At 40.0% G+C, this 143,291-nt stretch overlaps 1 protein-coding gene across 2 annotated transcripts; it reads left to right on the forward strand.

Moving 5' to 3' along the window:
* Nucleotides 1-12,749: 12,749 nt before the first annotated feature.
* On the forward strand, nucleotides 12,750-99,640 carry LOC126267349 (protein arginine N-methyltransferase 5). 2 transcript variants are annotated; one of them, XM_049972472.1, is made up of 11 exons: nucleotides 12,750-13,367; nucleotides 24,433-24,551; nucleotides 24,632-24,867; nucleotides 58,673-58,785; nucleotides 61,662-61,959; nucleotides 74,196-74,404; nucleotides 81,793-81,915; nucleotides 81,990-82,165; nucleotides 82,385-82,588; nucleotides 84,247-84,428; nucleotides 98,567-99,640. In XM_049972472.1, the coding sequence occupies exons 1-11, from the start codon at nucleotides 13,279-13,281 to the stop codon at nucleotides 98,717-98,719; spliced, it is 1,902 nt and encodes a 633-aa protein (XP_049828429.1). In that variant the 5' UTR covers nucleotides 12,750-13,278; the 3' UTR covers nucleotides 98,720-99,640. The 2 variants fall into 2 exon arrangements, with proteins under 2 accessions (XP_049828429.1, XP_049828430.1); XM_049972473.1 differs by having other exon boundaries at nucleotides 12,752-13,367; nucleotides 24,650-24,867.
* The last annotated feature ends 43,651 nt before the right edge of the window (nucleotides 99,641-143,291 follow it).

Raw genomic sequence — 143,291 nt, forward strand, 5'->3', positions numbered from 1 at the left:
GCTCACCGAAAGATCTGTACCTACAGATTGGAAAATTGCGCAGGTCGCACCAGTGTTCAAGAAGGGTAGTAGGAGTAATCCATTTAACTACAGACCTATATCATTGACGTCGGTTTGCAGTAGGGTTTTGGAGCATATACTGTATTCAAACATTATGAATCACCTCGAAGGGAACGATCTATTGACACGTAATCAGCATGGCTTCAGAAAACATCGCTCTTGTGCAACGCAGCTAGCTCTTTATTTGCACGAAGTAATGGCCGCTATCGACAGGGGATCTCAAGTTGATTCCGTATTTCTAGATTTCCGGAAAGCTTTTGACACCGTTCCTCACAAGCGACTTCTAATCAAGCTGCGGAGCTATGGGGTATCGTCTCAGTTGTGCGACTGGATTCGTGATTTCCTGTCAGGAAGGTCGCAGTTCGTAGTAATAGACGGCAAATCATAGAGTAAAACTGAAGTGATATCAGGTGTTCCCCAGGGAAGCGTCCTGGGACCTCTACTGTTCCTGATCTATATAAATGACCTGGGTGACAATCTGAGCAGTTCTCTTAGATTGTTCGCACATGATGCTGTAATTTACCGTCTAGTAAGGTCATCCGAAGACCAGTATCAGCTGCAAAGCGATTTAGAAAAGATTGTTGTATGGTGTGTCAGGTGGCAGTTGACGCTAAATAACGAAAAGTGTGAGATGATCCACATGAGTTCCAAAAGAAGTCCGTTGGAATTCGATTACTCGATAAATAGTACAATTCTCAAGGCTGTCAATTCAACTAAGTACCTGGGTGTTAAAATTACGAACAACTTCAGTTGGAAGGACCACATAGATAATATTGTCGGGAAGGCGAGCCAAAGGTTGCGTTTCATTGGCAGGACACTTAGAAGATGCAACAAGTCCACTAAAGAGACAGCTTACGCTACACTCGTTCGTCCTCTGTTAGAATATTGCTGCGCGGTGTGGGATCCTTACCAGGTGGGATTGACGGAGGATATCGAAAGGGTGCAAAAAAAGGGCAGCTCGTTTTGTATTATCGCGTTATAGGGGAGAGAGTGTGGCAGATATGATACACGAGTTGGGATGGAAGTCATTACAGCAGAGACGTTTCTCGTCGCGGCGAGACCTTTTTACGAAATTTCAGTCACCAACTTTCTCTTCTGAATGCGAAAATATTTTGTTGAGCCCAACCTACATAGGTAGGAATGATCATCAAAATAAAATAAGAGAAATCAGAGCTCGAACAGAAAGGTTTAGGTGTTAGTATTTCCCGCTCGCTGTTCGGGAGTGGAATAGTAGAGAGATAGTATGATTGTGGTTCGATGAACCCTCTGCCAAGCACTTAAATGTGAATTGCAGAGTAGTCATGTAGATGTAGATGAACCATACGCGACTGGAACAGGAATTGGAGGTAATGACAATGGCACGTAAAGTGCCCTCCGCCACACACCGTTGGGTGGCTTGCGGAGTATAAATGTAGATGTAGAAAAAACCGTAGCATAGCCGAAGTCGTTGCCATTACCCTAAGTAGAAGGTAGAAAATTCCCTTCCCAAGCTTCAGTGGAGCGACTACAGGTCAATACAGTCCGTAAAAAAGCCTTTCAAAAATTCTAAATTTACAGTTCCATGTCCATAATTTTTTCTCTTTTCAAAAATCAATAAATTTAATTTTTTAAATTTATTTCGCCATACGTACCACAAAAACTAATGAACAGTGATGCATTACTCAACTTGTTACGAAAAAATGGGCCTTGGTTATGGGTTGATAAGTGTCAGGAGGATTTTAATAACATTAAGCAGGCATTGGTCAATGCAAACACTCTTCACCACCTTGACGTGTCCAAGGATTTTTGTCTATGCCAAGATGCCTCATCTCAGGGCTTGGGGCATGCTTGTTCCAGATGCGAGAAGAAGAAGGTAAAGAAGTACCCCAGGTCATCAGTTTTGCTAGTCGAAATTAATCGGAAGCAGAAAGATCTTACTCTGTGTTAGAATTGGAGAGTTTAGCTGAAATACGGGCATTTAAAAAGTTTGAATATTTGTTGTGCAGTGAGAATACCAAAGTTTACTCTGACCATCATTCACTGAAATTTCTTTTAACATGTGAACTATTGCACTGTAGATTGGCTAGGTGGTGTCTGTATTTACAAGAATTCAATTTTGAGGTCATTTATATTAAAGGAAGTCAGAATGTTCTTGAGATCCCTTGTCTAGGCTACCACAAGGTTTAGAGGAATTTAGTGAATTAACAGAGCATGATGCAGAAATCAAAACGTTACTAAAGGTACAACACAACAGTCTGACTACCATAAGTTTTACAAGCAAATGAAAATTATAAAACAATAAGTTGGCAGATGGAGTAAAGTCACGCAAAATCTTAAGCACGATGATGGTGGAAAGATATGTAAATGGTATCAGGAGTACAAGGGCGTTTTGTTTCATAGGAAACATGAAAAATCTGATCAGTGGTTTGTGTGTGTATTATTGAAGCTTATATCGAAGAATATTTAATACACACAGATGAAGTATAGGGACATTATGGAGTAGGCAAATGTACTGCAAAAATTGCAGCACTTCGTTATTTTCCAAATTGGAGAAGGCGAATCCTACAGGTATTAAGAAAGTGTGCAATATGTCAAAAATCAAAACAGTCCAATGTGTCAAAATATACTGAGCTACACCCAGTACTCACAAAAAAATCTTCTAGATGTAGTATCCCTGGACTTAGTTGGTTCATATCCAAGAAGTAATGGAGGAGGAAGATATGTAGTAGCACTGTACTATATTGTCTCAAAACATATCAAAATATATGCCATTAAAAATGCAGCGGCCACAAATATCAGAAAAAGAATTGAGGAAGACTGTTTGAGAAGAATAGGTAAACCAAAGTTACTACTAACTGATAATGCTTTATATTTCGTTGGACAAAAGTGGGAACAACTTATGACCTCACAGGGCATAAAACTTGTATTAGGAAGCTTTTTTCACTCAGAAGCAAGCCCAGTAGAACGAGTTTTTAAAGGATTTAACTGGTGTATTAGTATGTACACCCCTCACATACACACCCGATGGGTAGAATACATAACTCTTTTATGCAAACTGTCAATAACCTTCCAGTTTCTTCAACAGGTTTCACACCGAACCAATTGATGTTCTGTACAAAACAAACGAATGCATGGGAGTCACCCATACCAGAATTACCCACTACAGAAATGACACTACGAGACAAAATCAAACTAGCCATGATTACAAACGAAAACAGGGCTTATTATAGAAAGAAAATTTATAATAAGATACTGAAACGTCTTACACAATTTTTTTAAGGGCAACGAGTCCTCTTATGGATGCACTCTAAAGTGACAAAAAGTGGCAAACTGAATAAGATGTGGCAATTACTCTGTTCAGGACCATGTATATTTTCCAAAATACCTTATCCTGGAACATACTGATTGGTCTATGAGAAAACAGGGAGAGACAAGGGTCTCCACCCTCACAAAGATATAAAAGCTTTTACATAATGATGAACCAAGGTTACATTTTCCTTCTGTCACAAGAGAATTGTACATAATGTATACAACTGTAAGTGTAATTTTTTTCTTCTGGAGTGTATTTTAGGTTTAAGTAATGTGTATAGGTATAAGTAATTCTTTTCATCTTTACATGCAAGGATAAAATCAACAGGAATTAGAAGTAATACACCACTTCACATGAAGCAAAAGTATAAAAAAAATTAGCTTATGGCTCAGCTGTGCATGCTCAACAATACACACTGACATCAGTAGTAGGAGAGGAGGCACTGACTAGTGCGCATAGCTGACAGATCAAATAGTAAGGCGATGTGTACAAGTGCCTAACTTAAATACAAAGTAAACGGCGCTACTAGGCAATTACATCTACTGCCTCAGAACTAAGGAACCTATTGATATATGAACACAGAGATTTAATTAAATACTAAGCTATATATAGCATATTCACAAGCAAAAGCAAGCATTATGAAGAAATATAGGAGACATGTAAGCTAATAATTATAAAATACCATAGGAAATGCCAAATAATCCTCTTTGCAGGGTAAATGATCATAAAGGGTAAAAGAATAAACGAATGTCTATGAATTTAAACAAAGTATTGAGATATCTTCAGACGGATGTAATGATCAAATGTATTAGTGGCCACCAAGCGATGTAATGCAATTAATTTTAAGTTATTTTTTCTTTCAGCGACTAGTGCATCGTCACGGGGCAGAAGAAGAGAATAACATCAAGAGTAGCAGGTACCAAATGAAGAAAGGGCCTGCATTTCGAGTAAACAATTTAGTTATAAGGATATTTATACTAAGGTCATAAGGCAATGAAAAATAAAAATATACATCGTCACAGTATAGCTCTGTGAGATTTACCAATACCTTTTTGCTGCAGAGTACACATAAACATTTAAGCATGTGATGTTACAAAAACCAATTAATTTTAATCATATCACATGATAGCATAAATAATGACATTTCCAGGTATTCGAGAAAGATAAGTCTATGATGGTTGAAACTCCTTCATATTAACACTAAACTACACATGAATTGAAGTAAGCACCACTAGCACATGAAGAAACAACATGATAGTACATGAATGATTAGTCAGTGCATATAATTTCCATAAAATATCAGTTCCCTTGCAACTAGTCCCTGGTTGTATGAGTAACATTTCCTCATAAATCCTTGAACCAATAGATGAGTATTACCTTTCTTCCTTCCCAAACACAGGAGGCCTCGCCAAACATAATTAGGCCACCAATGCATAATGTTTTTGTCATATTTCGAATGTTTTTCTCCCTCCTTTACCGAAGGAAGGAATGAGCACCCATAAGTGATAAAAGCCTATCTATAAAATGAAGTACAAATGTATCATATGCTTGTACCATTATAATCCGTTATGTAATTAAATTTATAAATGTGATGTGAATGAAGATATGTTAAAATTAACAAACAAACAGAACCAAGTTAATGAAAAATTTATGATGTTTTAAAACTTAAGGAATTTAGGTTCCTAGTATAAGTGATGGATGGAATGTCAGCCACAGATATAAGCTATCATGTCATATATTGGTGTAACTCAATACTTCTATGAATTTTCATTGAAAACCAAACTATGTGTAAAGGAGTGAACTTTAAAGACAAGCAATTTATACAATATTTTGGACAGCTATATGTGTCTTTCAACAAAGTCGACAGTGAAGTGTGGTGACATTAACATATGTGTACAATGAAGTAATCTCTGAGTATTGTGTCTCACAACGCCTGGCATGTTAATAAGTGAACTATAGTTGTTCGAGCCAGTACTTTCCTCATCAATGGATGCTGTTGGGCAGGGTCCTCTCCACTGAAAATTCGAGTGTGACGTATAATAATGATGCCAGGGAGATCTTCTACCACAGTGTCAGATTTTGAAGAATAAGCACACACATACATCACCCAGAATGAAGACAAACGCCATGGCAATTATTTAATATATAATACTCTAGTGGAAGTATGACACTCAATATGAATTTATCACTAAGAAAACGAGTGCATACAAGTGTGACAGTAGCATCATTGATCATTAGCGGCTCATGGTTAGGTGCCAAACCTACTAGTGTCCAAGCACAAAACCCTGCAGTGAGGTCGAGGCAAACTGAACATTATAGTCAGTGAGCTAAATCAAATATATAATGAACTATCATATTAAGTATATAATCTTTCAGTTTCTTGCAGAACTTTAACAGATGTAGGATAAGTTGACATATTCATTCCGTTAAATAAAAGAGAAGTCGACAAATAAAGGGCATCGACCCCTGTCAGCAAATATAAATATAAATATGTACAAGCAAAAACACTGTATGGCTCCATAAGATGTCAACGTGTGGGGGCAACTGTGTAGGTGCGTGGTGAAAGACCCACGGATATGGTAAAGTCAAAATTTATTTAAAAAATGAATGAAACAGTGATAATAACACAAGCAAAACCCATCCATAAGTGTTGGCAAAGACATTCATTTTGAATGTGTGGTAAGGTGCAGACAAATGAAGAAAAAAACATCATCCACTTTTCTTTGTACATGATTCTGTTTCACTCTCTCTCGTATGCAGGAGGATGCTTAATATGTGATTCTGAAGAAGAGAAAACTTAATAACAGTATTAAGTATTTTTATTGAAGTGAAGTGGAGCAAAGTTGGGAGGATTTCCTTCATCTTGAGAAGCACTGGTGTCCTTGGAGTTGGCTGCCTGCATCTACAATTGAAATGTAGGAGAGGAAGTCCATGCGCCTATTTCATAAGATTAACAGAAGCATATGATCCTTCGGAAGATGACTAATATAATTAACAGATATATAGTGATGAACACAAACAAAAAAAGAAGCAACACAAGGTAAAGTGAATTAAGAATAGCACAATTTCGAACATGTAGAAATTTACTAATAATGCAATTGTACTGTCCTTTAATTTTTTCATTTTAATTATATATCATCGTTTTTTATTTATTATTATGATACAATGCTTGCCCCTGAATGTATGCAACCTCCAGAAACAAAATGACGCAATACTCTTTTTCGCCCAATATTCTCTTAGTTGCCTTACTTGTATCATGTGTTTGTATCACCAGTCAATTACATCAATTCTCAGGAAATTTCTTTTACTTACTGTTCCCTTCCAGATAAATCCCATTTCACACAGTGTCTTCTGCAAAACGACTTTCTGCCAAGTAATATGCATTTATTGTTTTATTGGAATAAACAATTTGCATAACATCGGCAGAATTTTGTTCACTGATTAAAAATCCAAGAACCTTCATCATCGCAGCGCGTCAGCAATTGTTGGTTAATATATTAAAAACTAAAAACCCACCTAGTGTTAAGCGTTAACCCATGTTTCAGCGTAGATTACTACACCTTCTTCACAACAACAATAAAACCCACAAATGTGAAAGAAGACCTTTAGACAGAGTATTGGGTCCAGAACTGATTAGCAAAGTGACGTTGTATGTAGACAATCTCTTGATAGCCACGAAGACCTGGCAAGAGCATGTAGAATTGGTACACAAGGTGTTAAAAAAGTTCCGATAATATGACGTCACAGCAAATTTTAAGAAGTCCGAATTCGGAAGAGGCATATAGGCAGTTACTTTTCCCTCGTTATGTTTGGGAGTGGAACAGGGAGAGAAGATGTTAGTTGTGATACGATGTATCCTCCGCCACACACCGTATGGTGGATTGCGGAGTATGTATGTAGATGTAGATGTAGGCTCGAATAAAATTTTTAGGCCACATTATTTCACGAGGCGGAATTTTACCAGATCCAAAACAGCTTGATGCCATAAAATACTTCCCCTCACCACAAACACGTAAACAATTGAATGCTTTTCTGGGGGTCACGTCATTTTTTCGAAAATTCGTGCCCAAACAGTTACTGAATAGTGATTCCCTACGCAACCTTTTAAGGAAAAACCACACATGGTTGTGGACAGAAAAATGTGAGGAAGATTTCGTAAAAATCAAACAGGCACTCATAAACGCACCCATTTTGAATCATCCTAATATGAACTACAACTTTTGTTTGAGCATGGACGCTTCATGTCAGGGATTAGGCTCTTGTCTGTTCCAATTAGTAAATGACAATGGAGAACAGAAAGTAAACATAATTAGTTTTGTCAGTAGAACATTAACGGAATGTGAAAGAACCTATTCGGCAACTGAACTCGAAGAGTTAGCTGTAGTGTGCGCTTTCCGCAAGTTCCAATACTATCTCTGGGGAAGCCATACACGAGTGTTTTGTGACCATCAAGCATTATCGTTTTTACTCACACGTACATTGTTGCACAAACGGATTGCACATTGGTGTTTATTCCTCCAGGAATTTGATTTCGAGATAGTTTATACCAAGGGTGAACAGAATGTAATTGCCGACGCATTATCGCGCTTGCCACAAAGCTTTAGCGAGTTCACTGAATTGATCGAATAGACATCCGATTTTAGAGTTTTTCTGATGCATGATGACAAATTTCAACCATATTACAGAAAGATGTGTAAAGACATGAGCAAACTACAAAAGGAAGACAATAGATGAAGACAAGTTATACAAAAACTGCAGGCAGATGTCAATAGTACATTGAAACAATATTAGACACTGTCAAACGATGTTATTTTCTACAGGCGCAATCCACAATCCACCACCTGTTGTGTATGCATCAGCGTGCGCATGTGATAATCCCCATATCGTTAGATTTCCAAGTATGAAGAACAAAGTAAAGGTGCGAAACCTTCAAAAAATTTTCTATTTCTTAGTAGGAGTTGGTCATTGAGTATATTGTCTTTAACATGTTGTAGTTTGCAGTTTATGGCAGGTCATGTCCCATCGAACATAGGCCGGTGTGAGGTGGAGTGTACACCATTAAGTTAAGTTGTGGTTTTGACTTTGTACATATGTTCTGTTTGTATTTTCGTTTTCCTTTTCGTTTATAAATGTATAGCGATGGTGTTCTTTTAATCAATGACAAAGGTCTTCTTAGGTACTTGTGGGTTTTATTGTTGTTCTGAAGAAGGTGTAGTTATCTACACCGAAACCTGGGTTGACACTTAACACTAGGTAGGTACTTGTTTCGCAATAGAGGCGAGTTTTTAGTTTTTAATAGATTAAAAATCCTCCATCGTTTGTCGAACTAACGATTTTTTACAGCTGTCTATAATGATTCATTCCCTCGCAAAATTTTTAGCGCTCTTTCTTGTCAATTCCAGTAGGTAATGTAGTTTATTTTTGCATTTCTTTCTTTGTGGCAAGACTGACTTTTGCATAAATTGCAGACCTTTTTTAGGAATGCCAGCTTTATCCAACAGTTCTTTTTGTTTCAACTCTCTAATAGAAGCTGGAACGAATGCTCTTTTCTCTGAAAATACTTCTTCTTTATTTCAGTACATTTTCTTGCAATGTAGTATGGTTACCAATCACTTCTGAATAACAAAGTATATCATAATATACAGAAACTGAACTGATTCGCACTGGTGCTTAAAAACACACGAACAGAATCAATGTAAGAGCACTGTTCGCTCACAAGTTTACTGACAGACTATACCTTGGTGAACTGCAATCTGAGCCTGAGGCTGTGCAGCCATTCATCCACCTTCATATGACTGAGCAAACTCCTTGGTGCTTGTCTCTGCTCATGTGGGCAGATACTGTTGCTGTGAGCCATCCCATCCTGTTAGGTCCATGGCGTGATTCTGTGCATGTTGATGCACCCTGTCTTGTGCAGCCAGGCTGTCTCAGCCTGCATTGTGCTGCAGGACTCATTTTCCTTGTGTGTCACTGTTGTCATCATGTCACCAGCTGTGTGACGTTGTAAGCTGCCAAGCCTTCTGCTGATGGCCACACCTCCTCACTGGCTGTATGCAGTTTATGTTCTGGGGCACCTGAGCGTAGTCAGAGCTGCTGTGTCTAAACAATGACTTTTTGTTACGTTTTGTCTCGCTAGTATCAAGCATCCGCTAACCACTTCACTGCTACCATGCCCAAGATGGCGTTCTGTCATCCACCGGACCTCTACCAACTCAGTTCCACCACCCACCACTCAGGCCCATCACCCCCAGTCTCTGTATTAGTAACATTCACCAAATAACACCTCCTGATACATAGTTCTCTCAGGACTTCTCACTGCAGGAAGTAGAAACAGCTCTCCAGGATTTAAAGAAAGGCACGACACCTGCTTTTGATGGGATACACAATTACTTTCTAACTCACTGTGGAAAGAGGACTAGGGTAGCGCTGATCAAATTTTTTACATAGATCCTAAAAATCAGGATTCTACCAGAAGCTTCCAGAATTACTTTCCTGAAACTGAAGAAATCTAAGGATGAAGTAGAAAGTTATCGCCCAACAGCACTTCTTCTCAGCTGTTGCTACAAACTTTTGAAGAGAATTTTATTAAACAGGATGGTTACAAGAATTCTGGAAAACATCCTTGTGGAACAAACAGATTTGAAGCCAAATAGAAGCTGCATGGATCTGGTTCTAAGCCTGATTACACACATCAAAGCTGTAGTTCAGAAACAACTGAACACATCTGTGGTCTTTGTCGAGTTGACTGCCACTTATAGTGTATCATGCAGAGAAGACTCTTACGTAAGTTAATCAGAGTTATCCTCCGCCAAACCAAACTGCGACTATTCAATAACATGGTATGAGATAGGCACTTATGTGTTGTCCAGGATAATCTCATAAGCAAAGAAAAGAAACTAAATAATGGTCCACCTGAGAGCAGCGCAATAAAATTTAGATGTGTTGTTGATCTTGCAGCTGTGGTTCAACACAAACATTTCAGAAGTACTGGAAACACTTTAACTAATGATCTCAAGAAACTAAACAAATATTTTACCATGTGGACAGTTCTAGCCAACCAACCTAAAACCGAAATTAAGAGGCTATAAAATGGAGGTCCACATTAACAATACATTGTTTCCTATTAGAATCAAACAAATTATCTTGGAATGATTCTTGAGAGGACGCTGCCTTACAGGAAGCATATCGAAAAAAACTTCTTAGAAGTTACAAGTGCAAACCAACTTTATCCAAAAACTCTGCATTACTAATTGGGAAGTATCAACAGATATGCTTTAAACTTATGCAGTCAGTATTGTGTTTACTATGGCTAAATATTGTGCTCTGGCGTGTCTGAGCAGCCCTCACCTAAACAAGATAGATACTATGCTCAACACAACATGAGAATCACATCTGGTTGCTGAAAGACTACGCCATTATAATGCTTTATAACACTCATACACATAGCCCCTCTGTTAAGGAGATGAAAAGCCCTATCGAATAAGTATTCAAAAATAATGAATAACCTTCTATTTCTCGTTTATGAACATATGCCTGTGCTGACAACAAACAGACTTTCTTTCAGAAATCGACCCATAAAACTGGACCAACAGGTTGCTGATCGTAATTTCACTACTGACAACAAATGGCGTGAAAGGTCAGTTATAATGCTCCATCTAAAGCGTGATACCTTAATGGCGCTTTATAGAGACCCAAGGGCTTTGAACTCCCATGGTGTGAGTGGAAGAATGTAAATTACATCAGAACAGGACACAGAATGTGTCTGTAGACAAATGGGATAAGCAGTGCAGCCCAAGCTGTACTAGTCGAGCACTATATCAGACCATCTGACACATTGTTGTAGAGTGTAACTTCAGAAACTGTCTGGGTGATCCAAACGACTTTTTCATGTCTACACCATCAAACCTTGAGTGGATTAGGAGACTGGACATCAGCATGGATAAAGAGAATGGACATTAGCATATGACAACTGTTCGTTACTTTTATGTATCATTTTTAACTATAGCTTGTTTTTTTCTTTTTGTTGTATTTTGGTCGGTCGGAGTGGTCGAGCGGTTCTAGGCACTTCAGTCTGGAACTGCTCAACCGCTGCGGTCGCAGGTTCGAATCCTGCCTCAGGCATGGATGTGTGTGATGTCCTTGGGTTAGTTAGGTTAATGTAGTTCTAAGTTCTAGGGGACTGATGACCTCAGATGTTAAGTCCCATAGTGATCAGAGCCATTTGAACAATTTTTTGTTGTATTTTGCATGTCATGTTATACACTAAATAAATAAATAATTGCACAGAAATTTTTACTTTTCAAGTTCTTATGACACGTTCACCTGACTTATTTTATTTTCTTCCTGCTTTTGAAACTACAAATGCAGTTGTTACTGTTGTACTATTGCTTTACAATTCAATAGGACAGTGTTTTCCAGTATATAATTTCAGACACTAAATTCCGATGGTATTATGTCTGCGAAATATTAAAAATTATTATATTTCTTTGCATTTGCAGATAAAATTCCACCAATTAAATTTTTTGAAACTAAGTTTTCCCTTTGCGTACCACTCATTTTTCATTTATAACTACAAATAACACATGCATCTTCCCTTCCTGTGCATTTATATCTTCTGTTTTGTCGGGCTTGGCCTGAAGATAAGTTTCACTTACTATATGTAAACGATGTTCTACAAATTTGATCTCGCATGTAATTTGTTGCATACTACTGTAGAAGTACTGAGTATCGGCTGCTTTACTTAGCGCTGCTACTATCAGACATGCTGCTTTCGCGTTATTCTTTTGTCAATCTACATATGCATCCTTTTCTTCATTTGGAGGTTTTTGTGGCAAGACCACACGCCAGGGCGTACCTTTAATAATGAAATCGAGTCCCTATGAACGAAGCACCATAATGAATTGCTGTTTCCATTTGACGCAAATCGTGGAATCGGCTAAATTTATCAATATCCACTTTGAACTGCCAATGGCACTCGGGTTTTTGTGGGATGTTTCCGTTACCGGCGGTTTCAATAAAAACAAGTTGCTCAGCGAACACACAGGATTTCTTCAATTGCTTGAAAAGTAGGCTTTGCACCCAAAATGTATTTTCTGTCCGCAGGCGTGTGAGTGCCAATGCGAAACTTCAAGGAGAGCATTGTTGTATGCTGGACTGGGATTCGAACCTGGGAACTTTGTTATAGGTAGAGCATTTCCCTAGGAAGTGCAAAGGTCTCGGGTTCCAACTCCGATCCGTCGCGCACTTTTGATAGTTTTGCTGTAACTTGTTATGAATCATTTAATTTGCCCAGTATACTTATACATGTGTGATGTATTCATAGGACAGGAATTGTTAAGTTTCAAAACGGATAACAAAGAGCTTTTATAAATATTCGTGTTTCAGGCCATCATGAAACAACATATGACTAACGGTGATCCTTGAATTATTTTTCCTATTGTATTACAACGAATAGATTTTCCGAAATTTCTCCCAAAGTAGGAAGCAACACTATGAAGTCTTCAGTTATCATTCATTTTCTCAAGCCATTTACTGCGTTTCAGATTGTATGAATCAAGATTAATTTTCTTAACTCTTTATTTAATTTGAATGACCGTTGCTAATGTTGCTAAGGGTGCAGTGAAGGACGTCGCAAGTAATTTTGTTCATTGTCGATAGCTTCCATCTTAGCTTTGTTGGAAGATATGTTTCTTGAGGATCCTTGACATGAAACATCTTTGACTGATTTTAACCTCGTTGTGGCTGAATGTTTAGGGAGGGATTGTTCAAGTTAGTTGTAGTGGCGTTGACCTAATGAGGGAAATATTTATTGATGACACCTTGTATTTATATCATGTAACAAGGTGATATCGTATAATTAAGAATTAAGACGTTTACGTTGAGAAAACGTTACTATTTCCAGTGCCGTACTAAATACTTTAATCTTAAAAATGACTACCTCGCGTCGAATCTCATGTGGTTTGGACTTCTGCAGTGTTCCGGATATTAGAGCAAGTCTTCAGCTCGCTTCCGAATCTGGGTATGTATTCTATTGAACACTCCATAGTTTTTAACGATGATCTAGTACACTTATTACATGATGTTATTTATTATATATTCTTCTAGAATTATGCTTGTGGGTTTAAAAAGTACACCAATTGTTTACAGAGCTAGCTAACCGGCGGCATAAGCTCTCAGGTTGAGTGTTGATAACATTTTTGCATTGATTTTAGGTTTCAGTCGTTTATCAAGCACTAAAAATTGGCTGTTCTTATTCGCCGCTGTATGAATTAAAGCGTATCTACTGTTACAATTTACCGTTTCCTTTCGAAATCTTGGTTAATAAAGTAAAATTACGCGTAAGTAATAATATTTTCAAAGATTGTTTGGGGGTATTGTTTGCAGTTTCTCGTAACCGTGGACGCATGTGTGTGTTACACGACCAGTAGTAATATGTTTTTTTGTCATTCATCCGCTCGATTGCTTTGTGATTTAATTGTAACCTGTCCATTCAGAAACAATATGTGAAAGGAAATAGGAAAATCGCTAATAGTCATAAGAAATTGCTAATCAATCGTAGGACAGCACGATCAAATACCATTTCCCTTTCCCAGAAAAGGGACATCGTTGGTTAGTTCCATGTTGCGTGATTCATTGGTTAGATTAAACGCAATGATGTGGGCAGTTTCCATTCACATTACCAGTTCCCATCGAAATTGGCTACATGCTGATGAGCTAGAAAATTTTTTTCTACTGCTGTGAGTTATTAATTTCTAACCACCTCATTTTACAGAGCTAAGAAATTACGAATTTTTCTACAACATAGGGGGTGTGAAGGAAAGGATTTTTCAGTTTGTTGTCAGATTTGACTTCTTTATTTGTCAGCTATTTATGTCATTTGTTAACTGATGACAAATTTTGGGGCAGTGTTGGACACCCGTGCTTGTACTAAACGCGCCTTAATGAGAAAAAACGAAAGTAATTTTTCTCCTTATGGTACTGTGGTCGATCTACATAGTATTGTTTGATGTACAGTGGATTGTTTACAACAAACTTCAAACTGTCTAATTCCTTAAACAGATGTCTAAAACATGATTGTGGGTGAGCACCACATGTTACTCATACAGCACTGTCTTTGTGCAATGAAGAATTTCTTTATTGAAGTTGAGTTAGCCCAGAACATTATTCTATATGGCACTGTTCAATGGAAATACACTAACTGTGTTGGCTTAATGATTTCTCTTTCCCAAAGATTTGTAAGAATTCGAAGTGCAAATCTGTCAGAACTAAGTTATTTTAAGAGTTCCAAAATGCGCTCACTTTTTTCTGTTAATATGGACACCACACTATGTTTGACATTTCCAACCTAGTTGCTGTTTCCCCACTATGTGTTACATTTATCACTGGAGTTGTAACTCTAGACAATGAAACTGAATATTTTCTGCCTCTTTGAAATTAAGAGTGAGACTGTTCGCAGAAAACCTCTCAATAATAGGCAGTCTTTATGAATATTATTTATCATTTCTTCTGTTGCTGTATGTATTTTTGGACAGGACACAGTACTTCTATCATCCATAGAAATAATTAATTCTGCCTGTTGTATGTTGGACAGAAGTTTGTTTACATGTAAGAGAAACAATAGTGAACTTATGATTGAGTCTTGTGGAACCTCAGAAATGTTCTCCCCCTTCAGAAGAATCTCTCCTGCTTACATTGTTTGAATTATTAAATGTGATATTGAGTTTCACACAGTCAGATACCTTAGGTAGGTCCCAGAAAACACCAGCTGGTGCTACTGTTAGTTACTGCTTTTAAAATTTGGTGCACGAATGCGTAAATGGCACTCTCGGTATAGCAACTCTCCTAAAATTCAAATTGTGATTTTCTGAGGATTTTATTCTTTCTCGGGAGGGATTTCTTTTCTGTCGTCAGTCTTCTGACTGGTTTGGTGCAGCCTGCCACGAATTCCTCTCCTGTGACCTCTTCATCTCAGAGGCCCTCTACAGCTCCCTCTAGTACCATGGAAGTCATTCCCTCATGTCTTAACAGATGTCCTATCACCCTGTCCCTTCTCCTTATAAGTGTGTTCCACATATTCCTTTCCTCTCCAATTCTGCGTAGAACTTCCTCATCCCTTACCTAACCAGTCCACTTAATTTTTAACCTTAGTCTGTAGTACCACATCTCAAATGCTTCGATTCTCTTAAGTTCGGTTTTCCCACAGTCGATGTTTCACCATCATACAATGCAGTACTCCAGATGTACAGTCTCAAAAATTTCTTCCTCAAATTAAAGCTGTTATTTAATATTAGTAGACTTCTCTTGGCTAGGAATCCCTTTTTTGCCGTGGCTAGTATACTTTTGATGTCCTCCTTGCTCCGTCAGTCATTGGTCATTTTGCTGCCTAGGTAGCAGAATTCCGTAACTTCATTTATTCCGTGACCATCAATCCTGATGTTAAGTTTTTCGTTGTTCTCATTTCTACTACTACTCATTACCTTTGTATTTCTTCGATTTACTCTCAATCTATACTGTGTACTCATTAGACTACGCATTCCGTTCAGTAGATCGTGTTATTCTTCTTCACTTTCACTCAGGATAACAATATCATCAGCGAATCATATCATTGATATCTTTTCACCTCGAATTTTAATTCTCCTCTCGAACTTTTCTTTCATTTCCATCATTGCTTCCCCGATGTACGGATTGAACAATGGGGGAGAAAGGCAACATTATTGTCTTACACCCTTTTTAATATGAGCACTTCATTCTTGGCCGTTCACTCTTACTATTCCCTCCTGACTGTTGTACATGACCTGTCTTTCCCTATGGCTTACCTCTACTTTTTTCAGAATTTTGAACATCTTGCACCATTTTACATTGTCGAATGCTTTTACCGGGTCGACAAATCCTGTGAACGTGTCTTGATCCCCCCCCACCCTCCCCCCGTTGCTTCCATTATTAACTGCAACATCAGAATTGCTTCTCTTGGGCTTATACATTCCTAAAGCCAAACTGATCGTCATCTACATTTATACTTCGCAAGCCACCCAATGGTGTGTGGCGGAGGGCACTTTACGTGCCACTGTCATTACCTCCCTTTTCTGTTCCAGTCGCATATGGCTCGCGGGACGAACAACTGTCTGAAAGCCTCCGTGCGCACTCGAATCTCTCTAATTTTACATTCGTGATCTCCTCGGGAGGTATAAGTAGGGGGAAGCAATATATTCGATACCACATCCAGAAATGCACCCTCTCGAAACCTGGCGAGCAAGCTACACCACGATGCAGAGCGCCTCTCTTGCAGAGTCTGCCACTTGAGTGCCCCTCAGTTTCCTTTTCCATTCTTCTGTGTATTATTCTTGTATGCAACTTGGATGCACGAGCTGTTAAGCTGATTGTGCAATAATTCTTGCACTTGTCTCCCATCTTTGGAATTGTGTGGATGATGCTTTTCTGACAGTCAGATGGTATGTCGCCAGACTCATATTCTTTACATACGAACATGAGCAGTCGTTTTGTTGCCACTTCCCCCAATGATTTTAGAAATTCTGATGGAATGTTATCTATCCCTTCTGCCTTATTTGATAAGTCCTCCAAAGCTGTTTTAAATTTTGATTTTAATGCTGGATCCCTTATCTCTTGTAAATTGACTCCTGTTTCTTCTTGTATTACTTCAGACAAATCTCCCCGTCATAGAGGCTTTCAGTGTATTCCTTCCACCTATCCACTCTCTCCTCTGCATTTAATATCTCCAAAGGTTATTTTGACTTTCCTGTAGGGCCTACATGGAGTGTGTCCTTCCGACAATCATTTCTTTTTTGATGTTTTCACATTTTTCCTACAGTCATTTTGTCTTAGCTTCCCTGCACTTCCTACTTATTTCGTTCATCAGCGACTTTTATTTCTGTATTCCTGGGATTTCTGAAACATTTTTGTACTTCCTTCTTTCATCGATCATTTGAAGTATTTCTTCTGTTTGCACTGGTTTCTTTGCAGTTACCTTCTTTGTACCCATGTTTTCCTTCCCAACTTCTGTGATGGCTCTTTTCAGAGATGTCGATTCCTCTTTAACTGACTGCCTACTGAGCTACTCCTTATTGCTGTTTCTGTAGCCATAGAGATCTTAAACCATATCTCATCATTCCTTAGTACTCCACATTTCACTTTTTTGCGTATTGATTCTTCCTGACTGTTGTTGTTGTGGTCTTCAGTCCTGAGACTGGTTTGATGCAGCTCTCCATGCTACTCTATCCTGTGCAAGCTTCTTCACCTCCCAGTACTTACTGCAACCTACATGCTTCTGAATCTGCTTAGTGTATTCATCTCCTGGTCTCCCTCTACGATTTTTACCTTCCACGCTGCCCTCCAATGCTAAATTTGTGATCCCTTGATGCCTCAAAACATGTCCTACCCACCCGTCCCTTCTTCTGGTCAAGTTGTGCCACAAACGTCTCTTCTCCCCAATTCTATTCAATACTTCCTCATTAGTTATGTGATCTGCCCATGTAATCTTCAGCATTCTTCTGTAACACCACATTTCGAAAGCTTCTATTCTCTTCTTGTCCAAACTACACTCCTGGAAATTGAAATAAGAACACCGTGAGTTCATTCTCCCACGAGGGGGAAACTTTATTGACACATTCCTGGGGTCAGATACATCGCATGATCACACTGACAGAACCACAGGCACATAGACACAGGCAACAGAGCATGCACAATGTCGGCACTAGTACAGTGTATATCTACCTTTCGCAGCAATGCAGGCTGCTGTTCTCCCATGGAGACGATCGTAGAGATGCTGGATGTAGTCCTGTGGAACGGCTTGCCATGCCATTTCCACCTGGCGCCTGAGTTGGACCAGCGTTCGTGCTGGACGTGCAGACCGCGTGAGACGACGCTTCATCCAGTCCCAAACATGCTCAGTGGGGGACAGATCCGGAGATCTTGCTGGCCAGGGTAGTTGACTTACACCTTCTAGGGCACGTTGGGTGGCACAGGATACATGCGGACGTGCATTGCCCTGTTGGAACAGCAAGTTCCCTTGCCGGTCTAGGAATGGTAGAACGATGGGTTCGATGACGGTTTGGATGTACCGTGCACTATTCAGTGTCCCCTCGACGATCACCAGAGGTGTACGGCCAGTGTAGGAGATTGCTCCCCACACCATGATGCCGGGTGTGGGCCCTGTGTGCCTCGGTCGTATGCAGTCCTGATTGTGGAGCTCACCTGCACGGCGCCAAACACGCATACGACCATCATTGGCACCACGGCAGAAGCGACTCTCATCGCTGAAGACGACAAGTCTCCATTCATCCCTCCATTCACGCCTGTCGCAACACCACTGGAGGCGGGCTGCACGATGTTGGGGCGTGAGCGGAAGACGGCCTAACGGTGTGCAGGACCGTAGCCCAGCTTCATGGAGACGGTTGCGAATGGTCCTCGCCGATACCCCAGGAGCAACAGTGTCCCTAATTTGCTGGGAAGTGGCGGTGCGGTCCCCTACGGCACTGCGTAGGATCCTACGGTCTTGGCGTGCATCCGTGCGTTGCTGACGGTCCGGTCCCAGTTTGACGGGCACGTGCACCTTCCGCTGACCACTGGCGACAACATCGATGTACTGTGGAGACCTCACGCCCCACGTGTTGAGCAATTCGGCGGTACGTCCACCTGGCGTCCCCCATGCCCACTATATGCCCTCTCTCAAAGTCCGTCAACTGCACATACGGTTCACGCCCACGCTGTCGCGGCATGCTACCAGTGTTAAGGACTGCGATGGAGCTCCGTATGCCACGGCAAACTGGCTGACACTGACGGCGGCGGTGCACAAATGCTGCGCAGCTAGCGCCATTCGACGGCCAACACCTCGGTTCCTGGTGTGTCCGCTGTGCCGTGCGTGTGATCATTGCTTATACAGCCCTCTCGCAGTGTCCGGAGCAAGTATGGTGGGTATGACACACCGGTGTCGATGTGTTCTTTTTTCCATTTCCAGGAGTGTAGTTATCGTCCATGTTTCACTTCCATACATGGCTGCGCTCCATACAAATACTTTCAGAAACGACTTCCTGACACTTCAATCTATACTCGATGCTAACAAGTTTCTCTTCTTCAGAGGTGCTTTCCTTGCCATTGCTATTCTACATTTTATATCCTCTCTACTTCAACTATGATTAGTTATTTTGCTCCCTAAATAGCAAAACTCATCTACTACTATAAGTGTCTCATTTCCTAATCTAATTCCCTCAGCATCACTCGATTTAATTTGACTGCATTCCATTAACCTCGTTTTGCTTTTGTTGATGGTCATCTTATATCCTCCTGTCCGTTCCATTCAACTGCTCTTCCAAGTCCTTTGCTGTCTCTGTCAGAATTACAATGTCATCGGCGAACTGAATAACATCGGGGAGAGGCTACAACCCTGTCTCACTCCCTTCCCAATCACTGCTTCCCTTTCATGTCTCTCAACTCTTATAACTGCCATCTGGTTTCTGTACAAATTGTAAATAGCCTTTCTCTCCCTGTATTTTAACCCTGCCACCTTCAGAATACGAAAGAGACTATTCCAGTCAACATTGTCAAAAGCTTTCTCTAAGTCTACGAATGCTAGAAACGTAGGTTTGCCTTTCCTTAATCTTTCTTCTAAGTTAAGTCGTAAGGTCAGTATTGCCTCACGTGTTGCGATATTTCTACGGAATCCAAACTGATCTTCCCCGAGGTCCGGTTCTACCAGTTTTTTCATCCGTCTGTAAAGAATTCGCGTTAGTATTTTGCAGCTGTGACTTATTAAACTGATAGTTCGGTAATTTTCACATCTGTCAACACCCGCTTTCTTTGGGATTGGAATTACTATATTCTTCCTGAAGTATGAAGGTATTTCGCCTGTCTCATACATCTTACTCACCAGATGGTAGAGTTTTGTCAGGACTGGCTCTCCCAAGGCCGTCAGTAGTTCTAATGGAATGATGTCTACTCCCGGGGCCTTGTTTCGACTCAGGGCTTTCAGTGCCCGGTCAAACTCATCTTATCTCCCATTTCGTCTTCATCTGCTTCCTCTTCCATTTCCATATTATTGTCCTCAAGTCCATCGCCCGTGTATAAATCGTCTACATACTCCTTCCACCTTTCCGCCTTCCCTTCTTTGCTTAGAACTGGGTTTCCATCTGAGCTCTTGATATTCATACAAGTGGTTCTCTTATCTCCAAAGGTCTCTTTAATTTTCCTGTAGGCAGTATCTATCTTACCCCTAGTGAGATAAACCTCTACATCCTTACATTTGTCCTCTAGCCATGCCTGCTTAGCCATTTTGCAGTTCCTGTCGATCTCATTTTTGAGACGTTTGTATTCCTTTTTGCCTGCTTCATTTACTGTGTTTTTATATTTTCTCCTTTCATCAATTAAATTCAATATTTCTTCTGTTACCCAAGGATTTCTATTAGCCCTCGTCTTTTTACCTACTTTATCCTCTGCTGCCTTCACTACTTCATCCCTCAGAGCTACCCATTCTTCTTCTACTTTATTTCTTTCCCCCATTCCTGTCAATTGTTCCCTTATGCTCTCCCTGAAACTCTGTACAACCTCTGGTTCTTTCGGTCTACCCAGGTCCCATCTCCTTAATTTAGCACCTTTTTGTAGTTTCTTCAGTTTTAATCTACAGTTCATAACCAGTAGATTGTGGTCAGAGTCCACATCAGCCCCTGGATATGTCTTACAATTTAAAACTTGATTCCTAAATCTCCGTCTTACCATTATGTAATCTATCTGATACCTTTTAGTATCTCCAGGATTCTTCCATGTATACAACCTTCTTTTATGGTTCTCGAACCAAGTATTAGCTATATTCAGCTTGCTCTTCATCACTACTATACTGTGATCTGAGCTATATCTGCTCCTGGGTACGCCTTACAATTCAGTATCTGATTTCGGAATCTCTGTCTGACCATGATGTAATCTAACTGGAATCTTCCCGTATCACGTGGCCTTTTCCAAGTATACCACCTTTTCCTGTGATTCTTGAACAGGGTATTCCCTATTACTAACTGAATCTTGTTACAGAACTCGGTTAGTCTTTCTCCTCTCTCATTTCTTGGCCAAAGCCCGTATTCTCTTGTAACCTTTTCTTCTACTTGTTCCCCTACAACTGCATTCCAGTCCCCCATGACTATCAGATTTTCATTCCCCTTTACATCCTGTATTACCCTTTCAATATTGTCGTATACTTTCTCTATCTCTTCATCTTCAACTTGCGTCATAGGCATGTATACCTCAACTATTATTGTTGGTTTTGGTTTGCTGTCAGTTCTGGTAGGAATGGCCCTGTCACTGAACTGTTCACAGAAACACATTCTCTGCCCTACCTTCCTATTCACAACGAATCCTACTTCTGTTATACCATTTTATGCTGCTGTTGATACTACCCGTTACTCGTCTGACCAGAAATCCTTGTTTTCTTTCCACTTCACTGACCCGTACTATATCTAGATTGAGCCTTTCCATTTCCCTTTTCAGATTTTCCAGTTTCCCTACCATGTTAAAGCTTCTGACATTCCACCTCCCGCCTTGTAGAACATTATCATTCCATTGATTATTCAATCTTTTTCTCCTGGTAACCTCCCATTGGCAGTCTCCAAACGGGGGACTATTCTGGAATCTTTTGCTAATGGAGAGATCATCATGACATTTCGTCAATTACAGGCCACATGTCCTGTGGCTACATGTTACGTGTCTTTAATGCAGTGGTTTCTATCGCCTTCTGCATCCTCATGCCATTCATCATTGCTGATTCTTCTGCCTTTAGGGGCAGTTTCTCCACCCCTAGGACAAGAGAGTGCCCTGAACCTCTATCCGCTCCTCCGCCCTCTTTGACAAGACCGTTGGCAGAATGAGGGTGACTCTTTATGCCGGAAGTCTTCGGCCACCAGTGCTGATTTTTAATCAAAATGTAAAAATCAGTGGGATTCGAACCTAGGACCGAGGATGTTTTGACTGTGAATCAAAGACACTACCCCTAGACCACAGGTCTAATTCAGGAGGGATACTATTCGTGGAGGAAAAAAAGCCCACCTGAAAAAACAGCCACTTATTTTATATTTCCCATGTTTACACTTTATGTCACACATTTCCTACGTCACTGGTTGAAGTCCATGACTTTTATAAAATATTCTTTTTTATACAAATAGTATCAGGAGGTATACTGTTTGTATAAAATGACTGTAACATGAAATAAGTAGCTGTTTTTTCACGTGGGTTGAGCTACTGATTAGTCTGTCAATACAACAAGATTATTTTTAGTCTCACAATCATTGGCTTCAGAGACTCGTAATCAAACTGTTACCTTCCACCTAATCTATAAGTTGAACAAAGATGCAGATCAGTATATAACCACAGCCAGGCTTTTTACTTTCACATTTGTTGACTTCACTTACTCTCGACCAAACAGTTACCATCAAACCTGAGCTGGACCGCGCTAAGCTACAGATCAGTGCATCACTAGGACAAAAATGTTTCACTTCCACCATCATTGGCTTAACTAACAACAAAGCTACATATATACACTATCATCACTGGTCAAAGCCAGTGACTTGTATTGAATATTCCTCGACCCAACTATTTTAGAAATTTTGGAAAATAATGGCAGTAGTGAAATAGGCAGTAATTATTGACATCTCTCCTGTCATCTTTCCTGGAGAGGAGGTTAACAATAGCATAATTCAGTCTGTTCTGGAAAAATTCCCCAATTTACTGATGTATTACATATTTTGGAAAAGCTGTGCTTATTATGTGGGAACAAAGACGGTACTTATTACTTGGGGACAAAAGTCTTTAGTACTCTGTGGGAATCATCATCATATCCAGATGAGCTTCTATTTTTATAAGAATATTTTTATTTTCTTAGACTCAGAAGAAGTGGGTGACAACTACAAGACTGAATTTCTATTATGTTGCTTGTTCAACACAGTTTTTTGATTTTTCTCTGGATCTGTTTGCCCCCTATGTTTTCTACTACACATAAGAAATCATTATTAATCGTCATTTATTGCCCATCCATTTAAATTAATAATGTTACCCTGTTCCTTAGGGTTTTGTACTGTCTCTTGTTTTGATAAATTCTGTATAGGTTTGTCTGTTGCCAGAATTACTGGGTCAGCAGAAGCATCCAATTCCACCCGTCTGCTTTGACCCACGACATAAGGGTGTTGGGGTGTGTGACATCATTACGGCGCAGAGTTTGAGTTGGTTGGGATTGTAGATGTCGTCTTGTTGTGTTTGGTGGTGGTCTCTCTCTCTCTCTCTCTCTCTCTCTCTCTCTCTCTCTCTCTCTCTCTCTGTGTGTGTGTGTGTGTGTGTGTGTGTGTGTGTGTGTGTGTGTGTGTGTGTGTGGTGGTCGGCCGAAATTTGTTGGTGGTAAGTAATTGGTTTTTTGGCTCTATTTTTCTCGAGTTGTATTGTTTTGTGTATTGAATGTGTTTTAATTTTCGTAGGGATGTTTTGAGTTTTTAATTTTTGAGGTGTTGTGATTTTGTTTTTGTTTTTTGTAGATGTAGGTGGTGTTTTCTTTTTTTTTGTGTGTTTTGGTACCGTCATCTGTGGTCAAGGAAATGTCTGATTCCAATTTCCGTAGATTTTGCTGTAGGTATTGGTGTTTTGGTATCGTCAGCTCCCGTTGACCTGTATAGGTCAAGGAAAGTGTCCATTTCCTGTAGATTTTGTAATAATTTATTTTTGTTTCTCATTGCAACTACTGGAGGATCTTGACTTGTTCTTCCCCACGGAGTCCTTTTCCTTTCACGAGAAATTTTACTTTTAAGGTACGGTTAGGCTGTTTCATCAGAATATTATAGGATTTCACTAAATCTTACGTTTAACTTCTCTAATCATTGTTAAAGCGTTTCTGTTATGTGAACAGCTAAATCATTTGCTGTCACAAAATGACTCTCATGATATTTGCAAACCTACCCTTCATGTATTCCATAGAAAGCAAATGTTGACTTCACATTTACCATTATTGAGGTAGACTTATAACAGTAACAAATTCGGAAACATTTTACAGACTCCCATTTGTTCCTTAGAAGAATGTGCTCAGATTAACATTGAAAATATTGTTTCAGATATGATTTTGCATGTCTACCAATAGTTCATCCGAGATTTAAGAGAGAGTTCCTTCATGGGAAAAGTAAAGATCGAACAGGGCCATTCACTCGGTCAGATCTAATTCTGTCGAGTTCAGGTATGTTACATCTTGTAACTTACATAATGTTATTCCTTTTATGCTTTCTGATTCAGATTCGTGAGACTGATACAATATAGCTAATTTGTTTTTTGCAGATTGGAACAACATGATTGTGGGCAAACTCTCACCATACATAGATGTTGATAGTCCAGACGACACTTATAGAAAACAGTCAGAGGAAACACTTGCACAAGAATTGGCATATGCTGCTCATCTTGGCCTCCCAGCAATTATGTTTACACTTAGAAGTGCGAACAATGTCAACTTGTCAAGGCTGCTGAATAATAAGCTACTGGCCGGATGTTGTTACCAGGTAAAATTAGTTTGTAGTTGTTCAGTATCTATAATGCAAATAAATTACATCCCAGGGTATTATTGTAAACTTCATTCATGTTTGGGAGATATATAAGCGTGTGCAACTTCCAGAGTTGTCCCCCCCCCCCCCCCCCCCCCCCCCCCCCCCCACCTACCCACCCACCTTAGCCTCATTCTTTGGTCAAGCAGAACATTGTAACCATCTTTGTAATGTATAGATCAGTATACTTCGGTTACATGGAGAGCTTACTATTTGGTACAAAAGGCACATGACAGGTTCTTGCTATACATATAAATTGCTCTCAAGTGCTTGCTTAGATAGTAAGGAAAACTGATCACATAAGTAATTGTGTCAGGGAGTGTTAGCTATGGACAAAGTCAATTTTATTACTGCCAACTGGCATTCATTCATAACTGATAGTTTCTTCACTGGTCTTTATATTTGTGACCAATATAATTGTTACTGGCCGAGGGGAAGAGAGATAGAATAGTGGTGTGTGGAGGAGCATGTTTCATTCCAGTTTATATTGTAGGCCTCCAAATTTCAAAATTTGCCAAATTTCCAACACATTGCATGTGAAGTACCTGAATTAAGTCACCTTATAATTCTATATGACTTTGCGGAAATGTTTCCTGCTGTTTTTATGTGCACAAGTCTATCAAATCACTATTATCTGGTGGCTTATAATGTTCTGAATCAAAAGTGTAATTTATTGTACTGCATATGATTTGATGAAAACATAGGTAAGTATTTTCCACGCAGTGTGCCCATGTTTCACTGAATCCAGACATAACAATCGTGGTGGAATCTAGCAACATGAACAACAATTTGTCGCTCTTTTGTAACATCTGACTTAAATGGAACGTGCATTGGCAGCAGTAAAGTCTTTTTACAGTAAGCTTCTAATTTTGTCAGTAGTGTTTCTTGACTAGAATGTTGTTCCCCTCCAGGGATTTTTTCCCATTGGAATTCCCAAAGCATCTCCATAATACTTGTGTATTGTTTGAAACTCCTGGTAAAAAGCCTGGCAGACTACCTCTGAATTGCTCAGATGTCTTCCTTTAATCTGATGTGGTGGGGATCCCTCATACTTGAACAGTACTCAAGAAAGGGATGCACTAGTGCTCTGTATGCAGTCACCTTTACAGAAGAGCTTCCTTTTCCTAAAATTCTCCCAATAAAAGAGTCACCATTGACCTTCCCTACTATGTGCTCGTTTCATTTCTTATCCCTTTGCAACATTACACATGGATATGAAATCGGTGTGACTGTGTCAAGCAGCAGACTACTAAAGCTGTATTCAAACATTACAGAATTGTTTTTTTCCTACTCATTTACATTAACTTACTCATTCGTTTTTCTACATTTAGAGCTAGTTGCCATTCATCACACCAACTAGAAATGTTGTGAAAGTCATCTTTAATCTTTTTGAGTCACTCGACTATGGCACTTTACTATATACCACAATATCATCAGTAAGTGGCTGCTGATTGCTTTTCACCCTGTCCATCAGATCCTTCACATATATAGAGAAAGTAGCAGTTCCATCACATTTCCTCGGGCCTCATGACAATACCTTTGTCCCTGGTGAACACTAGCCATAGAGGACAAGACTGTTGGTTCTATTACTTAAGAAGTCTTAGAACCATTTAAACATCTTGGAACCTCCTTCCATACCTTCATTAACAGATTGCAGTGGTATGCTGTGTCAAACACTGTTCAGAAATCTAGGAATATGGAATCTGCCTGTTGCCCTTCATCGTGTGAGAAAAGGGCTAGCTGAGTTTCACACCAGTGATACTTTGTAAAATTACAATGATTTGTAGACAGAAGTTTTTCTGTGTCAAGGAAATCGATTATTTTCAGACTGAGAATACACTCAAGAATTGTGCAACATACTGATGTTGAACACTAGTCTAAAATTTTTCAGATGTGTTCTTTTATGCTTTTTACATCACTGGCAGTTTTTTCCAGTCACTGGAGAGTATGTACTTGGTGAGAGGTTCACATTAAATGGGAGCTAAGTAAGGAGTCCATGTGCTAGAGTGCTCTTTGTAAAACTTTTTATTGGGATTCCATCCAGACCTGGTCAATTATTTGTTTTCAGCTCTTTCAGTTGCTTCTCTGAGCCATGGATGCCTATTACTACGTCTTCCATGTGGGGTCTGTGCTATGGTCAAATAATAGTGTGCTTGTACTATCCTCCCGTGTAAACAATTTCTTGAACACGAAATTTAAAACTTCAGCTTTCCCTTTTCTGCCTCCTGTTGCCAAGCCACAGTGGTCAACAAGTAACTGGATTGAAGCCTTAGACCTGCCTGCGAGTTTTCTCAGATTCTCAGCAAAACCTTTTGCTAAGGTATGACGATGGTAATTGTAAGTGTTGCAGATGAATCTTTTTACAGCTGCACAAATCTCTACTAATATTTGCATGTTCTCTTGTAAACGGAGAGTGCAACACTCTTTGCTTCCCCAGCATATCCTTAATCCACTACTTGGCACAAACATATCCTGAGTGTGATTTGCAATCAGTTTAAACTTGGCCCATAATTCCTCTATGTCCATCATAGTGGATCCAATTGATGTCCATTATTTTCTAAGTGGGATGCCAACAACTGCTTATGTCCTCTTTCTAGCAAAAATACTCTCCTGGCCTTCTTGATTTATTTATCAACTTTAATAACCATTGTCACTATGATATCATGATCATTAATCCCCATCTCGGTACTGACACCATCAATAAGGTCAGGCCTGTTTGTATTTACAAGGCCATTGTGTGTGGCCTCTTGACCTAGCTGCAAAAGACAGTTTGCAGAAAATGTGTACAGAAGGACTTCAAAAGCCTGCCTGTTCGTGCCCCCTGCCATGAATACGTAGCTATCCCAGTCTAGACTCCATAGGTTGAAGTCACCCTCAACTAGTATTGGATTATATGCATATTTCTTTGCTACTGACAATAGGCATAACTCTAAAACTGATGCAGTGGAATCAGGTGGCTGGTAAAAAAATCCAACAGTTAATTTTATTTCATCTAGACTTGTTATATGTTCACATTTATGCTCGGCAAACCACCATGAAATGCATGGCAGAGGGTATGTCCCGTTGTGTCACATAATATGGTTTCTTCCCATTCCATTCACATATAGAGTGCAGGAAGAATGATAGTTTGAATGCCTCTGTGCTTGCTGTAATTATTCTAATCTTGCCCTCACAATCCGTATGTGAGCGGTTGTAGGGGATTGTAGAATATTCCTAGAGTTATCATCTAAAGCCATTTCTTGAAACTTTATAAGCAGATTTTTTTGGGTAGTTTACATCTATGTTTGCATCTGCCATTCAGTTTCGTCAGCATTTCAGTAACACTCTTCCACAGGTCCAACAAACCATTGACCATTTGTGCCGCTGTGTGTATGTTCAATATCCCCTGATAGTCCTATGTGGTGGGGGTCCCACACACTTAAGCAGTATTCTAGAATGTGTCACATGAGTGATTTGTAAGCTGTATCCTTTGTAGACAGATTGCACTTCCCCACGATTCCACCAATAAACCAGTCTACCACCTGCTTTGCTCACAACAGAGCCCATGTGATTTTTCCATTTCATATCCTTAAAAAGTGTTTTACACCAAGATATGAGGGTTGGAGCTGTAATAATGGCAACTATTTATTTACAGCTCATACAAAATAGATATGTGTATCAAAGTTTTACTGACCTTCAAAGTAGTCATCAGCATTGTGTATGACCCGTTGCTAGGGATGTGGAAGTCGTAAGATACTCTTAGCATTGCCAGTTGTGTTGACAGTTCGAGCGGCGTGGTCTATTGCTCGATGAATTTTTTGCAGTTCTGAAGTGAATGGCGTGAAGTGTTTCCTTCAGTTTAGAAATAGAGTTAAACTTTCGAAGTCTTAAGTCAGGGGAGTGCAGTAGGTAGTACAGCACTTAGCAGTCCCATCAGCCAAACAAATCAGCAACAGCTTGCACTGTACGTGCTTGAGCATTGGCCTGTAAAATGATGGTCAGGTCCTGCAGGAAGTGTCATCACTTCTGTCTCTATGCTGTTCATTTTTGGAACACAACCTATGGCCAGCTTAGAGACGAAAGTGATGAACTCTCTGCAGGACCTGACCATCATTTTGAAGGACAGTGCTCAACCATGTACAGTGCAAGCTGTTACTGATTTGTTTGACTGATGGGGCTGCTAAGTGCTATACCACCTACTTCACTCAGCTGACTTAAGCCCTTGTGAGTTCAACTCGATTTCTAAACTAAAGGAAACACTTCATGCTATTCGCTTTAGAACTGCTACAAATTCGTCGGGCAATAGACCGCGCCACTCAAACTGTCAACACAACTGGCATTGCCAAGAGAATGCTCAGGGTGTATACGACCTGGGACAACCGGGAGATCCAGGAAAAACCCGGGAATTTTTCATTGTTTTAGTTTTCTGTAAAATTTTTGTAATTTTGACTGGTAAGAACCGATATTACTGTATCCCGCTACTGCAGACTAACATTTCAACAATAAAGCATAAACAAGAGAGAGAAAAACAAAAATAACTTAAATTGCAAAGGAAATGCGCCATATACAACCACGAAACACAGTGCTCATGCAAGCGTGTGCCAAAGCAAAATGTATCAAAGGCTTAAGGAAGACTATGCAATGCTTCATAACGACAAATTACTTCCAATTAGTGTGAAGTCACAACTGTTTACGTTAGATTTGTTTTAGCAGTTAAGAGAGGGCTCATGCGCATGCACAGTTGAGTCACATTTGAGTTGTAGATTCTCCCACTTCTGGCTACAGGAATGTGGCTGTACAAGCAGCCGAAGCAATGAGCTAGATGCTACCAGGAAAAGGGGGTGCCAAATTCATATTCTTGAGGGAAAAAAAAAACTTTTTTCCCCCAAAGCACCTAGCTTCCAGCGCACATTTGCCTATCGATTATTCGTATGATTTTGAAACATATCCGTGTTGGTTTTTGAACACATTTTAAGTTGAATCACAAGTTGATATTTGAATGCATGCATAGTGTGTATGATGTCTCTGTCAGGGGAATCCTCGTCGCATCTAGAAATAAAATTTCCGCAGGCAAAAGGGGACGGAGCTATACGAGCTGAGCAGAGTAAAGCCGAACTTATAAATGCCAATCGCTGTCTGATTATGTGGTTGATTGGGTTTGTGAATGATCAGCGTTGTTCTAATTACTAGCAAAATCCATAGATTCAGACTACCAGAGTAGAAATAAACGACTAACAGGAATAACAGGTGAGAAAGATTACGTATTATCTTCTCGGTGTATCCAAGAAAATGAAATGTTGACAGAAAGTTTTTGGCTAGATCGCTACACTAGTAAGGACCAGTTGTCAGCCGCTTAAGTTATATTCTGGAAGTAACGCGGAAAACGTATTTTACGAACATGTAACACCACCTAAGCGGAGAATAATCACGGGATAACTAAACCTGTGATTCTGTCAGGGTTAGTGAAGTTAATCTGCGAACAAATTTTGACAATGGCAGGAATAGCTACAGAATTGGTGATGACAAGATTGTTTGTTAGAATGAGGAAGGAGAAGAAATGGGGACATCGCACAAATTATGGAAGAATAAGACAATGCCAAATTTATATAAAAATTTCGCGATGTTATGCTTGAGATACTGGTGCGTATAAATGAAATGTGAAACTATTTCTTAACATAATGCTTTAAGCTTGTACTAGGCCTAATAGACATTTTATATTGCGTGAATTATATTCTGTCATGTTATAAAAATGACCATTTGTGCCAAAACAGTCTCGTTTATTAGATGTGTGTTACAACATTTCTGCAATATTAGAAAGGCCTATTTTGTTTTATCTAGCAGGCAGTGGCAAAATATGCGTTATCAGATCGAGAAACCAGACCAGTCTTGGATATTATTTGTATTAACAGCTTTTTCAGTATTAGGTAATGACATTTCGATTTTTCACGTAGCAAAACGTTTGACGATCTTTGATGAGGTAGTAGATTCTTTCACAGAAAGGAAAGCACACCATGTAAAGCCGTAGCAAGATTAGAGAGAAAAAAAATGCTAGGAGCTAAGAATTGAAGAAATGTGTACTTCCTTGCTTGCCTCTTGTCTGTTTTATGTATCCTATATTTAATTTTATGTCACACAAAACAGCAAGGTGTTAGCTAATAGGCAATAAAGAGTGCCAATTTTCTGAAGAGTTCTTGTTCTCCCGATTACAAATAATCCCATCCACTATTAATTGTGAGATTTTCTTTTTTTAGAGGGACAGGCTGTCAAACCGGGTGACTGGGAGCAGGAGAGGCACCACAGGACATTTCAATTTCCACTGTCCTGAATATAGTTTGATGGCATCTATTACACAATATACACGTTTTAATACCACGGAGCGAAATACAGTGACGTGCGATAGAAGAACGCTGTCTGAAGAGACGTGGCACTGCACTTTGGCACATTTACAACCAAAAAACATGTCTTACATTTCCACGAACACACGTTTTATGTATGTTTCAGACTTTTCAGAAAGATGTGCACTGTAAAATGAACATATTTTTGAAAATTCGATATACATTCCACGTGGGAAAAATATATCTAAAAACAAAGTTGATGTGACTTACCAAACAAAAGCACTGGCAGGCCAATAGATACACAAACATACACACAAAATTCAAGCTTTCACAATCAACGGTTGCTTTCTCAGGAAAGAGGGAAGGAGAGGGAAAGACGAAAAGATGTGGGTTTTAAGGGAGAGGGTAAGGAGTCATTCCAATCCTGGGAGTGGAAAGACTTACCTTGGGGGGGGGGGGGGGGGGGGGGGGGAAGGACAGGTATAAACGCACACGCGCACACACACACACACACACACACACACACACACACACACACACACACACACACACATATATTTGTAAAGGCAAAGAGTTTGGGCAGAGATATCAGTCTAGGCGGAAGTACAGAGGCAAAGATGTTGTTGAAAGACAGGTGAGGTATGAGTGGCGGTAACTTGAAATTAGCGGAGGTAGAAGCCTGGTGGATAACGAGAAGAGAGGATATACTGAAGGGCAAGTTCCCATCTCCGGAGTTCTGACAGGTTGGTGTTAGTGGGAAGTATCCGGATAACCAGGACGGTGTAACACTGTGCCAAGATGTGCTGGCCGTGCACCAAGGCATGTTTAGCCACAGGGTGATCCTCATTACCAACAAACACTGTCTGCCTGTGTCCATTCATGCGAATGGACAGTTTGTTGCTGGTCATTCCCACATAGAAAGCTTCACAGTGTAGGCAGGTCAGTTGGTAAATCAGGTGTGTGCTTTCACATGTGGCTCTGCCTTTGATCATGTACACCTTCCGGGTTACAGGACTGGAGCAGATGGTGGTGGGAGAGTGCATGGGACAGGTTTTACACTGGGGGCAGTTACAAGGGTAGGAGCCAGAGGGTAGGGAAGGTGGTTTGGGGATTTCATAGGGATGAACTAAGAGGTTACGAAGGTTAGGTGGATGGCGAAAAGACACTCTTGGTGGAGTGGGGAGAATTTCGTGAAGGATGGATCTCATTTCAGGGCAGGATCTGAGGAAGTCGTGTCCCTGCTGGAGAGCTACATTCAGAGTCTTATCCAGTCCCGGAAAGTATCCTGTCACAAGTGGGGCACTTTTGTGATTCTTCTGTGGGAGGTTCTGGGTTTGAGAGGATGAGGAAATGGCTCTGGTTATTTGCTTCTGTACCAGGTCGGGAGGGTAGTTGCGGGATGCGAAAGCTGTTTTCAGGTTGTTGGTGTAATGGTTCAGAGATACCTGACTGGAGCAGATTCGTTTGCCACGAAGACCTAGGCTGTAGGGAAGGGACAGTTTGATGTGGAATGGGTGGCAGCTGTCTTAATGGAGGTACTGTTGTGAAAGCTTGAATTTTGTGTGTATGTTTGTGTATCTATCGGCCTGCCAGCGCTTTTGTTTGGTAAGTCACATCAACTTTGTTTTTATATATATATAAAACCCGGTTAGCGAATTTCGTAGATCCGGAGCTGATGCGCAGAGCAGTCTAAGTTATGGTGGGTAGTCCCCACGTGACTCGTGTTTACATTTAGTGATTTTGCTGTTTCTCCTTTGTTTACTCTCATGTCAAATGAAAACAAAACGGATATCTGTGGCCGGGAGCTACCATGTGAATTAAAATACGTTCACATAATTACGGAAAATCTAAAATATGTTATTAGTTTCAGATTTTATTTTATTCCCACCTTTATGACAGTAAAGTTATTTTTGTCTTTTTGCTAAAGAAATTTGACTTTTATTATTTTTTTCCACAGAGACAGTCAATGTATTTGAAATGAAATGTTTAATTCCACAGTACTGGCTAGTTTCAACTGTTCGCTGCATTTAAAGTGCATGTTTTATCTTCTAGCACGTATGGCATTATGCCATAATAAAGAACCAAACATGATGTAATACAGTACTAGTGCCCCAAGAAAATTTAAATCCCGAAAACCACAATGAAAAACTTAGTATCAGGTCGAGGTCTACTTCACTGGGAATCTAGATATAAGAATGTATATGCATCTTAAATGTGCACATTTCAGCATAGTTCATGAAATTCCGATGTTCTTAGAGTATCCTCTGATGTCTTGTTTCCTTTATGACATAATGTATTATCTTTCAATGTTTTACACATACGTTCATACGGACTTCCTACGTCATGGTAGCTGCGCAAACGCGGCGTCCCCTGTTATCTGCGCTCTCTGGCAACTGCTGAAACGAATCTGTTTCTAACAAGTTGGGGGAAAATATTGCGAAAGATGGTATGAAAGGCGTTACTTTCAAAGTAAATATCCTTTTACGTAAGTTGAATTACCCCCCCCCCCCCCCCCCCCCCATGAACCATGGACCTTGCCGTTGGTGGGGAGGCTTGCGTGCCTCAGCGATACAGATGGCCGTACCGTAGGTGCAACCACAACGGAGGGGTATCTGTTGAGAGGCCAGACAAACGTGTGGTTCCTGAAGAGGGGCAGCAGCCTTTTCAGTAGTTGCAGGGGCAACAGCCTGGATGATTGACTGATCTGGCCTTGCAACATTAACCAAAACGGCCTTGCTGTGCTGGTACTGCGAACGGCTGAAAGCAAGGGGAAACTACAGCTGTAATTTTTCCCGAGGACATGCAGCTTTACTGTATGATTAAATGATGATGGCGTCCTCTTGGGTAAAATATTCCGGAGGTAAAATAGTCCCCCATTCGGATCTCCGGGCGTGGACTACTCAAGAGGATGTCACTATCAGGAGAAAGAAAACTGGCGTTCTACGGATCGGAGCGTGGAATGTCAGATCCCTTAATCGGGCAGGTAGGTTAGAAAATTTAAAAAGGGAAATGGATAGGTTAAAGTTAGATATAGTGGGAATTAGTGAAGTTCGGTGGCAGGAGGAACAAGACTTCTGGTCAGGTGACTACAGGGTTATACACACAAAATCAAATAGGGGTAATGCAGGAGTAGGTTTAATAATGAATAGGAAAATAGGAATGCGGGTAAGCTACTACAAACAGCATAGTGAACGCATTATTGTGGCCAAGATAGATACGAAGCCCACACCTACTACAGTAGTACAAGTTTATATGCCAACAGCTCTGCAGATAACGAAGAAATTGAAGAAATGTATGATGAAATAAAAGAAATTATTCAGATAGTAAAGGGTGATGAAAATTTAATAGTCATGGGTGACTGGAATTCGGCAGTAGGAAAAGGGAGAGAAGGAAACATAGTAGGTGAATATGGATTGGGGCTAAGAAATGAAAGAGGAAGCCGCCTAGTAGAATTTTGCACAGAGCACAACTTGATCAGAGCTAACACTTGGTTCAAGAATCATAAAAGAAGGTTGTATACATGGAAGAACCCTGGAGATACTAAAAGGTATCAGATAGATTATATAATGGTAAGACAGAGATTTAGGAACCAGGTTTTAAATTGTAAGACATTTCCAGGGGCAGATGTGGACTCTGACCACAATCTATTGGTTATGACCTGTAGATTAAAACTGAAGAAACTGCAAAAATGTGGGAAATTAAGGAGATGGGACCTGAATAAACTGAAAGAACCAGAGGTCGTACAGAGTTTCAGGGAGAGCATAAGGGAACAATTGACAGGAATAGGGGAAAGAAATACAGTAGAAGAAGAATGGTCAGCTCTGAGGGATGAAGTAGTGAAGGCAGCAGAGGATAAAGTAGGTAAAAAGACGAAGGCTGCTAGAAATCCTTGGGTAACAGAAGAAATATTGAATTTAATTGATGAAAGGAGAAAATATAAAAATGCAGTAAATGAATCAGGCAAAAAGGAATACAAACGTCTCAAAAATGAGATCTACAGGAAGTGCAAAATGGCTAAGCAGGAATGGCTAGAGGACAAATGTAAGGATGTAGAAGCTTATCTCACTAGGAGTAAGATAGATACTGCCTACAGGAAAATTAAAGAGAACTTTGGAGAGAAGAGAACCACGTGTATGAATATAAAGAGCTCAGATGGCAACCCAGTTCAAAGCAAAGAAGGGAAGGCAGAAAGGTGGAAGGAGTATATATAGGGTCTATACAAGGGCAATGTACTTGAGGACAATATTATGGAAATAGAAGAGGATGTAGATGAAGACGAAATGGGAGATACGATACTGCGTGAAGAGTTTGACAGAACACTGAAAGACCTGAGTCGAAACAAGGCGCCCGGAGTAGACAACATTCCATTAGAACTACTGACGGCCTTGGGAGAGCCAGTCCTGACAAAACTCTACCATCTGGTGAGCAAGATGTATGAGACAGGCGAAATACCCTCAGTCTTCAAGAAGAATATAAAAATTCCAATCCCAAAGAAAGCAGGTACTGACAGATGTGAAAATTACCGAACTATCAGTTTAATAAGTCACAGCTGCAAAATACTAACGCGATTTTTTACATACGAATGGGAAAACTGGTAGATGCGGACCTCGGGGAGGATCAGTTTGGATTCTGTAGAAATGTTAGAACACGTGAGGCAATACTGACCTTACGACTTATCTTAGAAGAAAGATTAAGAAAAGGCAAACCTACGTTTCTAACATTTGTAGACTTAGAGAAAGCTTTTGACAATGTTGACTGGAATACTGTTTTTCAAATTCTAAAGGTGGCAGGGGTAAAATACAGGGAACGAAAGGCTATTTACAATTTGTACAGAAACCAAATGGCAGTTATTAGAGTCCAGGGGCATGAAAGGGAAGCAGTTGTTGGGAAAGGAGTGAGACAGGGTTGTAGCCTCTCCCCGATGTTATTCAATCTGTATATGGAGCAAGCAGTAAAGGAAACAAAAGAAAAATTTGGAGTAGGTATTAAAATTCATGGAGAAGAAGTAAAAACTTTGAGGTTCGCCTATGACATTGTAATTCTGTCAGAGACAGCAAAGGACTTGGAAGAGCAGTTGAAAGGAATGGATAGTGTCTTGAAAGGAGGATATAAGATGAACATCAACAAAATCAAAACGAGGATAATGGAATGTAGTCAAATTAAATCGGGTGATGCTGAGGGAATTAGATTAGGAAATGAGGCACAAAGTAGTAAAGTAGTTTTTCTATTTGGGAAGTAAAATAACTGATGATGGTCGAAGTAGAGAGGATATAAAATGTTGACTGGCAATGGCAAGGAAAGCGTTTCTGAAGAAGAGAAATTTGTTAACATCGAATATAGTTTTATGTATCAGGAAGTCGTTTCTGAAAGTATTTGTTTGGAGTGAAGCCATGTATGGAAGTGAAACATGGACGATAACTAGTTTGGACAAGAAGAGAATAGAAGCTTTCGAAATGTGGTGCTACAGAAGAATACTGAAGATAAGGTGGATAGATCACGTAACTAATGAGGAGGTATTGAATAGGATTGGGGAGAAGAGAAGTTTGTGGCACAACTTAACTAGAAGAAGGGATCGGTTGGTAGGACATGTTTTGAGGCATCAGAGGATCACAAATTTAGCATTGGAGGGCAGAGTGGAGGGTATAAATCGTAGAGGGAGACCGAGAAATGAGTACACTAAGCAGATTCAGAAGGATGTAGGTTGCAGTAGGTACTGGGAGATGATGAAGCTTGCACAGGATAGAGTAGCATTGAGAGCTGCATCAAACCAGTCTCAGGACTGAAGACAACAACAACAACAAGTTGAATTATGTGCCATAATGTACCTTGAATTTCTTAAATCAAAGAGCGTTTGACTCTCATTTAAAAGTTAACTCTTTGATGATGAAGCGTTTAGAATAATTTCGAACCACAAAGATCAGACATTTGAAAATTTTATAGGCACATTTGTGTGATATATCTTAAAGTGTAACACGCCCAAAAAAGATCAACATTATATGCAAAATCTTAGCTTCTCTTGCAGCTTATTAACCTTAGAGACCAATATTATATGTGAACGCTTTACTTTTCTTGTAGCAACACTATGTATATTAATTTAAACTATTAACTTTCCCTGTTTTGAGTGTTCGTGGTACTTAACTGTAATGTTGCTGCTTGCTGACTACATCACATGCTCTATGCTCGGAATAGCCGCTGTCATTGGCTGACGAGATCACATGACATGAACTATGACTGGCGTACAGAAGCGCATCGCAATCTCGATTTCAATGATTCGGAAAGTAACATGCGGTGTTTGGTGGAATTCCAATGTATACTTTCGTAGTACGAAAATATGCAGAGTAGATGTTATTGCACATCAAAGATGTTTCCAGAACATGCCTTTTCCCTGAGTTTCCTTTTCTAAAGTGCCGGGAAATTCAACGCCCATGTAAACCATTCAAAGGATTGATAAGTTTCGCAGGGAAAATATAATGTCACTTAACACAGAAAAGTGTGTTTTCACCCTGGAGAAAGTGTATTTTTAACCGGGAAATCCTGGAAAAATCCAGGAATTGTTTTTCCTTGCCCATGTATACACCCTGATTCTACGACTTCCACATTGCTGGCAACAGTTTACGTACCATGCTGGTGACTACTTTGAAGGTCAGTAAAACTTTGAAACACACATCTATTTTGTACGAGCTATAAATAGATAGTTGCATTATTCAAGTTCCAACCCTCATATTTGTATGAGTTGGTAGACTCCAGCTGTGACTCATTGACATTGTAGTCATGGAATTCTATTTTGTGTTTCATTTTGTGAAGTGCAAATTTTTACATTCATAAATATTTGAAGCAAGTTGCCAATCTTTGCATCACTTTGAAAACTGATTGGATTTTTATGCAGCTTCTTTCGGAGAGTACTTCATTATAGATATTTGTATAAAGTAGTTTTGTGGAGCACTTCTACTACTCTTCTTGTAGATGCGCTTGGCCTATGCTTTCTTCCAACTACTGACATTGACACTAATACTTATTTCACTTTTCTTTTCAGTGGTATGAGTATTAAACTGGCACATTTCTCCTGGGTTTTATTTTTTAAAGGAACATTTGAGAACAGAGTTCAGCATATCAGCTATTGCTTTGCTATCCTCAATTTCAGTTCCTGTGTCATTTGCTAAGGGCTGGACACTAACTTTGCTGCCACTGACAGTGTTTACGTACACCCAGAGTCTTGGTTTTGTGATAGATTGTTTGACAATATTCTGCTATGGTAGTCATTAAAGGCTTCACACATTGCTGTCCTGATAGCCAAATGTGTGTGTGTGTGTGTGTGTGTGTGTGTGTGTGTGTGTGTGTGTGTGTGTGTGTGTATTTTCTAGCAACACTCTTATCTGTATTCACTTTCTTTGTTTTACGCATTCAGGTAATTTCAGTTGCCCACAGATTCGACCTCAACAGAAAAAAATACTTCTGTTGTCTGCAATGAACCTGCCCCCTCCTATAGCATCCAGTTTGGAACTTCTTTATGAATACTTTGACAATTTAATGATAAAATGTTGACAGTTTCAGTGTCTTTACACTGAAATGTGGTCTGATTATGCTATCTGCCTGTCGACTTGCAAGTATTTATCTGAGTACCTCGACCTACTTCCTAGCTGAAAAACACTCATGTGCACTCCACAAATACTCTGCTACAGAAGCAGCAGCTTTGTACAGTGCTCCCCTGACCTAGCAAGGTGGGTACTACAGTTGCCCTACCAACGATAAGGCAGGTGTCCCACACTCTGAGGGCTCACAACTCCTTAGTGAGTATATGCTTGGCTGCCATGGGGATGCAGTAGCAAGCCTATACTTCAACTACTCCTTCCCCCTGTGCTGTTCCATCAGATGGCCTTTCTGATGTGGGCTCTGCTTGACCTGGTACATGATTTAGAGCCCTGGTTTTCCGTTACACTTCCGGCACTCTCTACATCTTTTCGTTAATAAATACATGGTCCTCATTATTGGGTTCGACTTCCCACTATTGTTACAAATTTTTCAGAAGTGCTGATTGTGCAGGGTAGGTTGGCCAATGTGGTCTCTGTTCCACTTTTGTACCCTTCCACCTTAGCACCATTCCTTTTCCGTAAGATAGTGCACTTGAAACTCAGCATGGTAGCCATCCTTTGTGGGTGGTGGGGGGGGGGGGGAGAGTTGTAAAGTACCTGTATTGTAGTACACCCCCCCTCCCAACGTCGTGGGGATTGCACAGTGTGTGGCTGAGCTGATATGTCACCATGTTTGCTGTGGAGTATGTGCCAGTCGTGAGTGCGGCATGGGGACTCTGAGCAATGCATTACTGGCCAGGTATTAGTTGCTGAGGCACAGTGGCACCCATGAGGAGAACCACCGTTCAGAGTGAGTGCCACCATGGCAGACGACTTGCGTATGTAGAGGACGAAGCTTTCTCCTGCTGTTGGTGAAACAGCCACAGCAGTTTCCTCAGAGGGAAAGCAGTCATTCAGTGCAGAGAGATGACCCCAAAGTGTTCCTTTCCCTGATTATACCATGGGTGTACACATGTTGGACTAAGCAACAGGCAGAAAAATACTCCCTCCAACTCTTGGTTTGTGCAAGGACAGATAGGGGTTCTTTTTTGGCCACAAAGCCTTTATTCATTGTAGAGATTGTAGTGGACAAGTTTGGGGAAGTTGCAGCCATCTCCAAAGTGAAGAATGGGTCAGTTTTGATTAAAACAGTCTGCCTAGTCATGGCCATTGCTTGCTTGTGACAAGCTGGGTAAAATTTCAGTGACTAACACTCCCCATACTAGTCTGAACATAGTTCAAGGCATAGTTTTTCATTGTGACCTCCTTGGAGTCTGGTGATGAGCTACATGCCAACTTGGAGCAACGGGGTGCACACTTCGTCCGTTGTATCCATAGGGGACCAAAGGACAATAGGGTTCGTAATGACGCCTTCGTCTTGGCCTTCGATTTGACCTGTTGCCTGAAAAGCTCAACTTTACGGTATAACAATGTGATGTGAAACTGTACGTTCTCCCCCCTTCCATGCAGTGCTTCAATTCCGGCCCATGTCTTAGTGTTGCGGTACCAGCCCAATCCGTAGGGATTGCGGATGACCATTCGTCGTGAATGTTCCTTAGGCCCCTCCCCCCGACTAAGTCAACTGTGGAGAGCACCATTATTCCTGCTCAACAAACTGCACTGCCTTTCAGAGAGAGGAAAACTGCAAGAGTGTAAACTCTGGATAGAATGACATACCAAGAGGCCAAGAAAAAGTATGTGTGTGTGTAAATCCCCTGTCCTCTGATAGTTGAGGGTTCTCCTCATGATACTTCTCCCAACTCACTGGGGTTGCCAATCCACATTCCCCAGCTGGAGATGAATCACCCTCGTCCAGCTTCTCATGCTAGGAATGGGCCCTCAGGACACTCCTCTCGAAGGTTTCTGCCAGTCTGCAACTGGATACCAGCCAGTGGCTGAAGGAGCCACAGGCTGTTGGTCATAGTGTTTCATGATCTGCTTCAGTCTGTGAAACTAATTCTGGGAAGCCCTCCATCATCCAAAGCCCCTAAAGGAAAGAAAGACGAAACAGAAGCCATCCAACATGAAGGAAATTTTAGTGGCCCCCACATATTTTGCTTTTGTGGCCACGGCATGGATCCTGGTGTTCCTTTAGGCTGCAGATCGCACCACATGGTGTGTGTCAGAACCTGTGTGTCTTGGTACCATACCTTCTCAACCGGTGGTAGCAGGTGACCCTGTGTCGTAACCTGCCTCCTTGGTCCCTTCACACCCTCACAGTATACCGACATGGCTTTTTCCGCTACCTGGCTGAGCTACGACATCTCTTAAGCCTCTCCCCTGCTTTCCGCATAGCTGTACACCAAACTTGGTTTCCAGCAGCACAGATCCCTGCTCTTTGTGGCTACCAGGCATATTTTAAGAATCGTGCTGATTATGATAGTGTGTCAGGTGGAGTTCGCATATATGTTCTGAACTGTGTATATTGCAAACTTGTGCCACTTAATACAACTTTGAGGCTGTGGCTGTTCATATAATAGGATTTCAGGATTTTACCGTGCGTAATGTTTATCTCCCTCCAAATGGTAGAGTGCCTCAGAACGTATTGTGTGCCTTGCTTTCTCAACTTCCCCTACCTTTCCTTATCTCGAGTTACTTCAGTTCCCATAACCCTTTGTGGGGTGTAAGCACAATCACTGGCTGTGTTAAAGACGATGAAGACTTACTCGCAGATGGTTGACCTTTGTCACTGAAACACTAGTGCCTCCACACACTTCAGTGTGGCACATGGGATTTACTGCGCCATTGATCTTTCTAATTGCAGTCCTGGTTGTGTCTCATCCATCCACTGGAGGATCCACAGCAACCTGAGTGGTAGCGACTACTTCCCAATCTTCTTTTCCCTTCCTTAGCATCACTTCCCTGAGCACCCTATTATGGCCTGTCGCCCGCAGGGCATCTCAGACTCCCTCGTCATTGACGATTTTGCTACCTGTTGCAGTTCTCTACGGACTTGTCTCCTAGAATGGCATCTTCAGCAATGCTTCAATCGTCTTTACTCGTGGAGCATCGACAACTGCTTTCGCTTTTTTCAAATGACAAAACAGTTTATTTCAATTTTTGTCTTCGCAATTGATTTCTTCCACCATCTTTACATCTTGGGCCTGTTGGTCGTCAGTTTGTTGAAATTACGAAATTCTTGGGGCTCATGCTCGATAGGAAACTTTTCTTGGTCCTTCCACATGTCTTACCTGGGCGCCCACTGCATGCAGTTCCTCAACATCCTGCGTGTCCTCAGCGGTACTTCCTGGGGAGTGGATCATATCACCCTCCTCCATTTGTATCAGTCCATTGTCAGTTTGAAACTAGACACTGCATGCTCTATATAGAGATTGAATAATTTCTTTTGTTTCCTTCACTGCTTGCTCAATATACAAGTTGAATAGCATCGGGGAGAGGCTACAACCCTGTCTTACTCCCTTCCCAACAACTGCTTCCCTTTCATGTCCCTCGACTCTTATAACTGCCATCTGGTTTCTGTACAAATTGTAAATAGCCTTTCGCTCCCTGTATTTTACCCCTGCCACCTTTAGAATTTGGAAGAGAGTATTCCAGTCAACATTGTCAAAAGCTTTCTGTAAGTCTAAGAATGCTAGAAACGTAGGTTTGCCTTTCCTTAATCTTTCTTCTAAGATAAGTCGTAAGGTCAGTATTGTCTCACGTGTTCCAACATTTCTACGGAATCCAAACTGATCTTCCCTGAGGTCAGCTTCTACTAGTTTTTCCATTCGTCTGTAAAGAATTCGTGTTAGTATTTTGCAGCTGTGGCTTATTAAACTGATTGTTCGGTAATTTTCACATCTGTCAACACCTGCTTTCTTTTGGATTGGAATTATTATATTCTTCTTGAAGTCTGCGGGTATTTCGCCTATTACCACCAGATGGTAGAGTTTTGTCAGGACTGGCTCTCCCAAAGCCTTCAGTAGTTCCAATGGAATGTTGTCTACTCCGGGGGCCTTGTTTCGGCTCAGGTCTTTCAGTGCTCTGTCAAACTCTTCACGCAGTATCGTATCTCCCATTTCATCTTCATCCACATCCTCTTCCATTTCCATAATATTGTCCTCAAGTACATCGCCCTTGTACAGACCCTCTATATACTCGTTCCACCTTTCTGCTTTTCCCTTCTTTGCTTAGAACTGGGTTTCCATCTGAGCTCTTGATGTTCATACAAGTGGTTCTCTTTTCTCCAAAGGTCTCTCTAATTTTCCTGTAGGCAGTATCTATCTTACCCCTAGTGAGATAAGCCTCTACATCCTTACATTTGTCCTCTAGCCATTCCTGCTTAGCCATTTTGCACTTCCTGTCGATCTCATTTTTGAGACATTTGTATTCCTTTTTGCCTGCTTCATTTACTACATTTTTATATTTTCTCCTTTCATCAATTAAATTCAGTATTTCTTCTGTTACCCAAGGATTTCTATTAGCCCTCGTCTTTTTACCTACTTGATTATCTGCTGCCTTCACTACTTCATCCCTCAAAAAGCTATCCATTCTTCTTCTACTGTATTTCTTTCCCCCATTCCTGTCAATTGTTCCCTTACGCTCTCCCTGAAACTCTGTACAACCTCTGGTTCTTTCAGTTTATCCAGGTCATATCTCCTTAAGTTCCCTCCTTTTTGCAGGTTCTTCAGTTTTAATCTACAGGTCATAACCAATAGATTGTGGTCAGAGTCCACATCTGCCCCTGGAAATGTCTTACAATTTAAAACCTGGTTCCTAAATCTCTGTCTTACCATTATATAATCTTTGTGATACCTTTTAGTATCTCCAGGGTTCTTCCATGTATACAGCCTTCTTTCATGATTCTTAAACCAAGTATTAGCTATGATTAAGTTGTGCTCTGTGCAAAATTCTACCAGGCGGGTTCCTCTTTCATTTCTTAGCCCCAATCCATATTCACCTACTATGTTTCTTTCTCTCCCTTTTCCTACTGCCGAATTCCAGTCACCCATGACTATTAAATTTTCATCACCCTTTACTATCTGAATAATTTCTTTTATTTCATCATACATTTCTTCAATTTCTTCGTCATCTGCAGAGCTGTTGGCATATAAACTTGTACTACTGTAGTAGGTGTGGGCTTCGTGTCTATCTTGGCCACAATAATGCGTTCACTATGCTGTTTGTGGTAGCTTACCCGCATTCCTATTTTCCTATTCATTATTAAACCTACTCCTGCATTACCCCTATTTGATTTTGTGTTTATAACCCTGTAGTCACCTGACCAGAAGTCTTGTTCCTCCTGCCACCGAACTTCACTAATTCCCACTATATCTAACTTCAACCTATCCATTTCCCTTTTTAAATTTTCTATCCTACCTGCCCGATTAAGGGATCTGACATTCCACGCAAGCATTGTCTTCAATTTTATTTATGCCAGACTATGGCAGACTGAAAGATATGATATGATGCCCATCAAATTTTAGCACAATGGGACTCTCACCAGAAGCCTTAATAAAGCTCCCAAAATTGTCAAACCACTTACTAAAAGTATGAGTCTGAATCCGGCTAGTAGGATGTCAAGCTGGAGTTAACCTAATGAGGTAGTATGTCTTAATATGCGATACTGTTGCGTATTAGGATACTCATATTGCGTATGAGGAATGAACCATCTTGAACTGGAATCCTAGCCTCACAGTTAGGTTGTTTGTTTGAAAGACCATTCAGTATAGTGAATGAAATAGCACTTTGTGGAGAATGTAACCATATGAATATTGCAACTTATTGTCAGCCTCAGATATTAGTCCGATAAGCACACACACTCAGATTTGAAATTCGACACTATTAAAATCAAGGCTTCTTGACAATGTGCAGCTCTGTAATGGTGCGGTTGTATGTCTCAGGCTCTATGAGGACTGAATTTTGATACTTCCCAACAGAGGTGAGGAGTACTTACACTATTGAGAATCTTGTCGTCTCACATTAGCAAACTTTCCCATGATAGACACCTTTTCTCTGCATTCAAAATCATTTTCAGTAATGACAGCATCTTTTGGATAAATTAAAAACAATGTGAAGTCAGCTTATAAACAGTTCTTTTCTCAAATTATCATCATCTGGTATCTATAGTTTCATGCCCACAAACCCCCGAAGTTATTGAATTCTATTTTCCTTGAAAATTAGGAGAAACAAACAATATTCTACAATTGTACAGAATGGGAAGGTTGTGCAGTTTTGTACCTTTTCTCCCTTTCGGATCATTAAATACATCCAACCATATTGTAATAGACTGAATTTTCTCATGCTGAGAAATCAGAAGAAGCAATCTGTTTTACTTGGTAAAATCTTCCTAAAGCCAAGATCACATAAATATGTCTTTATTTACAACAACCGGTTTTGACGGACATTGCTGTCTCCTTCATTTTTGAAGACCTCTTGGAACAAGTTGTTCTAAAGAAAGAAATAGTTATGCAGTTTGGCTTTAGAAAATTTTTACCAGATTTTAGTAAATATTGTCTTACAGAATTTAATCGTCTTATTCAGGCCCATTGCACTGTATTGTTGAAACTTTTTTCCACCTGGTGTATGTGTAATTTTACTTGGAGACGAAAATTCAAGAGCTCATTGTCAAACACTAATTCTGCGTGACTTGGTTTCATTTTAATGATTTTTTTTTCTGTTGCATCCATCCCGCACTTTTAGCTGTTTCTGTGAATAGTTTCATGCGTACAGACAAAAATTGCTCTTCAGAAATTTAATTTGAACCTGCTTCTTTTTTAAAATTGAGACTGGTAGTGAATGTTAGTGATCGCATCAATAGGTAAAATAATTGCTATTGAGCCTGGTGCTAACATTTGAGTACGTAATTTGGAAAAAGTACACCATTGCCAGTATCATCTTTGCCAAAGAATTGAACAATCATTTGATTAGTTACTCTATCCTACATATGAAGTATGAGATACATGAAAGATAAAATTTTACTAGAAGTCTAATGGAACTAAAACCACTTACTACTCAAAGTAATAATATTGTCTCACTTCTATAAAATGAAAGCCCCGCAAATAACTGACATGAATCTTTTTTGAAATTTCATGATACAGTTTTTTTTTATTTTTTCCCTCATACCACAATAGTTCTTTCAAAACACTACAAATAATATGCACTCATCAAGACGAGGCGCTACCACAGAAAGACCGTCGGTACCTACCATTACGGGGACATAAAAAATATCGGTCAGATGGCGGAACCGAACTCTGATTCAGTGAGTGACTGCCAGTCACTTTTGACTCTCAGTAACTTGCACAGCGATGGAACACCACCTTCAGACTACATCGCGTGCTCCCAGTCAAATTGCTACATATTTCATGATCACCTTTGACATTCTATACTTCCGTGTATAATGTTTAATTGCTATTAATTTCCAATGCATCTCACTGGTATGATAATATGTTGTCACTACTGACCAACATGCGGAATAATGGTGCACAAGTTTTGCCACAATTTGTGACAAGGCTGTCTGGCAGTTTCCGGCAACTAGAGGGAGCAGTGTGATGCTGGTGTGCCAGACTCTCACTCCCACATTATTATTATTGAGGTATACGTACTTCCAAAGATGTTAGTCCAGTTGATAAATGTGTTAATTCATTTAAAATAAGCTCGAAATCTTTAATTTTTGTTGCCCATGTCGTGTGGTTTTCATGGCAGTAAGTGCAGCATAGTTTCCCATTTCCTTCATGGCTCTTTCAAACAGGCTAGAAGATGAGTTATAGTTGGATATTAATATTTGACGAATCCCTTCCCATGCTAAAACTCTCTAAAGTTGTCACTATCAAATTGAGGTACATTGTCAGAAAGAAATAATTTTGGTTTGCCCACTTCGAGAAAGTATTGTTGTAGACAATGTATCACTGTTGGTGTGTTTGCTTTCATAATAGGGTAGAACTTCACATACTTCGACCAACATTCTATGAGGACAAAAATGTAAGCCACTCCTCCCTTTCCTTTTGAAATTGGCCCAAAGAAATCTACAGCTGTTAGACCGTGTAATACTTGTATACATTTTATATTTAATGTGAGTGTTATCCTCTTTTACCTTCTGACAAATCTCACAAGTTTAAATGACTGATGCTATTTTATGTCCCAGCTTTTTAAAGTAATAGAACTTATTCATATGTGTAATACATTTCTTTATACCAAAATGTCCCTAGCCCGAGTGAATGTACCACACTAACTCGTCTTCTACTAAATTCGGTATACATAAATGCCTATGTTGTGTTGTCTTACTGTCTTTCCAGAACAGTTTATGTCCTACAATCTTCCACCTTCCTTCTTGATTAGGTGGTAGTGACTTTGTAACACACATAACAAAGATATCTGTAAAATAAGGATCATGTTGGATGTTCTCCATTATTTTCTGAGCCATCTCTTGCACCTTGTTACATGGATATTCTAATGTTAGAAAATTAATCACAAAAATTACGCCAGGTCCTTCCGTACGCTTTAGTTCTTTCATGCCTACTGGTAGCTGAGACAAAGCATCGGGTACAATATTCTTCGAACCCTTTACATAATGGATCTTAATGTCATATTCTTGAAGAAACAACATCCACCGCATCAATCTACTATGTAGTAATCAGCTACTCATTAGAAATGACAATGCTTGGTGATCTGTATAGACATATATTTCGGACCCTCATATCAGTGTTTGGAATTTTTGTATACCCCATACTGTGGCCAATAATTCATTTTCTGTTGCCATATAATTCATGTTTGTTGAGACTCCTGTTAACAAAAGCTATTGGCCTATGGTCTATACTTTCTGTACCCCATTCACCTTGGAAAAGTTCTGCGGCGATACCATAGTCTGATGCATCGGTTGAAACCTTAAATGGGTCCTCCATCCCCGGATAATGCAATATCGGTGATTCTGATAGTGCCCGCTTTACATTTTTGAATGTATCATGTGCCTTTTGGTCCCAACTCCATGGTATTCCCTTTTGTAATAAATGCAAAAGTCGAGGGTCGTTCGACTCTTGACTTCGTATGTAGTGTGTCCATCAAGTTAAAATACTGCACTTTTTCGAATTTGGTTAATAATTTGTCAATGTTAATAGGTCTATCTGTTTCGGTTTCTATATGTTTGTTCAGGATGAGCACATCCAGTACGAGACGCACATCTTCTGTAGCCTTTTTCACCACTACCAAGGAATTATTTATAACACTCGTACTGTGTTCTGTTATTTTATTAACTACCATTCTATTTATCTCCTCCTTAACCGCTTCCTTTAAGCTCACCGGTATCGGGTACAGTTTACCAAAGAACGGAGTATCGTCTTTGATCTTAAATATACATACATAGTCACTAATACTATCTGGAATATCCGAAAATACCATTTCATATTCTAATAGAATTTCAGCTAAATCTGATTTTTGGTTGTTGTGTAATATTGGGGATTCATTTACTTTATTTTGTATGTCAGCTTGTTGTGATGCATGTTATGTTTTCCATCTCTGGTGACAATTGCGCTGTTGCAGTTAATCGTAAACACTAGTGTTCAGTCTTTTGTTTATCAATATAACTGTCTGCTAGAAACTTAACACAATATTTATCATCACTGAGTCCAAAATAAAGACAGCTCTCTTCAAAATTCAATCTGACGTTAAACTCTGACAGCCAGTCTAAGCCAAATTGCACATCTGCATTAATAATTTCTACTACCAGCACTGTTTGCTGGAACATAATATCACCGATGTTACAATTTACTTGGGTTTTGCGTTTGACAACTTGACTTTTAGTTCTAGTTATACCTACTATGTATACTCCGGTTAATTGTAATAGTGGTAAGTTATGTTTAGTTCTCAATGTGTGAAAGAATCCACTAGAAATAAGTGAAACTTCACTACCAAAATCAGTAAATACATCGACTTCGAAATCTTCTATCTTTTCATCTATAATCGGTTGTGGATTAACTGTAGCTATGCCAGGTTCTTCTAGTAGCAACCATTCTTTTGTTGGTGCTTTATGTGTAAAGGAAGCATACTTATTATAAGGTAGGCCTTCTAATGTGTTTCCATGACCTGGACCCCGGCTTTCGATCCAGATCACCTGACTTTTTCCTCATTATTTGTAATCACCAGCTGGTTACCAAACCTAGGTATGATGTTTCCATTTTGTACTCTGTTGTTACCAGATACAAACTCCTGTGTAGTTACTGGGCCTATATTCGAAGGTGGATGTCTGTTTTGATAATTTTCATTGCCCCTATTCTGATTACCCCGGTGCACTGTAGCCAAATTCATCTCATGTCTTTTGAAATTGCTATTCTTACTGCTATTATTATTCCTTCTGTATTTTTGATTCTCATTTTGATGCACATTCTCATTTCGGCCTTTATTTATTGCATCACGTGCGTCTACAAAAGATAACAACTCTTCTACCGTTTTCCACCTGCTACATAATGTCTTTCCTCGTGTAAGTGGGTTATCTCATCTCATAACCCTTGTATGGTTGTAATACTTTGGGTCCCATATGTCAGATATTAACTTCTCGTGACCATTATTTCTCCTTAAACTTTTTCTGAAAGTCTGCTCAAGATGAGAAATTTTCTATATTCACTGCCCCCCATTCTGAAGCCTCTCCTAGAAGGTAACCTACAGCGAATTCTATCTTTTTTGCATCTTCCCAATTTTTAGTAGGGCCTGATTAAATTGTTTCAAGAAATGAGTTGGGTGTACGTCTCCACCTGGTTTAAATTTGGGAAATTGTGTGGGGAGTCCAGAATTTGCTCCCCATTGTAAATCTGTCACTACCTCATTAGTCAACACTAAATTCTTTGTGAAGCCACCCCTTTCTCTACCTTATTCTGGATAAGTTTAAACTCTTTCCACAAATTTTCCATGCCCTATTTTTTTAGTATCAAGTTGTGAAGCTAAATGTTATGGAACATTGTCCAGGTTTACCCTCTCGGCAACTTGTCGCTCGATCAGCTCCTTTACCTGTTCCTCCAAATCACTTATATTTATGGCATCTGAGGCTGCTAGCTTTTCCTTAAAATTTCCCTCCACATCATTTACTCTAGTGTTGACTCCTGCAATTTGCGAATGGACAATAGGGATCAGTTTATCCTGTCTTTCGATGCTACCTTTTAAGGTGTGTAGTCTTTGTTTCGCTGCATCGAACGTAACATTACATAAATTTTGAAATGTTCCTAATTTTTCATTAATTTCAGACTTTGTATTGTTACACTTGTTTTCTATCTCAAGTTCTAATTTCTGGGTCAGTTGCTGAAATTGATAATCCTGCTTTTGGTTAAAGTCCGTAAGCATTTGATTTATTTTTACAGTTAAAGAACTACTTAATTCATTCTTTAAATCTACTCATAAATTTTCGACTTTATCATTCAACACCTCAAATTTAGAATTTAAAGCATCACTCTGTGCTTCTAATTTTTCACTTAAAGTTGTACTTATTTCATTTCTCAAGGAGTCAGTTTGAGCAGTTGCAGCTACACTTTGTCCCTCTATTTTTCCCCTTAAACCATTTTGAGCATTTAGTTCTTGTCTTAAAGAAGCTGAATCTGCATCTAATTTTTCACTTAAAGAAGAAATTTGAGCAGTTATTAAATTTGCTAATTTAGTCCAATCTGGGATCTCTCTACTAATTCTTATGGCTATGCCTGGTTCAGAAGTTTCTGTAGGTTTTTGTTCCTGCTCTGTATTTTTATTCTTTTTTGACCTTGTGATCATTAAAAAAAATCACCTGTGTGAATAATGACCATACTACTTTACATGCAAATAGTTATTGTCTTTAGCTCACTGGCATAGAGTTCTAAGTGTAGAATCGGCACTGGTGAATAGCATGGGCACTGGCAGCGTTGAACGGTGGTCGCGGCGTTGGCGTGCGCGAAGTCAGCAACTCAAACGGGAACCAGCAACGTCAGCTGGTTACTGCATCGGCAACGGCTGGTTGCTGTGTGTGTGAGGATTGCTTCCTTCCCACACCCAAATCTTCTTAATCGAACCCTACAAACTAATTTCTCAGTCTTGTTATTAAGGGTTACTATGGCAACTCTCCAACTTCTTCTTGTCTCAATTTACTCTAAAAAAAATTCCTCCTTTTCAAGCCCTGATCACTTTGGTCGGCACATTCTGGCAGTTTCTAGTGACTAGAAGGAGCAGTGCGATGCTGGTGTGCCAGACTCGCACTCCCACGTTATTATTGAGCTTACGCGGAGTTGTTTCGCCAATCTTCTTTTCAGGGTAGCCGGCTGCGATTGTCTGCCCAACTTCTTCTCCGAAGATAAGATGCTTATTTGGAGGAACTTTTTATACTCTTAAAATAACTCCGTACACTCGGGATACTGTTAAACCAATCTCTCTATACTTTCACTTCCACAAACAAGACACCATATAAATGATTCATTTCTGTAAGCCCAACAATTACCAGTCCGACAGATTCTCTAACATACTTAATAACATATACAATCCAGAAAGCTCTAACAAGTCTACCATCCGGACCTCACGAAAGTAAGTAAGTAAGTGTCTTTTCTTTTCTTTTACAACTTTCAAGTGTTCTCAATAACGACTGATGCAGCACCGTCACGGAGTACGTTGTGTTTGCTCCGTGTGCTGGGGGAGCAACTCCTGAGGTGAGTGCCACGGCTACCTGCCTGTGCCGATCAATCGTTCAATACACACCAGTCCTGCGCGCGCGCGCACGCACACACACACACAATCGTGGCACAGTAGACACAGTTCCACTTTCACACACCACTCTTTAAAGTAACACGTTTTCGAGGTGGTGGAAATACGAGTGTCTCTAGAATTTACCTTGAAATTCTCGAGGCACTACAGCTGTACACGCCATGAATGTCCAAAGTGGAACTTAACCCGCTTTCTGTGCAAACAGCTTCGTTTATGTTAAGATTTTATGCTTATTAAGTTTAACAGCGTGGGATCAGATTTTCCACTGAGAAACACTATTGCTGAGTTGTAAACATGTGTCTAATGAATTAACAACATACAAAATATTTAGCAAATACTAAGCCTGACGAATTTTTCATAACCAGACACCTTTCAAACATTACATGTGTTGTAACATCCATTTTTCATCAGCAGAACATGTCAGACTTCTGTCATTTGTGTATGAATTTTGCTAATACAAAGGTAATCCTCAGTCATTGCAAAAATTTCAGTTCTGTTACACATTTTAAGGATGTCTGACAGATGTTGTTGGTGTTTTCAGTCTGAAGACTTTGATATCAGCTCTCCATGCTACTATTCTGTGCAAGCCTCTTTATCTCTGAGTAGCTACTGCAACCTGGAAAAAAAATGGAAATAACCTGTCACACTCTGTATTTTATTCCAGTCAACATTGTCAAAAGCTTTCTCCAAGTTTACAAGTGCTATAAATGTAGGTTGTCCTTTCCTTATCCTATCTTCTAAGATAAGTCGTAGGTCAGTATTATCTCGCATGTTCCTATGTTTCTCCAGAATCCAAACCGATCTTCCCCAAGGTTGGCTTTTAACAGTTTTTCCATTCTTCTGTAAAGAATTTGTATTAATATCTGGTATTCATGACTTATTAACCTGATAGTTCCATAATTTTACACCTGTGAATGTCTGCTTTCTTTGAAATTTGAATTACTATAGTCTTTTTGAAGTCTGTGTGGGTTTTTCGCCTGTCTCATACATCTTGCTCACCAGATGGAAGAGTTTTGTCATGGCTGCCTCAGCCGAGGATAGCAGTAGTTCTGACGGAATGTTGTCAGCTCTTGGGCTTTGTTTCAACTTAAATCTTTCAGTGCTCTGTCAAATTCTACACACAATATCATGTCTCCCACCTCATTTTCATCTATGTCGTGTTCCATTTCTATAATGCTCTCAAGTGCATCTCCCTTGTGTAGAGGGCCTACATACTCCTTCCACCTTTCTGCTTTCCCTCCTTTGCTTAGGACTGGTTTTCCTATAAGCTCTTGATATTCATGCAGCTGCTCCTATTTTCCCCAAAGGCCTCTTTAATTTCAGGGTGTATAGGCGGACAAGGAAAAATATATTCCCGAATCTCCCGGTTAAAAATACATTTTCTCCTGGGTGAAAATACACTTTTAACGTGTTAATTGACAGTATACTTTCCGTAGGAACTGTAAAATTTATCAAACTTTTGAATTGATATGGTTTTATACAGCTGCGTAGAATTTCTTGGCACTTTACAAAACGAAACTCGGGGGAAAAAGACGTTTTGGAAAGATATTTAATATGTAGCTACATGTGCGCTGCATATTTTCGTATTACGAAAGTATAAATTCGAATTCCACCAGCAGGAAAAGTTAATGGTTGAAGTTACTATACATAGTGTTGCTACAAGAAAAGCAAAGTTTTTGCGTGTAATATTTGTCTCGAAAAGTAATAAGTTACAAGAGAACATCTTTCTGAAGAGTCTGATACGTAAAACATATATCTTCAAGGAAATATAAGACACGTTATTTGGTCTTTAGTGTGCTGAAGTGCAGTGCCACGCCTCTTCAAACATCATTTCGCTCTGCGGAACTCAAACGTGGCTATTTTGCAATGGATGCCATTAACTATTTCAGGCCTTTCCAATATTGTGGCAGTTGTAACACACACCAAATAAGCGAGACTGTTTTGGAAATAATGATAATTTTTGCAGCATGACAATATAATTCATGAAGTACAAATATAAATACCCATTTGGCGCACTACAATAAAAAAGCTTTATGTTAGGAAATAGTTTCTCATTCCATTCATACGCTCCAGTTTCTCATGCACAAGACCGAAAAGCAGTAGAACGAAATTTTTGTATAAATTTGGAATCGTCATATTTTTCCATAATTTGTGTGATGCCCCTGTCTCTTCTCCTTCCTCATTCTAACAAATAATCTTGTCATAACTAATTCTGTTAACTATTCCTGCCACTGTCAAAAGTCATTCTCCGCTTAACTTTACTAATCATTCCACTATCACCGGTTTAGATACCCAGAGGGTATTCTCCGGTTAGGCATCATTACGTGTTTGTACAATGCGTTTTCCGCACTATTCCCAGAATGAAACCTAAGCGGCTGCTAGCCGGGGACTAAAACTGGCCCTGTCTACTGTAGCGATCTGGCCAAAAATTTTCTGCCAGAATTTCACTTTCTTGGATACACCGAGAAAATTATGTATTATCTTTCTTATCTGTTATTCCTGTTAGTCGTTTATTTCTACTCTGGTAGTCTGAATCTATAGATTTTGCTAGTAACTATAACTTCGCTGAACATTTGCAAACCGAATCAACCTCATAAACAAGCAGCAGATGGCATTCACTGGTTCGGCTTTATTCCGCTCAGCTCGTATAGCCCCGTCCCGTGCTGTCTGCAGGAAAGTTCATTTCTAGATGCGATGAGGGTTCCCCTGGCAGAGACATCATGTACACTAAGCACACATTCAAAAACAACTTACAATTCATTCAGAAATCAAGTTAGAATGTGTTCAAAAATTTCCAAAAACCATCATGGGTGCGTTTCAAAATCATATAAATAATCGATAGAACAACGTGCACTGGATGCTAGATGCTTTGTGAAACAAGGTTTTTTCCCCTCAAGAATATAGATTTGTCCCCTCCCACCAAAACTGCCACCTGGTTCAGATACCCTGGTTTGCAGTCCCCCCACCCCCACTAGATTCCGGCCTGCTGCGCATGTGTGAATCTGGCAGCTTGGGGGTGCCAGTAAAATTTTTCTGGGTACCTCATGTGGCTGGTTGCTGCTACTGCTGCTTACACAGCCAACAGCCACATTTCTGTAGCCAGAAGCAGGAGAAGATATTTCTCATACACGACTCACCTGTGCGTGTGCATGAGCCTGCTCTTAACTGCTTAAATGAATCTAATGTATACAGTTGTGACGTCACACTCATCGGAGGCAATTAGCTGTCTTCCTAAAGCCTTTGACACATTTTACTGTTGGCAGACACTTGGATGTGCACTGTGTTATTTTATATGGCGCATTTCCTTTGCAATTTAAGTTTTATTTTCATTTTTTTCTCTCATTCATGTTTTAATGCTGCAGTATTTTTCTGCAGTAGCAGGATACAGTAATATCCTTTGTTAGAGTATCAGTTCTTACCAGTCAAAATTACAAAAATTTAACTTAAAACTAAAACAATGAAAAATTCCTGGAATTCTAATAAATTCCCGCGTTTTTCCTCGTTTTCTCCCGGATGAAAAAATTCCCGGGTTTTTTCCCGGATTTCCCGGTTGTCCCGCGTCTTGTACACCCTGAATTGTCTTGCAGGCAGTATCTACCTTTCCTCTAGTGTGGCATGCTTCTAGGTCCTTAAATTTGTCTTCTAACCATTCCCGCTTAGCCACTTTGCACTTTGTGTCAATCTCATTTTTTAGACGTTTGTATTCCTTTTTGGGTGCTTCATGTACTGCATTTTTTTATATTTCCTCCTTTCATCAATTAAATTCAATATCTCTTGCATTACCCATTGGTTTGTACAAGCCCTCAACTTTTGACCTACTTTATCCACTGCTGCCTTCACTGTTTTAATCTCTCATAGCTACCCATTCTTCTTCTACTGTATTCCCTACCCCTGTTCTTGTCAGTAGATCCCTAATGCTCTGTCTGAAGCTCTCTACAACCTCTGGTTCTTTCTGTTTAAGCAGCTCCCATCTTCTTAAACTCCTGTCTTTTTCTTTAGTTTTTTTCTACAGTTCCTAACCAATAAATTGTGGGCAGAGTCCACATCTGCACATGGAAATGTCTTACAATTTAAAATCTGTTTCTGAACTGTCTTACCAGTACATAATCAATCTGAATCAATCCAGTGTCTCCATGTCTCTTCCATGTATACAACACAGACAGACATATGAATTATCTTGGCAAATGGTTCATACTGTGCTAACTCCATGGCATGTAAGCTGAAATTGCAGTAATTGTTCTGCATTAACGCCAGTATTAGAGGTCAAATGTTCTTTTCTTTCTGGGCAGCCTCTTCGTAGTCAGTAGTAACTAAGCTTTTGGATCTTGTAACCCAGTAGCCATATGCCCATCTTCTCAGTAGTTGCTATTTTCAAACTGGGGATGATGTTTAAAAGAGAATCTTAAGAACTGATTTGGATGCCCAGGGCGGCATCATTAACACTTCAGTTTGAAGGGAATGGTCCTCTGAATACTGTCTAAAACTTAGCTGTTTAATTTGTATTGTTGCATGACATAAGCTTTGGAGATTTCGTTACAAGTTGTTTCTAGTATGGAATTTTGTCGGTAGCAGTGTGTTTGGAGATTATATTTTTAGTGAAAGTGAAGTTTTTCCCTCTTAGATTTTGCAGTTTTTAACCCTTTGTTGTTTCCAGCGCATGCTGTTGTTGTGAATTAATTTTTCGTTGTTTCTCACTACTACTCACTCATTTGGAAAAGATTTTTAACCTGGCTGCAAGAGCTCCAATGGTTTGGAAATAAGTCAACCAGTTGCAGAATACATGCTTATTAAACCTTGACTATGCTTTTGATAGTTTTAAAACTCTTCTCCAGATGGTAATGTACATATTAACAAATATTACGACATTGTGTGTAGAACAGACATGTTATCATCACAATAAACAAAATCACAGGAGATATTTACAGATAATTATAGTGAATTATACTCGGGTAGGATCACATATTATCTAAATGCAGTGCGGGAGTCGTTGACTGTCTGTACATGGGCATGTCATCCACTTAATTGCCATTTCAAATACATTACTTGAAAGTATTAGCTCTCATTTGTAGATCTTTTTAAAATACAGAACTTTTTAAAATATCACACATTTGACAATGGATCCATCAGTGTGTTGTGTACCACTTCAAATATTTGAAACAAAGATTCCAAGACTTACCAAGCGGGAAAGTGCCGGTAGATAGGCACAAAGAATAAAACACACACACACACACAGAATTTATAGCTTTCGCAACCGATGGTTGCTTCTTCAGGAAAGAGGGAAGGAGAAGGAAAGACGAAAGGATGTCTGCTTGTGTCTGTGTATGTGCGGATGGATATGTGTGTGTGTGTGTGTGTGTGTGTGTGTGTGTGTGTGTGTGTGTGTGTGTGTGTGCGCGCGCGAGTGTACACCTGTCCTTTTTTTCCCCCTAAGGGAAGTCTTTCCGCTCCCGGGATTGGAATGACTCCTTACCCTCTCCCTTAAAACCAACATCCTTTCGTCTTTCCCTCTCCTTTCCTCTTTCCTGAAGAAGCAACCATCGGTTGCGAAAACTAGAAATTCTGTGTGTGTGTTTGTGTGTTTTATTCTTTGTGCCTATCTACCGGCGCTTTCTCGCTTGGTAAGTCTTGGAATCTTTGTTTTTAATATATTTTTCCCATGTGGAAGTTTCTTTCTATTTTATTTACTTCAAATATTTGTGCGTATATAACATTAATGTATGAAACGTGGCATCGGATCCTACTGAGTGTCAGTATGTCACATACATAGCTAGTGACATTCGCCGCCTGGCTGAAGAGTAGGAGCACTAGTCTTGGGTCACACTCTTGCATGTCCTCTATGCACCGAGCTACAGTGAGCAGCGTTGTGATTTCACAAGTACATATTCATTACTAGAATTAACATATTAACTAAACTTAACAAAACATTTTACATATGCATGTGAAATGACACGTGCTGCACATTGCAGCTAAATTCATAGAGGATGGACGGGAGTGCTACCTGCCAGAGGCAACCTAAAACTAGTGCCTCTACTCTTCAGCCAGTCAGAGCATGTCACTAGCTCTTTATGTGGCAAACTGACACCCTGTTTGATCCAATGCCACTGTGTTAAAGTTTAAGACGAAGGTCTACAGTACAGAGCTAGTAACTTCAAATCACATGTTTGAAATGGTGCTTGAGTGGATGACACTCACATCTACTAGACAGTCAACTACTCCCACATTAGACATAGATAATATGTGATTCTACACAAGTATGCTTCACTAAAATTATTTGTAAACATTACCCATAATTTTGTTTAATATAACAATACCATTTCTGTTCCACACACAGTGTCATAATACTTGTTAATAGGTTCAATAAATTCTGAAGTAGACAGTTTTAAAACTGTTGAAACTATGGTCAAGGTTTAAGAAACATGTTTTTCACAACTGGCTGGCTGTTATTTCCAAATCATTGAAGCTCATTTGCAAAAGATTGTCACTGAATTGACTATATATTTAAGATTCTCCTCTTCTGCCTGTCACCCTTTCCCAAGCTGTCATCTTTTAATTTACTCAGGTTGGCAATACTTCTGGAAAATCTGGAGTTCTCAGGGAATTACATCTTACCTGGAAAAATCTGGAAGTTCACAGGCAATTTCAGGAATTTTTTAGAATCTCAGGGAATTCTGTTTTTTAACTTAACTTTGAAATTTAACTTTATTGAGATTTTAAGAATCATAAATTTTAAAATAGTTAATATTTCAAAGTGTGGTGATTATTTGAATATTAGTCCGTATAAGTTACTGAAGTTTAAAAACTGCAGTTTAAGTACAGCCGAGAGGAAAGAAAAGGCATTTTGAGATGCTCGAACCCCCCCCCCCCCCCCCCCCCTACCCTTTTCCTGCTATCTCAGGAACTTTTTAGGACATCTGCTTTCTCAGTAGCTTCTTATGCCATCATCTTCCTCCACATACTTTGGAATCACGGGGAATTTTGTTTTAAAGTTTGATATAAATGCAAGTGGACAAAGCAATTCTTAGTTACATTAACACATGTAATTATGATCTTTCCTGATGAAGCAACCATTGGTTGCGATTGCTTGAATTGTATGTGTATGTTTGTGTTTGTTTGTGTGTCTATCAAGCTGCTAGCGCTTTCGTTTGGTAAGTCACATCATCTTTGTTTTTAGATATAATTATGACCTTGTTTTTATAAGTTGAGTCTATATTGTCAGTGCAAGTATCAGTTTTCTTGTAGGTTTGGGTTCATTTACCCATGGAGAGTCCATCAGTCGCAGCATCATATTGCAGGTCTGATCCAGAAGAATTTGAACAAAATAATGAATGTGAAGAAGCCAACACTTGGGATTGGTAATATTGTCAAATAATCAGTTTTTTAATGTAATAGTTTAGCAGGATGTTTGTGTGTAGATTTACTGTGTGTTGGGTAAGAAATTTCAGTTTCAGTAGTTTTACTTAAAGGGAAGAGGAACTTAATCTTGTTAGTAAGCCATATTATGTGAAATAAAATTAGAACAACTTTGTTTTTTGTTAAGGCCTGTAGTTACACAGAACTTCAGAATACTTGACAACCCAATAAAGCTAAGTACAATATTCCATTCATCATAATAGTAAACCTGATGTAAACATTACACCATGTATTCTTCTGTGTTTGCTTGAATCTCATTGGATTTCATTTCACTTGGAGCGGAAGCCAAGCTGTGACCAGTCCAGTCAAGTACGATCATAAGGATAAGTTTTATGCTGTGTTACATGCACACACACTGAGCGATAATTGGAGACAACAGCTTTATTGGCCCCCTTAACTTGGAAACAGTGTTCAGCCACCTGCAATGACATGAGCAGCTGCAGTTCAGATGTAAAAAGAGAAGAGCAGAGAAACAGTATAGCTTCAAAGGTCATTTAATTTTTAAAAAGAATGAAATAATATTGTACAAAACTGGCAGCACTACAGCATGCTTTTTAGGTGAGCAGACAGAAAGCATAAAATTATCTTGTACCTAACTTACAGACAGGGTAATTTTTCTGAGCGAGTTACGTGTGATGCAAAAGCTTACTGCAGGGATTTCACCATTCTGTTGAATACTGAAAACAATAAAGGTATTAATTACAGTCAGTCATCAGGTAATCTGTTTGCTCCTTCCTTATCCAAATCCGAGAAATACATTTCAGTTCTGGAACTGTTGTCTGCTATATTGACAACAAGTCGATCAACAACAGAATCCAGGAAGCCACCGTGGTGCTGCATTTTCTTTTCTTTTATGAGGTGCTTTTCTATATCTTGTCAGTGTTTGGCGTGACATGTGAAAAAGCTGCATGTGTTGGTTCCAGTATGTCTGGCAGCTTAACAGTCTTGTTATTTCTTGGGCCAAATCACCTGTATATTGTAATAATACAATATTGTAATGGTACAATGGCAAATGTAAAAATGCAGCATTTGTATGCTGTGAAAATTGTTGTTTTCCATGTTTCTATGACACTTACCTACATCTGTGGTATAAAACAATGGACATAGTCCAAATAAAGAGTATTTGGTTTTTCATTTTTGCCTTCAAAAATTAAACTGTTATGTTGTCTTAATTTAAGCAACCTATAATAACAAACTTTCATAAAATCTCAATTATTCTTAATTATTAAGAATTTATATTTGAAATGAAAACAGGAATTTTGTGTGCAACTTTTAATTAGAAACAAGAAGAAATGCATTATTCATAAAAGATAATGATGAATTTTACAATTACGAGATGTAGGTATTTCTAATTGAGAGAGGAAAAGAAAAATGACTCAAACAAGACTTGAACTAGCGAACCATGAACTGTGTTAAATAACAATCTACTATGTTACCAATTCCACTACACATAGCATGTAAGTTTTTGTCTCAACTGTTTGTAATACAGTACCTCAATAATCTTCTAGAGAAGATCATCAAGAATCTGTAGAGAAGAGAAAGTAAAAAATGATGAAGTAATAGTGGAAATGAGACAAAGAATACATGAAGTGATGGATAGAAGGATGATAAAATGGTATGGGGATGTGAGAAGAATGGAGGAAGCCAGAATTTTGAAAATGATCCTCGAATGGGAACCGGAGGCTCAGAGAAGAGGACACCTTATGATCAACTGACTCCAAAATGTACGATTAACAATGAGAAGACTTGACACAGAAGAAGACGATATACAAGGTTGGGACACCTGGAGGGATCTGCTGAGGACATAAATTAAGATTCAATGTAACATGTAATTCAGACAAACAAGAAACCTGCCGTATTTTAAATGTATCTTTTGATTTGACATAACTGTCTGATTTCTAATAGGAATTAAATAAAAGAGCAGAGCAAATTTAGAAGAATCAAAAATATAACAGAAGTAGTGTCAAAGTGACAGTTATATCAGATTATGTAATGAAAAGATAGTTGCTACTCACTGTATAGCGAAGATGCTGAGTTGCAGAAAGACGCAACAAAACACTGTCGGAAAGTTAGCTTTAGGCCAACAAGGCCTTTGTCAGAAGGGGGGGGGGGGGGGTCGCACGTGCCTGGCAAGCACAACTTGCACACACATGACCACTGTCATGTGAGCTGTCGGAGACTGTGGTCAAGTGTGTGTGTGTGTGTGTGTGTGTGTGTGTGTGTGTGTGTGTGTGTGAGAGAGAGAGAGAGAGAGAGAGAGAGAGAGAGAGAGAGTGTGTTTTGTCTGTTTTTGACAAAAGCCTTGTGCCATGTTGACAAAAAGCTAACTCCCCGACAACATTTTTGTTGTGCCTGTCTGCGACTCAGCATCTCCACTATACAGTGAGTAGCAACTATCCTTTTCATTTTATTGTTACATTCCATCCTGGATTTTCCATTGTTTGAATCATATCAGATACATATGTTTGATGTAAAACACATCACTAACAGCTCAAATCCTAAGACAAGTCTCTAAATACTAATTTATGCAGGGTAGCAAGAATGAAACTGTTCCAAGAAATATTTTTGACTTTTCATGACGGTGTAAGCCAAACAGTTAAAAAAATCATTAGGAAATTAAATTCATTTGACACCATGTGCAGACACTGGGTAAGTGTGCTTACATAAAACATGTAATTACGTGTTTAAAAATCTTTATCACTGCTGTTAACGGCTATTGCTTTTTTTTTCTGCCTGGTACTTATTGATTAAAATAATGAAAAATTGTCATTTTAAATTTATAGTGGTTCACTTATCTTAAGAAATGTTTCTTTGACAGGTGGAATAAGTTAAGATGCGTGAGTAATTTTGAGAAGAAACTCGGCCTGGCACTGGAGATATCAGCAGATATACCACCAGAGGATGTTATTACTAGATGGCTTGGTGAACCTGTTAAATGTATTGTACTTCCTACTACTGTGTTCATAACAAACAAAAAAGGTTATCCAGTTCTATCACGTGCACATCAGAATTTAGTAAAGCAGTTCGCAAATTTGGATGTACAAGTTATTGTAAGAGGAGCCACTAGACATGGTTACAGCAAATATTACCAACAGTATTTGGACCATTTTTGGCAGGTTAGTCTCTTACCAACAGGATCAATGTATGTATTAAAGACTACTGAGGAGAAATCAGAATTTTTGGAATGTATGTACTTGTTGTATGAATTGGACACTTTTGTTATATATTGAACTGTGCTTCTCATCAGTAGATTTCCCTATGGAATTATCCATAATCCTTTCCACATTTCAGAAAGGTAAGCCTCAGTGTGTTGTTTAACCCCTCAGTGTGTTGTGTAAGCCTTCAGTGGGTGCACCCGTGCATGAAGTGTGCCAACCACAGATTAAGTTGCGTTTGCACCACTCTATCATTGCTTCACAGTTGCGAGCCCATACGTATTTCTTCATTATTGCTTCAGCTAACACGATTAATTGTGCTGTCATATGTCCAAGTGGCCAGCAGTTTTCTAAAACTAAAAGAGAACTGGGTGAGAAAAAATTCACGATCCATGCAAGAGAGTGAATCAGATTAGAAACTGACAGTACAATATCACAATGAGGCAGTTGGCTACTACAAAATTAGTAATCAATTAGACAGTAGGCTAGGATCTGATGCAACTGCAATTCAACAGTGCTGTAGCCCATATTATGTAAGTTTATTTTATCGTCATTTAATTAAACTAAGGTTGAACTTCGATTTTGTTCACACATTAACCTGGATTACATAAACACAGCTAGTATTTACATATGCACAAAGTACGCCACATGCTCATTCGTTTTATGAAAAATGGCATGCCTGCTCAAGTGTTAAAACCGCCTTGGTGAAGTGAATGATGGTGCAGTTCTCATATAATAATTTGGGTGCTCATTGAATCTGAGAAACATTTTTTTATAGGTGGGAAGCTAGCTGTGGATGTTTCGTGGTATAATTTATTTTGTGGACTGATTTTCAATCTTTAAGTCTATCATCAGATATTAACTATCATCATTAGAGAAGTTAAGAATAGTGGTGAATAACTTGGAAATGGATTTTAGAGTGTGATTTGAAAGCAGATTAAACTTTATATCTTTGATGCTGCAATTGCAAGATAGTCAAAAACATGTAAGCTACAAAGCAAATATATGTAAAGGGAACGTACTGTACCATAAAACACTTAACATTGAAGAACAATGAAAAATAGCTACTGTATTTGTCCGTGCAAGTGTGATGAATTGCACCTAACTGCAGAGATAACGTGTATATATGGTAAAACAATTAAGTATACAAGATGTGTCTGTAAGAATGTGCAAAAATTTAACAGGGCATAGAAAACACTCCACTGAACAGTTTGAGGTAGGGAACCTGGGGTCGGAGAAGCCAGCTTAAAGAGATAATCAGAATAAAATCACATTACTGTGTACTTCATTTACATTAGTTACAGTTAACTGCAAATACCATCATTGACACAACAAACATACCATTTGCACTGTATCTTAAAAATGTGCTGATACGACAGCCATCAGCCTCAATGCAAGCATGACATTGGTGAACAAGATTCTCATGCACCCTGACAAATATTCATGGTGTATTCAAATCCCGACACAGTCAGCTACTATTCTGGAAACTTAATTCCATCTCTGTATCCACTGGGGTCTCCCACACAAGTGACTTTAGATATCCCCATAGGAAGTATCAAAGGAATTCAGGTCAGGAGACTCGGGTTATGGAATAGGACCTCTTCTTCCAATCCATTGGCCAGAAAATACAGCATTGAGATAGTTGCAGACATCTGCACTGAAGTGAGGTGGTGCATCATGACATTGTATCCACATCCTCTCACGAATAGCCAAAATACATTCTCCAACAGCTCATATAGAACAATTGCACAAACCTCAAGTACAGGTGGACATTCAGATGGCCAGGTAGAAGATATGGCCCTATGAGATTGTCACCTACAGTGCCGGCCCAGATATTCACAGCAAAACTTGCTTGATGGTGTGGCTCTACTACAGCGCAAGGGCTTTCCTCATCCCCCACAAGGCTATTCCTGCTGTTCAAAATACCACCATGATCAAATGAGGCCTTGTCAGTTACCAGCACAATTTGGAAGAAATCTGGTCGATCAATCCATTGTTCTAGCGACCAGTGACACAGTGCAACCCTCAGTGCATAGTCAGTTATGAGCATTGCATGGACTTGTGGATAAAATGGGTGTAATTCTTGTTCATGGAGTGCTTGCCACATGCTAATATGTTCAGTGCCCATTGCATGTGCAGTACGATGAGTACTTGTAGTGGGGCACATGCAACACGTTCCAGCACCTCCTCTTCAAAATGGGGTGTGCAATTGGTCCTCATGTTGCCAGGTCCCTCATTTCTTCTTTTCAGTGAACCAGTCTTTTGCATTCATTGATCGAGAGAAATAAACACTTGTTGTGGCGGATGATGTCCGTTAGAAATCGTTCCCTATACAGCCTTTCAGGTTGAAACGTACTTCCCCACACACAAGGTGCACCTCAGTGAGTTCTGTGAAACTGTGCCAGTAATGCTCTATTGTATTGTACTGTGCATCTCTGAATAGCACTGAGTAATGAATAAGTCTGCCATTGATTCATAGGACATTCTGTCATGAGAAAATGTAAATACGATACAACAGAGCAACCTTATGGGCAAGTAAAGTAAACAAAACCTGCATTATGACTTTCTAGTAATCGAGCTCGTCCTCCTTGTTTCCTTGCAGAAAATGGAGAATGCACATGTAAATAACAGCACAGTATGTGTAAACTTGTATGCATGTTAGTTCTAAATAAGCTGGGGAACAGTAATACTAGACAAAGCAGTAGACAAGCTTACTTCCACATCTCCTTAAACTGGCTTCTCTGACCCCAGGTTACCTACCTCAAATTGCTCAGTGGAGTATTCTCTATGTCCTGTTACGTATTCGCATGCTCTTAAGGAAATACCCTGTATAGCAGTTTAAATTATGTTAACAATCAGCATAAAATAAGTGAAAGACATTTACTCAGCAATCGTGCAGTGTAACTTTTAAAATGTCCTACTTACAAATAGTTGTTGTTGTTGTTGTTGTTGTCTCCAGTCCTGAGACTGATTTGAAGCAGCTCTCCACACTACTCTATCCTGTGCAAGCTTCATCATCTCCCAGTACTTACTGCATCTACACCTACATTTATACTCCGCAAGCCACCCAACGGTGTGTAGCGGAGGGCACTTTGCGTGCCACTGTCATTACGTCCCTTTTTTGTTCCAATCGCATATGATTTGCGGGAAGAACGACTGTCTGAAAGCCTCCATGCGTGCTTGAATCTCTCTTAATTTTACATTCGTGATCTCCTCGCGAGGTGTAAGTAGGGGGAAGCAATATATTCGATACTTCATCCAGAAACGCACCCTCTCAAAACCTGGCGAGCAAGCTACACCGCGATGCAGAGCGCCTCTCTTGCAGAGTGTGCCACTTGAGTTTGCTAAACATCTCCATAACACTATCACAGTTACCAAATAACCGTGTGACGAAACACGCCGCTCTTCTTTGGATCTTACCTATCTCCTCCGTCAACCCGATCTGGTACGGATATCACACTGATGAGCAATACTCAAGTATAGGTCGAACGAGTGTTCTGTAAGCCACCTCCTTTGTTAATGGACTACATTTTCTAAGGACTCTCCCAATGAATCTCAACCTGGTACCCGCCTTACTAACAATCAATTTTATATGATCATTCCACTTCAAATCGTTCCGCACGCATACTCCCAGATATTTTACAGAAGTAACTGCTACCAGTGTTTCTTCCGCTATCATATAATCATACAATAAAGGATCCTTCTTTCTATGTATTCGCAATACATTACATTTGTCTAAGTTAAGAGTCAGTTGCCACTCCCTGCACCAAGTGCCTATCCGCTGCAGATCTTCCTGCATTTCGCTGCAATTTTCTAATGCTCCAACTTCTCTGTATACTACAGCATCATCCGCGAAAAGCCGCATGGAACTTCAGACACTGTCTACTAGGACATTTATATATATTGTGAAAAGCAATGGTCCCATAACACTCAACACTCCCCTGTGGCACGCCAGAGGTTACTTTAATGTCTGTAGACGTCTCTCCATTGATAACAACATGCTGTGTTTTGTTTCCTAAAAACTCTTCAATCCAGCCACACAGCTGGTCTGATATTGTGTAGGCTCTTACTTTGTTTATCAGGCGACAGTGCGGAACTGTATCGAATGCCTTCCGGAAGTCAAGGAAAATAGCATCTACCTGGAAGCTTGTATCTAATATTTTCTGGGTCTCATGAACAAATAAAGCGAGTTGGGTCTCACACGATCGCTGTTTCCGGAATCCATGTTGATTCCTACAGAGTAGATTCTGGGTTTCCAAAAACGACATGATACTTGAGCAAAAAACATGTTCTAAAATTCTACAACAGATAGACGTCAGAGATATAGGTCTATAGTTTTGTGCATCTGCTCGACGACCCTTCTTGAAGGCTGGGACTACCTGTGCTTTTTTCCAATCATTTGGAACCTTCCGTTCCTCTAGAGACTTGCGGTACACGGCTGTTAGAAGGGGGGCAAGTTCTGTGTAGAAACGAATTGTTGCTTTTCTATTCCTTGGACACTTATTTCGATGTCAGCCATTTTTTCATTTGTGCGAGGATTTAGAGAAGGAACTGCAGCGAGATCTTCCTCTGTGAAACAGCTTTGTAAAGGTGTTTAATATTTCAGCTTCTGCAACCTACATGCTTCTGAATCTGCTTAGTGTATTCATCTCTCGGTCTCCCTCTACGATTTTTATCCTCCACACTGCCCTTCAATCCTAAATTTGTGATCCCTTAATTCCTCAGAACATGTCCTACCAACCGATCCCTTCTTCTAGTCAAGTTGTGCCACAAGCTCCTCTTCCCCCTAATTCTATTCAATACCTCCTCATCAGTTACGTGATCCACCCATCTAACCTTCAGCATTCTTTAGCACCACATTTCAAAAGCTTCTATTCTCTTCTTGTCCAAACTATTTATCGTCCATGTTTCACTTCCATATATGGCTACACTCCATACAAATAATTTCAGAAACGACTTCCTGACATACTCGATGTTAACAAATTTCTCTTCTTTAGAAGCGCTTTCCTTGCCATTGCCAGTCTATGTTTTATATCGTCTCTACTTTACACATTACGACCCTCTTCGACTGTCGGTGGTCTCTGTCAGTCAACAGACGATGTCAGCCTGTACGCATTTGTGCTGTACGCGTCCCTTCACGTTTCCATTTCACTATAGCATCGGAAACAATGGACCTAGAAACTCCTTTACTACTTTGAGTGTCTCATTTCCTAATCTAATTCCCTAAGAATCACCCACCTTAATTCGACTACATTCAATTATCCTCGTTTTGCTTTTTTTTGTTGATCATCGTATATCCTTTCAAGACACTGTCCGTTCCATTCAACTGCTCTTCCAAGTCCTTTGTTGTCTCTGACAGAATTACAATGTCATCGGCGAACCTCAAAGTTTTTATTTCTTCTCCATGGATTCTAATACCTACTCTGAATTTTCCTTTTGTTTCCTTTACTGCTTGCTCAGTATACAGATTGAATAACATCGGGGAGAGGGTACAACCCTGTCTCACTCCCTTTCCAACCACTGCTTTCCTTTCATGTCCCTCGACTCTTATAACTGCCAACTGGTTTCTGTACAAATTGTAAATAGCCTTTCGCTCACTGTATTTTTTCCCTGCCACCTCTAGAATATGAAAGAGAGTATTCCAGTCACCATTGTCAAAAGCTAAGTCTACAAATGCTAGAAACGTAGGTTTGCCTTTCCTTAATCTTTCTTCTAAGGTAAGTCGTAAGGTCAGTATTTGCCTCACGTGTTCCAACATTTCTACGGAATCCAAACTGACCTTCCCTGAGGTCAGCTTTTACCAGTTTTCTATTCGTCTGTAAATAATTCGGGTTAGTATTTTGCAGCTGTGACTTATTAAACTGATAGTTCGGTAATTTTCACATCTGTCAACACCTGCTTTCTTTAGGATTGGAATTATTATATTCTTCTTGAAGACTGAGGGTATTTCGCCTGTCTCGTACATCTTGCTCACCAGACTGTAGAGTTTTGTCAGGACTGGATCTCCCAAGGCCGTCAGTAGTTCTAATGGGATGTTGTCTACTCCTGGGGCCTTGTTTCGACTCAGGTCTTTCAGTGCTCTGTCAAACTCTTCGTGTAGTATCGTATCTCCCATTTCATCTTCATCTACATCCTCTTCCATTTCCATAATATTGTTCTCAAGTACATCGCCCTTGTATAGACCCTCTATATACTCCTTCCACCTTTCTGCCTTCCCTTCTTTGCTTTGAACTGGGTTGCCATCTGAGCTCTTTATATTCATACACATGGTTCTCTTCTCTCCAAAGTTCTCTTTAATTTTCCTGTAGGCAGTATCTATCTTACTCCTAGTGAGATAAGCTTCTACATCCTTACATTTGTCCTCTAGCCATTCCTGCTTAGCCATTTTGCACTTCCTGTCGATCTCATTTTTGAGACATTTGTATTCCTTTTTGCCTGTTTCATTTACTGCATTTTTATGTTTTGTCCTTTCATCAATTAAATTCAATATTTCTTCTGTTACCCAAGGATTTCTGCTAGCCCTCGTCTTTATACGTACTTGATCCTCTGCTGCCTTCTCTATTTCATCCCTCAGAGCTGCCCATTCTTCTTCTACTGTATTTCTTTCCCCCATTCCTGTCAATCGTTCCCTAATGCTCTCCCTGAAACACTTTACAACCTCTGGTTCTGTCAGTTTATCTAGGTGCCATCTACTTAAATTCCCACCTTTTTTTTCAGTTTCTTCAGTTTTAATCTACAGGTCATAACCAATAGATTGTGGTCAGAGTCCACATCTGCCCCTGGAAATGTCTTACAATTTAAAACCTGGTTCCTAAATCTCTGTCTTACTATTATATAATCTATCTGATACCTTCTAGGTTCCATGTATAAAACCTTCTTTTATGATTCTTGAACTAAGTGTTAGCTATGATTAAGTTATGCTCTGTGCAAAATTCTACCTGACAGCTTTCTCTTTCATTTCTTACTCCTAATCCATATTCACCTACTATGTTTCCTTCTCTTCCTTTTCCTGCTCTGGAATTCGTCACCCATGACTATTAAATTTTTGTCTCCTTTCACTAGCTGAATAATTTCTTTTATCTCATCATACATTTCATCAGTTTGACTTACAAATCACTTGATGAAAAATGTACCTCTGGCAATACTAACATAATGTTTTAGGTTAACTTTATATAAATGTGTATGATATATTAGACTTCATTGTAGAGATGATATACACGTGATGAAATAAGATAGCAGTTTGGAATATATTGACAATCACATTAAAAATAGAGGCAAAGTGGATTAAGAGTGACAAAGACACTGTACAAAGAAATGCTAAATTAAAGGCTTATCCATGGCAATACCAATTTAGGGGAAGGGGGGGGGGGTGTTACCATAACCCACCTTTTGTAAACATTTCAACATAGTTGTGTACTTTATATTTTAAAATTTTGAAATAATTTCTATTGTTTAACAAGTTTTTTACTATATTCCATACTTGTTTAAAAAATTTTCTGTTAGACTAATTCAAAAATTTGTCTGATTGAGGTGGTCATAAAGTTTCCTTCCTGTTGTAGTAGATATGTCTTTTCACAATGAATGTCATATTCAGTATTTCCAGATTCTGGGCTCTTGTTGCATGCCAGTATCTCTAGAAAGTACAGGGTGAGTCAAAGAGAACTTAACAACTTTGTAATGATACAGAATTTTTTGAGAAAACTTACGAGATCAGTAGATGTGCCATTTAGCAGCAAACAACCTCAAGTTTCTCATAAAAGTGTCAATCGTCATTTTAGTTTGATGTGACTGCCATTTTTGATGTGGCAAACATCTCACCGGTAACATCTTGCTGGTAGTAAACCATTCCAGCTCGATCATCTTCATCGATCTGTGGAATTAAAAAGTTTTCAAGCACGTCCAGATACACTGTGCCAGTGACAGTTTCGTCTATGGAGAAGAAAGGGCTGTTCACTTTCAGTTTGCTAAGGCACAAAACACGTTCAAGTGAAAGTAGCCATTTTAACTGTGCACTATGCTTCTGCTCCTGGTGAAGGAATGGAATACTGAAACTTGAGGTTGTTTGCTGCAAAATGACACATATACTGATTATGTAAGTTATCTCAATAAATTTCTATATAATTACAAAGTTGTAAAGTCTTTTTTGACTCACACTGTATGTTGTTAATAAGTCAACAACAATTAATGTAGCTTTTTGTGGTGGTTATTAAGTACCTCCCCCCATGTGGTATTAACATCATTGAAATATTAAGATTATTGGAAGTGTGCTGGTATTGCTAGGGTTAAGTGAAGCTTAGAGAGTGGAAGTACAAAGCTGAATTTGACCATGTAATATTAAATGAAGACAGTATGCTACATGTTTGTTGATATCCAGCAGATCCAACAGCCTCGGTTTTCACTCATTGATTGCCAAATGAAGGTATGAGTTTGTTACTTTATTTATGATCTTCTCTCAATACATACTCGGCAAATGTGGAGTCAGGATTCTATAACCTAAGGCTACAACCACATTAAACAGTTTTCATTAATATATCTCTGCCCAGTTGACCATTCTGATACTTACTACAGTCAATATAAGTAATTTTTTGTACTCCACCACCAACTACTATTTAGGTATTTCTTTGCTGTTGAAAATATCTGGGCTGTGGTGTTCCTTACGTAGTACATTTTTTAGTTAAAGAATTTCAGTGTTTGGGGTATATTTTGTGACAATTGTAATAAGTAGTAGTGGGAGAGTACATTTTTGTCTGTAAACATTGGAAGGAATGGCAGAGGGAATATGAGGCAGTGGTATAATTGATTGGCATTGGTCTGTAGGGTCTGAGACCAAATGTTTGTGTATTTATGTGGATGTTAAGACCTAGAAATTAGTAGTATATATGCAAAACCAACTAAAGCTGTAGCCATTCACAGTGAATTCCACCTTTTTATTATGATTAGGTCCATAAAATAATGGAATGTACTTAATTTCCACTATCTTTGCCATTGAAACCCATGGTTTAGATACTTTGCTCTTTGACTGCTCTGGACATGTTAATGTGTGCTCCTGCCGCCGCCACTGTTGCTTTCCCTGGGCTCATTGGATAGGTTTAGGCATGCCTTTGATCCTTCCATCAGGGGCTCGAGACATTTATACAAGCACCACTTTGTGCTGCCTTTGTGTTCCTGTTACCATGGCCAGCTGCTCAGGTCCTTGTGTGCCTCAGATGTGTTGATGCACCAGTGGCTGGGTAGAGCACCCCAAGTAGTGGCATTTCTGCTGCTCAGCAGCACTCCATCATTCACCTTTTTGCTTTTGCTCCTGTGATCTTATTTGTGTTGCTTTCATCTTCAAATGGTTCAAATGGCTCTGAGCACTATGGGACTTAACGTCTGAGGTCATCAGGCCCCTAGAACTTTGAACTACTTAAACCTAACTAACCTAAGGACATCACAAACATTCATGCCCGAGGCAGGATTCGAACCTGCGACCGTAGTGGTCGCACGGTACCAGACTGTAGTGCGTAGAACCGCTCGGCCACCCTGGCCGGCGCTTTCATCTTCATTTTTTGATTGAGAAAATGGCATACCATTGTGGTTGTAGAGAGAAAGAAATCATACACACAGTGCTCTTCATGGAAGTGGACATAATTAAAATATTTAGTTGCTTAGCAACCACATCCTGTGGCATAACATCAAATAAGTTAGATTACAGCTGAAAGCCCTGCAAAGAATATTGTAAATATTAGTGTGTTCAATGTCACAATATTCTTTTTTGACTGGATATGATAATGCTGTTGAAAGATGTACATCTCTCCATTGAAAAAATTTGCAAAAGCCTTGTTTTGGTATCTTGAACCACTTATGAAATACGAAGGGTGTTACAACAACACGATACTCATTTTATATACAAAGATCGGTGGGCACAATTTGCGCAATCCTCCCATGGATATAAGAACCGATATCTTGAGAATTGTGGTATATATCATTCTGCTGTTAGTTTTAAACACAATTTCGATATATTTGCTACATTTCATTCACTGCAATCAGTGACGTAAAACATACCGTACACAAGGCCTACGTACTGAACTTTAACTCTGTAAAATTCTTAGAATATCATGCAATGCTTTACTTCGTTATGAGAACATTAACTAAGACTAATAATGAAAAGTAATTCTGTTATTTATCAAGTGAAGATATCATGCTGTTAGATGTGAAATAATCAAATTTACTCGCCAAATAGTTTTCGTAAAACGGGATGAGAAGCATTTCATTGGCTGTCTGCTCACCTGGACGAAATGCTAGGACAGTTGTAAATCCTTGTCATGCAACAATATTGACATATGTGTGTTTTTGTCCATGCAATAATTCATTTCTAGAGGAGTTTTAAATTATTAGAGAAACTTTTACAGTAGTGCGTCGACTATCTGGCTTGTTTCTATTTGCGTACTTCATTAATATCATAATAATACTTCTTACTGGTAAAATAAAGGTTAATTTATTGTATGTACTGTACTTTTTCAAAGCTTTACCAAGCAGGTGCTGGATACAGGGCTGTGTAGCTGTTCAAAATGTTTTATGCATCTTTTGCACTTGTAGCAGATCTGTAATTGCAGGTGTAAGGTACATACAGTATTTTTAATATTCAATAAATTACTGAACCCTCCTCAACAAACTATACTTGAAGCCCTCTTCATACCAGTGCTCACAAACAACCATGAACACACGTAGAGAGCAGTTCTGTTGGAAACACTATGTTCTTTGTTTCTTCAGTTGAATATCAAACATTGAAACTGTGTGCATTGTCAAAACTATTGATTTTTGCGGTCCTTTGTGTTTTTAATTAGAGAGTCCAGAATGGATGATATGCAAGACGTCAGAAAATGTTAATAATATCAGGTATTGACATGAAAAAAGTTTCTCATGACACAGCTGGGGTCGGAAGAGCTAATTGCAGTACTATGGTCTATACAGCTTTTTTGTTATCCAGCTTGACTTTTCATCACGTTAGACCACATAGTCAAGAGTCAACTGTATTTTGTATCTGGGGCCATGAAATCCTGAGTGGCAGACGAAATTGTCATGCCAAGTCCTCCAGGAATATTCAGCACGGAGGAACCAGATCGTGCAGCAAAATGTGTTCACATCTAGCAGTTGGAACTCAGTGTCTCGGTGCATGCCATAGTATGGAGGCAACAACGAAGCTGCGCTCTCCACAGAAAGCAGCAGGGACATTTATAGCAGTCAATGGTTCACTCTCTTTTTGTTAAAATTTTCATAATTCATCTGTTCTGTTATGGTTCCATCAGTTTGCTCACTTGTTCGTGGAATTTTCTGTTTGATGATGCTCCAGTATTGATATAGGTTTTTTGTTTTGTTGTTTAACTTGTTTGAGCTTGGAAAATATGTTCACTGCAATTACGTAGGATTTTGTTCTTTTGTCTGGCTTTTGCATCCCATATAATTCAGATCAGCTCAGTTTTCCATATTACTGTGTAGTGGGAATGTATTTTCTCGTATTCCCACTGGGTGTGTGTCAGATTAAAAATGCAGAGTTCTGGGGTTCAGTCATCAGTTGGTGCTAGGATTTATCTCACTGCTTTCAACTCACGCAAATAATTTGAACACGTGGGGAGAGAGAGAGAGGGGGGGGGGGGGGGGGAGGAATCTGCAAATTTGCAGCATGGTTCAGAAACAACATTCAGCTCTACGCTCCCCTCCCATTACTAGTTGGGTAAGTTCAATGAATGATGGAGAGCAAAGACACACTGCCTCGTTTGGGACCACACCTAGCAAAGCATTGTGGTGCAAAAACTAGCCTTTGGGTTTGACTTTGGCGTACCTCATTTTGTAGTTCTGGGCAACTCATAACGACGATTTAGTTTCCACATTCTATATTTTAGAGGGTATGAGCAAGATGATACTCTGTGCTATTGAGTCATTTTCTGTGGTTACCTTTTTTTAGGCTGAGGGTCCTTCAGTGGCATGTCTTGTAGCTAATGAGGCATATCCAGCTGTATGTAGAGTTAGCTGCAGTGTTTACAATGTTGTTTCAACAGAAGTAGCATTACAGTCGTATACATGAGAGTCGGATGAAGCATGATTGTACTAAACAACTGGAAACATTTGTATGAACATTCATTGATTGTGCCAAACCTTTATTTTTAGTGTTGAGCTATTACATAGTTGTTCTCTAAGACTGTTTTATACTTTTACAGACGATGTTGCACACAGACGCCTTGACAGCTTATGCACGTGGCTATGAGGATTACTTACAGTGTCCTCTTCAGCCTTTGATGGACAATCTGGAATCGCAAACATATGAAGTATTTGAAAAAGATCCTGTCAAATACAATGAATATCAAAGGGCAATCTATACAGTACTGTTGGACAGAATACCGTTTGAGGAGAAGAATACCAATGTGCAGTATGTACATATTGTTTTGTAGTTTTAAGATAATATGGTTTCATGGTCACAATTCCAGATTACGTGTGAGCAGAATGCACTCTTGTATGAGACTGCAATACAACTTTATTCTTCATCTGCAAATTCCTTTCCCCAGCTTATATGCAAGCTATTTTAATTTGGCATACAGCTCAAGCAGAATAGAATATTTTGTACTCTGAAAGTAGTCAGTGCTATAAACCAAATAACACTCGTGTTCTATATTAATAATGACCTCTGAAAGATATGTATTTGCATCATTATTTCAAAAGGATTTGTATACTCAGTGCTTGCATTTGTCAGACATTGCAAGTCGTCACAGTGGAAAAATCTGTGTTTTCTTCAATATATTCTGTTGTGTAAATGGCTATGCAAAGCTAAGTGTATCAGGATGTTAGTGCTGCAAGAGGAAAACCCCTTTACTATCCTCTTTTTCCTCCTTTAGAAAGAAGAAATACAAATGCCTATTCCTGGCCTTCAGAAAGACGCTTCTTAACCTTCTGAAGAAAAAATTTCTGTATCCCGCATTGTTGCAATGTGTTACATTTTTTTGGACGCTTAATGAGTAAGCCAGAGTCTGTAATTTTCCACCACTGTTTACAGTTTAACATTATTTTATGCGTGACATGTATATCTCATTAGACACGAGATTAAATAAATTTAGGAAACTGTTTTATGAGGAAAATGACTTGACCCTGTTTAAGTCTTAATAGTAGGGTAGTGTAATTTAATTTTTAAAAGGTCAAGACCTGTGAAACATTTCTGGGCAAGGATGGATACATAATGGCTCATAGTTATAACTGCGTGTGATATTAGTTTTTCTCTTGCTTTAATGCATTGCATATATTGTATTCTTGTACTCTTTACTGGCAGGTGTTTACGTACCACCTGCAGTGGCATCTATTCTGGAACTCTGCTAATTTGTGTTTTTTCTGAAGAATGCTTGTCACCAGGTTGCATTTCATATTTTGTCCCTCTGAAAGTTGGTTTCAAAAAGCAAAGCATGAAGACACTTGGTCACAGTAATCACATAATCAGCAGTTCCACACAACACAATGATATTGTTCACTGTTGACTCTTAGGAGAATATTTAAAAAAAAACACACACACACACACCTTTTGACGACCTCAGTACATATTCTCATTGAGAGGAAAGAAAATAGTTAATAGAAATATAAAGACTTAGTTTCAAGTATCAAATAAATGGCAAAAAACAAATTTCGCTACACTTGTGTACTTAGTCAAAGCCATCCAACCACTTCATTGGTAATTTAGGACTGAATGTATATGCTGAACAGTATATAAGTAGGAAACAGTGTATCGAAAATCTGGGCATCTGGGCCCCATTCAGTGGGGATGTTGGATACCAACAGTTTGGAAACCCAACTGCACATCACAGCACAGTCCCTGTGAGCACTGGAAAGGAGATGCTTTGGTATAATCCATATGTCCCACTGGTCATAAAAGGCTTAAATTACTTATGGCTGAACTTGATGAATTTCCCTGAAATATATACAATTGGATTAAACTTATGGTTGCAACACCAAATATGGCTTAAGAGTTCTGGTACTGAAATATAAAAGTAACATATGCACAGTTATGAGGGACACACCAAATTAGTATAATGTATTGTACAAATAGGTTTCTGAAATATTTGTGTTTTTCTTATAAAGAAAATATTGTTGTACATTCACTCAGCTGTCCCAATTAGATGAAATTTCAAAATCAAATGGTCAGTGTTAAAAAGAACTCGGTGGAATTTGACATTGTTTGTCACCCACGAGTGAATCAGTGTCTGGATTAAAACTGGTTAATTTTAGCCTCAAACCACTATCTACAGCTGGCCGCTGTGGCTGAATGGTTCTAGGCACTTCAGTCCGGAACCACGCTGCTGCTACAGTCGCAGGTTCGAATCCTGCCTCGAGCATCGATATGTGTGATGTTCTTAGGTTAGTGAGGAATAAGTAGCTCTAAGTCTAGGAGACTGATGACCTCAGATGTTAAGTCCCATAGTCTTGGAGCCATTTGAACCACTATCTACATTCCATCTATTCTTGTACTTATTTTTCAAAAAGAGTACATTTGAAAACATAGATATAGATAGATTCTCAAAAAGCTTGTCCAGTGTCACAGTGAATAGTAATTCAGCAATATCTCCATGGGGCCTGAGTGAAGAAGTGCACAGTAGAACACCCTCAACTTGCATTTGAGAGACCTGGGTTCAATTCTCTCTTCGCGCCACCAAGATACAAGTTTTCTGCTATCGCCCAGGTTGCTCTAAGTCAAGGCTCCGTTCGTTGCTCATAATCGTAACCATGGGTATGATGTAAAACGCCAATCATCCTTCCTTTCTTCTTGTGGCAGGATATTGAAGGCGCAAAATTCAAGGAAGTCTTTCTTCTGTACAGTTGTCTTAAAAAACTACCCACTTGACAAATTACTATCAGATGTGGCACATTTTGTGTTCATGCCTGGAGCAGCCAACCAAGGCCACGAGCCAGCCCTGTAGCACAGGCTGTAGAGGAGCACTTGTAGCCTTTCAGCTGCCTAGTGGCACACAATGTTGGTCATTTTCAAAATTAAAAAATAAATAAATTGGCAAGCATTTCAATTCTTCTTACATTGTGTACTTGCTGACCTTGGCAACTGAAGAGTATAACCCCTGAAGTTCCTGATAGTTTTGTCTTTTCTTTGACTCTTGACTAGTGCTCATGCCTCATCGCCATGTTGCCTTGGCCGACAGGTGAGCCACACCCCGTGGGTAGGGAAACACTGGTCTAGAACAAGCTTTGGTTTCAGATTCACATGCCCTGTTGTCAGCAGCACTGCGTAATTCAACATTTACACAACTGCAAATTGTGTTTTAGAGGGTTCTTGCAAGATTTGCATGAAGTGAGGTCTGTATAAAATTGATTGCTCCATGAATTGGCATGGTGTGTTGGGAGTAAACTGAAAGACCCTCTTGCGGAGTAACCATGATATGTGAACTCTGGGCTTTAAGTGGAATGTCTATGAAACCAGAAATGGCACAGAAGTAATGGAATGCTGAGGCATTTCATGCTATAGAAACTGGAATCATCTAAATATATTAGCATTGACATATTCGGTAATGATACTTGCTCTACAAATATGTCAGTGGAATGAAACACGGTGACTATAACAATGATGTAGTCACTCAAGAGTGGTAGAAACTGTCACATGTTTACTGTATTTTGATATTGACAAAGATAATATCCTTAACTCGGAACCTGTGTCACCATAAATACCATCTACTTTTACACCACAATGACTGTTGCCACATCTCTGTGCCCTTTTCTTTGCACTGCAAATGAGTGATACTTTCTGCTTGCACAGGATTTTGTGTTTTGGTGAAAATGTGAAGATCTAATTTCAGTATTAACCAAAAGCTATCTTCGGATTCAGTAATCTTGTGCTCAAGAAAATGGGAATATAATATAAATTAAAAATTAAAATGAGCAAAAGCACAAAAAAGGTAATACAGCAACAATCAAGACATAGCTGTTAAGAAATAATGTCGGAAAAGTGATCAATTATGTCAAAGGAAAATTCACTTTGGAAAACCGTAAAATCACAAGGAGACTGAGTGACTGGCTCTGGTATTTACTTTCAGTGGGTGAATTCCATATCATGTTAATAGTCACATCTAAAAGTAGGAAAAGAAAGTATTACAATATTACGAAACTATTAGTTTCATCCTCAGAAAAGAGAGTGATAGCTTGTGGGAAAGGAGGAGTGGGGCACTCAGCTCCCAGGTTGAGAGGAACTACCCACTAGATGTGAGGTTAAAATGAGACGAAGATTAAAGGGGAAGCATGTAATAGAGAGTGGGGGTCCAAATATAATACTTTGGCTATGCCAACTTCAGTTCAGAGGTAATTGGAGAATAGTGTGAGAACTAATGCTGGATTGAGAGTAAGAGAAAGGAAAAGTGCATTTAACGAGGTAGAACATGGAACAGTGGAAAGCTAAATAATCCAGGGTGTATATGACCTGCGACAACTGGAGATTCGGGAAAACCCGGGACTTTTTCATTGTTTTAGCTAAATTTTGGAATTGTGACTGGTAAGAACAGATACTCTAACAAAGGATATTACTGTATCCCGCTACTGCAGAATAATACTGCAGCAATAAAACATGAATGAGAGAAGAAACGAAAATAAAGCTTAAATTGCAAATGAAGTGCGCTATATAAAAAAACTGTGCTCACACAAGTGTCTGCCAATAGCAAAATGTGTCAAAGGCTTTAGGAAGACTATGCAATGCTTCATAACGATAGATTGCCTCCGATGAGTGTGACGTCACAACTGTTTATATTAGATTCATTTGAGCAGTTACAAGTGGCCTCATGCGCATGTGCAGTTGATTCGCATATGAGTAGCAACTTCTCCCGCTTCTGGCTACAAAAATGTGGCTGTTGGCTGTGTAAGCAGTAGCAGCAAGCAGCCACATGCTACCCAGAGAAATGGGGACTTCACACAAATAGTGAATATGACGATTCCAAATTTATACAAAAATTTCATACTACTACTTTTCGCTCTCATACTTGAGAACCGGGAGCGTATGAATGAAATGTATTTTGTCGTGTTATAAAAAATAAAAATGACCATTATTGCCAAAACCGTCTTGCTTATTTGGTGTGTGTTACAGTTGCTGAAATATTAGAAAGGCCTATTTTGTTTTATCTGACAGACTGTCACAAAATAGACATAGTCAGATCAAGTAACCACACCAGTCTTGTATTTGTATTAACAGCTTTTCCGGTATTAGATGACTACATTTCGCTTTTTCACCGTAGCAAAACATTTGACGAACTTTGATGAGGTAATAGATCCTTTCGCAGAAAGGAGAGCACACCATGTAAAGCTGTAACTAAATTATAGAGAGAAAATGCTAGGGCCTAAGGATTGAAGACATGTTTACTGTCTTGCTTGTCTCTTGTCTTTACTGGTCTCCATGTGAACCGTATGTACATTTAGTGATTTTGCTCTTTCCTCTTCATCTATTGCTCTCACATTAAATGAAAACAAGACGGTTTTCTGTGGCTGGGAGCTATCGAGTGAATGAAAACACATTCACATAATTACGGAAGGCTAAAATATATTATTAGTTTTAGATTTTATTTCCAACTATCTGACAGTCAAGCATTAATCGCCTTGCAGAACAATGAAGTTATATTTGTCAGTTTGCTAAAGAAATTTGCCTTTTATTAATATTTACCGCTGAAGCAGTCAATTTATTTGAAATGAAGCATTTAATCCCACACTATTTGCTAGTTTCAACCGTCCGCTGCATTTCAAGTGCACGTTGTCATCTTCTAGCACGTATGGCATAATACCATAATAAAGAACCAAACATGAGGTAAATCAGTACTGGTACTCCAAGAAAATTTACATCCCGAAAACCACACTGAAAAGCTTAATATCAGGTCGAGGCGTGCTTCATTGGGAATCCGGACATACGAATGTGCAAGGCAAATTATGAATTTTAATTCTGACACTCTTGGAGTATCCTCTGATGTCTTGTTTCTTTTATGACATAATGTAAGATCTTTTAATGTTTTACATGTACTAACATGCGGGCTTCCTACGTTATCGTAGCTGCGCAAGCGTAATGACGCCTCTTATCTGGCACTCTCTGGCAACTGCTGGAAAATACGGCGAATAGCGGTTTGAAAAGCGTTATTTTCAAAATAATTTTCCTTTTCCACAAGATGAACTATGTGCGTGAATGTACGATGAATTTCTTAAATCGTGGAGCATTTGACTCACATTTAAAGATCAACTCTTTGATGACAAGCTATTTAGAAGAATTTTGAGCCCAGAACATCAAAGATTTGTCAGTATTAAAAAAAAAAAATTTTACCGCCACATTTGTGTCATGTATCTTAAAGTGTAACACGCGCAAGAAAGATGAACATTATATGTGAAAGCTCAGCTTCTCTTGTAGCAACACTGTATATTACTTTAAACCATTAACTTTTCCTGTTTGTGTTTTTCTCGCTACTTAACAGTGATGTTTCTGTTGGCTGACTACATTACTTGTCCTATACTCTGAATATCCGCTGTTGTCGGCTGGAGAGATCATGTGACATGAGCTATGACTGTCTTACAAAAGTGCATCGCAATCTCAGTTTCAGTGCTTCGGAAAGTAACATGCGGTGTCTGATGGAATTAGAATCTATACTGTTGTAATACAAAAACATGCAGCGTATATGTTGCTGCACATCAAAGATCTTTCCAAAACATGTCCCCCCCCCCCCCTCTCCACCTGAGTCTCTCTTTCTTAAGTGCCAGGAAATTCTATGCCCCTGTATAAAACCATAACTATTCAAAGGATTGATAAGTTTTAAAAGTTCCGGGGGAAAGTATACTGTCGCTTACCACGGAAAAAGTGTATTTTCACCCAGGAGAAAGTACATTTTTAACCAGGAAATCCGGGAATTTTTCCCCCTTGTCCGCGCATACATCCTGTAATGCAAAGGAAAAAATAAAAAATAATGAAGCAATATAGTAAATAATGAAATACTACCAGTTGGGGTGGGGAATAACAATATGAGAACAAGTTCCCATTTTCAGAGATCAGCCAATATTCAGGGGTATGACAGGAACAGTCATTTGAAGCAAAAAGTCTAGTGAAGATGAGCTTTAAAATGCATATGGTAAGAGTTATGAGCATTACTTCTGTTTCTCATGGTAGTGAAGATGAAAAAGTGTTCATAGCTCTTACGGTATGCACTTAAGAGCCAGTCTTTACTACACTTTTTTTCTTGTTTTGGTCCATACTAACTCATCTCAAGATATGGAAAACGAAGAGCTTGCAGTAGAAGATATTTGTTTCACAATATCGAAGGTAAAGTGTTCATAAAGAATTTTAGCGATTGTTGTTACTGAGAATATTATGTGTAGTCCAGACATACTCGTCTTCTTGCAATATGGCTCAGGTAAGCTTAATTGCTGTATACCCCTGCCTTAAGGTATGCATTTTTGAGCCCATGTTTACTAGACTTTTTTGCTTCAAAAATTCGTTCCAGTCATCCCTGATTATTGACCATTCCACTTGGGACACCCTGTACTAATAAATTGTAGCAATCAGGTTTGTTAGTATATGTTAATATATCTGCTGTATCTCTCCACATCCTGCTCCAAAAATTTAAGATTTCATTGCTCTTTTTTTCCATTCTTCCTTTAATTTTATTTGCTTGATGGGTGATTCCTGATTTAAATCATGGAACATAAAAGAACTCTTACCTTGGTTCAGTGAGTATTTAATGTTATGTGTTGAAAGTTATTGTATTTTGTGTACATGCTTATATACATCTCTTATTGAATTCAGACTTATTTAATTTTTAGGGTTGTAATGGTTGTTGGAGCTGGCAGAGGTCCCTTAGTTCGGGCAGCACTCAATGCGGCGCATAAGGCCGACAGAAAGATACGGGTGTATGCTGTAGAGAAGAATCCAAATGCTGTGGTCACGTGAGTGTTCTTGTTATATTTTAAGTTTTAATATTTGTTTGTTATATTTCAACTAATACTAGATTCCGTACCAGGCTACAGGCACAGCAGGAAGAATTATGGGGTTCCCAAGTGACAGTAGTTTCATGTGACATGAGGGAGTGGGATGCTCCTGAAATGGCTGACATTTTAGTTTCTGAACTTCTGGGTTCATTTGGTGACAATGAGCTATCACCAGAGTGTCTGGATGGAGCACAGAAATTCCTGAAAGGTAAGGAAAATTATAAATTTGTCAGAGACGTCATGAAATGTTTTGAAGAATTAAGAAGTGTATATGATTGAAAATGTATATGTAAATGGTGACATGAAATTTGGAACTTGTATTTTTCATTTTTTATATAATTAAAACATTTGAAAAGTATAAAATTGAAGTTTAAAAATAACCTGGATTTTACCTATTGCACTCTCGTGTTTTTCTGTTTTGTTTCAGCTGACGGTGTGAGTATTCCATGTAGCTATACATCGTACTTATGTCCTGTTCAATCATCAAAACTGTATGGTGAAGTGCGATTGTGCAAAGAGAAAGATAAACATCCTTTGCAGCATTTTGAGATGCCATATGTTGTACACCTCCAGAATAAGTACCAACTTGCAGCAACTCAGCCACTTTTTAGATTTGATCATCCCAATAGAAGTGAGTCTATGAATATTTTTAATTACAAGTATCAGTTGTCCATTAAAAATTAATGTGATATTATAAAATTAGTTAAAGATTTAATGCAATATTTTTATTAAATAATCTTAGTAGCAGATAGCTGTGTAAAATGTTATTGGTTGTAGGTCAAACTGATAAACTCCATTGCTAATAATTTACCACATATATCACTAAATTGATCAACAAGTAGCACAGTTGTTATTGAGATTATTAGCTGGTTGAGAGTTTCAAGTAATTTGGATACTGCATTGTATTTATTTATGAGGGTGATCCCAAAAGCAAGGTCTCCAATTTTTTAGATATAAAGAAACATTTATTTACAGTAAACTGTACATAATTTTGAAGCATGAAATTTTTCTGTTTTTGTACATAATTGCCATTTAGATTGATGCATTTTTGTATACGCTGTAGCAGTTTTTGTATGCCCATGTCATACCAGCCAGCCGCCGTGCTATTGGAGAAGTGTCAGACCTCACCTTTCATCTTGTCATCACTGAAGAGCTTTCCAGTCAAGTGTTTCTTTAGCGTTGGAAACAAGTGCTAGTCACCTGTGTGCCAAGTCCAGGCTATAGGGTGGGTGGGTGGGTGTTTATGTCCCATCTAAACTGTTACAGAAGAGACAAGGTATGTTGGACAATGCCTGTCAGCATTTGTTGTTGTCCCCGGAACCGCAAAGTTGACCAACAATATCCCCTTTTGATCCCAAAATAAAGTTGCCGTGACTTTACCGCAAACTGTTTTTTTTTTTCCTTCTTTTTTTCCATGGCTTGGGTGAATCGGGATGCCACCACTCACATGTTTTTTTCACAGGTTTGAAGTGGAAAGCCCGGGTTTCATCATCCATTACTATTGAATCAAAGAAGTTGTCCTTTTTGTCTGGACTGTGTTGAAGAAATTGCCGGGAAGTTTCACTATGCTGCCATTTGTGGTCTAATGTCAGAAATCTTGGGACCCTTCTTTTGCACGCCTTCCAAAATGTCGACACTTCAAAGACTGGTGAAGGGTGCTTCGAGAAACCTCAGGAACAGCATTATAGAGATCCTCGAGAGTGACCCATCAACCTTGAAGTACAATTTTTTCAACATTTGTGATTGTCCCTTTGGGAACTGGTGGTCTCCTGCTTCATTTCTTGTATTGAATTTCAGTACGAGCACCTGCAAACTCTCTGCACAACTTGCAGACATTTTGGACATCCAAGCACAACTCTAGATACCCTTCCATCAACAGTCAGTTGGTTTAATACCTTTTGCGCCTAAAAACTGAATAACTGTGCGAACTTCACACCAGAAAGTAGTGGCTAACGCGAGCTCCAATACAGTTGGCTGCCAAGCCTAGACTGAAAGCTCCAGTGATTATTTGATAGTTCCAGTACGGTTTGGAGGGGACGGGATTGATCTGCAGCCACGCAAACTGTTTCCCTGTGGCTCCAGTACTTTGGAGACCTTACCTTTGGGATTACCCTCATAACCTCGTAATACAGTTTTTTTTTATTCATCGAACAATAACTGGTTGCTTGTAATTGAGTTGGTGTGTTAAATAATAAAGCTAATTTTGGTGATTTGTGCTTGTTCTCATAATTTTCAGTTTCTGACCTTTATTATGTTATTAGAATGTTACTTAAAAAAAGTTTGTTTCAGGTAAAGTAATGGACAATTCGAGGTATAAAGCTCTCACATTTGACATTAACCAAAGAAGTATTCTTCATGGCTTCTCAGGATATTTTGATACAACTCTTTACAAGAATATTACACTGAGCATTGTCCCTGAAACACACACGAAAGGAATGTTTAGCTGGTTTCCAATTTTCTTCCCATTGCGTGTAAGTGTTTAAAAATTGAAAAGTTAATGCTTTTTGTGTGTGTAAGTCTAATTGCTGCATATTTAATACAAAAACAGTGGAAAAAGTGACATCCCTAGAATAGCAGAAAGGGTTCATTTGATCGCTGATGAAGTAGGCATTAAAATTCTACAACATGATTAATTACATTATTGTCCAATTACATTATATTTACATCATCATTAAAGTTAGATTTACACAGTTTCCATTTGTCTACCCAGAAATGTGGCCTATTTCTACAGTTCTTAACATTTCTTCATTTATTTCCCTTGTTTCAGAATATTGAAATTAAACTGTGGGCATTGGTGTTGTCCATATATACTTGTGGCAGACGACGATGTATTGTTTCCTTTATACATACAGTTCGACACTTCTTTCACTGTTTGATTTGTCTGATACTTCAGTTGCTGCTTTGTGTAGTTAGATGTCTTGCTCTTTGTTTCCTGTGCTTGAGTTCATTTAGCAGTTGATGAATGAAGGTTATTTTTGTTTATTTGTTTGTAGATGATCTACACATTTACTGCTGTCACGTCTAGAATAGTGTAAAGAACATGCATTGGCCATCTCGGCAGAATACTTACAAATATTTGCTTTACAACATCCATGCGAAACTTTGTGTTATTGCAAAAGCTACCAGGTTTGGCTTTCTTCTTTTCTTCTTTGCCCACTGCTACTTCAGAATGTTGTGTGCTGAGAAAAATGGCATGCTTTTTCTTCCTCCCATGGTACACTATCGAAGTGTACTCTGGCTTGCCAGTTTTAAAGATGATGGTGGAATGTAACTCAGAATTGTTCTTTTTTACGCAGTTGAAGAGATTTCAGTGAATCTTGTTCATTGTCCCTCTAACAATTTTTTCTTCTGTTGAAGTTTCTTGACAAGCTGAAGGACTGTGAAGGAGTTTGTGTTGTCACATTCCATAAGAAAAGGATGACTCACTCTACCAATGGGTGGTTGTCTGATTCAACGTTTTCATTATTAAGGTGTGGGAAGGTATTTTAAATGCTCTTGGTTGCCACTTCTGAAGTTAGCCAAAATTTGCGTGCCTGTTGCTCATCAAGTTTGTTCGGCATAAACTGGGTAATCCTGCACCTTAGTTGGAAGTAGCTGTTCATCATTTATAATACACATCCTGTCTCATTAATGTGATCACTGCCTATTTTCAATGTCAATGTACAGTATCCACTTATATAGCAGGTGCCTGTCAGAACAGTGGAGAATACATAAAACATGTTGAGGTAGGATGCAGAAAACAGTGCAGTTGTCGTAATGCGGAAATGGAGTGATATATCTGATGTCCAAAATGGCACTATCAGTGGCTTTCGGGCCAAGGAGGGAAACATTTCCAAAACTGCTAAGTCTGTGCATGGTAAAATGGCACTATCCTAAATTAGCACAAAGGTGCACCAAGGGCCTTAGATGACAAGGGTGAACGGATCGTGTGGAGATGTGTGTGGGCAAATAGACATGCAACTGTAACTGACTGCCCAGATGAGTCAAGGAGCTACCAACAGTGTCTCCTCAATGACCATTAAGCAAATATTGCTGCATAAGGCCTTTGCAGCAGGTCACTGTTACATGCGCACATGGTGATTGCTGTTCATTGGCGACGAAAGCTGTGATTTGCACACATATACAGCAACTAGATGTTCTGACAGTCACCACCCTCTTGTAGCCCAAAGTAGATTTGTTAGTTTTGAAGTACATTTACATATGTGCAACTGGTCACATTTTTACAGCGCTTAGCACACTGGTATTGTGACATTTTGCAGAGAGATAGCAACGGTAGGTCATTATGCCGCAAAGAAAGTTATGTTATGAACTGAATAACTGCCCAGGCACTGACTGAGGTTTGTACTTTTGCATTTAAAATTACTATTTAGCTAAAACTTTTCTCTAAACATTGACAAATAACACTGTAAAGCAAAACTATTTACTTTCCATGAAAGAACAAAATAATGTACAAATCATGACTTAATTACAAACTGTAGAGAAGTAACACAGCATAAGCAAAAATAATGTTACCAGACTTCAACTGTTTGCACAAAAGTTCATGTTAAACAGTAACTACATAGTTACTTACTTATGGCAGAAAACATTTTGTTTCTACAACTCAGCTGCAAACCTCCTTTTTAAAGCATCAATCTGGGTGAGTTCATCAAGAGGTTTGCTCAAATGAGCTAATTTTATAATCTGATTTTTCCCAAAACTTCCCAGGTAATACGCTCTTCCCTGGAATTTGGTCCATCGAGAAATTAACTTGTTATTCAGCTCGTTCAGTCTCAACCAAAATCTATGTAAAAATTCTTTCTCAGAATGTGCATAGGTTGTGTCATCAATAGTATACTGATTAGACCAACTTAATGCTTCACCTTCTAGAAACTTTTTAACAAACTTGATTTTCATCATATGAGTCATATTAGACACAAAATTATCTCTGCAATTCTGCAGAAATCTGCAGCGTGTAAACTACATTCGGCTGAAAAGTTTTTCACTGGAATGTTGCAAAACATGGTGCTAACATTGTTTATAAGGTTAGTTTTAACTAAATCATTGGACAGTTCTTCAAACTTTTTGCACAGGACAGAAACACTACATTCTTGGATGGTTGTTTTGTCGTTACTTAATTTTACGTTTTCAACAAATTTGTTATTTACTGTTCTCACATGTCCAACGAAACTGCTTTAAACAAGTGCCAGTCAACATTATATTTCCAAAGCCGAAATTTGACTATTTACATTTTTGTCAACAGTTCTTATTCCCTCGTGCACTTTTTCAAAAGCATTCCGCATCTTCATCTTCAGTGATGTCATTTTCTACATTTTTGACTTCAGTATTGAATTTAAGTTCAATTTCTCTCATTTTGGACTCACTACTTGAACAGCTAATCTATCAGTTTTTTGATTGATATCATTTATTTGAGCTGTCTTTTTACCAGTACAATCAAATAATGCTGCTGTTGAATGATTGAATTTTATCAACTTGTTCTTACTTCCTTGTTTATGATTTTCAATTTCCTTATTGATTTTTGCAAACCGATCCTTATCTTTATTCATTTTTATTAATTGATCCTTATTATTGTTGATAATTTTTATTGACTATGCCAACCTGGTATTTCTGTTGTTATCATCTTGTCTTACTAATTTACATGATTTGTTGCCGTCTTTTTTTCTGTTCTGCTAGTTAATCAATAAAATTTTTTGTTCTTGTTTCACAGCGTTACGTAAGTCACCCATGTCTGTATTAGTCCACACTATTTCAGATTCTTTTTCAGTGATTGTCATTGTTAATGATTATTCAACGAAACACTTTACCACTAAAAGAAAATATTTCCAGTGCTTAACTTTGTTGTTGGACACCAACATTGTTAAATGTTGACCTCATTTTCTATCTTTCTTCTTCTTCTTCTTCTTCTTCTTCTTCTTCTTCTTGATTGCAAACTCCTGTTTTGTTGATGTGCTTCATATTTGGCTGATCGTTCACAAAAAAAAATTTCTCAATATATGTGCTTTTAATGTGCAACAAGAAAAATTGTATTCATATTTCACTTTCAGAAAATCCCGGACAACGCCACCCTCTTGTAGCCAAAAGTCAATATATTACTTTTGAAGTACTTTTGAATTTGGGTGTCTATTATCCACATTTTCACAACACTTGGCATGCTGAGGCAGTGACACACTCCGGAGACAAGTAGCAATGGTATAATCTGAATGAACAGTTCTCCTAATACTTATATTTTATTGTTCTTTGTTGTTGAAAGTTTTTGGCTCATAGTCCATTCTGAAATGCAACTTTATATACTGGTGTAGAGGATGCTCGGCTTCATTTTGCTAAAAAATGTGAAGACTGGTGGAGTTTCTGTTGTTGAATTGATATATTTTCAGTTATTTCACTTTACACTACAAATTAAAATCAACAATCATGCTAACATAACACACACAACTTTTACTCTAAACTCGCACTCCAAACTCATACGATGAACTGCCCAAGGACAAAGGTTTACCTCTAACAACAGGTAGCAATGAAAATGCTGTTGAATGTCAATCTATTTGTGCAAACTCGTCTTTGAAACATACATTTCAAAAATAAAGTACAAATAATTGTTTATCACTGCTTATCTTTTTAAGAAATCCATAATCATCATCATAATCTTAATTACATTAAGTGTTTATATATGTTGATTTGGTAGTTGATTTCTGGGTTTTGGGTCTTGAACTTGGGAATTGGTCATTCCATGTGATCAAAGGTCGGTTAGTACATTTATCTCACCGTAACCAGTTTTAGGAAAACATCCACTGAGTGGCAACAGGTAGCCTTTTCAGATGAATCATGTTTCATGCTGCATCGGAATCATGAATCACGTTTCATGGTCCATGAGATAGGTGACCATGTGTATGGCATGAAAGATCTGAAAGCAAACACCAGCAACACTCATCAGAAAAGTCCATGCCAAAGAAGGGAGCATATGGTCTGTAGAATGTTTTCATGTTATTCCCTGGGTGATAATGTCATTCTATAAGGCCCAATGATCAACCCAAATATGCATATATTCATGAGGGCCATGTCCATCTCAACATGCAGTTCGTTTTTTCTCAGCACAATGGCGTCTACCAGCAGGACAATGCAATGTGTAACACAGCTTGCAGTGTACGTGCATAGTTCAGTGTGTACCAGAGTGAGTTTGTCCTACTCCCCTGACTGCCATACTTCCCGTATTTAAACCCAATTGAGAATCTGGGGGAACAACTCAGTCGGACTGTTCATGCTATTGATCCTCCACCAAGAAACCTGGAGCATCTGACCATGGCGCTGGAGGTTTTGCTGCAAAAGGAGGTTTTCCAGGGTTTTGACAGGTGGTCACATTAATGTGATCGGTCGTTGTATTCATAGGGACAGTAACAGCAGAGTTAGTCTTGCAAAAATGTGTTTCATATTTTATAAATTAGATCAAACTTGTTAGCAGGAATGGTTTTGGATTAGGGTGACTTCTCATCATAGTGAAGGAATCTGGTAAGTTCACAGAATTTTTTTGTCGTCATGTTGTCCCTGTTTAAAATCAGGCGTCAAAAATGCAACCAAAAGTAATTCAAACGAACGCTGGTAGCACAAGAATCATCTCTAGCATATATGTCGTTGCCTCCAATTCCATCAGTTATACAATCCTAGTGGTGTTGATTTCATTCCAGAAATGGTCTTTGTGTTTATATATGATATGCAGCATCGATTAATTAAAAAAAAAAAGCCAGAAGGAACTGATGATGGGATTATCTGCTTGGTGGCAGGGATATGCAGTGGATCATCCTCTTTTATTCAGGACATTTAAAGCAATCCTTTTTCCAGGCGACAGTGTGTTAATAGCCTTCCATTCTGTTTCATCTCTTGACTGCCATCTCACTGTTGCCACAGCTGACTCCTGAGTAGTGTTACCAGATTTTTTTTTTAATACCCTGAAAGCGACAAATGATCAGTTTTGGGCAGGGGGTTCCATTTTTTTGCCCAGAACAAGAAAAACAGAATTATTTTTGTAATTTATGGGCCATTATTTATTTTAATGAAGAATGTCTAAGTTTTAAAGCACGTTTGCTTGATTTTACATATTAAAAAAATTCAATACACTTATAATCGTAGTTGAAAACAATCATTAATCCATTTTTGTTATCAAATTCAGGGTACATTTATTTTATGCATCTGTCCATTTTAATGCCATGTGTGAAAAACCCTTTCTACGAAGCAATTGGAACTAGGAATACTAAAGATGAATGATAAGATGTGAAATTTTTGGGATCCACAATTTTCTTCTATTTCTCAATCAAACTCTTATTTTGTCATCAAACGACTGTGCCAAGTCCACGCTTCTTTTGATTATTTGAAATCCTTCGTATAAGGAGTCAGTGTTCCATTGATCGATCCTTAAAAGTGCCACAGGTTTTTGAAAATGGCTGTAAATTATTGGTGATTTTAAGTTTAAAAACAGCATCTTGGAAAGGATGTCGTTGTCTGATAAATCATATCATGGTTACAGATATCTTACAAAATTGATGTAGAAGTGTAGAAAAACATTAGTGCTTAGTTCACCAGTTATTTCTCTTGTCTTACTTCTGAAGTAGTTGGCTGTTATTCTTTGCTAAATCTTTTTGCAAATCCCGTGCATTTCAGCATGCCTCTCAGTTACAGAGAGAGAACCTGATTCCGTCTTCTTCATGGTTGTTTCTACTGAAAACATAATGTTATGCAGAAACGACAAATACACTGAAGTTTTTATGTTGTCTTCTTCTCATGTGATTAACTTCTCTAACAGCTGAGGACATTCATTGCGGGATGCCAGAAAATGAGATTTTAGTGCAGGCCATATTTTTAACAGTCTTTCGACAGCAGGACCAAGATATAAAACTCTTATGGCAATATGTTTTATTATTTCTTCCCATTGCATCTCTTTCATTGCAAATTGGAGTTAAATGTCTGCTCTTCGTTTCACAGATCTATTGATGTGACTTCATATTTTCAGTATCAAACTTTCTACATTCACTTCCAGTTTGTCACTACTGTATTTTGTAGGATTGTGGAGAACATGGACAGCCAACCAGTTTTGACAATTTTATCATTTTCAGCTAAAAGAAGTGTATAAATAGAATGGTTTCTGCCAAAGTTTACATTAGTTTCAAGTTTACATTAGTGGCAGGTGCCAAAACTTTTTAAAGACAATCCATTCTTCTCTGGTGTGTCTGTATTAAACTGAGAAACTTATTATGCACATTCATTGTTACAGTCTACAAATTCCAGTAGACTGTTTACAACTCCAGTTTCATAATCATAGAATTGCAAGCAAATTGGAATTATTTTTCTTTTCTGTTTTTTAATTACTTGCATTTGTTGATGTAGATTAGTATAGATTTTTTCTTTGGATGGCCTTTAAAATATTTTTAACAGATTCTTTGAACAGTACTCTGCATACAGTGACCTTGCTTTTGTTCTTCAGCAGCTAAAACATTGAGCGATTTTTGAATCATTACAAACACAGGTAATAATAGTTTGTGTGAACAAATCATAATATTGTAACTAAGAGAATTCTCTACCATGTGATAAACAGAAGCAAGTTCTCCAGTAATTTTGTCCGTCTCTGAGGCAAATGGTTCAAGCTTGGACCCATATTTAGACAAAGTACTTGATGCTCTGTTGTATTTGAGATTTAGTGGATGCTTGTTGTTTTTCATCAGCACACAAGAATTCTTTATTGCACAGGCAACAAAACATGTTGTATGAGTTTAGTGTACTTGCCTTAACCGGGAATACCTATTTTCCCAGATAGGATTGTACTTAGTAAATCTATTGGCTTTCAAAGCAGGTATTTCACCACTTCTAGAAGAATTATCTGTGTCACTGTCACTTAAATCACTCATTGTGTCTATAATTTTAGAAATAAATCACAAGCATAACACATTCAACAGTCGGCAGATTTCACAAAACAATGAACAAAGTTAAGAATAGAATGACAATCAAGAATGAAATTTAAAAAAATCCGTCCACTATTGTTAATACGCATTGACATAGCATTTAAAAGAGTTAGAAAATGAACAAAAATGTTAAACAAAAATTGTAGAAAGAAAGTGAGGTGAGTAATAAACAAATAGAAGAATGTAAAACAAAAACGGATAAAGACAAACAAGAGACGTGCAGCGTCACATGAGAAGGTGGGATCTGTGAAGATTGGCCCCGATAGCCAAGCTAGTTGTATCTTCATGTGGTACGTCCATAGATAATAGGTACTTTTTAGCTGTACCGTGAAAGATTTCACAATAATTATCACACAGTTGAAATAAGAGACGGAGCCTGTCCTTGCGGGACATTTAAAATTATTCCAGAAATACAAGATGTCCCGGGAAATATGGGATGCCTGGCAATGCTGCTCCTGAGGCTTGTGACAAAAACTGAGATGAGGAGATCATCTGCTGACAGTAACAGCTCTTGTCTTCATAAGTTGTCTCTCTCAGACAGTGACCAGCTGAATCCAATAAGCCACTTTGTAATTCAGTATCTTGAGTTCTCCAGAAGATGCAATATCTGTTCTCGAGTAAGACCAAGTTAATAAGACATAATTTAAAATTTGTATTATTGGTGGAAAAAGGATTTGGCTGATAAATTACATTGCAATGCCCATTGTAGGGGAAACCTATCTAACAGTGCATACATAATTATTCAAGGCAGCGACTGCCGAAAACAAAATGTGATGGAATATATTTGTAATTATGAGAACATTAATATTGTAAAAAGGAGTTGATCCCTCCTGCTGTTGCATGAATACTTCATGAAAGTTCTGTTAAACCAGGAGAATTAAGCAAATTGCTGCGCACTTTTGTCGAAAGAAGAAGAAATGCGGGACGAGTAAAGCAGTTTGATGGAAAGATGTTAAAAACTGATTTTATATTGTGTAAATAAAAGATGAAAGATGTGAGTAGATCCCTTCCGCTGTTTTAGTGCTAAGATTTCTTTTACCTTAAAGTGAAGGAATAAGTCTGTCATCCCAGTAATTGTGTTGAAATGACAGTCTTCCTATTGATTTATAGCTTCACATTTTCAGTTGTGGTATCAGTATGTAGCCCATCCCCTCTCTCTCTTTCTCCTCCTCCTCCTCCATTTAACTATGTTTCTGCAACACCTGTCCACTCATGTGAAACCTGAAGCAGCAAAATAAATAAATGAATGAATGGAAATCTGTGACTTAAAGTTGAGCAGTGATAAAGGCATACTTTTGTGGCAGGATAGCTGTGAATTAATTATGTCACCCCAGAAAAAGCTCTTGCAGCATACTAATCATTTCAAGTTTTGCAAGAAATTGTGGAGTACTTTTTGTCGCATTGCCATTTCAAAAGTCAGTTCACTGAAAGTTCTAAGAACTCAACTAAGTCATGTTTGTTGCTGTAAATGTGGAATTTTGACAGCTGCAGTTTTGTCCATATGTCACTCTGAAATTTTATTTTACGAGGGATAGTAGGGAAAATGTTAAGGATATGACATAATTTAGTTACTACTTTTTGGGCTTCTGCAATTGAATGGTGTAAGAAACTATTCCTAAATATGAAGACATAAGTTGACATTTTATGTGTATTTATAATATTGAAGGTCATCTTTACTTGGGCTTATGTAATTATTAGTGTCATGGCGGCTGCAGTGTAACATGTGTTAAGTTCGGCTCGCGAAATTTAGTTGAATTCGAAGGTGTTCCCGCAGGTGGTGTTGTCTAGTACAAGTGGAAATCGTGTAAACAACAGTGTTCTGTGCAGTAGTGCTATTTTTTTCTGTGCTCCGCCAATATCTGCGAGAAAATGGTAAACAGAAGAGTCAACAGCAGCGGGGAAGCAGTAGGTGCGGCGGGCCTGCTCCTGGCGGAAGGTGCGGCCGCAGCTCCAGGTATAGCGGAGCTAGTCCGCTCTGAGGTAAACGCTGCGCTTCGCGATAAAAACAATCTCAATCTGATAGCAGGCACCTTATCAGATAATGTAACGGCAGCAGTATTGGCCAAAATGTGTGAAACTGTTGAGGCCAATACTGCCGAAATTACAGCACTAAAAAAGTCTGTCTGACTACGAGAAAAAAGCACGAGAGTTGGAAGTGAAACTATCTGCCGCCACAGACGAGCTGGAACAGTACCAAAGGCGAAATAGTCTACGACTGTTTGGAGTAGCAGAAAATAAAGAAGAAGACATGGACAACCTGCTTATACAGGTTGCGCGTGAAAAATTAGGCTTTGAAGTGACCAAGGCAGACATTGGCAGGAGCCACCGGGTGGGACGAAAACTACCAGGTGCTACCAAACCTCGTCCAATAATAATTAAATTTGTGTCGTACCAAAAAAGGGCCGAGATCTTTACCCAGAAGAAGAAGTTAGCAAGGACAGGGCTTACAATAAGGGAAGATCTGACACACGAGCGGCTAAAGATTTTAAACAGTGCCATATCCCATTTCGGTCTTCAGAATGTGTGGACTCAGGATGGCAGAGTAATAATTAAGACTGCAGCTGGAAAGAAGACAGTCACAAACATGACAGAACTAAATAGTATTAAGTTAACCTACTGGAGCCAAAAGTCAAACTTAACACCATTTGCAAATTTTAACAGTCCTATACTCAGATATAGTTTTGTAATTGTATTAACTTTTTAATTATTTGTACCTTCAACTAATTGTTTTTGTAACTGTATTAACTTTTTACAATTTTTTGTGTCTTTAGCTGTAGCAATTGCTTAGTTTTATTTACTGCTAATACTTTTTTCATTTTCTCAGTTTATTCTCTTCCATTCTGTAATAGTTCTATTGCAATTATTAGTCTCTCCTTTAGTTCATTAGTCAACCATCTCTTCAGTTTAAATTGTTCATAACAAAAATCACTATCAGTATCACTTTAGCAAATTTAAATCTAATTGTAGCTTCCTACGATAATCACTACCAGTACCACTCCAGTAAATTTCAATTTAATTCTAGCTTCCTACGATAATCTATCAAATATTAAGCTTACTTCTCTCTGCTGGCAGCATCGGCCTATTAAATCACTCCCCTTTCCTTTATTTCCACCCTAAGCTGTTTCAAATACTCTAATTACATTTCTCCTCTTACGACATAGGATACTCAGTGACACACAGCCGTCACCATTTTGGTCATATTCTCCCTGCACCGAATACCACTAATCCATTTTCTATACTCCTGCAACCTCAGGAAATCTCTTGCAGTCGCCTTTCTTTCGGCACAAACAGTGCGTGCAAAATCTCGGGACACCCCTGTATTATGTCACTTGGCGGAAACACCGGCCAGTGCCCCTCGCGGCAGGTAGTGCCTAACAAAGGGACAAACCAGTCTGCCACCCTACTCCAGGCTGCTCAGCGGAACGCATCCGAGCTTTTAGCAGCTCACTGCAACATTCAGTCTTTACCTGCGCATTACGAAGAACTTAGTCTCCTCTTCAACCAACTAAACTACCACGTAATCCTCTTATCCGAAACGTGGTTGAAACCACACATATCCTCTGCATCTATTCATCTCCCAGGGTACACATTTCTTAGGGCAGACAGATCAAAAAAGCGAGGTGGTGTGGTCGGCGCTTATATACGAACAGATCTCAAAGCGAAAGTCTTATGTACGTCAAATCCTGCTGAAGAAAAAGAGGCTGAATTCATGTTCATTGAAATAAATATACAAAGTCGGAAATTCTTGACGGGCGTCGTGTACAAGCCGCCAAAAATAAGCTCAATGAGTTCCTTCCAGTCGGAATTACATTCACTTCAGTGTCAATACGAACATGTCATCGTAATGGGTGACTTGAACATAGACCTGCTAAGAGACGCTCCCTCCGCAATAAACCTAAGAAGATTGTTTAGTTGCAATAGCATGAACATTCTTCCATTACAACCTACACACCATACGGCGCACAGTCATACTCTTATAGACGTGATCGCAACGAAACAGACTGACAAAGTAAGAGATGTTGGTCAGTCATCGGCCCCTGTCCTCTCGGCACATGATGTAATATTCCTGGCCTACTCTGTGCAGCCCCCAAGGATCAAATCACGTTACATAACTTGTAGTAACATGAAACGTATTGACCTTGACGCTCTAACAGCCGATTGCTCGGAAATCTCATGGCATCAAATAATCAGAGAACCTACAATCGACGGCAAAATTAATGAACTTGGTGATAAACTCACTGCCCTCTATGACAAACAGGCACCTTTGCGCACAGTCCGTGTAAGAAAATCTCCTGCTCCATGGCTGACAGCTGAATTACGTCAAATGATGACTAATAGGGATGCTGCCCACAGGTGTTTCAAGGCAGATCCGAAACCCGAGCGTTTCGAAGAAAATAGAAAGCTACGGAACAGAGTGAAACAATGCATTCGCAATGCCAAAATCAGGCACGCTCGCTCCCTTGTATGCAGCGATCTGACACCCATGACTCTATGGAAGAATCTCCGTAGCTTGGGGGTCGAAAAGGCAAAATCGGAAACTACTTTTCATGTGTCAGCTAACGAATTAAATGAATTCTTCTCTGCACCTCTGAATACCAGCACGGCTGATAATTACCGTCCACAAGAATCCCCAAACAGGATAACTAACAACGATACCTTCCATCTAAAACATGTAACAACAAATACGGCAAGAAAAGCAATAATGAGAATCTCTTCTGGTGCAATAGGCAACGACAGTATCGGTATAACCATGATTAAGAATGTTGCCGATATCTTAGTACCTGTCTTAACTGACATATTTAATTTTTCCCTCGTGAACGGAACATACCCCACTGCATGGAAAAGAAGCATAATTCGACCCATCCCTAAGATCGAAAACCCGCAACTGCCTGCTGTTTCCAAAGCACTTGAATATATTGTTCATGACCAAATCACTGAACACTTGCATGAATTCAGTCTATATGACAAATTTCAATCCGGTTTCCGTAAACATCACAGCACAAACACTGCTCTAATTAAAGTAACTGATGACCTGAAATATGCCATCGACAATCGAAAGGCAACAATATTGACGCTACTGGACTTCAGCAAAGCTTTTGACACTGTTAACTTTGACATATTACTCAGAAAAATGCAACAGCTTAATTTCTCTAATAGTGCAATGAGATGGTTTGAAAGCTACTTAAAAGACAGACAGCAATGTGTTGTCTGCGCAAATGAAAAATCTTCCTGGAAACATGTTTCTTCGGGAGTGCCACAAGGATCAGTCTTAGGACGATATTTCGTCGGTTTTGTCCTCCTGTAAACATCATTTCTATGCCGATGAGCTCCAGTTCTACCTAAGCGTCAGACCTGAAGACGTAAACACTGCAATCGCTCTGATGAATGATGGTCTGTCTTCAGTAGTGACATGGGCGAAAAACCTGGGGCTTAAATTAAATGCAAAAAAGACGCAAGTAATCTTAATAGGCCATCAGAAATTAATAAGTTCAGATTTCCGCGAACGGCTACCTCCTATTCTGCTCGAAGGTACTCCAATACCATATCAGAAAACAGTGAAGAACTTGGGTGTAACTTTGGACGAGCATCTCAACTGGGCGGAGAATACAGTCGCAGTGTGCCGAAAGACGTCTGCTTGTCTCTATGCTCTCAAAAAGTTTCGGAACATATTCCCACAGGACTTGAAACGCCAGCTCGTGCAAGCACTCGTTCTACCGAACCTCCACTATTGTGATGTGATTCAACAAGGCATGAGTAGTGAAAACAAAAGACGGCTAGAGCTAACCATGAATGCCTGTGTGCGTTACACCTGCAACATTCGCCGATATGATCATGTTAGTGCTTCATACTCCGAGCTAGGGTGGCTGCGGCCGGACAAACTGCGTGACTACCACACACTCTATGTCTACTCCACAGACTCCTCGTCGCGCAAGCACCCAGTACCTAGCTTCAGAGATTAAAAACCTGTCATGCCATCATAATCGAAACACGAGGTCACTCTTATCTGGTATCCTAACTGTGCCCACTCACAATACAAAAACTTTTGCAAGCTCCTTCTCAGTTGCCGCTGTCCGCCTCTGGAACAAACTGCCCCTTACCTTGAGGAAAATTCAATCTCCTGTTGCTTTTAAGAAGAAGTTGAAGCATTTCCTACTATCATCCGCATAAAATTCTCCACAAAATTAATGTGCAAGGCCAATCCTCGCATCTGTCAAATAGCAAAGCTAGCGTCTCCTATCTTGCTCCTGAGATGCCTTCCTCTTCATCTATCTCTATTAGCCACGCAGTCTTCTTTTCCTTTATATTTTCCTTAATTATGTTTCATAATGTCTCTCTATTCTTCTCCTCCCTTCACCATGAGTCTCCCTCATACTCTCTGCTGCCAGCACTCCTGTCTAAAATCTTTCTCTTCAATAATGTATTTTTCAAGGTGTACCTTTCTAATTGTTTATCTCACTTTTTGTATTAGATGTAGTTTAACATGCCTACTAAAACATATGCCTGTAAAATAAGTAGAATGCCTGGTTAGATGTAAGAGAGGGCCTGATGGCCCTAATCTTGCCAGGTTAAATAAATAAATAAATAATTGCATAATGTAGTTTTGTTGTTATAATTGTGGATCTATATAAGAAGTGACCAAAAAAATTATTTTTTTCAAAATAAATATGCAGGAACCGGTGCACCTCCGAGCTGGTGAACAACTGGAAGTCCATTTTTGGAGATTATCCAATAAGAAAAGTGTGTGGTATGAATGGTGTGTTACAAAACCAACACCTGGACCAGTGCATAACCCAAATGGAAGGTCATATACCATAGGTCTGTGAAGAGGAATGCAACAGTCCTTATACTGTATATCTGGGCAGTAAGATGATTCCGAAGTTTTCGCTCTGTAAGCTGAAATTATCAGACCCTTCTAAATTTTAAAGAGAAACTATTGATTCTACATTAATAAATGTGGGGTTAAACAGGGTTATTAATGTTAAAAAACAGTGATGTATTGCAACAGATACAAGAAGTTAAAAAAAGAAGATTCATTTGCACTTCATAAATTCAGTTTTGTCAAGTGTATTACAATGTGTCTGCCAGTCTACTGAAATATTTTTTATTTTTGTAAGTCAGAGAAGCAGCTGGAACTCTAGTACCAACTGCTTGAAGAAACATAATTCGAGCCACACAATTTTCGCAACATTCAGAATATTGGTGCACTTTTTATTTTAATGGGTGTCTGTGATATTGGTACATTTTTCTTTTATTGTAATGTGACAAAGTGTACAGATGTGTGTCCTGACGTTGTCTTTTATGCACAGGATTTATTGTGTAACTGTGTGCTTTCTTAGTACTATTATTTGCTCACAAACATGCGATTTCATAAATTGCAGTTGTTCTGTTCTCATTCTGTCAAGATTTATTTTTGTTTTGTTAATCTTTCAATTTCACACAGCGCCATATAGTGTATTACCTCATGTAATGGAATGCAACAGCAGTTGCTCCTGCCAATGAAATGACCAATTTCAGACTTGTGTATCTTTCTGTGAAAGCAAAATATGTGATGCGGTGTTCAAATAAAATACCTTTTCCTCCTTTTTTAAAAAAAATTAACTCAGTGAATTTTACGTTTTGACGTAGGAAAAAGCTTTTGTGTCATGGACCTACTAGGTTGTGTTCTGCGTTCCTTAACATTGAACTTGTGAATAATTATGTTAAGACCATCTTACTGTAAAGAGCGCCATGTGATATTTGTCTTTCAGTGTTGTTTATTTTATGAAATATGGTAAAACTTGATTTTAGTTTTCATAATTGTATCCGGTATTTTTGAAAGGAGCCAGTGATCAACAGCAAGATAAATTTCAAATTCCGAATTAATAAAATTTAGAATAAACTTTATTGAAAGCAATGAAATAAGTATTTGTTTTGATGTGGTCCATCTTGATTTCCTTTCCTTCAGAGAAGCTCTTACTCCTAGTGTTCTCAATTACTTGTTGTATGTGTGTTAATCTTTATCTTCACTTAAAATTTTTGCCCTGTGGAACTCCTGGTACCATGAAAGTTACTCTCAAGGAGTTAATACAAACCTGTCTTTCTTATCAATAAGAAATTTTTTGAAATTTCAGATAACTCTCATTTTTCTGTAAAGTGAGAGTAACTTAGCAGAAAATATTCACTGCACATGCAAAATTCCTTAAGTTACTGTGTTTCCTTACTACTTGATCTTGATGATGTATTCTGTTTCACAACTTCTTGCATTACTTCACCCATATATGCCATTGTGCAGTGACAGCTGTATTGCTAACCGAATCTTTAAGAATTTTAGCATTGTGATCTTTTCCAGTTGTACTGCTTTGCCTGGTCGAACTCGTTCTTCCCAGCCTTCGTTCACTTAGACCAACAGGTTTAGAGAGTTTCACACAATTTCAGCAAAGCCTACATTTACAGGCCTTGGGAAAACAAAACATTTATTTGGTCTTACATTAATTCAGCCAAATCTGAGTTACAGCTTAAAGGATTAAAATAACTGCTTTATTGTATTTTACTAAAGGACTTGTTCATTTTATTTGTGCTCGTGTGGCTACAATGCTGGGTAAATCATGACAAGAAACAGAAACTGTTGCTGAAAAAAGTTACTGACTTAACACCAGGTAATTAAGTAACATTTAAATATCCCACACATACTACTTCAGCAACATGTCAGTTTCTGTTATTGAATAAACTGCAAAATTTGTGTAATTAACAATTTTTATCAGTTATAGATAAATAATCTGTGTAGACTAAATAAACTGTGTAAACAAATAAATGGGATTACAGTGGACAAGTGTGGAAATGATCAGAGAATAGTGATAGGGACTGAAATTGTGAAGGTAGTCTATTCCTTTTTGACATTGACTACTGTGAAGCAATCATCTTGCATGGGAATGTGGCCAATTGGTAGTGTTGTAGTAATCGTACCTATCCCTCCATGATTCTGAATACAGTACTGTTTCCAGCTGTTGTCACTGCTCTGTAGAATGGACAAATGGTCAGCCTCCCTAAGAACTCGGGAACACTCAGACGAGGCAGGCAAAAAAGTGGAAGCACATTAAGGCTTGTAATAGGCAGAGGGGTTAAAAAGACCAAGGTCTTTTTGCTAGGCAGTAATCATGGGAGGGGAATGTCTGAACTCGTACAGAACTGTCAGTATTTTGAAGCCAAAGGCAAGGCTGAGTGCAGTCACCTGTGGTTTAGATCATTGGGGAATAATATTGGTAAAAAAGATTGTGTTGGAACTTTTGGAGGCAACAGAAAACCTTTGGACCGTAACCTCAACTACTATATTGAAGTTGACCTCAGGCTTGTTGCTGGAGACACTCCTCGCACAAATGTGAAAATTGTGTCACTCTTTTAGCAGTGTGATAAATCCTAAGGGAAGTGTTCTGTTGAATGTGTAGATGCAAATCTTCAGAGGTCTCTCAGCAGAGGGGAAAAGCCACACACGGATGCGACAGATGGGCCACCCTTCCACGATTGCCTGCATGCTCTACATGTGAATGTTTCTGGTAAGAGGTTACTTGGATGACTAATGTTCGAAGCATTCAGTGTTACAATAGCACTGTCTGTCTAAAGCCTGACTTCATACACTGTGATCAAAACTATCTGGACACCCCCAAAAACATACGTTTTTCATATTAGGTGCATTGTGCTGCCACCTCAAGGCTCTTTCCTGACTTTGTGTGTGGTGCACATGGGGGCCCCAAGCTATTGTGGCCCATTCTTCTTACTTCCCTGGGTACCTTTGCTTCCTCTGTCCCTATCTCCCTGTCCTCTTTCCTTCCCCCATCCCCTCCTAACACTCACACAGTGTTCTTACTTATGTCAGCCTATCAACCTGGTTCCTTGTATTCCTACTGGTTTTTGTTACTCTCACCTTTTCTTTCTGACCTTTCTTTTTTTGGCATTTTGTTTCCCCTTGGCATTTGACATCCATTTCCTAAATTTTGTCCAGGATATGAGGCATTTGGAGAACAATTCCCTCCTGGCATCTACAGTGTGGATTCCTCTCCCTCTCCTCCTTCCCCACCACAGTGCCCCCTCTCACCTCCACCCCCTCTGCCCCTCTAGGTCACCAGCCCCTGCAGACTGTCTGTGTGGTGGGCTGTTATATGCCCGTTTTGCTGAGACCCCTGATGACACTGGCATCACACTTCTGATACCTGAGCTGTTGCCTTCCTGTGTATGCCTAGAGTGGATGCTTGCCATTATGGAGCACCATAACTCTCAGCAGTCCTTGCTGTGGCTGGGTGGCACACACACAGGGCGAGCTCCTGATTGGAGGGGTGGTATCAGAATGGGTGCTTTGTGTATGAAATGCATTAAGCTTTGAAAAACTGGCCATTCTTCTATGACCATCTCTTTTGGTGGCAATGGATCATTTAATGATACTTCTTATGGCCCCCAGCCTTACTTCTGTGGCTGGGAGAAGGGTCGGGCATGCCTGCTTGGGATGAAAAGCTTTCCCCATACCTGTCTCTCATGGGGACACTCACCACCACAAGCTGTTATTTTTTGCGGATAATATTGAAGACAAGTTTGGCGAAGCAGAGTCTTTCAGTAAGATGCAGTGGGTTTACTGTTGATCAAAACTTCTTCTGACAACCAATCTGCAGCACTCTGTGGTTGTAACCATATTGACAACCTCCTGGGGTCCATTACTCCTCACCAGTTTTTAATATGGTTCAGGGAGCCATTTTTCATAGGGACCTCACCCTTCAAACTAATAAGGAACTTGGGCCAATCTGGAATGGTGGGATGTTCATCATATTCTGCGAGTTCAGAAGAATTGTAAGGCCAATCGCATTGATACTGGCGTCTGTATTCTTACATTTGAGGAAGATATGCTCCCAGAGGTGGTCAGTATTGGTGTGATGGAAGCTGTAAGCCCTGCCACCCATGATGCGTTTTCAGTGTCCGCGTTTCTGGTACGTCTTCCCTCTGTATGGAGGATCCTCTATGTGGTGAATATGGACCACCACACCACATGTCCCTATGTGTTAATTGTCATGACTATCACTCTCCAGATTGCCTGTTGTATAAGAAGATGACTGTTTATCCTATACTGAGGCTCATCAGAAATATGGCCTCCTTCACCCTGTGTCGATGACATCTAACTTTGACTCTGTCATATTCTTCCCCCATCCTTCTTTCTTACTCCCATCTGGCCCCCTCCTATCCCCATACCCATAGGTTCCACACCCTCCTTTCTAGATGCCACTCCACTTCCCCGGCCGGAGAAGTGTCCCCCTTTGGTGCCTGGCGGTAAGGGGGCTCCCTCTAGGGACCCCTCTCCCTGCTGCCTGCCTATTCTGTATCTTTCCGCCATTGTGCCGATCATTTCGGTACTCAAGAGCACCAGACGGTCTAGTAACTCGAATTAGAGTCCCTGCATTATTCAGTACGCATTTTGGTAGCAATACCATTTGGGTTTAGATAACTGATCGCTGTTGTCGGTTCGTGTTGCGCAAGCCTATCAAAAGCAAACGGTCGCAGATCCGCGCATGCACACTGCACCACGAACACAAAGCAGCTAGCAGACTACACGGGTGCAGTGTTCTTCCAAGTACCGAAAATTGCTTTTACGTTGCCATCGCGCATGACGCCACATTCCATTAAGCTGACGCGCCTGCCTTCATCGCCCTGCTTCCTCTGTAACAGTATCAGGCACAGTATATCCATTTCGATGATTCTCAGCTGATGCACATAAATTTTTACAGTTTCTCTGATCGCATGTTTCCATGCATGCATGCATAATAACGATAGCGTATTTGGCTGTATTCTGCAGATTGTCATAAATGTTGTGTTAAGTCATCTTATTCTCATTCACACTGACATCGTGTTATGGATTTTACATTTCGTCAAATGAGGTAGGAATAGTGTGTAGTACCATATCGTACTAATTCCTCTATAAAAACCCTGAAAAATTGTTTCTGAGAGTTTCGAAGAATAAGAAGATAAACAGAATGTGGTTATAACTCGCTCCTATAGAGCCAAATGATTAAGTAGCCTGCTTCCCTATATGATATGTCAACGATTTGGGTCTTAAAAAAAAAAAAAAAAAAAAAAACACATTTTTGAGAGCTCCTGCAGTTTGTCAAAGTTTTTAACATGCAACTCATGAATGAAAACGTTTCACATATGGTGCTACAGTCTAAACGTGTTATGGCCAAGATCTTTCATCTCTGTCTACTGTGGTTGAGGATTCAATCGCAGATAAATACTAACCCCCCCCCTCCCCAGGGGGGTCCACAACTCTTTTGCGGATATGTGTGTGGCAAGCACGGGGCCCCAAGCTAGTGCAGTTCTTCCTTTCCGGGCTGCCCTACCCCCCTTCCCCATCCCTCCCCGTCCCCCATCCCCTTACCTCCTCTTCACACGGTCTCTTTTTGGGAGTAATGTATCGAGCCTTCGTCCACATACGGACGTTTGAAAACTCCAGGATCCTATTTCCTTTGTTTTTTCTCCCCTTCCTCTATTGGTATTTCCCTACGTTCACTCTTCTCCTTGCTTTCATGCCCTTACTTCTCTCTGTGCCTCATTCTCTTTGCCCTATTCTCCTTGTCTTCTTTTCCGTGTCTTATTATCCACTTCAGTGTTTGAGGTTCTTTCTTCTATCCCTCTCTCCCTTTCCTCTCTTCTTTCCTCCTTGTGTGTGTGTCTGAAGGCCGATTCACGTGTAGCCGGTGACAGGGTAACACGTAATTCCCCACCCTGGGTAGACAAGTAAGGCACGCATGTACCCCTGGTAAAGGCCAGGCTCAGGGAGGGGTGATTGCCTGAGCTGTTACCTTCCAAACATGCAGATTGGTCCCTCCGTTCGTTTCTCGGGATGTGTGACCTGAGGTGTGAACAATCACCTAAGGGAGGAGTGCCCTCTGAGAGGGCCCCCACAAGGAAGGAGCGCGCCATCGGAACGGCTGGAAATTGTGGGGGATTCATCTGCAGTGGATTTCTCTTCTTCTTCTGCCCTGTCTTCTGCCCAAAAAAAAAAGAAAGCTAGATGAAACTCCTGTTCCGAAAATTCAACCACCAGCACCGAAGTTTCTTGTTGTCACAAGATCTGATGGTCACGATTTCTCAACAGTCAATCCTTTCGTCATTCAGAAGGGTGTAGATGCGATTGCAGGACCAGTGGACCAGTGAAATCTTGTACTTGGTTGTGCAACAGTACCTTTGTTGGAGACAGAGCGCGCCTTCCAGGTCCAAAAATTACTTCGAGCCACTCTCTTATACACATTTCCTGTGCGGGTGGAGGCCCATCACACCTTGTGAGTTCGTCATGTGGCATGGTGTATACCAGCTCACTCAACGGTCTAACTGATGAGGAGATTCTGTCTTTCCCCTCTGCTCAGGGAGTGACAGCCGTACATCGGGTCGTGAAAAGGGTCGACAAGGACCTCATACCGACCTGAACCATATTCCTGACATTCGACAATGTGCAATTGCCTTCACGAATTAAAGCAGGTTGTGAGATCATTTCTGTTCTGCCGTATGTACCCAGCCCTACAAGGTGTTACCAATGTCAGCGGTTTAACCATACACGGCAGTCTTGTTCAAGTGCAGCTAAATGTGTTACCTGGGGCAGGGACGGCCATGAGGGTGACTGTCCACCTCCGTCCCCTCATTGCATCAACTGCATGGGCTACCATGCTGCCTCCTCTCGCAAGTGCCCCGTCTACAAAGATGAGAAAAGTATACTGGAAATTCAAGTGAAAGAGTGGTGTCAACCTTGGCTGCTCGCAAGTTATGTGCTTCCGGCAGGTAAATACAATACTGTTCTCGCCTTTCCTCGGCCTACAAGGGAGGTAGCTACACAGACATGCGATCTAACATTTAGCGATTTGGTCATCAGATCGGCCAGTGCTAAGATCGCCCGATCAACGTCTCCTCTTCCTCCCACCAACCCTAAGGCTCACACATCATCATCTGCTACTGCTAAGACGAGGACCTCTAAATCAGATGCTCAGACCTTCAAAGCGAAGATTTCTTGCATACACAAACTTCACAGCCATCAACTGTCCTTTCGACAAAACGTAATTCTTCAAAGAAGGCTCATAGAAAAAGAGTTCTCCATCTCCGCCACGGCATGTTTCTTCTGCGCCACCCAGCAGCTGCCGTCCCCAGCCATCTTCAGTTTCGCCAGGCTGCACCGCTGGTTGCCGATCATCTGGCCTTTCACCAGTGGAGGAAACTGCCCCTCCTAACCAGCTCAGGAAGGTGGCAGACGCAACTGTTGAGTTTATGGACCATGACTCACCACCTATTGATTGCAGCAGCAGTGCTCCGTTTACGCTAGGCCCTCAGCAGCCATCGAGGTGACCCTTTCTTGTTTCTTCTTCTTTTCATTTTCATTATGCTACTTCTTCAATGGAATATTTGCGGCATTCAGTCCAACCGAGAGGAACCAAAAGGATCCTTGAATGCACTGCCCACTTGTCGTCGGTCTCCAAGAAACGAAGTTACTGCTGGTTCGCGACGATGTCTACTACAATCCAATCACATTGCACATAGATCTGCAGGCAGTTGCCGTCCGAATTACTCTCCCCACTTTCACATTCTCCATTTGTACTGTTTACACTCCATCATTGTCTGCCTTTACTAGGGCAGACCTGATACAACTGATTGCTCAGCTTCCTACACCATTTTTGTTGATTGGAGACTTTAATGCCCACCATCCCCTTTGGCGCTCTCCAGCATCCTGCATGAGAATCTTCCTCTTGGCAGACCTTTTCAACCATCTCAATCTAGTCTGCTTAAATACCGGTGCACCTATCTACATTTTTGGCGCAACGCATACCTATTCCCACTTGGACCTCTCAATATCCACTATCCAACTTGCACGTCAATTCGATTGGTATGCTCTGTCTGACACATATTCGAGCGACGATTTCCCCTGTGCAATCCATCTCCTGTAGCACACTCCTTCTCCAAGTTCCACTAGCTGGAACATTCCCAAAGCCGTCTGGGGGCTTTTCACCTCCCTGGTGACCTTCCATGATCAAAGCTTCTCGAGCTGCGATAGTCAGGTCGCATACCTCACGGACGTTTCAGGCTCCCTTTTCGTGGACAACTTTACGATCTACTGCAGCGCTCAGAGAACATGTCTCCTGGAAAGATGTCTTCAATATTGTCTAGACCGTCTATATTCGTGGAGTGTCGCTAATGGTTTCTGTTTTTCTGGTGAGAAAACGGTCAGTATGATCTTCTGGCATTACAAATAGTTTCTTTCCCCATCCTTACATCTCAGTCCTATTGTTCTCCCATTTCGTGGAGACAACAAAATTTTTAGGTCTTACCTTTGACAGGAAGCTGTGCTGGTCTCCACAATTGTCTTACTTGGCTGCTCGTTGTACCTGTTCCCTAAATGTCCTCTGTGTTCTCACAAGGGAACCTCCCCATCGCACCCCCCTCAGATTTAGTTATAAGTTGCACAGTGGATAGGCCTTGAAAAACTGAACACAGATCAATCAAGAAAACAGGAAGACGATGACGCTTGAGCAGCTGCTCTAATCCTTAGTTTTATTACATTGACGGACTTGTCCCAATAGATTGAACTCTCTTTATTTTGTTTATCTGCGTCTGTGTAAGTACCTTCTGGTGTTGCCCCCATGCATTTTTCTACATGATTAGTGCACTAACGTTTGTGACTGGGCGCTTAAATACTAGTGTCAAGCAAGATTATGAAGATGGCTGCTGCTAGTTAAATTCCCAGTAATTTAAGTTATGCTCTTAGATTCCTGTCTAACCGCATACTCTGAAATCACTACATATTCGTAAAAAATGGTGAATTATCTCTGACAAGAAAAAAATACTAAGGTCACTGTCAGTTGTTTCACTCACGGCAATTTCATCTCCAACAATTTCATATTTTAAACACACAGAAATCACGAAATCATTACTAAGGAACTGCGCTCTTACATGTAAGTAATGATGAATGTTGCAGAAAAATCTTAACTTAGATGAATAACAATGTTTCAGAACGTGTTGCATATATAAAGAGAGAAAAAAAATTTTTGCATCCATCCATGTGCGAACCCATGTCCTTCTGTATTGCGTTCCCGTGTGCTAACCACTTGGCAGTGCCAAAAAACACGTGCACTGCTCATTTCTTGTAGTATTGTGTAGACAAACATAGGCTGACTTCATTGCCAAACAGTGCTGCGTAAGTCATAAATACGTGATAGTTTGGAAGGTTTACAATATAGGGCTTCACATAATTGCTTTCCATTGTTCTTGAAAATTGTAATCACGTTTCGATAATTACTAACTAAACCATTTGTGGGAAAAAGTGCACAAAGGCACTAGTCTCGTCAGTTTACACTCATGTAATATACGTAAGCAGAGACGATGTCTTTGTATTTAATGATCTTTAAACTCTAATTTGCATAAAAATAACATATTTTTTATGTAAGCATTCACAGTAACTAGCTAACCTAACCATATTTCTAACAATGGAAAATAGTCTATTATGAACTCACTTTCCAACCAGATGCATCCTCTAGTGATTCTTTAGTAACACAATCACTAAATCCAAAGCTAAAACAGCTAAATCTGTTTAAAATAACAAATTATAGGTGTACATAAACCACAGCTCACTGATCGACAATGCTGGACCGAAATCCAAAACCCCTCTGTACAATTGTCGTAAAATCCGGTGGGAGGACCGCTCGGTAACAAGTCTCAGAAGCTTACTGAATAAGATATTTCGATAAAGAACCGAAAATGATGTCACTACCAAGACTGACTCACTACACTGATCATTATGAACTATACAGAATAGGGCCCCAGGCCGAAGGCCTGCTGCCACACACAGCCTGTGCGCCTCAAGGACACCCCCGTCCCATTTGTGTGTGCGTGCGTGGGTGGGTGGGTGTTCCAGATCTTCCAGAAGCCTGCTCTCTTTCCATGCCCTTCCCTTCTCAACCAACGGAAGAGGAGAAGAAACATAAGTTTCAAGACTAGGCTCCTCCAGTGGCCCTGAAGATGCCATCTCCTTATCACAACCTTAGTCTGACCTCTTATTTGTAGATGCTGCCCCATTCTTGTTGGTGACTTGATGCTGTGATGACTCCAGTTTCTCTGCCTGCCATTTGGATCCCCGTTGGGTGCTTATTCAATGAAATTGTAATCCGTTAGTTCTTTTTACTTGTCAGCTTTTGTTGTTACGGAACCTCATTTTTCTGATGCATGCTCTCTGACCCTTTGGGGGTTCCATGCATTGTGTTGGAACCAGGCTGGCCCTTTGAGGGCTTCTGCTGGCATTTGCGTGTTTGTCCGTACAGATGATGATGATAGTACATTTCCCCCGCTTCGTTTTGAGATTGGAAGCAGTTGCCATCCAGATCCGTTTGGACTCTGCGAGCATAGTTTGCAAACTCCCCCATGTCAAGCCACCAACTACACCCACTGCTGTAACTGCCCTCCTTCAGCAACTCTTACCTTCCTTCCTTCTCCTTGGGGATTTTAATGCCAATCACCATTTTTGGTACAGTTCTTTTTCATGTAACTGGGGTCTCCTCAATGACAAAATTCTTGCGGACCACTAACTGTGCCTTCTTGATGGTGGTTCAGCTACTCGTTTTAGTGTTGCCTATGGCACTACCTCTGTCACTGATCTTCTGTTCACTTCCTCTCCCGTTTGTCCTTCCTTACACTAGTTGCCATACAATGACCTCTGCAGTAGTGATCATTTCCCGTTAATTCTCTAACTCGCTTCCAATCTGATGACGAGGTTACCCCAGTGAGCTTTCCATTATGCTGATTGACCTCTATATACTTCCCAGGTCGTGTTTGTACCTTCTTTGTTAAGTTGTATTGATGAAATTGTCAGTGATCTGTTTGATAAAACAATTTGCACAGCTGGCATTGCCGTTCCCTGCTTGACGAGACCACCTGGTGCCTGCCAGTTTCATGGTGGAGCACAGCCATTGCCAATGCTATCCATGATTGCCACTGCATCTTGCAAAATCTTAAGCAGCATATGTCCTCTGCTGGTCTTCTTAGTTTTAAAAGTTTTCATGCCAAAGCCCGTCACTAAATCAAACAGAGCAAGTGAGTATGTTAGGAATGCCATCTCTCCCTAGGTTCTTCTGTTCCTTCATTATGGGTGTGGTCTAAACTCAGCACTCTCCAGGGTTGTCAGTGTCAGTCTTCCGTTCTGGGCCTTGCCCCTCCAGCTCGCCTGTGTACAGATCCATCAGTTCTTATGATCCATTTTGCAATGGCATTGGCATCAGCCTCCTTTTCAGCTACGTCCCTCCTCCACAAACCTCAGAATGAAGCTTCCCACTGTACTGTATATTATTATTATTATTATTATTATTATTATTATTATTTTCTCCCTCATACTTTTCTACACACACACACACACACACCTCCATCCGCACATACACAGACACAAGCAGACATTTGTAAAAGCAAAGAGTTTGGGCAGAGATGTCAGTCGAGGCAGAAGTACAGAGGCAAAGATGTTGTTGAAAGACAGGTGAGGTATGAGCGGCGGCAACTTGAAATTAGCGGAGGTTGAGGCCTGGTGGATAACGAGAAGAGAGGATATACTGAAGGGCAAGTTCCCATCTCCGGAGTTCTGACAGGTTGGTGTTAGTTTGAAGTATCCAGATAACCCAGACGGTGTAACACTGTGCTAAGATGTGCTGGCTGTGCACCAAGGCAAGTTTAGCCACATGGTGATCCTCATTACCAACAAACACTGTTTGCCTGTGTTCATTCATGCGAATGGACAGTTTGTTGCTGGTCATTCCACATAGAAAGCTTCACAGTGTAGGTAGGTCAGTTGGTAAATCACGTGTGTGCTTTCACACGTGGCTCTGCCTTTGATCGTGTACACCTTCCGGGTTACAGGACTGGAGTAGGTGGTGGTGGGATGGTGCATGGGACAGGTTTTATACTGGGGGCGGTTACAAGGGTAGGAGCCAGAGGGTAGGGAAGGTGGTTTGGGGATTTCGTAGGGATGAACTATGAGGTTACGAAGGTTAGGTGGATGGCGGAAAGACATTCTTGGTGGAGTGGGGAGGATTTCACGAAGGATGGATCTCATTTCATTCCAATCCCGGGAGCGGAAAGACTTACCTTAGGGGGAAAAAAGGATAGGTATACACTCGCGCACGCACATGCACACGCACAGGCGCACACACACACACACACACACACACACACACACACACACACACACACACACACACACACACACACATCCATATATACATACATATACAGACTAGTGTCTGTATATGTATGGATGGATGTGTGTGTGTGTGTGTGTGAGCGAGCGAGCTAGTATATACCTATCCTTTTTTTTCCCCCTAAGGTAAGTCTTTCCGCTCCCGGGATTGGAATGACTCCTTACCCTCTCCCTTAAAACCCACATCCTTCCCTCTTTCCTGAAAAAGCAACCGTTGGTTGCGAAAGCTAGAAATTTTGTGTGTGTGTTTGTGTGTTATTTTATTGTGCCTGTCTACCGGCGCTTTCCTGCTTGGTAAGTCTTGGAATCTTTGTTTTTAATATATTTTTCCCATGTGGAAGTTTCATTTTATATATATATATATATATATATATATATATATATATATATATATATATATATATATAAACACACACACACACTTCCACAGGCACAATAAATAAAACACACGCACACAGAATTTCTAGCTTTCGCAACTGACGGTTGCTTCTTCAGGAAAGAGGGAAGGAGAGGGAAAGACGAAAGGATGTGGGTTTTAAGGGAGAGGGTAAGGAGTCATTCCAATCCCGGGAGCGGAAAGACTTCCCTTAGGGGGAAAAAATATATATATATAATGTTGGCATAGAAACAAAACAAGTATAGATATGATCTTCAATTTCTTTATATTCGTCTGAGTGATAGCAGGCACATGTATTACGAGCTCCGCCAAGTTAACATTGTTTAAAAAATCTCTTCATCTTCTATAAGTGGTAGCAGGCGGAAGTATTAAGAGTTCCACCGCATTAATATTGTTTAAAAATGTGTACTTTAATCAGACAATAAAGACGTGTTATAAACATTATTTGGGAGACAGAAGTTTAATAAAGAACCATCTGTTCGTCGTTTCGCCCACGCCGAGAATCCTGCATCAAGAAGATTGAAGCAAACAAGAGGAAGTTGCATGAGCAGTGGAGGGGCAATCATCATAACCAGCTCTGTGCACAATGGGAATAACGGGATGTACATAAATTTAAATGGTGAATGTTGATATTAGGATGTATTGAATGTTGAAGGTCTGCTGATATTAATGCCAGTTAAAGTTTACTCAGGTTTTGTGTACCTTACAGTTTAATTCAGTTGTTGTTTCAAAATTCCTTTTTAATTATTTAAGCATCAATTTTTAATCAGTTTCCACTATATATTATATTTTATGCACGCCGTCTTATTTTATTCCCCCGCCAGTATTTAATGGTGACCGTTCAAAGGATGACATCAAGGGGAATATCGACAGACCTTTCAAGTGTTGAGATACTGCCTACAAATGAGACGTGCTGGGAATGCACATTCAGCGGTTAAGGTAGGAAGCTGTATGCTTGTATGGCTACACTTGGTGCCGTCTCTCTCACAGTAAATAATATCTTTTCCTTCAAGTTAACATCCTTTACAGAAAGTGCATGTCTATAGGAAAATACGAAAGTTTGTATTATGTGTATTTGTATAAAGTGCAGTATAATTTATTCAATTTCTGTAAGACTGCATCAAAGAATATCAGGTTCTTTTACGAATATATTCATAAAACTCCTTTAATTGAAAAGTACCAATACGAACAACATTTCGTTTTTGAAAATCTCTTTTTTTTTCATAATTTTGTTAAACACTGTTCATAATGCAGTCAAAGGAAATTGCCATGGTTGAAAACTCATTACAAGATGCCAGAAATCTGAGCTTGGCAACAGTTGAAAGTAAGGTGCCAACTCGTGAAGTGGCCGATGGCTACCAAAACAACCAGGTTGGTGTACCATTATTAAAAAACTGATGACACTGGTAATATAACTAATCATTATGTCACTTCTATGGCAATCCAGGAGACAATTTCTCAGTTCTGGTTGGGAGGCAATTTCTCAGTTCTGGCTGGGAGACATTTTTTCAAATAGTGAAACTGAAGCGCGTGACAGCGAAAATTCCTTTGATTGTTTGCTCATGACCTCGTGAGCGGAAGAGCAGGAAACAGCCTGAAAAAGCAGTGTAAATACTAGTGACTCCCACAATTTGATACAACTCGTGCAACTAATAAGACAACAGCTTACAAAAATCCAGCATGTCTGGGAAGTGTAACAACAGCTTAAGAGTGTAACACAGCATTTCACAAGACCTCAGGAAAACAGGACAGCAGTTCACAAAACATCAGGAAATTATAGGGCAACCATTTACACAGCAAAATGAGACATTTAATGATTTCAAGAATAGTATTATTCAACAGTTCAGTGAAGTGAGCAAAACTAAATGCACCGAGTTATCTGACTAACTTCCGGGAAGTTGACAGTGCTCGGTAAATAACTAAAAGAAGAAATCATTGCCATCATGTCCCGCTATATAAAAACGTTTACGGAAAAGGTAACATCCATAGAGTGTAAATAGGAACAACTTGCAGGTGAGTTGCAAATTCTTAGTGAAGCATATTCTCAAATTCAGGAGACAAAATCCCTAGTGGATGCGTTGGACAAAAATGTGATGAATGCAGTTAGTGAGCTGCAAGACATATGCGAAAACCTAACTAAAGAAATACACAAGTTGAGTCTAAGAGTAGATCAGTTAAGTTTAGAGAGAATTTGCAAAAAAGAGAGAGAGGGACGTTTCGTGCAGATGTAAACGAAATAACTGAAAAAGTTGAAGCCGGGATGCTGGCAACACGCTTGCTGAAAAGGTAGTGTCAGAATGCAAAAATTATGTAGATACTGTAGAAGCAGCTCTAAAAGAGAAAGTAAATCGACTTCTAGCTAAAATACTCTCGTTTGAAGGAAGTAGAGGAAAGGCTACGAGGCAGTGTTGCTGAAATTACTAACATTGCAAAACAACATATGACAAAACAAACTTATGTTTTGAGAGAAGTTAGATACCTTCACTGGTTACCCACAATATGGGGTTAGTCTGTCGAAGGGAAATAGCAAAAGTTGCATAATGCAACGTCATTTGCCAGCAGTTGAGCCTGTCGAGCAAGCGCATTTGCCATGCCCTACCCCACAAGCGAACATTAATACGCTTGTCACTGGCAGCGCAGCATATTTGTCAACATTAGTGGCAGATGAGGGATTACTTTTTTTTTAGGCATTGACAATACCCGATGTTTACTTCTAAAGGGAAAGAACACACCCTGTGGTCTTTATCAGAGCATTTCGAAATGTTTCACTTGTACCTGGACCGAAACCCAGAAAATTAGATTTGTTGTTGGATACACACAGGGTGATGTTCTGCTACGGGTTGTGGATGTGGTGGAGCATTGCTACCATTATCAACAGTTTGAGAGAGCATTTCTGGATCAGTATTGGTCTGAGGCCATACAAGAGAGGTTCAGACATGTATTCAATCCAGCTCCGTTCAGTAGTAAGTATAGAAGCTTAAGGGACTATTTTGAAATATATTTGAATAAAACCTGATACTGGACAAATCAGGTATCTCGAGTAATGTGCTGAAAATGTAGAGAGACATCTTCCTGCCCACATTAGGAAACAGAAATTTATGGACCAACAAGCGAACAACAGATTCACTGTACAACACGGATGACAACTTTACCCCACACAGACCTGTGGTAATAGTAACAGTAATCACAATGGCAATGGAGAAAGCCAGAAATATGAAGGTGGATATAAAAAAAAAGGGCAAACATTTAGCAGAAATAGTAACAATGGGCAAGTAGTGTATAGCCAGCTTATACAATATGTGCAGACACAAGCTACTGGCAATAATCAGCCAGTCACTTGGCAAATCCAAAACAATAACAGACAACCGAATAACCCACAGACAGAGAAATTTGGCCAGAAAAGTAAGCACATATGCTGAATAACAGAGGCAAATAGAATTTCAGTTGAGAGCCTCTCGGAACACTAATTGGTGTAACCAAACACCAATGATCAACATAGTGGAAGTTATGCCTAACCTAGAAATCGGTGCCACGGCGACGCCGGAAAATTTGAACCAGTCACAGTAGGCCCCTGTTCTGTGATTTTGGAGGGGAGTAGGGGTATGAGCTTGATCAACACTTGCTTCATCAGATCCCTCTTAGTTGCATATAAGTATAATAATATTAGATTTAGAATGCTGGAAAATCACATTCCAGAATTTATGTTGTTAGTTGGTATGGAAAATTTTTGTTTTGTCTTATATGTCAAATGTATAAATGATAAGGTATGTGAATGTTAACAGGGAAGAATTTTACTCTTGTGTGTCTAGAGATAAATGTAAATGTGACTAAGGCCTCCCGTCAGGTAGACCGTTCACCGGGTGCAAGTCTTTCGATTTGACACCACTTCGGCGACTTGCGTGTCGATGGGGTTGAAATGATGATTTGGACAATATAACACCCAGTCACTGAGCAGAGAAATTTTCCAACCCAGCCGGGAATCGAACCTGGCCCCTTCGGATTCACATTCTGTCGCACTGACCACTCAGATGACGATACTTCAAACACAATGCTTCGCCTTGTGCATAGCCCAGTTGTAAATGAAACGCACTTATGAAATGCACGTTAGCGCGCAATGCAATACACAACTCGCCATGATTTTTAGTGGTGAGTGTGTGACGTAGTGCATGCGCATTGAGGAGAAACCTAGTCAACAAACTGCAAGTACGTGTGCGTCAGACACACAGCTGAAAGTGTTGGAGTTCCCACAACAAACTAACTCTATGAGCTATAGCCTGCACTAGCATTTTTAAAGCCCATTGCATAAACTGGGTCATAGAAAATTAAGGGAGAGTCTATACTGCAACTACGACTATCTACACAATACACACAAACAAAGATTAGGTAAGGGATTATGCATAAGAAAAGGGATCCTAAACTACGAATTATTTACCTACTGAAGTTTTTAAGTGTGGAAAGAACATGCACTAATTATAATTGAGGGATCAGAAAACTTGCTGCAGGAAAACATGCGAGTAGAATATGAGTGGCAAACTAAATAAGTGATCACATTATGCATATAATACACATTGTCTTTCAGATTTATAATGTTAGTAGAGACACATACATGACATTAAATGAGTTGTCAAGAGCACGACTGCACACTACAGTAAATAAATACTTGGTTGAATATATGAAAGAGGTATTGTGACCATGAAGCCAATGTACAGTTATCCTTGAAGATTTAGTTTTAAGTTAGTATTAAGTTTTTGTCTTCTAGGGAATGATGCATCGAGTTCTAAAGTGAAGAAAGATAAATGCTTGTCGATTGTTAGGTACATATAAAAATAAGAAAGGGCAGCACCGCACGTAAATTTAGTTGCAAGTTTATGATATGTATGAATGTGATGGTGTGAAAATATGTGTAGAAGAATACAGTTAACAGTACATCGCATATCATGATGCTGAACTAAGGTGGCACACTTAATCAAGGGAACGAAATCTAGCTACGGTGAGTGTCAACTACCCGTGAAAGCGTTAAACACCTGATTTACATTGAACTTGTTTTGTACGTTTGTTACTTATGTAAACACTCTTTTATGCTCATTGTACATGACATGTGATATTGATGATACAACTCTGTATGCCTCAGCATATGAAATTGTTATCTTTTATACAATGAACATAACAATTAGATAATGAGCTGCACCTTAACACTGTACGGGTATTCAATGTGATTGGTATCATCAGGTTTGCATTGTGTTTATAAGCAACAAACTTATTTTGTTCTTGGGATCACAATTAAGCCTAGTAATGAGACGTAACTGAGCACATAAATGCCTTCCCATCAAATTTTCTCAACCCTGTAGTGTGTAGATCCTTCCTGGAGAAGGCTAGAGAGGCCACATGTAGTTATTTAAGCAGCACGTTGAATCTGTTGTAGCGACTACTGTTTACTTCTTTAATTCTTTGAAACTGATAAATATGCTCCGACAAGAAGTGACTGTGAATTGCAATGAAATGTATGTCAATTTATGCCTTAAACAAAAACGAATATATTATTGCATGAATGATATGTAAAACCAAATGAGAGTAAAAAGTGTACTCATATAACTGGAATTGAACAAATTGTCATTTAACAAAATGACAATCGGGTGTAATGTATACAGGGTGTTACAAAAAGGTATGGTCAGACTTTCAGAAAACATTCCTCACACACAAAGAAAGAATATATGTTATGTGGACATGTGTCCGGAAATGCTTACTTTCCATCTTAGAGCTCATTTTATTACTTCTCTTCAATTCACATTAATCATGTAATGGAAACACACAGCAACAGAATGCACCAGCGTCACTTCAAACACTTTGTTACAGGAAATGTTCAAAATGTCCCCGGTTAGCGAGGATACAAGCATCCACCGTCCGTCGCATGGAATTGCTGATACAGCCCTGGAGAATGGCGTATTGTGTCACAACCGTCCACAATACGAGCACGTAGAGTCTCTACATTTGGTACCGGGGTTGTGTAGACAAGAGCTTTCAAATGCCCCCATAAATGAAAGTCAAGAGGGTTGAGGTCAGGAGAGCGTGGAGGCCATGGAATTGGTCTGCCTCTACCAATCCATCGGTCACCGAATCTATTGTTGAGAATCGTACGAACACTTCGGCTGAAATGTGCAGGAGCTCCATCGTACATGAACCACATGTTGTGTCATAAAGGCACATATTCTAGCAGCACAGGTAGAGTATCCCGTATGAAATCATGATAACGTGCTCCATTGAGCGTAGGTGGAAGGACATGGGGCCCAATCAAAACATCACCAACAATGCCTCCCCAAACGTTCACAGAAAATCTGTGTTGATGACGTGATTGCACAATTGTGTGCGGTTCTCGTCAGCCCACACACGTTGATTGTGAAAATTTACAATTTGATCACGTTGGAATGAAGCCTCATCCGTAAAGAGAACATTTGTACTGAGATGAGGATTGACACATTGTCGGATGAACCGTTCGCAGAAGTGTACCCGTGGAGGCCAATCAGCTGCTGATAGTGCCTGCACACGCTGTACATGGTACGGAAACAACTGGTTCTCCAGTAGCACTATCCATACAGTGACGTGGTCAATGTTACCTTGTACAGCAGCAACTTCTCTGATGCTGACATGGTTATCGTCAACTGCACGAAGATTTGCCTCGTCCATTGCAGGTGTCCTCGTCGTTCTAGGTCTTCCCCAGTCGCGAGTCATAGGCTGGGATGTTCTGTGCTCCCTAATACGCCGACAATTGCTTCGAACGTCTTCTTGTTGGGACACCTTCGTTCTGGAAATCTGTCTCGATACAAATGTACCGCGCCACGGCTATTGCCCTGTGCTAATCCATACATCAAATGCTACGTACTGATGTGCTTGATGCTAGTACTGTAGAGTAATTAGTCGCATGTCAACACAAGCACCCAAGTCAACATTACCTTCCTTCAATTGGGCCAACTGGCGGTGAATCGAGGTAGTACAGTACATACTGACGGAACTAAAATGAGCTCTAACATGGAAATCGAGCGCTTCCGGACAAATGTCCACATAACATCTTTTCTTTATTTGTGTGTGAGGAAAGTTTGGCCGTACCTTTTTGTAACACCATGTATAAGCAATGATAATGGCATGTCAGCAAATGAATAGGACAAGTTTATTTTTGTATTTTTTTTTCGTGTGTGTAGTTTACGGAAAGGACAATACAGAAATTTTGTGTAATGCAACAGTATGAAAGAGACTCAAAAACAAAGTGCAAAAACATACTAAACCTGCCTGCAAAGCACGTGAGATATGTGGTTGTGTGTGTGATGAGCTAAAAATAACAATACTTCGTGTAACATGAATTTTCTGTGCTCGACAATTTTGTAGAAGCAGCAAGAAACTTACCTTGTCGGATCTATGGCTGGTGTCCCAACTGAATAAGTGCGTGCGAAGAGTCGAAATACGTACCTCGGGTCACTTATATGGAAACCAATTGTCACCGCATCGAAGATTTCACAAAGGATCACGCCCCTGAACACGAGCTTCACTAATTTTTTGCAGTTTAGACTATGTGATCCCACCACACGGGATTCCTACTTCGTTTTAAACATGTGAAAGCAAGCAGGGATGGTAATAGACATCGAGCTGTGCGCACATAGCTTGCAAGCTAAACACTGGGTAGATACTTAGTGGCAATATTGGGACTATGCGCTTACAGCAAGCACTTTGTTATGAGAGAAAACTTATCTATGCATGTGTTCAAGGAGCTGACATGCCTTTATAAATTGGTAACCATATAGGATAATTCCAGTGGCTGAAAATTAAGGGTATGCCCATACCAGCCAGGGTTATCAACCCATAAAAAAGAGAGAAAAGCTCAGACACTGTGCACCTATGTATGAGAGTGCACAGTCTGCGGCAATTGTAATGTACCATTATTATTATCATTTCTTCCCTCCCCATCTCCATGGTTGGCCCGCTAGATGGCACTGCCATAGGTCAAGTGGATATCAACTGAGTTTTTGTTTAAAATATGAACCCTCATTTTTTTATTACATATTCGTGCAGTATTTAAAGAAATATGTTTTAGTTGGAGTACTTTTTTCGCTTTGTGATGGATGGTGCTGTAATAGTCACAAACGTATAAGTACGTGGTATCACGTAACATTCCACCAGTGCACATAGTATTTGCTTTGTGATACATTATCGGTGTTAAAATGGACCAATTACTAATTGCAGAAAAGGTCGATATCGTGTTGATGTATGGCTATTGTGATCAAAATGCCCAATGGGCGTGTGCTATGTATGCTGCTCGTTATCCTGGACGACGACATCCAAGTGTCCGGACCGTTCGTCGGATAGTTATTTTATTTAAGGGAACGGGAAGTGTTCAGCCACATGTGATCGTCAACCAGGATCAGCAACAACTGATGATGCTCAAGTAGGTGTTTTAGCTGCTCTCGCGGCTAATCCGCACATCAGTAGCAGACAAATTGCGCGAGAACCGCGAATCTCAAAAAAGTCTGTGTTGAGAATGCTAGATCAACATCGACTGCACCCGTACCGTATTTCTATGCACCAGGAATTGCATGGCGACGACTTTGAACGTCATGTACAGTTCTGCCACCGGGCACAAGAGAAATTACAGGACAATGAAAGATTTTTTGCATGTGTTCTATTGAGCGACGAAGCGTCATTCACCAGCAGCGGTAACGTAAACCGGCATAATATGCACTATTGGGCAATGGAAAATCCATGATAGCTGCGACAAGTGGAACATCAGCGACCTTGGCGGGTTAATGTATGGTGCGGCATTATGGGAGGAAGGATAAGTGGCCCCTATTTTATCGATGGCAATCTCAATGGGGCAATGTATGCTGATTTCCTACGTAATGTACTATTGATGTTACTACAAGATGTTTCACTGCATGACAGAATGGCAATGTACTTCCAACATGATAGATGTCTGGCGCACAGCTCACGTGTGGTTGAAGTGGTATTGAATAGCATATTTCATGACAGGTGGATTGGTTGTCGAAGCACAATACCATGGCCCGCACGTTCACCAGATCTGACGTCCCCGGATTTCTTTCTCTGGGGAAAGTTGAAGGATATTTGCCATCGTGATCCACCGACGACGCCTGACAACATGTGTCAGTGCATTGTCAGTGCATGTGCGAACAATACGGAAGGTGAACTACTTGCCGTTGAGAGGAATATCATTACACATATTGCCAAATGCATTGAGGTTGATGGACATCGTTTCGAGCATTTATTGCATTAATGTGGTATTTACAGGTAGTCACACTAACAGCATGCGTTCTCAGAAATAAGTTCACAAAGGTACATGTATCACACTGGAACAACTGAAATAAAATGTTCAAACGTATCTATGTTCTGTATTTTAATTTACAAAAAGCTCACCTGTTACCAACTGTTCATCTAAAATTGTGAGCCATATTATTTGTGACTATTACAGCGCCATCTATCACAAAGCGAAACTAAAACATTCATATTTCTTTACGTACTGCACGAATATGTAATAAAAATGGGGGTTCCTATTTTAAAAAACACAGTTGTGATTCGTTTGACCTATGGCAGCGCCATCTAGTGGGCCAACCATAGCGCCCTCTGGTTTCCCCCATCAAGCTAGACAAGTTTTGTTCTTTGTAGTTTTTCCGTTTGGCGCTTATTTCGTGAGATATTTGGCCTGGTCGTGATCAGTGGGCTGCCCTATATTATTATTATTATTATTAAACATAGATAACATTGGCATAGAAACGCCCAGCATGGTGGTTTTAATTCTACTTTACCGAGTACATTTCTACTCGCCACGGATACTTGAGACCCGGTATCCAATAAAAATTTGCACGGTCTGCCCCTCACCAAGGCCGTAAGAAAAAAGTCTGCCACTGATTCTGCACAAGCATTAATCCTTACTGGGGTGTTGCACACTGGACACACCACCCCCTGCCCTATTTAACTGAGGGGGTGAGGCCCACCTTGCGGTATCCTATCATGTTTCTGCCAGGATCCATTGCAATTACGCTCCCGATGACCCCAACGTCTGCTTCCTGCATTGCACTTCCCTGCAATTGCGTCTAATGTGTCCCATCTGAAACATTTTATTTCTGCATTAAACACTGCTTTCCTCTCCCGCAGCTTTGTTACTGCTTCAACTTCCTCTAATGCCACAGAGATTCCAACTGCCTCATTGAGAGTCTTACGGAATTCCATCCTAATCTTGCAGAAGGTTTCGGGTCGTATTCCCCGCAAAAATGTGTCTAGTGCCCTCTGCTCGGCTTCCTGCAGAATGGCTTCATTAACCCTATCGGAATCCGTTAGCTCATAGGTATTAACATTAATTTTTCGAATTCGATCTACAAAGCTTCTATTGATTCTCCATTCCTTTGATACATTCTATTCAATTGCTCCCGATAATATCTAGACGTATTTTTCCTCCGATACCTTTCCAACAACCCTTTTTTGAATACTTCAAATGTCCGAACATCGCTTAATTCTTCATGGCATGTAACATACTCTCTATGATCCCCAGTTACTTTGAACTTAGCCACATGCAAAAGTGTTTCTGAACCCCAATTTAGCGGCCGTGCTAAGGTTCTTAAAAAAAAAAAATCGTAACATCCTCCCCAGCTTTTCCCGAGAAAGGGGTGACCAAAGACCTGAGCGTTAGTGTCAAGAATTACTGCATTAACAGGAAATCGTTCCTTGCTCGCTTCTTTAGACAGAGCAAGCTCTATCTCTAATTCTGACACTCGCTCAAGTAGCTGCTGAATAGCCACCTCGGCTGACACAGACTGCTCCATCACTACCAGCTATCGAATCAAGACTACAGTAAGCCCAGGAAGAAGAACAGGAAGGAAAGACGAAGTATGCTACAGGTTCAGACAAACCACCAAACAAAAAATTGGCACTTACTTGTCATGTTGCAGGAGTTGCTGATCCATTGTTACCCTTCTGCTGTGCCACATATCCTCGTCGATTACCAGCCACAATTTCCTCCAAATCCAGGGAGAAGTCCACGACTGTCACCAATTGTAACAGGAGTGTGTGATGCATAGGTTGCCTGACTGACACCACTTGTAATAGGATGAATGGAGCGGGTGATGTGGTTGGGGTTGTAGGGTGTGGCTGGATAGAAGAAGGTGGCTATTTTTAGCAATCTTCCTCTAATTTGATGATACTTCCAATACATTTTTTGGTAGCTCTGCCCCACCACTCGTGTCGTGGTGGAGACGTGCTGATGCACGCAGCCCGGGGAACACGACGCCGCGCTTGGTCAGCGGCTGCGCAGGCGGTAGGAGGTTAGCAGCGCGAGGCCCGGCCTAGAGCGCCTCCTGCAGATGCGGCAGCTCGTGACGACGTCGGGAGTCGCCAGTGCAGCAGCTTGCAATGCTCTCCGCTGGCCGGTCCTCGGGGAAAGCGTCACTGATGGCGACGACGTAACAGTGACCGAACGCCCATTCGGAGGAACTGAATGCCGACGCCCACCTCTGATGCCATTAAATAGTGTAGACTGCTGCTGAATCCGCCAGTTACGAGGCGCTGTGTTTATTATAATGTTCTCGAGGAGTTAGCTAACACAACCACGCCACACGCGGCCTGCGCCTGCGTGATTCTGCCAATGCTGCATTCCGGCTGTTGATGGCTGCCGCGCATGTTCGCACATAACCGACGCTTGTTGCAAAACTGTGTCACCTGCATTACACGAAAGCCAGCCTTCATCGCCGTCTGCCGTGAGGCTGGCGCATCGTGCACTGAAACACACTAAATCACAATTTCGCACCACATTTCCTAAAAACAACCCCTTGTCCTCTACACTATGTTCTGTATTTTAATTTAAAAAACCTACCTGCTACCAAGTATTCATCTAAAATTGTGATCCATATGTTTGTGACTATTACAACACCATCGATCACAAACTGAAAAAAGTGGTCCAACTAAAACATTCATATTTCTTTACATACTGCACGAATATGTAATAAAAATGGGGGTTCCTATTTTAAAAAACGCATCTGATATCCGTTTGACCTATGGCAGCGCCCTCTGGTTTCCCCCTTCAAGCTAGAGGAGTTTCGTTCTTTTTTGTTTTTCTGTATGACGCTTATTTCGTGAGATATTTGGCTCGGTCATGATCAGTGGACCACCCTATATTATTATTAACCATAGATAACATTGGCATAGAAACAAAACAAGTAGAAATTTGCGCTTCAATTTTTTAATTTCTTTGTATTCATCTCTGAGTGATAGCAGGTGGAGGTATTATGAGTTCGGCCGAATTAATATTGTTAAAAAAATCTGTTCGTCTCTGTAAGTGATAGTGGGCGGACATATTAAGAGTTCCGCCGCATTAATATAGTTCTAAAATGCATATTCTAATCACAAATTATTTAGGAGATGAAGTTTATTAAAAACACCATCTGTTCCTCATACCACCTGCGCCGAGAATCGTGCATCAAGAGGATCAAAAACAAGAGGAGTGTGAGCAGCGGAGGGGCGATCGTCATGACCAGCTCTACGCACAATGGCGATAAAGAGAAGTACGTAAATTTAAATGGGGAATGTTGATCTTAAAATGTATTGACTATTTAAGGTGTGTTGATATTAATGCCAGCTAAAGTTCACTCAGGTTATGTGTACCTTCCAATTTCTTTCAATTATTGTTTCAAAAATGTCCTTTTTAATTATTTAAGTACCAATTTTTAATCATTTTCCATTATATATTTCATTTTATCCGCCCCCTCACTCCGCCACTATTCACCACTTATATTTTATCCCTCGTCAGGCAGACTGCTACTGTGATCCTTTTACTGTATAGGAATTTATTCTGGCCCTCTCTTCTTATGATACAGACCCCCTGGACCTGATTCCATCCCTAACAATTTGCTTCAACAACACAAAAAAAATCAGATTCAGCATTGAAAGCAAACTGTAGCGTCTCACTTTTGCTACACCAGCTTACACGAGACCACCTGATGAGCATTCCTGATTGGAACTTATTTATGGTTATAAGCGACATTGGCAGATTTCAAAAGAAAGAATAATAGTAGGAAGAAAAATGAAGTCAATATGATGATGAATATGATGCAACAAAAGATTAAAAATAAAAAAATATTGAAACAGATTCATTGAAAATAATAAACAGTCATTTTGGTAAAGGTTCAAAGAAGAAAAAAAAAATATCTGCCAATATTCGAACCTGCATCCTTTTGCATTGCAGACTGTGATGAACCACTGCGTTAGTGTCCTTCAGATTATATCGTTATTTTATCTGTAGGACCAGTTGCATTGATCATTTTGTAACCTTAAAAAAGTTTGGTCGCCTTGCACCATGCCGTATGAAGTTTACCTACTGTAGGCTGATCTGTTTGATGGTGATTGAATATGTGAAGCGAAATCGTGTCTTGTGCAAAAGAATGCAGTAGTCTTTGGCTAGCGAGATGTGTGAAATGTCTGTATTTCATTACCTTTGTTTTCCGTGTACGTGTGTTTATCATTTGCGGTGAAATGTGAAATATAAGGGCTGGACACAGGACTCAGGGTCCAAACAGAAGGAAAGAAGCCAGAACAGAAATTGGAAGTTAACTGACCATTTGTTGTAACAGTTTGGCAATGGTGAACAGTCCAAGCATGACGAGCTCTCTGGTTGGAGGAAGACGTCCAATACGAGAAGTGTCAACTATCAAGTAATTTTACTCAGAGTATAACTGCTTCCAAGATGAACAGTCTCCAATCAATGGTCTACTTCGATTGGAAACCACAGTTCAGCAGGTTTTTCCTGAGAACCTCCATCTTCTCGCAGCTTTCTTCGATCTTAATAAGGCTTATGACACATCTTGGCATGATCGCATCCTACTTGCACTACATGGCGGGGGTCTTTGGAGCCCCCTTCTGATTTCTGTTCGCCAGTTCCTGTCCCACCAGTCATTTAGAGTTCGGGATGGCAGTGTTCTCAACACTCTGCAGACCCAGGAGAATGGCACTCAACAGTACCGTTAAGGCCTTTCTTCTCCTCAATGCTATTAACAGATTTGTGACCTCTGCCACATTGCTGATCAATCTTGTACTCTATGTGATTGATTTCTGCATTTGGGCCAGCTCCCACTCAGTGGCCTTTGCAGACAGACAACTCCAGAGTGTTATCCAGTGCACTTTTTGATGGATAGTCTCACGTGGTTTCCAATTCTCTCCACTTAAGCCGAGGGTGGTGCCCTTCTGTCACCACCCTATGGTCTATCCTGTTACGGAGCTCTACATCGATGCCCAATGCCTGACAGTGGTCCCCCAATTCCATTTCCTGGGTTTTCATTTTGACAACAAGGTTACTTTGTTACTCCGTGCAATCGAGGAGACTCTCACCACTTGGTGTTCTTTCCTCTGCCTCTCCTAGCAGGAATCTTTTATCCTCTGCTGTCTTCGATCCAGTCATATTACTTTGATCCATGGGTGTTTACTCTGCAATGAGCTCTTCCCACCTTCCTTTGTAGTTGCAGGTCTTCCCTCATGGTGATACATACTTTGCTGAACAGCCCTTTACTTTTCGCCCTTCACATTAAATACAACCTCCCACCTTTCTTGTCCTAGGTGCCAGCAGATGACCCTCGCATGGCTACATCTATCCTTAGTTTTCTTCACGAAAGTGGTTTGTCCTTCCAGGTTTAAGCACCTGAATTTCCTTTTCAAATTGGTGTCCCTCCATTAGCTTTGGCGTTGGTTATGGAGTCCTTGGCGTTCTCTCAACACGGGCAAGGTTCTCTCGCCCTTTCCCTATATTTTGTCATATCTTTTGTGCTGTTTTGTTTCCCCTTTCTATGGTATTGTTCCCATTGTATCGTGGTGTTGGGATTGAGAAGGGTCGACAGCGGTGCTAGTGCCCCAACTTACATAGTGTCTCTGGGGCACCTATGCTCTCGCTGTTCACCACCGTCAATCCTCATCCTCCTCCTGTTCTTTACTCTTCCTGCTGTGCTGAAGTTCTACCTCTTTGTTTGCCAGTTTCCCCTTCCCCTTACATGGAATGTGCTCATTGTGTAGTTCCTCCCTTGGTCCCTGCCACCTTAAATCATTGGAACGATGACCTTGCTGTTTGGTCATCTCCTCCAAATAACAGACCAACCGTTCATACATTTTTGCTAGGCATTTTTTAGAGTGAATGTATCCAAAAGAAAGAGCTGCCAAATAACTACATACACAATTGTAACAATCGCTACTTTTACATGTGTTTGTCCATACAGTAAATTACTTTTATTTCTTATTTCTCTGGGCTTATAATAATGCCAAAGTGCCTAATGCGTTAAAACAGTAGCCAGAAGTGCATTTTGTGTCAGTCCGACAACACCGAAATTTTGTCATATAGAAGAAGAATCTAAACCACTGAGAACTTGGTGAATAAACCTATGCTGCGAGTCCACTGCATTTTTTAAACCAAATGACGTGGTTGTATTCTAACGGATCGAGCGGAGTAGTAATTGCTGGTGTTTTGACATTTTCCGGAACCACTGGTATTTGTGAATATGCCGTTTTGCAGTGAGTGATACTAAAAATCTGTACGCGGGCAATAGCATTGTTCAAGTCTGGCACATAAGGAATTGCATATTTATCTGGCACTGTATGAGCGATAAGTACTCTTTAGTCACCATATGGGAACTGTGTCTTCCTCTTCTTCATTAATAACATGTGAACTGGTGAAGCCCACTGGCTATTGGAGGGTGCTACTACAACTTCTTGTCTTTACATCTTGATGTCTGCCCTTGCCACCAAAAACATTATGGATGTTAATCTTTTCACTTTAGCAGTGAACTGTGAGGTCCAAATACATTGGAACCTTGGATAGTGAGCATAATTCTTTCCAGAATCACAATGCAAAACATTCTTTATGTGAAATAATTTATCCCATATAAATTAATGTAAAATACAATGCATTACATGCAGAAAAAGTAGTAAAAGTTTTTTATTTTAAGCATGCCATATATTCATGATATGTAACATTTCTTCTTAGTAAAAAGGTTTCCATAGTCATTTGTTTCTATCGACACTTGCCGCAAATGTAACACAGGATTACTGTCAAATAAATTTGTAGCGTGTAGCGACTGCTTTATTGGGGTGATGACTTTCAATATATTAAGCAACCGATTCCAGTGCATTCAGAAGTTCCCTTATTACGTCAGAATATTGCTGCTTTGCTTTTGCCACCCCCTCCTCCTCCTCCTCCTCCTCTGCACAACTTCCTGCTGTGCAACACACTGCAACTTCGTAAGCTCCTCAGTACTCATTTCATGGCTGTGATCTTCCTTGAGTATACTGATATCGTTGCTATCGACTTCTAATCCCAAGCCCTTGTCTAAAGACACAGTCTTTTTGACTACAGACTACACCAGTACTGACTCAAATACCTCAGGGTCACATTCGCAACACAACCCAGCCAAAGCTTCTTCCAAGCAGAAGTAAGTGTTCTCTTGGTAACTCCATCCCACATCTTTTCGGTCATCTTGACACAGGCAATGATCTTAAAGTGGTATTTCCAAAACTCTCTGAGAGAGAGATTGGTAGCTTTAGTCAACTCAAAGCAATGCACTAAGAGTGCTTCAGTTTAGAGCTTCTTAAAGTTAGAAATAATCTGCTGGTACATAGGCTGGAGAAATAGAGTAGTGTTGGGAGGCAGAAATTGGATCTCGATGAATTGAAATTCTTCAAGGAGGTGGTCTTGTAGGCCTGGAGAATGAGCAGGAGCATTGTCCATAACAAGCAGGACATGGAGTGGTAGATTCATGTCAAGCAAATATTTTTTCACTGAAAGACCAAACACTTCATTGATCCAATTACAAAAAAGATCATGTGTCACCCAAGCCTTGTTGTTGGACCCCCACATTACATTTAACCCGCTGTTTTGGACTTCTCACTTCTTGAAGTCTCGTGGAATTGCTGAATGGTAAACAAGCAGTGGTTTAATTTTTCAAATTACTGCTTTCATTGGCACAGAAAAGCATTGCGAGACGGTCTTTCATTGGCATGTGACTGGGCAATGCATTCTCCTCTGCTGTTATAAAGGTATGCTTCAGTATCTTTTTCCAGAATAAACCCGTCTTGTAACAATTAAAAACCTGTTGCGGCAGATATACCTGAGAAGCTCCTAGCATCTTGAAGTTGCTGATGAAGTTCTCTGCTGCCTTTGTGTTGGAGCTGGCTGCTTCACCATGCCTCACAAAGCTGCGGATGCTGGTTCTTCTCTTAAACTCCTAGAACCACCTATGGCTTCCCTTAAACACTTCTTCAGCCATTGATGATCCTGGCATCTGCTTAACGACGTCTGCGAAAATCATTCTCGCCTTCTCACAAATGAAGTTCTCGTTAACAGTGTTATCTTCCAATTGCTTTTCATTCATCCATATAAGGAGCAACCTTTCGACATCGTCCAGAAAACGAAAACGTCGTTTAGACACTCTTGTCACTCTCTTTGTAGCACTATCTCCTTAATCTTGTCGTTGTTCTTGAGGAAGGAGCAAATAGTTAAGGTAGATCGATCGTATGTGCATGTTGAATGAGCAACCCTCACACCACGTTCGCGTTTTTCAGTAATTTAACGTTTCGTTTCTAATATCATTTTCTTTCTTTGTGACAACAAACTACACTAAGATGGTTGCAGAAAGAGCGCTAAACACAGATGGCAATACCTACTAAAGACTTTGTTCATATTCCGCTGCCGACAATGAAAGGTGTTCATATTGTTGAACGTTTCACCTGCCGCGCGGGCGCGAACGGCCGGTGACGACATACTAAATCGTCCTCATTCGTTATGCGAAATATTTTTTTACAATTTTTTTTGCTTGTTGTGTGAAGTGTGTGTTGTGGGAGGCACTCGTTAAGCGTGGTTCCACTGTATGTTACACTGTGGCATGCTTGCATTGCCGACAGGACGTTGCCACAATGTGATCTCTGGAAACTCTTGAAAATGAGGAGTTAATTTGCAGTAAGTAGAGACAGAAGCCATCCCTTGCGGAGGTATGCGGCCAACCAAAAATGGTGTAGAAGGTCAGCTCTTATAAGAGGCTAAGTGACAACAGCCATGATGAAACACCACTGAATCATCGTTTTCTGACCAAGGTCCAATTCAATTCTTTTTTGAGATGTCTGAATGTGAGAGTTGTTGGCAGCTGTCAGCAGCTACATGCTAAGAGAGTTGTCTCCTTCAGAGCAGTGTCGCGGGAGCATACTACAGTGAGACCCCATGTCTACCAGAAATGTGGTTCCAGGCAGTTTGTAAGTCACAAGCAAATCTCTGTAAACTGTTCCTTCTGCATTTTCAGTATTCTGTCCACCTATGAAGAATAACTCGGTGCCTTTTCCATATCAGTCAATCTTAATTTTTCAAACCTGTGATCCTCAAAATCCGCCATAAATGAGCAGGGTGTTCAGCGTCCTGGAAAATGGAAACGTCGGGGAATTTTTGTGTTTTGCCTAAAAAAAAAGCCTGGCGTCTCATTTGAATTTTGGCAGAAGCATTTGCTTGCCTTATGCTTGACTTGATGCAGTACTGTGCTCGCTGTTCACCCTCAAGTCGGTGCTGTGAGAGCACCCTTTACTGGCATTGTGGTATCCCCCAACCTTTGCTCTTCCTCAGTCCAATGCAATGCCAACCAGCCCAGCCTGGCCGAGCCCAGACAAGTTGTGTGGAGGTTCGTCATTGCTGACATGGAATGGCTTGAGTGCCTCGCCATGCTACACTGAATTGTTATTGTTGTCATGATTTTATGTAAAAATAAATTTCGTTTTCCTTAACGTCTATGGGCACAACTTTTATGTCACACCACCGGTTTCAGTCTATAATGACCATCTTGCAATCTGTTTCATAAAAACATTTCCTAATGTATGGAAGCCATATTGCCATCATCAAATCTTAAACACAAAATCAGCCACAGTGTCATAAAAAATATATAAATAACAGCATATGGAAGTGTCGTCTTGTCAGCAGCATTACTGTTCAAAACTGAAAGAAATAACCCTTTCACAAATTGCTGCAGATTTCAATGCTGGGCCATCAACAAGGTCAGTGTACGAACCATTCAATGAAACATCAGCGATGTGGGCTTTCAGAGCCAAAGGCTCAATCATATACCCTTGATGACTGGACGACACAAAGCTTTATGCCTCACCTGAGCCAGTCGACGCTGTCATTGGACTGTTGATGACTGGAAATATGTTGCCTGGTTGGACAAGTCTTGTGTTGAGCGAATGGACATGTACTGATATGGAGACAACCTAATGAATCCATGGACCCTGTATGTCAAAGAGGGACTGTTCAAGCTGGTGGAGGCTCTCTAATGATGTGGGGTGTGTGCAGTTGGTGTGATATGAGACCCCTTATATATCTAGATATGACTCTGACAGGTGACACATACGTAAGCATCCTGTCTGATCACCTTCATCCATTCATGTCCATTGTACATTCCGACAGACTTGGGTAATTAAAACAGGACAATGCGACATCCCACATGGCCAGAATTGCTACAGAGGGGCTCCAGGAACACTCCTCTGAGTTTAAACACTACCACTAGCCACCAAACGACATGAACATTATTGAGCATATCTGGATGCCTTGCACATTGCTGTTCAGTAAAGATCTCCACCCCCCCCCCCCCCCCCCCTGTACTCTTATGGGCTTATGGACAGCTCTGCAGGGTTCATGGTGTCAGCACTACTGACATTATTAGAATCCATGCCACAACACGTTTTGGCACTTCTGCATGCTCGCAGGGGCTCTACACGATATCAGGCAGGTGTACCAGTATCTTTGGCTGCTCAGCTTATGTGCAACTGTTAAGCATACGGACTGCCTACATGAATCAAGAGGCTACCAACAGTGTCTCCTCAATGACCGGTCAGCAATCATTGCAGCATATGGGCCTTCGCAGCAGGTTCCTGGTTCTTTCGCGGCACTCTGGTGAGTGTCCAGGTAGTTTTACAAAACTCAGGGAACGTTAATACACGTAGATTCACTGGCACTGAAGGAGTGTTCATGGGAATAAGTGTCATTTCTCCCCACATGGAAGCTTGGAGCACTATGTGTACAGACTGACTGGGTGGCAAGAAGCCAATGCTCACCCAGAATCACATTCGTTGTCGTAGCAGAATTACTATGCAGAAAGGCACTCGGCGCCTTTACAGTGCTATCACCTGTAAGGCCACACTGAGAATTCGACACACCTCTTGGCTGATTTGGTGTGAAGTGACGTGGTAACAGTGGAAGCCTTGTTGTTAGTTCACTACACACTGCCAAATGGGACACTTCGCTCAGGTTTTGGTGGAACTGCATCAAACTGCGGCACGCAATGTTTGTGGAATTCACAGGCATTGACGAAGAGGTGAGGCTGACATCCCTCACAACAAGAAACGGTTGAGTTGGAGGTCGCTGTGGCATTGCAGAACAACAGACAGACACGGGAGATTTTATATTTAAAATGCACGTCCCCACTGTAGGAAGTATGGTACTCGGGATAGTCGTTATGTATAATGTATGTTATGTATAATAACAACTAACAGGTTGTACGATTCCATACACATACATTATCTTGTCCTGCAAGATACGAAACATCTTGTACTTTGTAGGACAATAAATATATTTTTACAGAATCATACGACCTTTTAGTTGTTATTGTACATAACTACTATTTTGAGTACTGTAGTTCCTAGTTCTACAGCTCTACATAAAGTGCTCAGAAACTGGACAAGATTCCAGTGAATGCAAGTACAAATTGTCTTAAAGTCACCATGCATACTATGTAAGCTATATATTCTGAAGTCCAAAAGCAGGAGACTCTCTGGACTACCTTAAACTTTGACCTGGCTTTTCAGCTCTCTTAGGAATGCTTTATTAACATTAGTGCCATCTGTGGACACATGGATCAGAGCGAGCTAATTGCAGGTCCAGAGAGGTTAGTTGAGCCACCTCAGAGCAGCGATATTGTTCTGGGCGACTCCATATAATCATGAAAAACTACTATAATAACTAGAATTAAGACCAGTATCACATTGCACCCGCTGGCCGCGGTGGCCAAGTGATTCTAGGCACTACAGTCTGGAACCGCGCGAACACTACGGTCGCAGGTTCGAATCCTGCCTTGGGCATGGACGTGTGTGCTGTCCTTAGGTTAGTTAAGTTTAAGTAGTTCTAATTTCTAGGGGACTGATGACCTCAGAAGTTGAGTCCCATAGTGCTCCGAGCCATTTTTGGCCCTGGTACCCTGTACAACATATGATGAAAAGACTAAATAAAAAACAAACAAACGAATAAATCTATTTAAAAACGAACCCTCCCACCAAGCTGATTTCAACGATATAGCAAGCACCTTTGTTTTCCCACAGAACTTTGGCGCTTTTTGGTGGGTGGAAAATGGAATAGTGTCAGTCTTGGCTCAGCAAATATTAATGGCTGTTTTAAAGTGTGTAAAAGAAGTAGAAAGAGTAAAGAAGGACCAGAAGTAGGTGAAACCAAAACCTAGGGTCACTATTGGAGTTCCTAAGAATCATGGCCATCAGCTAGAGCGTGAGTATTTGCATGGCAAGATGCTTATAGTTCATCGCGCCATTTTTGAGACTATGGCTGGCTGCTCAGGTTGAGACGTTTCTGACTAGATTTCAGTCAGATGCTCCCTTAGCTCCTTTCCTCTATAATTCTGCTAAGTCTGTGGTCAGATAATTAATGAGCAAATTTGTCCCAATAAAATTTAACAAAATGTGTTGCAAACTAAGAAAGTGGGCATCAGGTAAGAACCAAAAAACCTCTGGGTCAAGGTGACATATCAGAGGAAGATATTTTGGCGTTCTGGAATGAGTGTCTTACATTTATGAAGACTCTGGTATTCAAAATTCTGGATAAACCGCCCCTTGCTTATTTCATTACAAAGGGCATTCCATGTTCAGTCCCAGAAGCGGCCATTAATGCCGATCAGGAGGAGAGATGGTTAGGCATAGGATTGCTTTGGTCGTCTTGAAGCTGACGCCATTGCCTCCGAGTTCCAAACTCTAATACAGATCTTTTCAGTAAAGGAAATCCTCAAAGAATTTTATGCAGATCATGTTCACACCAGTTAATTCTGGATGATGATCATTGGGGTCCAGAGTGGTCATGAAAATGTGAAGAGATTTATCAAGATTGCTTACAGTCTTTTCCAAGGAAAATGCCACCCTTGAAAGAGGTATGTCGGACAACTCCAGTCTCGTCAAATATCTTTCTCATAGTCGTTCGTGCTGTTGGCGATGCGGTCGAGGTTGCTGAGGGTGCTGATCTGTAACTATCATAAAGCAGTTAATACACAGCTTCCAAAATGCACGTCGTAGGTACAGTGAAATGGTAGCAGAGAAAAGGACAGCTGAAAAGTCCTCAAAAGAAAATGAGAGGAAGAAGAAAGTGCGTAGAGTAAAGCTAAGAAGGCTACAAATTATAAACACAAAACTCATGGAAAATGCTGAGAAAGATGTTTCTCAGATCACTAAGAACTACCTGATTATGACTTCACTTTATGTCCATGATGTGTCCTTATCAGATTATTCTATTACTGTTTCTTCGATAATCAAATTTGAATTTTATTCTTAAAACTCTGTGTAAAAAGCGTAATTTTTTACTGAAAGAGATAATGTCATTTTTATGTCTGTGTGCTCCCAGCTGCTGATTGTTACTGATTCAAACTTTTATTAATGTTGTTTTACTTCCCTTGCCACCTAGTTTCATACGTCACTGTCAAGTCGAATTAATGGACCAGCTGTCAAAAGCCTGTATACTGTCCCCAAGAATAGGAGCATGCTCGTATTCATCCAGCGTACCTTCCAGAATGACGAGATCACCCAGGATATGACACAAAAACATTTCCCATATCATAAAGCTCCCTCCTCCAAACTGGACCCCTTGCTTCCAAACGTTTCTCGTCGTACACACAAGTGGCCCTCTGTCGAATGGAGCATAAAATGTGATTCATCTGTTAAGGTAACCTGTCGCCACTCAGATGTGCAGTTCCTATTTTGGCATGCAAATTCCAGTCTCCGTCGCCTTGATAAGTAGTCAGCATAGTTGGATGAACCAGGAACCTGCTGTGGAGGGCCATAGACTGCAACGTTCGCCGAACGGTAGTTCAGGAGACACTGTTGGTAGCCCTTTGATTCATATAGGCAGTTCATGCACTTAACAGTTGCACATAAACTGAACAGCTAAAGAAACTGGTACACCTGCCTGATATCATGTAGGGACCCTGCAATCACTCGGAAGTGCCTCAACAGGACTTAGCATGCACTCGACTAATATCTGAAATAGTGCTGGACGGAACTGACACCATCAACCATGTAGGGCTGTCCATAAACACATTAGAGTACGAGGGGGCGGATATCTCTTCTGAACATCACGTTGCAAGGCATCTCAGATATGCTCAATAATGTTCATGTCTGGGGAGTTTGGTGGCAAGCAGAAGTGTTTAAACTCAGAAGAGTATTCCTGGAGTCACTCTGTAGCAATTCTGGTCGTGTGGGGTGTCGCATTGTCCTGCTGGAATTTCCCAAGTCTGTCGAAAAGCACAATGGATATGAATGGATGCAGGTGATCATACAGGATGCTTCCATACGTGTCACTTGTCAAAGTCGTATATCACTCCATTGATTCATGAGGTAGTCTCCATAACCGTACATTTCCATCTGCTCAATACAATTTGAAATGAGACTCATCCGACCAGGTAACATATTTCCAGTCGTCAACAGTCCAATCTCAGTGTTGACATACCCAGGTGAGGCATAAGGCTTTGAGTTGTCAGTCATCAAAGGGTATATAAGTGAGTCTTCAATTCCGAAAGCCCATATCGATTATGTTTCGTTGAATGTTTCACACTGATATTTGCTGATGGCACAGCATTGAAATCTGGAACAATTTGAGGAAGGGTTGCACTTCTGTCACGTTGAACGATTCTCTTCAGTCGTCGTCGGTCACGTTCTTGCAGGTTCTTTTCCCTGCCACAGCGATGTCTGAGATTTATTGTTTTATTAGACTCCTGATATTCACGGTACACTCTTGAAATGGTCATACGGGAAAATCCCCATATCATCGATACCTCTGTCCCATCGCTCGTACGCCGACTATAACATCACTTTCAAATTCCCTTTGATCTTGATAACCTGCCATTGTAGTGACACTAACGGTTCTATCAAGTGCGCCAGACACTTGTTGTCTTATATAGACGTTGCAGACCGCAGCAACGTATTCTGCCTGTTTACAAATCTTTGTACTTCATATACAAGTTTCTTTGGCGCTTCAGTGTATATTCACCTGTACACATCTCTGCAGCTGTCATTAACCCCCTAATCTACAGCCTGTCGCTCAGCACTGGTGCCTCAACACTGGTTTTGGATAGCACAGTATACTTAACCCATGGTGGCATGTGAACCGTTTACAAACGTAGCTGTATCAGAAATGCTTCCACCCTTGACCAGCAAGCCAATGACCATGCTCTTTTGTACGTCAGATAAATTGCTCCGTTTCCGCGTTACGACAACGGCTGTACTGTTTTCTGTGTACCCCAATGCGCTTTGTATACCCTTCACTAACAGTGCTTCCACCTGCCATCTGTGAGTGATTATTGCACGTTGACATCGAACAGAGGCGGTGGTCACATGAATATGACTGACCTGTGTAATCTTCCTGTAACTTTTCTGTTCACACTAAATTTTACACTTAATTCCGTTGTCAGATACTGGGACGTTTATTTCCTGCTTAAAAGGAACCATTTCATTTAAGTTCTTTTTTCTTTTAACTCTGTGAATAGCCCCAATTATGTTCCTATATGCTGACGAAATTCGTAGATCGATCAAAACTGGTTAAAGTCTAAGCACAATGCGACCCTGGAAAAATCAGAAACTGGCCTGGAGAACCTGTAAGACTCAAAGACTTTTTTGAGGGTCACTTTAGACACACTGATGAGATTTAGTGATGTGTGGTGCTTTATTTTGTAGGTACTCCATCCTTAAATAAGCTCAGAACCTTGATCTGGCTCGAACTTGACGTTGTAAGTTCTGGAATGGCAATGAGTGTATCCGAATTGAGGCCTATTGGCCATGTCGGTTTTCTTTGGGGTCTGCAGAACATTAATGTGATGAGGGTGTTAAGGAACACTCTGCTTGCTGACGTCCCTATTGTCTTTGCTGGACCATTTGCTGCTGTAGCCAGTGGAGTAGCATGTAGTATGTTCATGGATGTCTTCTCTGTTGTGCAGTCAAGTGACATATGTGACAGAAATATCGCGGAAGTCTTCTCACATAGTGGATCTTGATGTGCTCGGTGGGTCAGAATTGAAGCCTACCTCTCCTTGTTACCGGCGCGGAAGGGAGGTATAGGGGGGATGGAGGTTGGTTACGTACGGCTACTTGCACCCTTTAGGGGCCATCACATGCGTTTGGATGACTACATGGTACGGGTCTTGCTGCTAAACCTTTGGTAATACGATACTAACACCAGTCGCGAAAACTTCGTTACTTGCCTTTTTGCTCAGCGGAAGTGATGGTCAGTTTCCGAAATACTCCGAACTTGCCTTGTAAAACCGCTATTGTGGCGTGCAGTGCCTGTATACAGGGTGCCACCTGATGAGCCATTTCCTCCTTTGCGTTGTAAGAAATGCGCGTGTTGGAGCTGATGGATGTTCCCGCTCCATGGATCCTTGGTCCAGATGTGCAGCGGGCCGCCTTATTGCCACGCTCTACAGTGGTGCAAACATTATACTGTGAGCTACTGGCAATGGCTTTCACCTTATTAGCCAAAACATTGAGTGGTAAACCAGTGTGAGCCCATAAAATTGTCCTAATATTTGGAGGAAGGCACTTAAACCATACCAAGTGTGAGGAATTTTCCATTAATGTGTCATTTCCTGTGGGGGGGGGGGGGGGGGGGGGAGGGCGAGGTTCTGTTTCGGTAATATGTCTCAAAGTTTCGCGCCACACATAAATTGCTGATACCGTAGCTTGTGAATGAGAGAAAAATATTTGGTTAGACAAGTTTTTCATTTGAAATAACATTGAGAGTGAAGACCAGCCTCTGCCTGAACTTTATGCATTTCGTTGAGATGGATCACAAGACAGTAAAAAAGTTCTGTAGATGTGCGGACGCTACGCTGCTCAAAAATGCTTTAGAATTGTTTAAACCACAAATGTGGCCCTTCGTCCAGAATGGCAGGAGCTTTACGTGGTTGACCTTCCTACTTTGTGATGTTCTCAGGGAACAGTTTAAGAGAGGAACTTGCCTCTGGATGCTGTGTAGCTGCGGGAGACTGCTGTGGATTTTCTTTCTGATTGTGGAGCCTGTTTTGAGGTTATCCATTGTAGGAGCTAAGATGGTGTTCACTGTTTGTGGGATCACGACTACAGGATTTTATGATAGCTAGGAATATAAGAGGTATTCGTAACTGAAATCCACACTGATCCAGAAAACATACGTTTATTTTACAAACAAAAAGACCTTTTACAACGAACAGGTCACATGGCCAGTGCACGCTCAAACAGGAAACGAAGAGAGGTAATACAAAAGGTCAGACACATGGATTAACTTATCTTGTCCTTGTGTCTTAGATCGATAACTGCGGTTGCCACACATGTTTCTGGAAGCTGGTTTCTGTGTATGGTTTCCATATACATATTTGATCCGCACAGATACAGCAGTCTGGTCGCAATCTACGCTACAGAGCAGCCTGTAAAGTAATTTGTACACCACAAAAGAAATGGCTATAGGACGAGGATTTCGAGGTTTTTTGTTGTCTGTTTCATTACTTATGGAATGGATACTGATTGCAAACTGTTGGAGAAAAGTTGGACTAGTCATGTTTTAGCATATTTTCTGCATTGCAGAAGGAATTCTATACATATACTATCAGAATCTGGAACTTTACCTGATATAATGTCATGTGAAGTTCTTGACGTCTTTTGAAGTAATTGGGAAAGAATATGGGCTATAATGTGAACATTTCGCCACCATATTTCTTAGTTCTCACTTCATTTGTATAGTGCGAGGGCAGAAAATAGATGGTTTAGATGTTGAGACGATGTGTGCAAAAACTCTATTCGGGTCTATGAGGTTGTCGCCTGTTATTTGATTTGCACCTCCTACTTTACACAACAGAGACTAGGCTTTTTTGCTTGATTGTTAGGAGTCAAGGTTTTCAACAGTGGCCAACCATTTCTGGTGGTGTGTGGCATCTATTTTATGAAGCAGTTCGTCTACTGGTTCTCGTTGTTTGGTTGAGAGAAAGTTCTGTTCCATTAGGCAAAATTAGGCAGCTGCCTACGTCGACAAAATTTTAGGAGCGAAAAAGGGCGGAAAAAATTAATTTCAAATCAGACGATGAAAAAATTGAGCAAATGAGAAGAAAAAGTGAAAATGAGGGAAATCTGAAACCACGAATTATTTTTAAAACTATGTGGAACAATTACTTAAGAACTTTATACTTACTTTGATAAAAGCGGTTAATGAAAATGATGAGATTTATTCTTCACTCTAAAAATAGTTTAATTAAAACAGAAAGAAATAACGACGATTATCTAGATGACCTGGTTTGGTGCTTCAGCATGTCTCCCATCAACATAGCATAATTTCTGAATTCAAGGAAAAATTCATTTGCACCAGAAATAGTTTCACACCTTTATTAATCCATTTTCTTGCAATAAAATAAAATAAATGATTGATGCCAAATGTGATTGTACTAGTATAATCAGTTGAGTTCTAGCTTATATGTTTAGCACATCATTCGTATTTCAGTTATTTTGGAAATTTTCATAAACTTAGGACGAAAAAATAAGAAATTGAAGATATTTGTTGTCTTCAGTCGCTTTGAAAGGAACTGAGGACAAAGCTTGAAAGTTGAGGACATGGGGTCACCTTAGTTTAACCATTAAAAACGTATTAGGAGATTTGCATTGTTGAGCCTTTGGATGCTGGTGGTGGTGGTGATAGGATGAGGGGGGCAGTAAAAAGAGGGGGTGTCATTTTTCAAGTCTCAGCTAGAGCAGCAAAACACCTAGGAAGAGTCCTGTTCGTTGTACAGTTTCTAACTGATCTCAGACCATCCAGAAATGTACTCCTTCCAGTTGTCTCCGAAAATAAATTTTCTTTCTGTGATTGATACTGCACTTAAAAATCTTCCATAGGTATTGCTCAAGAGGAGAAGCCATTGGAAGATCTTATCAAGGTTTTTAGAGAAGTTGGAGGAGTCTGCTATCTGGAAGCTCCAGTGTTGACAAGTAATGGAATTTGTCACTAGGATCTTCAAGCCCACTTCTATTATTAGTGGGTACTGCTGACTGTGTGGAATGTTCGTGTGATTGCTAATGGCTGGAGGTTATGATTCAAATTTACAAAATGTAGCTCAAGATTGTACTCTTGCCTCCATGCAGCTGATCTAAATGTGGATCCGTCCTTGGCATTAAAAATTGGGTAGATAAGATGTACATAGGACATGTTTAGTTGTGCATGCTACTGGGAATTAGAGGTACCGGAGTGTGCACCAAACTGGACCACCTCCTCTGAAGGTCTCGCTGTATGGTGGTGCAACAGTCAAGGTGTGGTTTTCATGACCAATAAAAAGGGCAGAAATGATGTTTATGTTGATCTCCATTCCAATTTTCTGTACAGGTTCCGGAACTCTCAGAACCAAGGTGATGAAAAACTTTTTTTGATGTGTGTATACACTACCGCCAGAGTCATGCTACGTTTACTGTACAATTCAGCAACATCCTCAAGTGAAATCTTTTTGATGGGACTTTATACAGTGTGGTGATAATTAAAGTGCAGCAACTCATGGAGGTCCAGTGTTGGCTGTAATTATCATATGGCAGCGGACTTGGTAGATTTGCTTATGCATTAACGTGGAACCGATCTAAAGTGACAAAACGTGGTTCGAATTTTAGCCACCAGCTCCAATTTTAGCCACCAGTTGTGAATCTGGTACTGTACAGTATCTTGCTGACGTCTCCTGTGTTCACATTGTCTAAGAGATGGTTTATTATTGAAATCAACTTTGTGCGTTCCTCAAGCGTTTAATGTTTTTTTTTGCCCACATCCCGTTACTATCCTTTACATATGGAAAAATTTCAACACGTCGTTTTTGCATTCACAGTGCCAGATTTGCACCAGCTGCTAAAATTGGAACTAATTTTTTTCCAGTGTAAAGTGGCTCTGCATTAACACATTAGGATGTCTACCAAGTTTTGTTGCCATACGATAATTACAACCAACACTAGACGTCTGCACTTGAGTGATAACCACTCGGTATATTGTAAACAGTATGTAATGGTTCCATAACACTTTTATGAGGTACCTCTGTCAATTTTTTCCCGTTAAGAATAATGTGTTCTGCATCTAATCTACGTCTGGATCTACACTCCCAATCCGTAAATGAATGACATGTAGGAGGTTGAAGCATATTCCTAGAGTCGTCGTTTAAAGGTGGTTCTTGAAATTTTGTTAGTAGACTTTCTCGGGATAGTTTATGCCTATCTTCAAGAGCCCGCTAGTTTAGTTTCTTCAGTATCTCTGTAGAACTCTCCAATGGGTTAATAAAAACCTGTGATCATTTGAGCTGCCCTTCTCTGTATACGTTCAATATCCCCTGTTAGTCCTATTTGGTACAAGTCTCACACACTTGAGCAATATTCAAGAATGGGTTGCATGAATGATTTGCAAGTAATCTCCTTTGTAGACTGATTCCACTTCTCCACTTCAAGAAACTGAAGCCTATCATCTGCTTTACCCAAAACTGAGCCTAAGTGATCATTTCACTTCGTATCCCCACAAAGTGGTACACCCTGGTATTTGGGGGAGTTTTACATTTCTAACTGTGACTTATTGATTTATAGTCATAGGATGCTACTTTTTTTCGATTTGTGATGTGATCAGTTTTACATATTTGAACATTTAAAGCAAACGGTCAGTATTTCCAACACTTTGATATCTTATGAAGGCCTGACTGATTATTTATGCACCTTCTTTCATACAGTACTTCATTATAGATAACTGCATCATCTGCAAAAAGTCTGAGGCTACTATTAATATTGTACACAAAGTCATTAATGTGACAGCAAGAGTTCAAACAGCTTTCCTGGAACACACCCGAAATTACTTCTACATCTGCTGATGACTTTCCATGAGAGATAACAGTCTGCGTCCTCCATGCCAAGAAATTCTCAATCCATCACAAATTTGGCCTGATCATACTTTTCATAATGAGCATAGGTATGGTATGGATTCAAATGCATTTTGGAAATCGAGAAATACTGCATTTACCTGACTGCTTTGACACATGGCGTTCAGAATGTCATATGAGAAAAGTGTGAGTTGGATTTCATATGACCTAGTTTTCGAAACCCATGATGGCTGGCACACAGGAGGTCCTTCTATTCGAGACATCTCGATATGCTTGACCTCCAAATATGTTCTAAGATCCTACAACAAGTGAGTCACGCATACTGGAGGTATTTTTCTGGATAATACTTTTGTGTTGCAATTGCAACTCGCAGTTGCGGGACTTTGGTACTGACGTGGCTGTAGAATAGTATTTCACAACACAGGCAAGACACCAACATAACCGTTGCCTCTCTTGTATCGTTTATTAAAACACGCAGTATACTATACATCTAAACCACTCATGAATGATTTATACCATATTCTATGTCACAGACAAGGCAATAATGAGGTGTACTGTCTTGGAAACGTGATGACCATTCAGCCGTATAAAATATATATTCCCGAGAAAAAGTTTATTTGTGTTCTGGTTTCCTAAAAGCATCTATCACTTCAGATTCTCTACATAGAAATTACACAGCTGAAAAATCATACAATTGTCTTTGGTAATCTTGAGTATCTCGTCGTTTTGAAACAAAGCTTTACTTCAATTGCGAGAAAAGGTACGACGTCGACACGGTAGAATGGGTGGTCGAAAAGCTTCCATCGAAAAGACTGTAGAATACTACGGGCTGCGATGTATGAACGCGCCTTGGCCTGGAGTAGTGCTATCCAGCACGAGAGTTCCCACGCCATCGAGATTAGATGGTACCTCTGTATTTGGTGAATCATTCAGATATATGTCACCTGTAATTCCTCCTCCTCCTCATTACATCAATCAAAATGTTGCCCATTTCGTCCAGATAACGATGGCCTTTGTTTTTCTACTTTAGTAAGGAGATTGTTTGGAGTTTTTCGGCCTTGGTGAAGTTAAATGGCGCCACCGCATTGACTGTTGTTTTGATTCTTCACCAGTGTTAGATATCCGTATCTTGAAGAATGTGGCAAGACGACTCTCCATCTCGTCGATAGCAGCCGAAAACTTTCGTTTGCTTGACATTCTTTGATCTTTGTGTTTATGTCAGTAAACATATTAGGTACGCACCTTGCACACAGTTTGTGATATGACATCCAACTTCAGGAAATTCATCATGCAGAGTACCAATCATCAACTGCCAATGTAGATCACATTTTCTGGGCTACTAGTTAAATGATTTAACTTGTCTAGATCGTGGTCCTGCCACTCTGCTTTTCATCATGCACGTTGGTACAGCCACTTTAAAAGTCTCGATCTTATTGTCTAATCCTTCCTTCACTCATTACTGTAGGCCCATAAAACAGCCATAGGTCCTGATGGCTTTGAGAATCTGTACATACTTTTGTAGGCGAAAATCGAAATACAGCACACACTTTGCAATTTAAGGGAGCAACGATAATCGACACCATTATTGTTTGCTGTCACCCGCATTGAAA

This window comes from Schistocerca gregaria, chromosome 4, assembly GCF_023897955.1.
Source record: "Schistocerca gregaria isolate iqSchGreg1 chromosome 4, iqSchGreg1.2, whole genome shotgun sequence".
NCBI lineage: Eukaryota > Metazoa > Arthropoda > Insecta > Orthoptera > Acrididae > Schistocerca > Schistocerca gregaria.

Coding starts and splice junctions, on each gene's coding strand:
- LOC126267349 (XM_049972472.1), top strand. CDS start 13,279: ATGACTACCTCGCGTCGAATCTCATGTGGTTTGGACTTCTGCAGTGTT. Junction 24,552..24,631: donor TCTAATTCTGTCGAGTTCAG/GTATGTTACATC, acceptor GATACAATATAG/CTAATTTGTTTTTTGCAGAT. Junction 58,786..61,661: donor GAAGCCAACACTTGGGATTG/GTAATATTGTCA, acceptor TTTCTTTGACAG/GTGGAATAAGTTAAGATGCG.